This window comes from Coregonus lavaretus (genome assembly GCF_964263955.1).
Source record: "Coregonus lavaretus genome assembly, chromosome: 26".
Taxonomy (NCBI): Eukaryota; Metazoa; Chordata; class Actinopteri; order Salmoniformes; family Salmonidae; genus Coregonus; species Coregonus lavaretus.
This window is the reverse complement of record NC_140013.1, coordinates 1301093-1422988: the sequence shown is the minus strand read 5'-3', so window position 1 is coordinate 1422988 and position 121896 is coordinate 1301093. Positions and strand designations below refer to the sequence as shown.

Here is a 121896-nt window from a genome sequence, read left to right as displayed (position 1 = left end):
TTGTCTCTGTGGCAGTTATTCTCTCTTTTAGAACAGCAAGTTATCCATCGTCCTCTGGACTAGGAGCTAGCTACCGACGATGCTTTTCATTCAGGCCTATGCACAAACACAGTTACCTACGCAAAATGGCGATCCTGCGTATTTGCATCTAGTTACAAATCACGGGGCTGCACACGTTTGCTTATTCTTGCTTTGCACCTACGCAGGGTCACCATTTTGCATAGCTTATTGTATTTCTTGCGTCTGTCCGTAAGATATAAATTAGGCTTATGGGCCTTGTTTGGGGACCCAGGTGAAGTTCCAGCCTCCATGGGTGTCCTTGCGGACGAAGGCCTGTCCCTGAGGAAAGCTGTGTGTCTTGAGTCTGACGCTGCTGGAAGGGTTTAGGGACATGCTGAAAGCTAGCTCTGTCCGGCTACGTGGGGTAGACAGTTCAGGGTACTGAGTCGTCACATCACCCCCTACAGGACTGGAGGGGCTGCGGCACTGCGGGCTGGGAGTGTGGTGCAGCCCGGGACTCCTGTCCTGAGACAGATAGGTAGAGGAGGCTAAGATGGGCCTGAATGGCTGTATTGGGTCAGTTGACGAGAGAGTGTTGACCAATTGGGCCAGTGGGGGTTCATACGGGGTGGCCTGGAAATTGGGGGTGACTTCTATGCTAGGGTTGTATTGGATGGAGGGCACAGTTCCAGTGAAGTTAGAGCCGGAGTCTGTAGAGACACTATAGTCAATGTTGGTGTTAAAGCAGTAATCAGTGTATTGTCCTATTCTGGCACCATGGCCAGGGCCATCAGTAGGTGTGTCATAAGCGATGGTTTTATGATTGGTTGTTTGGCAGTAGTCACCAGAGGAGTCTGTGTTGGAGCTGCATTTGGTGAGGGAGTCAATGGAGGAATTGAAGCTGTATTCAGTGGATGTTGTATCGATGGTGTCCTCGTCCTTCAGGCCCAAGGTCTGCAGGATCCACAGGTCCACAGGTGGGGTGCTGGCTAGCTCCTCTTCGGAACAGAACTGCAGGGACAAGTTCCGGCAGGTCCGTTTCACCTGAGAACCAAGGAGAAGCTGACTGGCACTGAGGTTCCGGAATTCTCCAACACCATGCAGATTCTGGATTTTGGAATTCCGCTTCCGGTTCCTCCTCCTATCGCCACTCTGAGCAGAGAGAAGTCTCTATGGAAAAGGATGAACACAAGTGAGGAGGCTGTTTGAGAGAAACTACACCTCTGTAAACTGGGAAAACTAGGCTTTCCAAAGGGCACACTTATTATGCTACATTTAGAGATAGACTTTAGAGATAACTAGAGATAAACTCAGCTGAAATTAATCAACCAATCAGCCATGAATGATCTTTGATTATGAAGTAATTACCTTAGTTTTTTCCTCCAACGTTTTCACAAATGAGGAGTTTAAGAATTCTTTGAGTTTGTTATTTTCCTCATGCAGTCTTGCCAGTTCCCCCTCTCTTTGTATCAACGTGTCTTGAAGCTTAGGAAAATGAAAGAAACATTTGTAAGTATCTACAGTACAAATGATATATTCATTATTTTATTTACTCATTTGAAGAAGAAAAAGAAGAAGAAAAACAGAAGATGAAAAATCCATTTTAGTGGCTCCACTCTTGACAGCAGAGAGAGAAAAAAATCAGTTTTAAAGTACATTTCCTGCAATTCTACCCATTTTGCCATGGGGTGGAGAGAAAATATGTGCAGTTTTAAAGCTAATTTTCTGCAATTCTGCACATTTTGCCATGACTTATGCCATGTTAATGAAATTTGAGTGAGATTGACTAGCAAAATCAATGGGGGCCCCCTGGAGGTCGGTCAACTACACATTTAGACAGCTGGCTAGACTAACTTCCCAACAAGAGACATAAGACAAAAAAAAAATATGCTGATGCACAACCACATTTCGAACTTGCACCTTGTGTTTGCTACGATTCTGGGGGGGATAGAGACTAATCTTAACTTACAAATGGGCACATTTACAAGGCTAAGGGGGGGCTTGCAGAGGGGCACTTACTCTGGTACAGTCAATCAGTCGTAGGGCCATGGCCATTCATACTGTGTGACTGTTAATGTGGATATATTAAATTAAACAACCATTTTGTACTCTTTCTCTACTGCATTATGATTAATTTCCTAGTATTTTTCTCAGTTCCCCTATGTCAGGTTGTTACTAATAGTGCTATACATACTGTATGGTAATATTTTCAACGTATAATACAGTTATTATACTGTAATAATAACCAGTAACATACAAAGTTAAAAACTGTTTTAATAAATAAAAAAATTGGTCAAACTGAAATTAATCAACTCTACACAATGACCAAAAATGAAATATAATCATGGCTGCCTCTCTCCTGCATGAAGTTAACACATGCAATAAATCCTCTTGACTTAAACTGCTATCATTTCATCAGAGATCATATATGATCATTCAGATTGATTCACACTATGACATATCATCCGTCTATGAACTCTATGAGCTTGGAGAGGCACTTCTCACTGTATTACCTGTTGCTTTTGGCCTCTCTCTCACTCTCTCTGCCTGTCTGTCTGTTCATGGCTGTTACGCTCCTGCCATGATTATGATAGCACCAAAGTCTTAACACATGGAACACACCTTCATGACCCATAATCATGTGATGAAGTCAAAGACATCTAAGATGAAATCACTAAAATGTGCAAGCAAATTTGCCAGGGGTGGTGTACTGGCAGTTTCCAAGTCCTATGCACTCCTTTGAAAAAAACTCTTATGTCCTCTTTTTTTAAATCTTCTTGACTGGTGGCACATCCATTGCTAATTTGCTGACCCTATGCCAGTGATTGTGCAAGTAACTCTGTAGCTAGCAAGTATTATTGGCTTCAAAACATTCACTATCAGTTTTTTACACAGCCAGAAGTTAGCTAGTTAGATAAAACCTAGCGTTAGCTAGTTAGATAAAACCTGACACAACTAAAAATGACTAAAACCGTAAATGTAAAGCTAACTAGCTACTAGCCAGGAGAAAGCTCACTTTCGTTCTAACATATCACAGTTTATTCACATTCATACACTCTTTACTTAAACGGACTTTGTTGTTGCCAACAACAATTACTTTCCCCAGTGCGGTGAGTAATAATGGCGGTGCTGCACAGTGCTTTTTATCTCACTCACACACTGCCACACTGCTTGTAACAACCAAGAGTGAGAATGAAGCAGTCAGTGGAGGTGGGGGAAGTGACTCACATTCCAGCAGCAGAGGCCTTTTCAAAATAAAAGTTCCTCAATTAATCTGGTGACTCATTTTTTCAAAATAAAAGTCATTTATTTATTTTATTATTGAGGGGACATTTGACCTGCTTCTAACATTGGGGTCCCCCCTGTCCCTCTGGCTCCTACGCCCCTGCACACTTCACACACAACCCACAGCTTTTAATAGAATCATTGAGTGGATAGTTTCTGCTCTGAATGAATTTAAATAAATTGGTCATTTAGCAGACGCTCTTATCCAGAGCGATTTACAGGAGCAATTAGGGTTAAGTGCCTTGCTCAAGGGCACATCGGCAGATTTTTCACCTAGTCGGCTTGGGGATTAGAACCAGCGACCTTTCGGTTACTGGTACAACGCTCTTAACCACTAAGCTACCTGCCGCCCTTTCAGGTAGCACCTGAAATTCTGATGGAAGAAACCCTCCAGTTTTGTTCGTGTAAATAGCTACCTGCTTGTTTCTCTGCAAATGTGGTGACAGGTGGTCAGTCCAGATGGGGTCAGGTCGAGAGGTCCCAAAGTCCAAGCAGGAGTAGAGTTCTAGGTGGAAGAGAAGACAAAGACATTACCCTAAATATCAGAAATTTAACAATAATAGCGGCAAACAGCAGTAAAGGCCTGTGATAGATAGGCCTACATGAGTAAGTAATGTGTACAGTATAGAGAAAATAAACAAACGATTTGAAGAAAAAAAACGGAGTCAAAAACCTTAGGATGTGATTTTAAATCAATCCTATTATGTGATATCCAAATTAGGAAACTTTCAGTGATAAACGAGCCAGCCACATGGAGTCTCGCGCTGAACCTGGCATATCACTGCGAAGTAAAAATTAATTTCAACAGACTTACCCCGCTGTGTCGGCTCGTGCTGGCAGGCTGTGTCGTCCGGGGGACCAGCGGCCCAAAAGGAGGCCAGAGTCACCGTGGAAACGTCAACACTGTCTGCGGACGTTGGGGCTGGGTAAGGGCAGTTGTAGAGTTGGCCCCCTACAAAGCTCAGATCTTGACAAGTCAGGGCTGTGCTCTGTAAAACAAATAGGCACGAGGGATACCTCATCAATGAAGTGATAGTTTATCAATAAAAGACCTAATTGTATATTATAACATGTTCATGATTATCAATTGTGACAATAATCCATCACCTAATGTAGACAGATGTGATTAATTGGGATAAATGGTGATACATTGTGAACTCTGTCTGTCTCTCTTACTCTCTAACATGGAACTATTAAATAAATTGGCTTCAATCATGCTTAGATGCAACATCCTTATTTGATGTGAATTCCAGTCAGATCGAATAAACAACTATCAGATGTGTATAAAATATAACTGAATAATTAAATCAACGCCACAAGCAATCCACAATTTTCCACGCCGTAATGTGAGATACGGATAAAGTTCCTCGAGAGTTACAGCGATCAGCATCATCTATCTACCTGTTGCGTCTGCCTTATCGAAACTGTGCAAATTCCCGATCATGGCTCCAGCTCACAAAATCTCAGCACTTCAGTCAACATTGTAGGTAGGCTACGCTATGTTTTACAAAACGTTTAATCAAATGTATTTATAAAACTCGTCACATGCAAGTCTGCAAATGCATCAAATTGCCGGGGAACACTGTGCGTAAAATCGCGCATCATGGTCACCATGCGCTGATGAACATTAACACAACTAAAAAGTCCATATTATTAGGAAAATGGACAAACAAAACATACATGAATGTTTAACTGTCAAATGATGTGACCAGGACACTCACCATGGTGAAGGTAGGGTCACACGGAGTAGGGCGCGTGTGGGGCTCCGGGAACGCTCCGAACCTGTATGGAGAACTGCTGCGTGGGTTGGGGGAGGTGATTAAGTAGGCTACAACTAATCTTAATTTTGCAGTAGCAGTGAAGACTGAGCCCTATCCCCTCTCTCCACGCAATCTGATTTGACGATCTAAAGCTGTCAAACTTGTGACGTGTGATATTGGACAGTTGGAGTCTTGGTGATCCACATCTGCGCGGCTTGTTTCATTTAATCAGAACGAATCAAGATGCGTTATTATGCATGTCCCTTAATGCAGTAGCTTACACTAATACTTATTTTATTTTGCACGGTGAATGAGTATATAGCCGCATCATCAAGTCATTCTGCTCAGGAGCAGATATGATGGAGAGATACAAATCCTCCTACGGCACCTGTGCGCAGGACTCCGTCCATTGGATGGCGCAGAGTTAATGTTTAAACCGAGAACAGATAGTTAAGAGACATGGGGAATTAATTTAACCAAACGTCTGTCATGGGTAGACATGCATATACCCCCACCTCAACTCAACTGGCAGTTAAATGAAAGGAACATACCTTTGAGTGATACATTAACATGGTATTGTATGAGACGTGAGGTAAGAGAGAGAGAGAGAGAGAGAGAAGGGAAAGGGGCAGTATTGAGGAAGGAGGAGGAGGAAGAGGGTAGGGGTGTACTGTATTTATTGTAATGATGCTGGTGGTATATTTTCTAAACGATTTCTAGCTTCAACTGTGCATTGGATCAATTGAGCAATAGAAAGTTGGCTACATACATGTTCCAGAGAATGAGGAATGAGTTAGTGACACATTCCATCCTCAGTGTCATATTGCATGATAGTTTAAAGGTCCTGAACAGTCATTCTGAAAAGCAATTTCTCTTTCATGGCTAACTACCAGCAGGAAGTTTGAAAAGACAGGCTATGTCAAGCAAAAAAAAAAACGATGATTTTGACTGTTCATGACTTTTAACGGTGGCAATTCATAGAAATCTAGTTTCTGTCATCTTTATTATCATTACCCTCACACCTCACAATGATATTTAAACATACAGTGCATTTGAAAAGTATTCAGACCCCTTGACTTTTTCCACTTTGTTACGTTACAGCCTTATTCTAAAATGGATTACATTGTTTTGCCCCCCCCCCCCCCCCCTCATCAATCTACACACAATACCCCTTAATGACAAAGCAAAAACAGGTTTTGAGAAATGTTTGCAAATTTATATTTAACCCCCCCCCCCTCGGAAATATCACAGACATAAGTATTCAGACCCTTGACTTTGTTGCATCCTCAAGTCTTATTGGGTATGACGCTACAAGCTTGGCACACCTGTATTTGGGGAGTTTCTCACATTCTTCTCTGCAGATCCGCTCAATCTCTGTCAGGTTGGATGGGGAGCGTCGCTGCACAGCTATTTTCAGGTCTCTCCAGAGATGTTAGATCGGGTTCAAGTCTGGGCTCTGGCTGGGCCACTCAAGGACATTCAGAGACTTGTCCCGAAGCCACTCCTGCATTGTCTTGGCTGTGTGCTTAGGGTCATTGTCCTGTTAGAACGGGAACCTTCGCCCCAGTCTGAGGTCCTGAGTGCTCTGGAGCAGGTTTTCATCAAGGATCTCTCTGTACTTTGCTCCGTTCATCTTTCCCTCGATCCTGACTACTCTCCCAGTCCCTGACGCTGAAAAACATCCCCAAAGCATGATGCTGCCACATCCATGCTTCACCGTAGAGATGGTGCCACATTTCCTCCAGACGTGACGCTTGGCATTCAGGCAAAAGAGTTCAATCTTGGTTTCATCAGACCAGAGAATCTTGTTTCTCATGGTCGGAGAGTCTTTAGGTGCCTTTTGGCAAACTCCAAGTGGGCTGTCATGTGCTTTTATTGAGGAGTGGCTTCCTTCTGGCCACACTAGCATGAAGGCCTGATTGGTGGAGTGCTGCAGAGATGGTTGTCCTTCTGGAAGGTTCTCCCATCTCCACAGATGAACTCTGGAGCTCTATCAGAGTGACCATCGGGTTCTTGGTCACCTCCCTGACCAAGGCCCTTCTTCTCCGATTGCTCAGTTTGGCCAGGAGGCCAGCTCTAGGAAGAGTCTTGCTGGTTCCAAACTTCTTCCATTTAAGAATGATGGAGGCAACTCTGTTTTTGGGGACCTTTAATGCTGCAGACATTTTTTGGTACCCTTCCCCAGATCTGTGCCTCGACACATTCCTGTCTCGGAGCGGTACAGACAATTCCTTCGACCTCATGGCTTGGTTTTTGCAATGACATGCATTGTGTGTGCCTTTCCAAATCATGTCCAATCAATTGAATTTACCACAGGTGGACTCCAATCAAGTTGTAGAAACATCTCAAGAATTATCAATGGAAACAGGATGCCCCTGATCTGAATTTTGAGTCTCATAGCAAAGGGTCTGAATACTTATGTAAATAAGGTATGTCTGCTTTTAATTTTTCATAAATTTGAAAGAAATACTAAAAACCTGTTTTCGCTGTGTCTTTATGGGGTATTGTTTAGATTGATGAGGAATATGTTTTATTTAATCCATTTTAGAATAAGGCTGTAATGTAACAAAATGTGGAAAAATTCAAGCGGTCTGAATACTTTCCGAATGCACTGTATTTTCAGCTTGTCATGTTTCAGCATTTATGTAGGGAGGAAAAGGTGCAATTTGCCATGCTTCGTCAGGAAAATAATTTTGTACATTTTAATTCTGTCTCATTTAGGTGTAATTTCTGGCTTCTCAGCATGACTACTGCATGCAACTAAAGTTAAAATAAGGTGTCATTTACAGTGGCTTGCGAAAATATTTACCCCCCTTGGCATTTTTCCTATTTTGTTGCCTTATAACCTGGAATTAAAATCGATTTTTTGGGGGGTTTGTATAATTTGATTTACACAACATGCCTACCACTTTGAAGATGCAAAATATTTTTTATTGTGAAACAAACAAACTATTCACCCCCCCAAACTCAAAACTCTGTAGATCCACCTTTTGCAGCAATTACAGCTGCAAGTCTCTTGGGGTATGTCTCCAAAACCTTGGCACATCTAGCCACTGGGATTTTTGCCCATTCTTCAAGGCAAAACTGCTCTAGCTCCTTCAAGTTGGATGTGTTCTACTGGTGGACAGCAATCTATAAGTCATTCCACAGATTCTCAATTGGATTGAGGTCTGGTCTTTGACTAGGCCATTCCAAGACATTTTAATGTTTCCCCTTAAACCACTCGAGTGTTGCTTTAGCATTATGCTTAGGGTCATTGTCCTGCTGGAAGGTGAACCTCCGTCCCAGTCTCAAATCTCTGGAAGACTGAAACAGGTTTCCCTCAAGAATTTCCCTGTATTTAGCACCGTCATTCCTTCAATTCTGACCAGTTTCCCAGTCCCTGCCGATGACAAACATCCCCACAGCATGATGCTGCCACCACCATGCTTCATCTGACCAGAGTACCTTCTTCCATATGTTTGGGGAGTCACCCACATGCCTTTTGGCGAACACTAAACATGTTTGCTTATTTTTTCTTTAAGCAATGGCTTTTTTCTGGCCACTCTTCCGTAAAGCCCAGCTCTGTGGAGTGTACGGCTTAAAGTGGTCCTATGGACAGATGCTCCAATCTCCGTTGTGGAGCTTTGCAGCTCCTTCAGGGTTATCTTTGGTCTCTTTGTTGCTTCTGATTAATGCCCCCCTTGTCTGGTCCGTGAGTTTGGCAGTTTTGTTGTGGTGCCATATTCTTTAAATTTTTTAATAATGGATTTAATGGTGCTCCGTGGGATGTTCAAAGTTTCTGATATTTTTTTACAACCCAACCCTGATCTCTACTTCTCCACAACTTTGTCCCTGATCTGTTTGGAGAGCTCCTTGGTCTTCATGGTGCCTCTTGCTTGGTGGTGCCCCTTGCTTAGTGGTGTTGCAGACTCTGGGGCCTTTCAGAACAGGTGTATATATACTAAGATCATGTGACAGATCATGTGACACTTAGATTGCACACAGGTGAACTTTATTTAACTAATTATGTGACTTCTGAAGAAAATTGGTTGCACCAGATCTTATTTAGGGGCTTCATAGCAAAGGGGGTGAATACATATGCACACACCACTTTTTAATTTTTTTTTGTAATACTTTTTTGAAACAAGTTATTTTTTTCTTCATTTCACTTCACCAATTTGGACTATTTTGTGTATGTCCATTACATGAAATCCAAATAAAAATCCATTTAATTTACAGGTTGTAATGCAACAAAATAGGAAAATACTTTTGCAAGGCACTGTACAATAAAATATGACCTATGCTTGTGATGGTCTAATTCAGAAATGTACTAACATTTTCAGCATTTCAGTTGAGCAAGTAAACCACTTTCTGGCTTGTTTCAGGTGTAGGCTGGCTTTGTGTGGGCGTGTGGGTGGCCGGGTCTTCTCACACACAGGAAGTTCAGAGATAACTTGAGGATCACCTGAATGGAGTGTCACCTCAGTTCTATAAATAATTGGACGTTTTAGTTACACTGTAACGAATTGATGTAATTTTTTAAATCATACTGTAATGTGCTGCTTTTTCAGTTTACAATATATTACTGTAGACTGCAATGCATTATGGTCTATCTTATTATAACATTCATTAGCTGTAAAATGTATAATTGCATGTCTGCGGCCCACACATGTACGCACAATCACACAATCACACACACACGCACACACACACACACACACTTCCCTTGGGTGGTTCAGCTCTGGTCACACCCTAGTTTCAGACCAGGTTCTTAAAGTCCAGGTAGCATATAATGGATCCTTTCAGACATTTATGTAGTTGAGGCTGTATATTACCTAATATACATGGGTTCCAACTTGAAAAAATATTTGTTAGTTTACAATTTATGCTCCCCACACGTAAACACATGGAAAGGCTTGAACGCAAGATCGTAATTTTGATGACTCACACGGTGAGCCTAACGTAGATGATAAGCTGGTGCGCAACACGTTTAAGTATGGAATATGTCAGTGAGGATTCTTCTACACTAGTCACAACATATTGACACAATTACAATCTTTATAGAATAAAATTCTAATTTCATCAATTACATGTGGAAAAACGTATTTGAGTGAACATTATCAAGCCAGCAGCAGATGAAACAGAAAGTTAATTCTCTCCTCCCTCTCTCCCTGGTTTTAGCTGCGGCTATCACTGTCTAGCTGGCTAGCTTTAGGATATTTACTGGCCCATACCGGTGACATATTTAGCTATGTTACAATGCCTTGCAAAATTATTCATCCCTGTTGGCGCTTTTCCTATTTTGTTGCATTACAACCTGTATTTTAAATTGATTTTTATTTGGATTTCATGTAATGCACATACACAAAATAGTCCTAATTGGTGAAGTGAAATTCAAAAAAATACTTGTTTAAAAAAAATCTAAAAAATAAATAATGGAAATGTGGTGCGTGCATACAGTGGGGGAAAAAAATATTTAGTCAGCCACCAATTGTGCAAGTTCTCCCACTTAAAAAGATGAGAGAGGCCTGTAATTTTCATCATAGGTACACGTCAACTATGACAGACAAATTGAGGAAAAAAAATCCAGAAAATCACATTGTAGGATTTTTAATGAATTTATTTGCAAATTATGGTGGAAAATAAGTATTTGGTCACCTACAAAAAAGCAAGATTTCTGGCTCTCACAGACCTGTAACTTCTTCTTTAAGAGGCTCCTCTGTCCTCCACTCGTTACCTGTATTAATGGCACCTGTTTGAACTTGTTATCAGTATAAAAGACACCTGTCCACAACCTCAAACAGTCACACTCCAAACTCCACTATGGTCAAGACCAAAGAGCTGTCAAAGGACACCAGAAACAAAATTGTAGACCTGCACCAGGCTGGGAAGACTGAATCTGCAATAGGTAAGCAGCTTGGTTTGAAGAAATCAACTGTGGGAGCAATTATTAGGAAATGGAAGACATACAAGACCACTGATAATCTCCCTCGATCTGGGGCTCCACACAAGATCTCACCCCGTGGGGTCAAAATGATCACAAGAACGGTGAGCAAAAATCCCAGAACCACACAGGGGGACCTAGTGAATGACCTGCAGAGAGCTGGGACCAAAGTAACAAAGCCTACCATCAGTAACACACTACGCCGCCAGGGACACAAATCCTGCAGTGCCAGACGTGTCCCCCTGCTTAAGCCAGTACATGTCCAGGCCCTTCTGAAGTTTGCTTTTGGATGATCCAGAAGAGGATTGGGAGAATGTCATATGGTCAGATGAAACCAAAATAGAACTTTTTGGTAAAAACTCAACACGTCGTGTTCGGAGGACAAAGAATGCTGAGTTGCATCCAAAGAACACCATACCTACTGTGAAGCATGGGGGTGGAAACATCATGCTTTGGGGTTGTTTTTCAGCAAAGGGACCAGGACGACTGATCCGTGTAAAGGAAAGAATGAATGGGGCCATGTCTCGTGAGATTTTGAGTGAAAACCTCCTTCCATCAGCAAGGGCATTGAAGATGAAACGTGGCTGGGTCTTTCAGCATGACAATGATCCCAAACACACCGCCCGGGCAACGAAGGAGTGGCTTCGTAAGAAGCATTTCAAGGTCCTGGAGTGGCCTAGCCAGTCTCCAGATCTCAACCCCATAGAATATCTTTGGAGGGAGTTGAAAGTCCGTGTTGCCCAGCGACAGCCCCAAAACATCACTGCTCTAGAGGAGATCTGCATGGAGGAATGGGCCAAAATACCAGCAACAGTGTGTGAAAACCTTGTGAAGACTTACAGAAAACGTTTGACCTATGTCATTGCCAACAAAGGGTATATAACAAAGTATTGAGAAACTTTTGTTATTGACCAAATACTTATTTTCCACCATAATTTGCAAATAAATTCATTAAAAATCCTACAATGTGATTTTCTGGATTTATTTTTCTCATTTTGTCTGTCATAGTTGACGTGTACCTATGATGAAAATTACAGGCCTCTCTCATCTTTTTAAGTGGGAGAACTTGCACAATTGGTGGCTGAATAAATACTTTTTTCCCCCACTGTATGGCAGTACACAAACTGACACAAATTCATTCAGAAATGGAGATAGAGGATAGCTAGCTATAGCAAGCTAATGTTAGCTGATGCCTCTTCAAAAAGAAGCAACTGTGATAACATTGATCCTTAGATTAAAAAAAAATAAACGTTGCCATTGAACATAATCCACAATCCACCCCTCTAAAGAAAGCCTGTCTCTGGGACTTCTCCAAAATGACCCCAGATCCGCGATCAATTCCATGACCAAAGCGTCGCATTTAATTTTAGCCCGCAAGAAGGCTCTGTAGAAAACTTCCCCGGCACCACAGACACCATCCAACGAGCCATCCACACACACAGAGAGCCCAAGTGCAGACAGCCAGCAGCTCCCAAAATACAACTCATGCGTTAAACTCCAGAAATAAACTTTCCCATTGAGCAAAATCCATCCCTCTAAAGAAAACCTGTGTTCTTTGGCCAAAATGCCACCAGATCCACGATTGAATACATGGCCAAAGCATCGCATTTCGGTTTAGCCTGCCATCCACACACATAGACACACACACAGTTTCAGCCCCAGCCACAGGGCTCTATACAGAAACATTGACCTCCATCTCGACCAAAACTGCTCTTTTCCCATAGGCTTGTACTATCTGTAGTATGACAGCACCAGCCGTTAGCTACCAACAGCTTGCAGACATGTTACTTTAACATTAATCAGTGTTATTTAGATGGAAGACGTGAGCTAAATGCGGTAGCTCTATAGCTAGCTAACTTAAGCATAGAGGTAGTAAGCTAGCTCTTTCACTTACCAGGTGAAGCCCTGATAGTGCTCTGTCTCTGCTGGTGCTGCAGCCACGTTGTTGGTAGGGACACCATCCACTTTGGAAGAAAAAACGTTTTGTTGAAGCCCTCCTTCCATTGTTGATAGCCATGGAAGTTCTCAAGGAGGAAATGTGCCCCGCAGATTGACGAATAGATGCCAAATTTGCCTGCTTCCTTCTCACAAATGTATTCCACTTTTCGCAAACTGTTTAATTTGCGTGGCCATAGAGGCATGCTCACATTTGCATAGCAAGTGTTGCTACACCCTGCTACCACACAAAGCTTGGCCATCTTGATGAATAAAAATGCAATTGCTAGCTAGCTCCATACTACTAACCTAAGTGTTTTTTGCTTTTTTTCACAAGTATATGAAGGGTGAGCACAGATATTTATTTCCTCAATGTGTGACACTGACCGCCGCTGTGGGATTGTTTCCGAAGTTAGAGCTGATTTGTCAGAGCTGACTTTTAGAACAGAATTACAGTATTATTAAAATGTATTTCAGTTTTACATTTGGGAATGTTTTCTTGGGGTACTCTCAGTTACTATTACATACGTTTCGGCCTTCAGAAATAGCTGCTACATGCCCTTTAAGTGTGGTCCTCTGTGTGGTTTTGTTTTGTTTTCAGTGTTGCAGAGGAGGAGGAGGAGGGGGAGGAGGGGCCGTGCAGGCAGCAAAAACCTGTTTTTGTTTCGCCAAAGCTTAGCTTTGGCAGGAGAAGTGGGCTCCAAGGGTTTTGCTGGTCCTTTCTGTCTTAATTGCAGGGTTTTAGAGTGACTTTGTGAATTGTTCCAGGGGTGGCGAGGAGGAGGTATGAGGGGCGAAGGAGGAGGAGGAGGTGGGGGACGTGGGTGTTAGTGTTTACTCCTATCCTCTCTAACTGACAATTAAAGGGATAAGAACTTCTCTCCTTTCACTCTTCCTTGCCACTTTTCCCTCTCTCCGATTAAGATCCTCACCCCCTCCCATTTGCCATTGAAGTAAAACTATACATAGCCAAAGGATTTCTATGCGTGCCAACGTACCTTTGTGGAAATCTGACTGAATCCCCATTGAAGCAACTGAGTTTGGAAACCTTTCATGTAAAGTCTTAGTACTACCATTGCAAATATGGTAATTTATGATGCCATTGTCCAAAACAACAGACTGTCATCATACACACATATTCTGAACATGTGACCCACGTTAGAAAATGGTGGGAACACTAGCCCATGCCTCCACCAATCCATTGCTTTTAGGTTTGTGTGAAGTAGTGACTGTGTGCATACTTCAGAAGAAAGTAGATATTATTGGTACCCAGGCAGGAAAGTGGGAGAATGATTGAAACCTCTGGTGGAGCAATATATGTATTTGAAGCTGGGGACAGTTACTGCAAGACCACAGGCTCTGCTACATTTTTTGTGACACTTTGCGCTATACCAGTGCCAGATAATATGTAAGTTGCTCTGGATAAGAGCGTCAGCTAAATGACCTAAAAAAAAAAAAAAAAAAGATAAACCACTAGCAGTAAAAGGCCTAAGTGTTGTCATTGCACCTTTGTGTTAAATGAATGACCGTTTTCCCCTCTCTCCCTCCTACTCTGTGTGTCCGTCTGTCAGGGGTTTGACACCACCGCCCTCTGCCCTCCTGCCGGCTTCATTTTAGATCATTATTATCTTACTTTTCGGACTCAAGAATGAGCTACATAAAGTAGCTTAACTGCTCTTACAGTAACTGATGTAGTTTCCTAAAAATGTTTTATCAACATGGTCTGTTTCAACATGTCTGTGGAAATTATGTATTGTAGAAAAATGTATCTTCTGTTTTGGTCACTATATATAAGCAAAGGGTGTGATATGAATACATGCAAAAAGTTGCTACAGGTTTTCTTGACCTTTTTGGTCTTTCATACCCAAATCCGTCCCTTATCCCTGGCAGATTCTCCCTTCTCATCCAAATCCACACTTTGCCCTCAATGCCTTTTCCATCAGAAAAGTTTAACGTAGAACAGCATTTCTAGCTAATAATTTCATTTTCTTTGCATCCCACCACAACACTGCGTTTAATGCATTTTGGTTTGAAGGCACCCTTATGTGTGAGTGAGGGAGTGATTGTGTGAGTGTGTGTGCGTGTTTGTGTATGTGTGTCTTTGTATGTATTAATGCGTGTGTAGGTACGTGTGTGTGTGTGTGTGTGTGTGTGTGTGTGTGTGTGTGTGTGTGTGTGCGAGCAGGGGAACCCTGAACAGCTTCTAGGCAGAGTTGATAAGAAAAAGCCATATCTCAGACTGCCCATCTTAATCTTAATTTTTTTATTGGCAAGTCTGAGATATGGCTTTTTCTTTGCAACTCTGCCTAGAAGGTCAGCATCCCGGAGTCGCCTCTTCACTGTTGAGACTGGTGTTTTGCGGGTACTATTTAATGAAGCTGCCAGTTGAGGACCTGTGAGGCGTCTGTTTCTCAAACTAGACACTCTAATGTATTTGTCCTTTTGCTCAGTTGTGCACCGGGGCCTCCCACTCCTCTTTCTATTCTGATTAGAGACAGTTTGCGCTGTTCTGTGAAGGGAGTAGTACACAGCGTTGTACAAGATCTTCAGTTTCTTGGCAATTTCTCGCATGGAATAGCCTTCATTTCTCAGAACAAGAATAGACTGACGAGTTTCAGAAGAAAGTTATTTGTTTCTGGCCATTTTGAGCCTGTAATCGAACCCACAATTGCTGATGCTCCAGATACTCAACTAGTCTCAAGAAGGCCAGTTTTATTGCTTCATTAATCAGCACAACAGTTTTCAGCTTTGCTAACATAATTGCAAAAGGGTTTTCTAATGATCAATTAGCCTTTTAAAATTATCAACTTGGATTAGCAAACACAACGTGCCATTGGAACACAGGACTGATGGTTGCTGATAATGGGCCTCTGTACACCTATGTAGATATTCCATTTAAAAAATCAACCGTTTCCAGCTACAATAGCCATTTTACAACATTAACAATGTCTACACTGTATTTCTGATCAATTTTATGTTATTTTAATGGACAAAAAAAGTGCTTTTCTTTCGAAAACAAGGACATTTCTAAGTGACCCCAAACTTTTGAACGGTAGTGTATAAGATGAGTAATGCAAGATATGTAAATATTATTAAAATGGCTAGTGTTCCATTTCTTAAAGTGGCCAGTGATTTCTAGTCTATGACTATAGGCAGCACCCTCTAATGTGCTAGTGATGGCTGTTTAACAGTCTGATGGCCTTGAGATAGAATCAGTTTTTCAGTCTCTCGGTCCCAGCTTTGATGCACCTGTACTGACCTCGCCTTCTGGATGATAGCAGGGTGATCAGGCAGTGGCTCGGGTGGTTGATGTCCTTGATGATATTTTTGACCTTCCTGTGACATCGGGTTCTGTAGATGTCCTGGAGGGCGGGTAGTTTGCCCCCGGTAATGTGTTGGGCAGACCGCACCACCCTCTGGATAGCCTTGCGGTTGCGGGCGGTGCAGTTGCCGTACCAGGTGGTGATACAGCCAGACAGGATGCTCTCAATTGTACATCTGTAAAAGTTTGTGGGGGTTTTAGGTGCAAAGCCACATTTCTTCAGCCTCCTGAGGTTGAAGAGGCTCTGTTCCGCCTTCTTCACCACACTGTCTGTGTGGGTGGTCCATTTCAGTTTGTCAGTGATGTGTATGCCAAGGAACTTGAAGCTTTTCACCTTCTCCACGCAGTCCCGTCGATGTGGATAGGTGGGTGCACCCTCTGCTGTTTCCTGAAGTCCACGATCATCTCCTTTGTTTTGTTAACGTTGAGTGAGAGGTTATTTTCCTGGCACCACACTCCCAGAGCACCCCTCCCCTGCCCCTCCATCCCCTTAAAGTTAATCCAAATTACAAAATAATATATTGATTTCCTTACCCTGTAAGCAGTCTATGGACAAGGCCACTGAAACCAAATGCTGCCTTTTTAGCATTTGTGGTACAAATTCATTGCAAGTCAATGTTACCGATATTATATTTTTTTGCGCTTTATGTCCAAATCATCTATAAGTAATTTCATAGAGCTATACAATCAATTTGAGATACTTTCGGATTATTTGGATATGACGTGCAAAAATTGCTGATATTGGTACCATTGACTTGCATTGAATTTGCAGTGGCCAGTTAAACAAAACCAAAGCATGGATTGCTGTCATACTGTACCTTGTCCATAGACTGCTTACACTGTAAGGAAACCAATAACTAATTGTATAATTTGCGTGAACTGTCTTTTAACTCCCTCCATACCCCCTTCACCAAGCTCTGCCTCCATCCATCCCTTCACTCCTTTACCCCTTCACAGCTGTCTATCCCTCCATCCATATCTCCACAGCTCTCTCTCTACATCTGTCTATGCCTCCATATCCTTTCCCTCTATCCCCCCTCCACTCCTCCAACCATCTTCGGCTAGACGGCGACTACCATACTATCCATTCGGACCCCCCCCCCCACCTCTTAGCCAGTTGTCCAGTTAATTGCTCCGTGTTTAGGGCCAGTAATGAGGCTGTACAGGTGGGCTACCTGGGAGTCTAACCCCGTGGCCCTGACACAGATGTCAGCTCGGCCGGCCCTTTCTCTGCTGCACTTCCCCTGCAGAGAGCTGTAATGACAGGGGGCTGCAGACAATGGATTTGTTGGGCAACAAGCGGGCCACTCTGGCTGCCTGCAACCTGTTGTGAAGTGGTAAACAGGCCTTTTGGACTGTTCCCTGTCTGCATGGGGCCTGGCTCACACTGAGTCAACATGTTGGCTCCAGAAACTATAGATTTGAGGCCAGGATTCTATCCAAGCAGAACTATAGAGCATTCCACTTCTATAGGTAATTTACGGTTGAGCCTACATGCAGCGTTTACCATGAATGCAATATCTGCAAATGTAGGGGGAAACGCTTTTGAAAGCCGAATTGTCGGCTGTATAAAGAGTGACCTGCGCTACAGTGCGGATCAGATTGAATCCCAGCCTGAGTTTCAGTAAAAGACGAGTGATTGATGAAGTAATCCATTATTAGTAATCCACTGAAGGTAAATTCTGTGTTAAATTATGTTTAGATTAACAACACAGGCTAAGGACCTGTATGATGTTCTCCACTAGGAGTTAAGAACATGCATTTCAAGTTAGGATTTCACCTTAGTTGAACAAGGTCTAAATGTGGTCCTCTGTAACTCAATTGGTAGAGCATGGCACTTGTAACGCCAGGGTAGTGGGTTCGATCCCCGGGACCACCCATACATAAAACATTTATGCGCACATGACTGTAAGTCGCTTTGGATAAAAGAGTCTGCTAAATGGCATATTATATTTATATTATAAATCACCAGCACTGACCACTACCTAAACCATTAACACATATGTGAACTACAGTGAGGGAAAAAAGTTTGATCCCCTGCTAATTTTGTACGTTTGCCCACTGACAAAGAAATGATCATTCTAATTTTAATGGTAGGTTTATTTGAACAGTGACAGACAGAATAACAACAAAAATATCCAGAAAAACGCATGTCAAAAATGTTATAAATTGATTTGCATTTTCATGAGGGAAATAAGTAATTGACACCCTCTGAATCAGAAAGATTTCTGGCTCCCAGGTGTCTTTTATACAGGTAACGAGCTGAGATTAGGAGCACACTCTTAAAGGGAGTGCTCCTAATCTCAGCTTGTTACCTGTATAAAAGACACCTGTCCACAGAAGCAATCAATCAATCAGATTCCAAACTCTCCACCATGGCCAAGACTAAAGAGCTCTCCAAGGATGTCAGGGACAAGATTGTAGACCTACACAAGGCTGGAATGGGCTACAAGACCATCGCCAAGCAGCTTGGTGAGAAGGTGACAACAGTTGGTGCGATTATTCGCAAATGGAAGAAACACAAAATAACTGTCAATCTCCCTCGGCCTGGGGCTCCATGCAAGATCTCACCTCGTGGAGTTGCAATGATCATGAGAACGGTGAGGAATCAGCCCAGAACTACATGGGAGGATCTTGTCAATGATCTCAAGGCAGCTGGGACCATAGTCACCAAGAAAACAATTGGTAACACACTGCGCCGTGAAGGACTGAAATCCTGCAGCTCCCGCAAGGTCCCCCTGCTCAAAAAAGCACATATAAAGGGCCGTCTGAAGTTTGCCAATGAACATCTGAATGATTCAGAGAACTGGGTGAAAGTGTTGTGGTCAGATGAGACCAAAATGGAGCTCTTTGGTATCAACTCATCTCACCGTGTTTGGAGGAGGAGGAATGCACCTATGACCCCAAGAACACCATCCCCACCGTCAAACATGGAGGTGGAAACATTATGCTTTGGGGGTGTTTTTCTGCTAAGGGGACAGGACAACTTCACCGCATCAAAGGGACGATGGACGGGACCATGTACTGTCAAATCTTGGGTGAGAACCTCCTTCCCTCAGCCAGGGCATTGAAAATGGGTCGTGGATGGGTATTCCAGCATGACAATGACCCAAAACACACGGCCAAGGCAACAAAGGAGTGGCTCAAGAAGAAGCACATTAAGGTCCTGGAGTGGCTTAGCCAGTCTCCAGACCTTAATCCCATAGAAAATCAGTGGAGGGAGCTGAAGGTTCGAGTTGCCAAACGTCAGCCTTGAAACCTAAATGACTTGGAGAAGATCTGCAAAAAGGAGTGGAACAAAATCCCTCCTGAGAAGTGTGCAAACCTGGTGGCCAACTACAAGAAACGTCTGACCTCTGTGATTGCTAACAAGGGTTTTGCCACCAAGTACTAAGTCATGTTTTGCAGAGGGGTCAAATACTTATTTCCCCCATTAAAATGCAAATCAATTTATAACATTTTTGACATGCGTTTTTCTGGATTTTTTTGTTGTTATTCTGTCTCTAACTGTTCAAATAAACCTACCATTAAAATTACAGACTGATCATTTCTTTGTCAGTGGACAAACGTACAAAATCAGCAGGGGATCAAATACTTTTTTCCCCTCACTGTATGGGCTTAGTACATTTGAAGCACCTGATTTTTCAAGAACCATCAAAGTAAACCATTGACTGCTTTGGCACATATTATGCAAATCAGCAACCTACTCCGTAGATGTTGTGTGTGTCATCATACTATTTACTAATTTACCCCAATATAAACAGGGTTGCCTACAATAATAGTCAAACAATGTTCGCCACGTGCTCTCCAGAGCACCTGTGGAGAGTGTCTAAAGTCACAGCCTGGCACGCTTGACTTCTTCACGGGGGGCCTCTTAACTTCCACCTGGCCCCTCCTTAACTCCATTTAGTGTTAACCCCCCACTCCTCCTGCTCAGACCATATATGATTATTAACCTCCTTCCACAGTGACTCTCCGTATCTGGCTGTTACCTATCAGTGCTGTGGCTAGGGCCTACTCCGTTAGTTAGCGACGTGCTGCTAATCTTCTTTTACCTCAACAATAGTCACCTGCTGAGAGCACTGTGCCAATTAAGCCCTCAGCTACCAGAGCGCCCCAGAGAGCAATGCAGAGAGAGAGTCCCGCCCCGCCCTGGCCCAGAGCATGAGTCCTTCTCGTCCCCCAGACGGACCAGCCCAGCTGCCCCAGGCGTGCCGGGGACCTAGGAGGACCCCCTTTCCCTATCGTGGTATGCCACTGGCAAACATGGGGGAAGCCCTAAACCGGTTCCTTTTGTTTGGAGTAGGAGAGACATATTGGTTCCTGCAGGACGTGTGTCGCCCCCCATCCACCCCCCCCACCCCCGTGCCTGCCCCGGGCATCCGGGGCGTGATTCTGCTGCCACCACGCTGACATCAAAGTAGTGCCAGTCAAGGGAGGGGGGAGGGGGGGTGTTCTACTAAGCTATATGGAATTGTTTTAAGGTCATACCAAGGATAATTTTGCTATTTGATTTAGAATTTTAAGACTCCTTGAACTATTTAAAAAAAGTATTAAAAAAATTACGACACAAAAACTATTTGATGACCTTACTGCTATTATTCCATACATACGCATTTAATAAGAGATTCACTACATGGAACAGATTGTCCCCAAAAAATCTCAAGGAAGTTTGTTCTGAAGTGTCAGTCCTATATCTGAGACATAAGAAAGATCCTGACTTTTTTTTAAATATTTTTTTTAACCCCTTACATGTATTTAACCCATTTCTTATTTTCTCTCTTTTTGCATATTTGTGACAGTGAATGTTATCAGATCTTCAACCAAAACCTAATATTAGATAAAGGGAACCTGAATATATATTTATTCATCTAATTAAAGTTATGTAACACCCAATTCCCCTGTGTGAAAAAGTAATTGCCCCCTTACACTCCATAACACCCACTCTTGCATGAAGAACTGCTTTAACTCATCGACATTTGTGAGTACTATCAGACAATCGGGTTCTTTGTCACCTCCCTGACCAAGGCCCTTCTTCCCCGATTGCTCAGTTTGGCCGGGCGGCCAGCTCTAGGAAGAGTCTTGGTGGTTCCAAACTTTTTCCATTTAAGAATGATTGAGGCCACTGTGTTCTTGGTGAACGTCAATGCTGCAGACATTTTTTGGTACACTTCCCCAGATCTGTGCCTTGACACAATCCTGTCTCGGAGCTCTACGGACAATTCCTTCGACTTCATGGCTTGGTTTTTGCTCTGACGTGCACTGTCGACTGTGGGACCTGACAGGTGTGTGCCTTTCCAAATCATGTCCAATCAATTGAATTGACCACAGGTGGATTCCAATCAAGTTGTAGAAACAGCTCAAGGATGATCAATGGAAACAGGATGCACCTGAGCTCAATTTCGAGTCTCATAGCAAAGGGTCTGAATACTTATGTAAATAAGGCATTTCTGTTTTAAATGTTTTATACATTTGCAAAAAATTATAAAAACCTGTTTTCGCTTTGTCATTATGGGTATTGTGTGTAGATTGATGACATTTTTTTTATGTTATACATTTAAGAATAAGGCTGTAACATAACAAAATGTGGAAAGAGTCAAGGGGTCTGAGTACTATCTGAACGCACTGTATAGTTATAGCCTCCATAATAATAATAATGGTTAGCGGGTCTGCATAAACCAATAGGGGTTTATATACAGTAATATATACAGTTGAAGTCGGAAGTTTACATACACCTTAGCCAAATACATTTAAACTCAGTTTTTCACAATTCCTGACATATAATCCTAAAAAAAATTCCCTGTCTTAGGTCAGTTAGGATCACTACTTTATTTTAAGAATGTGAAATGTCAGAATAATTGTAGAGAGAATGATTTATTTCAGCATTTATTTCATCACATTCCCAGTGGGTCAGAAGTTTACATACACTCAATTAGTATTTGGTAGCATTGCCTTTAAATTGTTTAACTTGGGTCAAACATTTCGGGTTGCCTTCCACAAGCTTCCCACAATAAGTTGGGTGAATTTTGGCCCATTCCTCCTGACAGAGCTGGTGGAACTGAGTCAGGTTTGTAAGCCTCTATGTTCGCACATGCTTTTTCAGATCTGCCCAAACATTTTCTATAGGGTTGAGGTCAGGGCTTTGTGATGGCCACTGCAATACCTTGACTTTGTTGTCCTTAAGCCATTTTGCCACAACTTTGGAAGTATGCTTGGGGTCATTGTCCATTTGGAAGACCCATTTGCGACCAAGCTTTAACTTCCTGACTGATGTCTTGAGATGTTGCTTCAATATATCCACAATTTTCCTTCCTCATGATGCCATCTATTTTGTGAAGTGCACCAGTCCCTTCTGCAGCAAAGCACCCCCACAGCATGATGCTGCCACCCCCGTGCTTCACGGTTGGGATGGTGTTCTTCGGCTTGCAAGAACCCCCTTTTTCCTCCAAACATAACGATGGTCATTATTGCCAAACAGTTCTATTTTTGTTTAATCAGATGATTAAGGACATTTCTCCAAAAAGTACGATCTTTGTCCCCATGTGCAGTTGGAAACCGTAGTCTGGTTTTGGAGCAGTGGCTTCTTTCTTGCTGAGCGTCCTTTCAAGTTATGTCGATATAGGACTTGTTTTACTGTGGATATAGATACTTTTGTACCTGTTTCCTCCAGCATCTTCACAAGGTACTTTGCTGTTGTTCTGGGATTGGATTTGCACTTTTCGCACCAAAACACGTTCATCTCTAGGACACAGAATGTGTCTCCTTCCTGAGCGGTATGACAGCTGCGTGTTCCCATGGTGTTTATACTTGCGTACTATTGTTTGTACAGATGAACGTGGTACCTTCAGGCATTTGGAAATTGCTCCCAAGGATGTACCAGACTTGTGAACGTCTACAATTTGTTTTCTGAGGTCTTTGCTGATTTCTTTAGATTTTCCCATGATGTCAAGCAAAGGGCACTGAGTTTGAAGGTAGGCCTTGAAATACATCCACAGGTACACCTCCAATTGACTCAAATGATGTCAATTAGCCTATCAGAAGCTTCTAAAGCCATGACATCATTTTCTGGGATTTTCCAAGCTGTTTAAAAAAGGCACAGTCAACTTAGTGTATGTAAACGTCTGACCCACTGGAATTCTGATACAGTGAATTATAAGTGAAATAATCTGTCTGTAAACAATTGTTGGAAAAATTACTTGTGTCATGCACAAAGTAGATCTCCTAGCCGACTTGCCAAAACTATAGTTTGTTAACAAGAAATTTGTGGAGTGGTTGAAAAATGAGTTTTAATGACTCCAACCTAAGTGTATGTAAACTTCCATCTTCAACTGTATATAAATTAAGATGATTGTTTGAAGAAATTACAAAGTCTCTCTCACTTGATTAGAATTTCCACCACAAGTCATCCAAAAGCAAGAGTGTTTCCTGGTCCATCTCTTCTGCTGCAAAAGAGAGGCTAAAAGGGAAAGGGGGTACCTAATCAGTTGCACAACTGAATCCATTAAACCCAACCCCTCTGAATCAGAAAGGTGCGGGGGACTGCCTTAAATCCACATCCACGTCTTCGGCACCCGGGGAGCAGTGGTTGTTGGGGGTTAGTCCCTTGCTCAAGGGCAGAACGGCAGATTATTCCACCTTGCTGGCTCGGGAATTCAAACCAGCGACCTATCAGTTACTGGCCTAACGTTCTTAACCGCTAGGCTTAACCGCTAGTGGGGAGATTTTAAGGGATAGTTTCACCCACATTTCTAAATTTAATACTTTGAGGGAAGGGTTGATAAGCCAGGTGAAATGGTTGAACAAAGGCAAGTGAGTGAGGAAAGAGCAAAATTAATAGGGGCGGCAGTAGCTTCGAGGTTAGAAAGGCAGGCCGATATTTGAAGCCGCGGGCTGCCTGCGGGGAAATCTGCAAGGAGTTATCCGTCAGCCAGAGGGTTACCAGCTACAATATTGCTGTATACTACCTACTGCTGTTGTGCCCTTGAGCAAGACACTTTACCCCTAAGTGCCCATGAGCTGCTCCCAGCCTGTGATGTGTGTTATGTGTCAAGTTGGTCACTATCTATGGCAGCATGTAATGTATTTAGTCCCAAAGTGGTTGCATGGTTCTAAGAGGCTCTGGTGAAGTTAAGTCTTTCAAGTTTCCATTAAGATTGTACTATTGGTTACCGATGACAATGTGGAAGACGTAGATGCTGTTTTACACAGGGTCAATTAAAATCTGTGTTTTTTTCCCCCAAAAGCTCCTCACTCTCAAAAAGGAATTTGTCAGTTTTACTTACCCTCAAACTTTAGAATCAAAGAGGCCAGGTTCCACTCATTCAGTGTATCTTTACAAAGCTTTCCATTCATTGGCCTTGACCTCTGCATTTAAGTACAGAAATGGTAGCAACATAGCTATCTAGCTAAACTAACCTGGCTACATCAAATTTAAGGTAAACTCTAAAGTTAGCTAGCTAACAGAATTTACATCGGTCCTCCTCAACTTCACAAGTCTGACTAAAGCTGCCAATGGCTAATGCTGACAATGGCTAACGCTCAAGCTAACGTTGGCTAGCTAACTAATTATGATAGGACAACCTATTTAACCTGAATGACCATCAAATTCATAACATTTGTTACTTACCGTTTTCAGTCAGCCTAAACATCCTTAGTCTGTCGAAATAACGTTAGCTGTTTTCCACTCGTCAGTCAGTCGCACTAGAACTAGAATAGTTGCAAGTAATCTGGTGGACTTCACGTGCTGGTGGCGGGAGAAATAACCCACTGGCTGGGGCAAATTTACATTTACATTTTAGTCATTTAGCAGACGCTCTTATCCAGAGCGACTTACAGTTAGTGCATACATTATTTTATCGAACCCACAACCCTGGCGTTGCAAACGCCATGCTCTACCAACTGAGCTACATCCCCTGCCGGCCAAATCCCTCCCCTACCCTGGACGACGCTGGGCCAATTGTGCGCGCCGCCCCATGGGTCTCCCGGTCGCGGCCGGCTACGACAGAGCCTGGATTCGAACCAGGATCTCTAGTGGCACAGCTAGCACTGCGATGCAGTGCCTTAGACCACTGCGCCACTCGGGAGACCATAGCCCAACCTTAATAACCCAGTATCAACAACTCAACCTTGCTGTATTTACAGAAAACAACCCAACTATTGACCCAATGCCTGCAACCCAGCAATTGGGTCATCCAAACCACCCAACATTTTCTAGCCATGCATGCAAGAAGCCTTGACCTTTCTGGTGCACACATATTTCTGTGTCTTCAGTTTGATTGAATAACTCAATCTGCATTTTTGCCTTGTAACTGATTGCTTCTAGAAAGAGAAAAGGAACAACACATTATCAAGATGAGCTACTACTAATTGTTACAAAGAATGAATGCATGGGCTACATTTATGAGAACAATAAATGCATTTACTTACCTTGTCAATTTTGAAGACGATACACAAATGTATCACTCAAAAAAGAGTTATGAGTGAGTGCACCACAAACATATTTCCAGGGTGTTGATGCATCCTCCTATCCATCTGTATAAGTTAGGTTTGCTTAGATATCAAATCAACTCATATTGTTGCTAGCTAGCTAGCTTCCTTAGCTGTTGTGCTAGCTAACATGCTACTGAACGTGACACTAGAATGTATACATGCATATTGGAATTAAAAGACAGCAATATATTCACCTAAAAATATGTGTTTAGGCAAATCATTAGTTAGTTAGCTAGCTAGCTATCACATTAATTGTTAAATATATATATAACTAACATTAGCTAAGTGCTAGCCAGTCAGTCAGTGGCACTGACAAATTGAAACTGGTATCAACAAAAAATGTATCCCATAAAACATGACATTGCTAACTAGGCATCATTTAGTTAATACAATTTAGTTTTTTAGGAAGTTTAATTAATAAGTTAGACACTCACTGGATAACTTTGGTAGGTACTGTAACTAGCTAGATATCTTGGTTTCCATTTTCCAACAGATGTTTCTAATCCCCTTGTGATGCTCGTGGATTGACGGATCGGACCAAGGTGCAGCGTGGTAGGCGAACATATTCATTCATTCATTCATTCATTCATTCATTCATTCATTCATTCATTCATTCATTCATTCATTCATTCATTCATTCATTCATTCATTCATTCAATGAACACCAACAAAATACACACAAACGTAAAGTACTGCAGGCTACACCGCCACTACACAAAACCAAGATCCCACAAACTAAGGTGAGAAAACGGCTGCCTAAGTATGATCCCCAATCAGAGACAACGATAGACAGCTGCCTCTGATTGGGAACCATACCCAGCCAACAAAGAAATAGACAAACTAGAATGCCTACCCAAATCACACCCTGACCTAACCAAATAGAGAATAAAAGGGATCTCTAAGGTCAGGGCGTGACACCCCTTGATTGATCATCAAAGGTTACTGGTCTTGGAACTCGTGTTCACCAGAAATAGCTTCTGGTAAACTGTTTGACACTAGTGGCAATAATTGTTGCTGCCACAGGTTTGCCACAGATTCAAATAGAATCTTGAGAGAATTGTCTGCCAGAAAGAAAAACTCTGGTGAACTGTTTGCCACTAGTGGCAATAAATATTATTGTTGCCAAAGGTTTGCCCACCACTAGTGGCAAACGTTTGCAAACTTCTGGCAATATTTTGTGGCACACTATTTAGTTTGCAGCAAATTTGCCACAAACTTGCGGGATGTTTGCAGCAACAAATTCATTTTTGTAAGGGCAGATATATGCAATAAAAACTCAATGTTATCATAAACAAAAGAGTTGATTAAAAATCAACAATTAATAACACCAAAACAATTACTAAATATGTGTACATTTACAGGAGCTCTGTGCTTAGGCTGCTACTAGAGCACCATCAACATTTATAAACATACCAGTGGCAACTCACAGTTTTGAAACAAAGCAATTTAGCATTTCCCCTCAAAACAGATACACATGCATACACGAAAGTGCGCACATACACACACACACACACACTCACACACACACAGAGACACACACACAGACAGAGGTCGGTGTGTGGAATATGCAAGTGCAAAGAAATGATTCAGCAGATTACTGAAATGCGAAACGCCCTGTCGGAACGGCGTTGTTGCAGATTATAGGGTCGTGTTACAATACTTTATGTTGATGAAACTATTAGTTCCTGCAGTTAAAGGGGAAGCCATGTTGGACTGTGGGCCCTGCTTACCCCACCTCAGTTCCTTTTATATAAACTACTAAGGCCAGACAATGGTGTCACGTATCACGTGGCAGCATGCCCACTTCTGTCTGCAAACAATTGCCTGGTACTAGGGGTGCCTCACTACTGGGGTGATCTCACTCCTCTCTCACTCTCCCATTGGCTGTGACCTCATCACATGACTCTCAGGAGAGACCAGGGGCTTAGTTCGAAAACGTGTGCCACCCAGCGCCCGTCGTTGCTGTGTTTAAGTTTCCGTGTTGGACAAAGCGTTCTTGGTGACCAGTGAGGCGTGAGGGAGATATGATATTTCCTGGGAGGGTGTCCAAGGCCTTTGTCCAAGGTCTTTGTGTTGGCCCCAGCCCCTGGTTTTGTCCTGCACCCAGGGAGGGTAAGGTGCTCTCTCAGGTGGTAGGTCAGATTAATGCGTGCTGTAAACGGGGGCACAATGTCCACAGAGAACACCATGGCCCTTCTTGACACGCACGCACAAATGCACACACACACACATGAACACACACACACACACACACACACACACATAACGTCACAAACACACTCACACACTCTCTGAATGTTTCCATCCACTTCCAAATGTCCATAAGGATGGATTGTCAGAAAGGATAAAGGAAAGGAGCAGCAAACCTTTTCACAAACTAGACTGGAGAGAGCCAAGCCATTATTACAATGAAACACAAAAACGATGTTTTAAGAAGTAGGCATAGCAAATAGCACATAAAGTTCTGAGAACCATATGTTTCTTAGAACTTGGTGAGAGCGTGATTGTCCTATGGTTATTTTGCATACAAAATCCCACAACATTTTGGGAATGGTGCAGGATACCCAGCTAGCACATGTTCTAAGAAACATATGTTTCTAAGGTGGGAATTTCAGTACTTCAGCATAATGTTTCCTACAGGTTTCCACTATTTATAGTCATGTTTTCAGAATGTTCAGAGATCGTTAAGAAGCAACTTTCTTCTGTGGAAATGTCAGTACTTCAGCATAACGTTTTCTGCAGGTTCAACATGATTCTATTTAAACTCATGTTCTCAGAACATTAAGACAACTTTCCATAAAAAACAAGAAAACTTTAGTAACGTTCAAAGAACGTTCTAAGAATTTTATTTACAAACATATACATTTAGTTCCTAGCATCAACCAAACTCTCTCTATTCTCGATCTTGTTAAGTGTGTTCAGGTGTGTTGGCTGCGCTCATTAATGACTGCTTGTTTCCTTTGAAATGGGGTCTGTTTGAATATAAAAAAAATATGGCATGCTAGCTCCATCCTGGTGGTGCAGTGGACTAATTCCATGAATAGAGAACAGAATATCATAGGTTTGAATCTCACTGCGCCACAAAAAAAACAAAAAATATGTGTTTGCATGATTAATGCCTAAGCAAATTAATTTCCATTTGTTCTATTTGCGCTTGGAGTTCAAAACAGTTAACCTAAGCTAGCAGTGTTATTAAAAGTCTTATTGAAACATTCAGTGAAAAGCTTTAAGGAAGTTATTAAAAAACCTCAAAATAACCTATAATTTCCGTTCTCAGAATGTTAATAAAACCTCCCAGGAAAACCTTTGAGCAACCAAAGTAAAGTGTTCTCAGACCCTCCCTACAGCCTAAAAATGTAAGTTTCCAGAACCGGTGAAATTTTCACTTCCATTAAAAAAACGTTTAGCCAAACACTTTCAGGAAACGTATGGCTCCGTTCACAGAACAAATGGAAAACCAAAAACATATGTTCCCACAACGTCCAAGGAACCAAATGTGCTAGCTGGGATTGGTCTGAAGCTGAAAAAGAAAGGAAATTCAATAGCACCACAATCCCGACTTCACCCATGTTCTACCAAGGTGGTGGTCCTCTGTAGCTCAGCTGGTAGAGCACGGTGCTTGTAACGCCAAGGTAGTGGGTTCAATCCCTGGGACCACCCATACACAAAAAAAAAAAAAATGTATGCATGCATGACTGTAAGTCGCTTTGGATAAAAGTGTCTGCTAAATGGCATATATTATATTAAGGTTTTCCAGCACACAGCTTTGACCTACTACAGTAGCTATGTACTTCAAACAATGTGTAGTCAGGTTGATTAGGACTCAAACCTTCTCAAACAGCCTAACTTATTCTCTCATTTTTCAACAACTCCACAAATTTCTTGTTAACAAACTATAGTTTTGGCAAGTCGGTTAGGACATCTACTTTGTGCATGACACTAGTAATTTTTCCAACAATTGTTTACAGACAGATTATTTCATTTATAATCACAATTCCAGTGGGTCAGAAGTTTACATACACTAAGTTGAATGTTCCTTTAAACAGCTTGGAAAATTCCAGAAAATTATGTAATGGCTTTAGAAGCTTCTGATAGGCTAATTGACATCATTTGAGTAAATTGAAGGTGTACCTGTGGATGTATTTCAAGGCCTACCTTCATACTTAGTGTTCTCTTTGCTTGACATCATGGGAAAATCGAAAGAAATCAGCCAAGACCTCAGAAAAATCAATTGTAGACCTCCACAAGTCCGGTTCATCCTTGGGAGCAATTTCCAAATGCGGTACCACGTTCATCTGTACAAAACATAGTACACAAGTATAAACACCATCGGACTACACAGCCGTCATACCGCTCTGGAAGGAGACGTGTTCTGTCTCGTAGAGACGAACGTACTTTGGTGCGAAAAGTGCAAATCAATCCCAGAACAACAGCAAAGGACCTTGTGAAGATGCTGGAGAAAACTGGTATAAAAGTATCTATTTCAACAGTAAAACTAGTCCTATATCGACATAACCTGAAAGGCCGCTCAGCAAGGAAGAAGCCACTGCTCCAAAACCGCCATAAAATAGCCAGACTACGGTTTGCAACTGCACATGGGGACAAAGATCGTACTTTTTGGAGAAATGTCCTCTGGTCTGATTAAACAAAAATAGAACTGTTTGGTCATAATGACCATCGTTATGTTTGGAGGAAAAAGGGGGTTCTTGCAAGCCGAAGAACACCATTCCAACCGTGAAGCACGGAGGTGGCAGCATCATGCTGTGGGGGTGCTTTGCTGCAGGAGGGACATGTGCACTTCACAAAATAGATGGCATCATGAGGAAGGAAAATAATGTGGATATATTGAAGCAACATATCAAGACATCAGTCAGGAAATTAAAGCTTGGTCGCAAATGGGTCTTCCAAATGGATAATGACCCCAAGCATACTTCAAAAGTTGTGGCAAAATGGCTTAAGGACAACAAAGTCAAGGTATTGGAGTGGCCATCACAAAGCCCTGACCTCAATCCTATATAACATTTGTGGGCAGAACTGAAAAAGCGTATGCGAGCAAGGAGGCCTACAAACCTGACTCAGTTACACCAGCTCTGTCAGAAGGAATGGGCCAAAATTCACCCAACTTATTGTGGTAAGCTTGTGGAAGGCAACCCGAAATGTTTGACCCAAGTTAAACAATTTAAAGGCAATGCTACCAAATACTAATTGAGTGTATGTAAACTTCTGACCCACTGGGAATGTGATGAAATAAATAAAAGCTGAAATAAATCATTCTCTCTACTATTATTCTGAAATGTCACATTCTTAAAATAAAGTGGTGATCCTAACTGACATATGACAGGGGATTTTTACTAGGATTAAATGTCAGGAATTGTGAAAAACAGAGTTTAAATAAATTTGGCTAAGGTGTATGTAAACTTCCGACTTCAACTGTACCTACCTGTTGTATTGGGACAGTGACACATTTTCTGTTTTGGCTCTATACTCCAACACTTTGGATTTTAAATGATACAATGACTATAAGGTTCATCCATATAGGGTGAACTGTTTAGAAATTACAGCACTTTTGCTACATAGTCCCCCCATTTTCGTGGATCATAAGTATTGGGACAAATTCACTTATGTGTATTAAAGTAGTAAAAAGTATTTGGTCCCATATTCATAGCACGCAAATGACTACATCAATGTTATGACTCTAAAAATGTGTTGGATACATTTGAAGTTTGTTTTGGTTGTGTTTCAGATAGTTTTGTGCCAAATATAAATTAATGGTAAATAATGTATGTGTCAATTTTATTGTAAATAAGATAGAATATGTTTCTAAAAACTTCAACATTAACCTCTACGGGATCGGTGTGCCGTACACGGATGGTTGAGCTAACGTGCGATAATGTGATTAGCATGACTGTTGTAAGTAACAGCAACATTTCCAGGACATAGACATGTTTTATTTGGGCAGAAAACTTAAATTCTTGTTAATCTAACTGCACTGTCCAATTTACAGTAGTTATTACAGTACAAAAATACCATACTATTGTTTGAGGAGATACATTCACCTCTGAAGGTAAACAATGTACTTACATTCAGTAATCTTGCTCTGATTTGTCATCCTAAGGGTCCCAGAGATAAAATGTAGCATAGTTTTGTTTTATAAAATCCATTTTTATATTCAAATGTAGGAACTGGGTTCTACAGTTTGAACCCCTGCTGTCTCTGGCTCCACATCCACTCCATCCGGCCATCTAGATGTGTGAAAGTCAGTGTAAAAGCTAATGATCCATCATGTATGACATTCCTGGGAGTGTGTAAACTTACATTTTGTATTACCATATCATTTTTGTATGTTCTCTATAGTTATGTACTTGAAAATGTATCAATTGACCAATTCGGTACATTTGGGCAGACTTGATACAAAATAGTCCAGTAGTCCACTCGCCTCCCGAGTGGCGCAGTGGTCTAAGGCACTGCATCGCAGTGCTAGCTGTGCCACTAGAGATCCTGGTTCAAATCCAGGCTCTGCTGTAGCCGGCCGCAGCCGGGAGACCAATGGGGTGGTGCACAATTGGCCCAGCGTCGTTCAGGGTAGGGGAGGGAATGGCAGGCAGGGAGGTAGCTCAGTTGATAGAGCATGGCGTTTGCAACGCCAGGGTTGTGGGTTTGTTTCCCACGGGGGGCCAGTATGAAAATAATAATGTATGCACTAACTGTAAGTCGCTCTGGATAAGAGTGTCTGCTAAATGACATAAATGTAAAATGTATTGCAATGCTTCAATAATAAATAAAAAAATAGAAAACACATGTTTTTTTGTTTGTATTATCTTTTACCAGATCTAATGTGTTATATTCTCCAACATTAATTTCACATTTCCACAAACTTCAAAGTGTTTCCTTTCAAATTATATCAAGAATATGCATATCCTTGCTTCAGGTCCTGAGCTACAGGCAGTTATATTTGGGTATGTAATTTTAGGCGAAAATTGAAAAAAAGGGTCCAATCATTAAGAGGTTAATGTGGTGCTACCATTATTATGGAAAATCCTGAATGAAATGTGAATAATGATGAGTGAGAACGTTACAGAGGCATAAATATCATACCCCCCAAAAACCCTACCTTCCCCTGTTATTTTAATGGTGAGAGGTTAGCATGTCTTGGGGGTAAGATATTTGTGTGTCTGTAACCTGAATTTGTCTCCCAGTGTCTGTTGGAAAGCAGACTGAACCAAGTTTTCCTCTTGGATTTTAACTATTGCATTTATTTTTTATCTCAAAAAAATCCGTAGTCCTTGCCGATGACAAGCATACCCATAACATGATGCAGCCACCATCATGCTTGAAAATATAAAGAGCGGTACTTAGTGATGTGTTGTGTTGGATTTTCCCCAAACATAATGCTTTGTATTCAGGACATAAAGTGAATGTATTTGACACAGTTTTTGCAGTTTTACTTTAGTGCCTTATTTTTTTTCAGAACAAGCTTCCTTATTTTCACCATCAGTTAGGTTAATATTGTGGAGTAACTACGTTGTTGAGCAATCCTCGGTTTTCTCCAATTACAGCCATTAAACTCTGCTTTGAAGTCACCATTGGCTTCATGGTGAAATCCCTGAGTGGTTTCCTTCCTCTCTGGCAGTTGAGTTAGGAAGGAAGCCTGTATCTTTGTAGTGTCTGGGTGTATTGATACACCATCCAAAGTGTAATTAATAACTTCACCATGCTCAAAGGGATATTCAATGTGTGCTTTTTTATTTTTACCCATCTACCAATAGGTGCACTTCTTTGCGAGGCACTGGAAAACCTCCCTGGTCTTTGTGGTTGAATCTGTGTTTGAAATGTACTGCTCGACTGAGGGACTTTACAGATAATTGTGTGTGTGGGGTACAGAGATGAGGTAGTCATTCGAAAATAATGTTAAAGACTATTATTGCACACAGAGTGAGTCCATCCAACTTATTATGTGACTTGTTAAGCAAATCTTTACTCCTGGGCTTATTTAGGCTTGCTATAAGAAAGGCGTTGAATACTTATTGGCTCAACACATTTCAGCTTTTCATTTTTAATAAAAAATGTAATTAAATTAAAAACATAATTCCACTTTATGGGGAATTGTGTGTAGGCCAGTGACCCAAAATCAAAATTGTATCCATTTTAAATTCAGGCTGTAACACAACAGTCAAGCAGTGTGAATACTTCCGGAAGGCACTGTATATGAGAATGCTGTTCATTGACTACAGCTCAGCGTTCAACACCATAGTGCCCTCCAAGCTCATCACTAAGCTAAGGATCCTAGGACTAAACACCTGTCTCTGTAACTGGATCCTGGACTTCCTGACAGGCCGCCCCCAGGTGGTGAGGGTGGCCACAACACATCCGCCACACTGACCCTCAATACGGGGGCCCCTCAGGGGTGCTTGCTTAGTCCCCTCCTGTGCTCCCTGTTCACCCACAACTGCGTGACTCCAACAGCATCATTAAGTTTGCTGAAGATGCGATGGTGGAGACCTGATCACAGACAACGATGAGACAGACTATAGGGAGGAGGTCAGAGACTTGGCAGTGTGGTGCCAGAACAATAACCTCTTACTTAATGTCTGCAAGACAAAGGAGCATATCGTGGACTACAGGAAATGGAAGGGAGCTGTAATGGATTGGGTCGTGAGCGTCAAGTGAAGATCATCAAAATGTTACACAGCTGCACCATTGAGAGCATGTTGATACGCTGCATCACCGCTTGGTATGGCAACTTCTTGGCATCTGACCGTAAGGCGCTACAAAGGGTAGTGCGTACAGACCAGTACATCACTGGGGCTGAGATCCCTGCAATCCAGGACCTCTATACCAGGTGGTGTCAGAGGAAGGCCCTAAAAAATTGTCAAAGACTCAAGCCACTCGAGTCATAGACTGTTCTCTCTGCTACCGCACGGCAAGCGGTACCGATGCACCAAGTCTGGAACCAAAAGGACCCTGAAGTGCTTCTACCCTCAAGCCATAAGACTGATAAATAGTTAGTTAAATAGTTAACCAAATAGGACTATCTGCATTGACCCTTTTTGCACAAACCTTTTTGACTCATCACATACAGTGGGGAAAAAAAGTATTTAGTCAGCCACCAATTGTGCAAGTTCTCCCACTTAAAAAGATGAGAGAGGCCTGTAATTTTCATCATAGGTACACGTCAACTATGACAGACAAATTGAGAGAAGAAAAACCAGAAAATCACATTGTAGGATTTTTTATGAATTTATTTGCAAATTATGGTGGAAAATAAGTATTTGGTCACCTACAAACAAGCAAGATTTCTGGCTCTCACAGACCTGTAACTTCTTCTTTAAGAAGCTCCTCTGTCCTCCACTCGTTACCTGTATTAATGGCACCTGTTTGAACTTGTTATCAGTATAAAAGACACCTGTCCACAACCTCAAACAGTCACACTCCAAACTCCACTATGGCCAAGACCAAAGAGCTGTCAAAGGACACCAGAAACAAAATTGTAGACCTGCACCAGGCTGGGAAGACTGAATCTGCAATAGGTAAGCAGCTTGGTTTGAAGAAATCAACTGTGGGAGCAATTATTAGGAAATGGAAAACATACAAGACCACTGATAATCTCCCTCGATCTGGGGCTCCACGCAAGATCTCACCCCGTGGGGTCAAAATGATCACAAGAACGGTGAGCAAAAATCCCAGAACCACACGGGGGGACCTAGTGAATGACCTGCAGAGAGCTGGGACCAAAGTAACAAAGCCTACCATCAGTAACACACTACGCCGCCAGGGACTCAAATCATGCAGTGCCAGACGTGTGCCCCTGCTTAAGCCAGTACATGTCCAGGCCCATCTGAAGTTTGCTAGAGTGCATTTGGATGATCCAGAAGAGGATTGGGAGAATGTCATATGGTCAAAATAGAACTTTTTGGTAAAAACTTAACTCGTCGTGTTTGGAGGACAAAGAATGCTGAGTTGCATCCAAAGAACACCATACCTACTGTGAAGCATGGGGGTGGAAACATCATGCTTTGGGGCTGTTTTTCTGCAAAGGGACCAGGACGACTGATCCGTGTAAAGGAAAGAATGAATGGGGCCATGTATCGTGAGATTTTGAGTGAAAACCTCCTTCCATCAGCAAGGGCATTGAAGATGAAACGTGGCTGGGTCTTTCAGCATGACAATGATCCCAAACACACCGCCCGGGCAACAAAGGAGTGGCTTCGTAAGAAGCATTTCAAGGTCCTGGAGTGGCCTAGCCAGTCTCCAGATCTCAACCCCATAGAAAATCTTTGGAGGGAGTTGAAAGTCCGTGTTGCCCAGCGACAGCCCCAAAACATCACTGCTCTAGAGGAGATCTGCATGGAGGAATGGGCCAAAATACCAGCAACAGTGTGTGAAAACCTTGTGAAGACTTACAGAAAACGTTTGACCTGTGTCATTGCCAACAAAGGGTATATAACAAAGTATTGAGAAACTTTTGTTATTGACCAAATACTTATTTTCCACCATAATTTGCAAATAAATTCATTAAAAATCCTACAATGTGATTTTCTGGAGAAAAAAAATCTCAATTTGTCTGTCATAGTTGACGTGTACCTATGATGAAAATTACAGGCCTCTCTCATCTTTTTAAGTGGGAGAACTTGCACAATTGGTAGCTGACTAAATAAAAAAAAATTCCACTGTATGCATCTTTATGCATCAATTTTATGCAATTGCCCCCCTCCGCCAACCCCCAGTGCCGCCACTGGAACGGCCCTAATCAGCAGAGTTGTTGTCAAATAGAGTACCCAACACATGGGCTACTCCAGCATCCAGATCAGCGCTGTCAAGTACAATCAAGATGGTAACATGATAGAGTTGTTAGGTTTGCACTGTTGATCAGCGTAAGACAGGAGAGGGAGCATACTGGGATTTATTCTGGATGTTCAAAACAGCAATGCTTCTCTGGTGAGTTTTCTGATGCTAGCTAGCTATGTTTTGTGGAAGAATGTAAAACTGGCATTACATTTTAGTCATTTAGCAGATGCTCTTATCCAGAGCGACTTACAGTTAGTGAGTGCATACATTTTTCATACTGGCCCCCCGTGGGAATCAAACCCACAACCCTGGCGTTGCAAGCACCACGCTCTACCAACTGAGCTACAGGAGGCATTAGGAAGTAGCCTCGAAAACCAGACCCTAGGCAACAGTGACTAAGGTCCGGTTTCAATTATGTATTATTTTGGTGACTTCGGCAAGGGAAAAAAATTAATTCCGGGGTGGGTCCTCTTAAGACAGACAACTCTCCCAACAAATCATGAGTGGGGAACTGTGCTCATGAAAAATCATCCCCTCTGAAACATAGAGGCAGACCCAATGCCGATGCCGACAGCTCGTCTCCACTACTTCGTGTCCTTTTTTTCAGTTGTTTTATCTCGAGCTCCATATCCACTGCCCGACCAGCCATTATTCCATCTTCTCACTCCTTCTTCATCGTCGTCGTCCTCCTCAAACCCTACACTATTGCCCTTGATCATACCATGCAAAATTTTAAAATGTTATTTACCCATTGAAATGTGCTGCAGCCTGCTGGTTTTCACTGCATTTCTCTGTTATTTCGAGATGAGCTAAAGCTGCAGCAAGAGGGGAGATATGGTCTACAATGATGGCCATATCAATCTATTTTTTGTTGTTGACATTTCTGGAGTGATATAGACTGCGTGCAGGCTAGCGTGAAGGAAAAGACATTGCTACAAAGAGGTTCGTTCTGAGAAAAGTCAGCTAACCCTGTAAGCTACCTAGGTATAATGTTTTTCTTGATTGTTTGTTGTGCTGTATTTTAGTTTGTATCTGATATTGATTTGATTTGTCTATGAACTGTATGTGCTCCCTTGCGAAAGATACTCTGGTCTCAATCAGTGGTGTAGTACTTAAGTAAAAATACAGTAAGCTGTTTTTTGGGGTATCTGTACTTTACTTTACTATTTTATTTTTTGACAACTTTTACTTTTACTTCACTACATTCCTAAAGAAAATAATGTACTTTTTACTCCATACATTTTCCCTGACACCCAAAAGTACTCGTTACATTTTGAATGCTTAGCAGGACAGGAAAATGGCCCAATTCACGCACAAATCAAGACAACATCCCTGGGCATCCCTACTGCCTCTGATCTGGCGGACTCATTAAACACAAATGCTTCATTTGTAAATTATGTCTGCGTGTTGTAATGTGTCCCTGGCTATCCGTAATTTAAAAAATAACAAGAAAATCGTGCTGTCTGGTTTGCAATGATTTATACTTTTACTTTTGATACTTAAGTATATTTTTGCAATTACATTTACTTTTGATACTTAAGTATATTTAAAACCAAATACTTTTAGACTTTACTCAAGTAGTATTTTACTGGGTGACTTTCACTTTTACTTGAGTCATTTTCTATTAAGCAATCTTTACTTTTACTCAAGTATGCCAATTGGGTACTTTTCCCACCACTGGTCTCAATGGTGATTCCCCATTTAAATAAAGGTTGCTAGCTAGTTCAATTTCTCTCACGATTATAAAGCCAACAAAATGATGATAAAAACAGCTTATTATTGACCTAAAAGGTTAGCTGTGTTAGCCCAGTCTCTAGCTTATCCAGGGTCAGTGATATATGGAGCAACCATGTACTGTCTATCTATAGGTAAAACTGCAACCTTTTTGCAAGCAACATTGCTAAAATGAATGAAATAAATTATAATGAACCTCATAATATGTTACCTGCTCATCTCCTGTAGCTTAATTGTCATCTCATTATTTTCATACTGTACCTAAATTAAAAGGGTTGGATTTGCACTAAACAATTTAATATGTCAGCATTTAAAAGGCATGTACAAAATCTGGTATATGGGTTGCCTCATATACTGTGCATTGTTTAGCTATTGAGTTTAGTGAGTGAGATTAGCTATTCTCTGCTTCAGATGACAAGGGGTGCATTGCACATGCCCATAAGGCCAATAATGCCATCACACTGTAGGCCTATACTGCATTGGTAATGCATGCCATGTGATAAGCTGCAAAATTGATTCACATGGCTAATATACTGAGAGAGAGTGACAATCAAATAAAACCAATTGGAGATCTTACAACTAGAGAAAAAGGAAATGTTCATTTGAAAACACAGAAACACAGACACAGAAGCCCTTCCCCTCTTTATTGCAGGATTGTGATCTGTGATTAATCAACATTGACACTAGATCATTTTGAATAATAGTTTAACAATTAAAACAAGCGTAAACACTTAATTTTTTTCAAATAATCAACACTTCATCACTTCAAAATGTACAAATAAGCTAACTTGTATGTAAAGATTAAGACATTTTAGTCTAAACAACAATAGATAATAGTAACAAGTAGGCTATTATTACTAAAGCATCTTTTCAGGTGAACAAAAAAAAGTCCATACCAGTGGTGGACAACCTTGCCCCACTGATCCCTGATCTACTGGGTGAGCAGAATTCTGTTCCAGCCCAGCAATAGCACACTTGATTATCAACTCATTAGGTTTGGTAAGTTGAATCAGGTGTGTTATTGCTGGGCTGAAACAGAACCCTGCACACCGAGCAGTCCTCCAGTAGGGTTGGCCTGCTCCAGTTGTTATAGGTTTATACCTTGTGTGTGATGTTTAACTGTATTTTTGCACACAACATTTGCTGACATTTAATTAACTTAGCTAAACAGTGTGTAAAGTTAGCCAGCTAGCAGCTCAGTTGAGTTAGCCTACAAACAGTGGTGTCTATTCATGGTTGACTAGGACTCCCCCCAAAAAAATCCACGAAAAAAACACAAAAATAAAACAACATATAAAATAAGTGATCTTTCGTCTCTCTGTGTTTTCATAATTTTCCTTCAATTCGCAAGAGGCTGAATGTATCTCACCGGATAAAGCATCCAAGCGAGCAAAACAGCGCCCCTCTGTCTCTGTATGTGTAGGCCATCTATCTGATGTTGTCTGGTCATAAACAGTATGACATTGTTGCCGCCCACAGCATTGAATGCAAGGGAAGCCAGCGAGCATTTGGTCTCCATTGATTAAAAAAAGCACAAAATAATAGCCAATTAGCATTGAGCTACACTGAGTGAGCTCAACTGTGAATGGTCCTGGGTCACCAAAGAAAAGTGTAAAGGGAAGCCAGTTTGGATTTGGCTTCACTCCTACCACATCGCATCAATAAAAATATGTTATTGACAGAAACAACTTTAATTGTTGCATCTTGTTGTGTTGTTGTCCTCCGGTGGCTAGCTAGCTAGCTAAAATTGTCCCTTTCCTAAATTAACCATGGATGGAGATAGGGATTTTGACTTGTGGTTTTACTTAATTCTCTGTACTGGCCAATGATTATAACAGCGATTCTGATCCAACCATAAATTCATACATTGTACCCCTGGACTGAGAGGATGGAAGTTCAATATGTGACCGACCGGCTCGATTCGGTCCAATGTAGCAACATTTGAAATTTTGTTTTTTACATTGGATAAAAGTAGACTAGGAAATGGTATATCATCAACTGAGGTTGAGGAAAAATGGGAAAGTAATTCTGTTTTGAAAGTTGATAAACTTGTAACCACACTTCTGAGAAAATGGCCCTTGAATGTTTTGGTACACCTACTGGAGAGCTCTTCTTTGTCTACACCCATTGAGTATCGTTCACACCCTCTTAAGCCTTAGCCCCATCCATCTCTTTAAGGATTCACATGTGAGGCCATGTGCTAAATAGAGTAAGGTAGTGTAGTGTAGTAAACAACTGAAGATTTCAAGACTAAAAGCAGTGAAAGTAGTAGCAAAAATACACTATCTAGTCCTTGGCCTATATCCTAATCTGACTTTGGAGCAGGTCAGGTTGTTCTTCACATTACCGTCTCTGGTAAAGACACACTATATCAAATAAAATCAACATTTATTTGTCACATGCGCAGGATACAGAAGGTGTAAACGGTACAGTGAAATGGTAACTTGCATATTTGCATAGTAGCGATATAAAAAATAGAAAGTGTGCAGATAAATATTTTATAAATATTTTATAATTATTAGATGACTCTTATCCAGACACACTTGTCTAAATTGATAGCTCATGTGAAAGAAATGCTAAAACCACACCCCAGCCACATCTAGCTAAGTGGATGTGTCACTATTGTCTAGACATGTACACATGTTCATGAAATACAATAGATGACCCACCCCCAGACACACCTGGCTAACTTGATGGGTCATGTAATCATCTGGCGAAGTGGTCTTTTGTTTAGACATGTAGCTAGCTAGCTAACTAAACAATGAACCTAATGGTGCTTTCAAGACAACTGGGAACTTGGAAAAATAAGAGGTAAAATCGTGACGTCAGTGATCTTCAGGTTGGAAAGTTGGGGCTCTAGAAAGAGGCCCGAGTTCCCAAGTTGGAATTCCGAGTTGGATGACCGTTCAAAACTATTTTTCTCAGTCGGGGCTCATTTTTTTCAGAGTTCCCAGTTGTCTTGAACGCACTGGAGTTGGAAGTCAGAGATTTCCGAGTTCCCAGTTCCCAGGTGTTTTGAACGCGGCATAGCAATACAAACGTATTGTCATAGCTAGCCACCATGCATGAAGCTAGCTAACATTAGGCTATAACTAGAAATGCAAATGGATTTCTGACACACAAATAATATTACTACACAGATCATACACGTAACGTTACCTAGCTAGCTAACAGTGCACTTTAACTTGCAATGAAAATGACTTTCTGACTAAATTAGGAACGTATAATATCTGAAAATGTAGCTAGCATGAACGCTTCTCCCCCTCTGTCACGGATGCCATGGTTGCCCTTAGTTTGAAGATTTGTATTTAACCAGGCAAGTCAGTTAAGAACAAATTCTTATTTACAATGACGGCCTACTTGTAAAGCCCCCCCCCAGCCAAACCCTCCCTTAACCCGGACGACACTGGGCCAATTGTGTGTCACCCTATGGGACTCCTGATCATGGCCGGTTGTGATACAGCCTGGGATCAAACCCGGGTCTGTAGTGATGCCTCTAGCACTGCAATGCAGTACCTTAGACTGCTGCGCCAATTTAGAGAATTTTCTCTGTCTCCTTAGCTATCATACTCTGCTTCCACTGGGCATTCCACTGATTTCAAAACTCGGTTAACTTCTTTTGTGACAACAACACTGTTGATCGCTGTTTCTTCCCCATCACTGTCATCAGAAGACTACATTGTCTGGTTCAATTAAAATGTTTTTACCTAAATCAGGGATTTCCTCATCGTCTGATTCATTTTCAGAGTCAGAGAGAGTCAGCATGGCACAATCGTCCTCCAGAAAGTAGTCCATCACCACTTTTTCCCACTGATCTTTGTCGATACGATAGCGGCTGTTAAATTCAGGGCAGCACTTTTGCAGTTCTTCATGATATATTTCAAAAACGCCACGTTAGAAAGGATTATCTTCACATACTGTGCAGCTCATGTTATAGACAGAAGCATGCTACATGGCAGACCAATCCGAACTCATCTCTCAGCATATACAGCCCATCCATTGTCTCAGCCAACCGTGGCTCGTGGGACGGTTCATGTCTTTTTCCATGGCTTAACCAACTAGGCTCGTAATTTAACTATTTTATTCATGTTCACAGATGGCATACAAATTTGTCATTAAGGCAAATGAAAGTTCACATGTTCCAGAAGGCATTTCTGCCAAAAAATGCATTTTGATTAAAAAATATATATAAATAAAAACAAAACCACATTCATTGGCTTATCAAATTGGAAACAGATCGCGAATAACAACCAACCCATATTTCTATATCAGACAATTATCTGTATGAATTTATTGATTAACCTCAGCTTGAATACCACCATATATCTACAGTAGTAGGCTAGGTTTGTTCTCATCCACTTCTTATGTCTGGATGCCTGATGCAGGCGGCCAGCCGAGTTGCTGGACACGGTTTTAGAACTCAGAGATTCGGCAGAAAAATATGTTAGCATTGTCAGAAATGCTACAAAAAGGTAGCACAAAGTTGATTGTCAATAGGCACGTGAGAGCGATAAATTATGAATAAAAAAAACTGTTGCACCTAAAAGTGGTCTTAAGGACGCTGTAGACTCGTTTTAATCCGACATCTAAAATTTTAGCTAGGTGGGGACAAGAAATTGTTGATAATGACCCTGTCAAAAATCTGGTATGTGGTTGTCAGTAACGGTCGAACGGATCATGACAAGAGGCGGGGAGTGTGTTGTGTACTTCCAATCTAGTCGATTTGTGAAGTTTCAACGACATTGGTGTCATATCGGCCCCCAAGATAATACAATTTGTAATCAGAATGTGTATGGCCAAAAGATTTCTCTGACCTCTTGGAAAAACTCTGGGCCCTAGTCGTAGAAAGATATAATAAGGGCAGTTGTTCCTTAATGGTCTGGTCACAAGGTCAGGGAAAAAAGAAGTGCCATAAGACATACAGTATGTGTTCATATGCATTTTTAAAAGCAGAGTTCTAGGATCCCACGGCAAACACAACCACAGAGACAGGTAAGTACAATAAAATATTATTTATTACAAAGTGACAATATCTTAAAAAGCGGTAGTTGGTTCGTTCTCTTTTGAAAAGTACTGTTGTCTAAAACATGTGTTTGAGCAGAAAGGGAAGAAGATATTCACCCAGGGCTAAAGGGCTTTGAAAGGTGTCTGAACTAGGGAATAATATTGCACAGAACCCAAAAATATGAGCGGCAGTGAAATTTAGCCTTAAAGCCCAGTTAGAAACATATAGTGAGGCTAGAAGTTAGGTCCATAGCACAGTATTACTATGGCCCGGTTAGAATGTATATAGAGGCTGGGAGTTAGTTAAAAATACTACAGCCTGCATAAGCCAAAAGACTAACAGCAGCAGATGTTTGTTTGTTCGGCTCTCCCCGAGCAGGGTTCGTTTGGCTCTCCCTGAGCAGATTTCATTCAGCACTTCCTGAGCAGGATTTGTTAGACTCCTCCGAGCAGGGTCGTACGTGGCTTCGTGTCCGTTACGTGATGACGTTGTTGCAGGTGGTTCGGCTCTGACGTGAGGGGCTGTCCTAATCAACAATGTTGAAATTCACTCACACTGGAATAAGCACTTCCTTTAGATAGTGCTATTGTGAACGTTGTACGAGTCCCTCTCTGGCTGCCGGGTTCTCCTTCACTCCAAGCCAGGCTGGCCATGTTGTAGAGCCGGTTGCCTCTCTGCTGCGTCAGGCGTGTCAACAAACACTAGCAAGGCTCAAGCCACGCCCATCTGAGAATACAGCTCTGTTCAGCTGTTTGAGAAGTGGATAATCCATTTGTCAACTAATTGTCACTTCACCGATTGCTTTTAAAATAGAAACTGACAATATTCATACGATTACCTGTGCAAACCACCCGTTCTCTTTGACTTCACTATCAGAGGAAAGTGTGAAACAATGTCTCAAAAGGATGGGGTTTTGACTGACATGTATATCAAAGTTAATATATCAATGGAAATTAAACACACTGACACTACAACTACATGAAAAGAGAGAAGAGAAAACGGTCTACTTAAAGTAAGTGTTCCCCTTTGTGGAAATAAAAAATGGTTGATATTTGATTAGATCATAATGTAAACAAAGTCGCCACTTAGAAAAGAAAGCTGACACAGAAAATCCCGATATCTAAATAAATAGCACAATTTTGGATCTTTCCCCTATTGTCAAATAAATATGCATTGGTTAATTCTATAGCGATATATGGTGATGTTCACAACTGGTATGTACTATTTTGGTACAAAACATTTCCGCCTTGTGTTTAATATTCTAGATCAATCATGAATATGTCTTTGGGAGAAAACCATGATGAAAGTTGATGTGAGGGGGCGGGTACAAATTCTCTTTGGGGCAGAACCTTAGTAAGAGCTAGTTGGATAGAGAGTCATTTCATGCTAATTTATTAAATTATGCCTATATGTATATAATAATAACAATAATATGCCATTTAGCAGACGCTTTTATCCAAAGCGACTAACAGTCATGCGTGCATACATTTTTACGTATGGGTGGTCCCAGGGATCGAACCCACTACCCTGGCGTATGTAAATGCAAATGAGTTGTTATTTGTTAATGTTATTATGCTATCAATATAATAACAAAACACAAAAGGGCCATATGTGGTTTAAAAACTTTGGCATGTATCATTTCAAAGAAGAAACATTTATATTTGACATTCAATTGAATACCCAAAGTCCCACTGAAATGTCTGAATTATTTCAAATTAAAAAGAGTTAAGTATCTTACTCCATAATGCAGCTGTACATTTATCAGAACTGTACAGTTCTACAAACACACCATTAAAGCACAAACACACCATTAAAGCACATACTGACCAACAATTGGAGTCAGACTCACGTAAGGAATGAGCACTTTCCTTTAATAGTGCTATAGAGAGCATTGTATTGGGGTCTTTTTCCCACAGGGAAAGGTGATTAGTGGAGAAGGACAGCGATCGAGGAGCAGCGAGGAGTCAGACGGGCGTCGGTGAAGAGGTTCCTGTCGAAGGTAACCCAACTAGCACATTTGGTTCCTTTTGGAAGTTGTGGGAAGGTAAGTATTTGGTTTCCTGTTGGTTCTGGGAACGAAGCCATATGTTTCTTGACTGGTAAAACAGTCTGGCTGGCATTGATCGAGTTGGAGTGAGTAGTCATGCTGTACTTCGCTCCGCAGGTAATATGACACACATTACATTACAATGGAACGATTTGATTAGTGTGATGTTAGCTAGCTACATAGTTGTCTTTGTATCAAAGATAAAGGTGTAGTATAGAGAAACTATCGAGGTTAGAAGCTAGCTACATTCGTTCGCAGCAACGCCGTTTTTCAAACAAAGTCAACACCGCAGCCATTGCTAGCTAGCCAACACTACCAGCTAGCAGTACTGTAGCAACTAAATACAATATCATTTTAGCCAGCTACATTCGTTCGCAGCGACGCTGTTTTTCAAACAAAGTCAACACCGCAGCCATTGCTAGCTAGCCAACACTACCAGCTAGCAGTACTGTAGCAACTAAATACAATATAATTTTAGTCAATGAGAATTTTGCAACGTAAAGCTTCACTTTCTGAACATTCGAGATGTGTAGTCTACTTGTGTAGCTAGCATGACTGATTTTGTGCTAGCTAGCCAACGTTTAATTATTTCTGCGTTATGAAAGGAACTAGACACGGACACGAATTATCTGTTTAGTGTGTTAACACACTATTGGTAGTTTGTTGTAACCAAGTATTGGTGCTAAACCATGTGTTATTGGATGCTAGCATGCTAGTTAGCTATGGCGTCATAGGATACGGTGCCCAGGGCGGTTTTCACAGAAGAATACTGTACTAAGTTAGAGTCTATTCTTAGAAAACATTGAACCGCTGTAGTTTACAACAATTATAATTTCTAAAGTGGAAGTTATATTTGAGTGTTTCAGTGAAAGGTAAGTGAGGGAGACCCCGCTCTCTCGCTTCCCCAGATGTTTAGTTACATTTATTCCGATCTCTTCTGCATTATTGTAGACTTTTCAGTAGCCTGTCAACTATGTGTCTGTCTATCCCTGTTGTCTCCTCTCTGCACAGGCCATACAAACGCTTCACACCGCATGGCTGCTGCCACTCTAATCTGGTGGTCCCTGCGCGCACGACCCACGTGGAGTTCCAGGTCTCCGGCAGCCTCTGGAACTGCCGTTCTGCAGCCAACAAGGCAGAGTTCATCTCAGCCTATGCTACCCTCCAGTCCCTCGACTTCTTGGCGCTGACGGAAACATGGATTACCACAGAAAACACTGCTACTTCTACTGCTCTTTCCTCGTCTGATCATGTGTTCTCGCATACCCCGAGAGCATCTGGTCAGCGCGGTGGTGGCACAGGAATCCTCATCTCTCCCAACTGGACATTCTCTCTTTTCCCCCTGACCCATCTGTCCATCTCCTCATTTGAATTCCATGCTGTCACAGTCACTAGCCCATTCAAGCTTAACATCCTTATCATTTATCGCCCTCCAGGTTCCCTTGGAGAGTTCATCAATGAGCTTGACGCCTTGATAAGTTCCTTTCCTGAGGATGGCTCACCCCTCACAGTTCTGGGTGACTTTAACCTCCCTACGTCTGCCTTTGACTCATTTCTCTCTGCCTCCTTCTTTCCACTCCTTTCCTATTTTGACCTCACCCTCTCACCGTCCCCCCCTACTCACAAGGCAGGCAATACGCTTGACCTCATCTTTACTAGATGCTGTTCTTCTACTAATCTCACTGCAACTCCCCTCCAAGTCTCCGACCACTACTTTGTATCCTTTTCTCTCTCGCTCTCCTCCAACACTACTCACTCTGCCCCTACTCAGATGGTAATGTGCCGTCGCAACCTTCACTCTCTCTCTCCCGCTACTCTCTCCTCTTCCATCCTATCATCTCTTCCCTCTGCTAAATCCTTCTCCCTCCGATCTCCTGATTCTGCCTCCTCAACCCTCCTCTCCTTCCTTTCTGCATCTTTTGACTCTCTATGTCCCCTATCGTCCCGGCCAGCTCGGTCCTCCCCTCCCCTCCTGCTCCATGGCTTGACGACTCATTGTGAGCTCACAGTACAGGGCTCCGGGCAGCCGAGCAGAAATGGAGGAAAACTAGACTCCCTGCGGACCTGTCATCTTTTCACTCCCTTCTCTCTACATTTTCTTCCTCTGTTTCTGCTGCTAAAGCCACTTTCTACCACTCTAAAGTTCAAGCCTCTGCCTCTAACCCTAGGAAGCTCTTTGCCATCTTCTCCTCCCTGCTGAATCCTCCTCCTCCTCCCCCTCCCCCCTCCCTCTCTGTGGATGACTTCGTCAAGCATTTTGAAAAGAAGGTTGACGACGTCCGATCCTCATTTATTAAGTCAAATGACACAGCTGGTCTTGCTCACACTGACCTACCCTATGCTTTGACTTCTTTCTCCCTCTCTCTCCAGATGAAATCTTGCGACTTGTGACGGCCGGCCGCCCAACAACCTGCCCGCTTGACCCTATCCCCTCCTCTCTTCTCCAGACCATTTCCGGAGACCTTCTCCCTTACCTCACCTCTCTCATCAACTCATCCTTGACCGCTGGCTATGTCCCTTCCGTCTTCAAGAGAGCGAGAGTTGCACCCCTCCTCAAAAAACCTACACTCGATCCCTCAAATGTCAACAACTACAGACCAGTATCCCTTCTTTCTTTTCTCTCCAAAACTCTTGAGCGTGCCGTCTCTAGCCAACTCTCCTGCTATCTCTCTCAGAATGACCTTCTTGATCCAAACCAGTCAGGTTTCAAGACTGGTCATTCAACTGAGACTGCTCTTCTCTGTGTCACGGAGGCTCTCCGCACTGCTAAAGCTAACTCTCTCTCCTCTGCTCTTATCCTTCTAGACCTATCTGCTGCCTTTGATACTGTGAACCATCAGATCCTCCTCTCCACCCTCTCTACCTGACAGGTCGCTCCTACCAGGTGGCGTGGAGAGAATCTGTCTCCGCACCACGTGCTCTCACCACTGGTACTCTCCTATTCTCTCTATACACCAAGTCACTTGGCTCTGTCATATCCTCACATGGTCTCTCCTATCATTGCTACGCAGACGACACACAATTTATTTTCTCCTTTCCCTCTTCTGATAACCAGGTGGTGAATCGCATCTCTGCATGTCTGGCAGACATATCAGTGTGGATGTCGGAGCACCACCTCAAGCTGAATCTCGGCAAGACGGAGCTCCTCTTCCTCCCGGGGAAGGACTGCCCGCTCCATGATCTCGCCATCACGGTTGACAATTCCATTGTGTCCTCCTCCCAGAGTGCAAAGAACCTTGGCGTGACCCTGGACAACACCCTGTCGTTCTCCGCTAACATCAAAGCGGTGACCCGATCCTGCAGGTTCATGCTCTACAACATTCACAGAGTACGACCCTACCTAACACAGAAAGCGGCACAGGTCCTAATCCAGGCACTTGTCATCTCCCGTCTGGATTACTGCAACTTGCTGTTGGCTGGGCTCCCTGCCTGTGCCATTAAACCCCTACAACTTAGCCAGAACGCTGCAGCCCGTCTGGTGTTCAACCTCCCAAGTTCTCTCATGTCACCCCGCTCCTCTGCACACTCCACTGGCTTCCAGTTGAAGTTCGCATCTACTACAAAACCATGGTGCTTGCCTACGGAGCTGTGAGGGGAACGGCACCTCCTTACCTTCAGGCTCTGATCCTACACCCAAACGAGGGCACTACGTTCATCCACCTCTGGCCTGCTAGCCCCCCTACCTCTACGGATGCACAGTTCCCGCTCAGCCCAGTCAAAGCTATTCGCTGCTCTGGCACCCCAATGTTGGAACAAGCTCCCCACGACGCCAGGACAGTGGAGTCACTGACCACCTTCCGGAGACACTTGAAACCCTACCTCTTTAAGGAATACCTGGAATAGTATAACAGTACAATATCCTTCTACCTCCCCCCCCCCCCCCCCCCCCATTGGATTGTCCCACTGGCTATCCTAAGTTGAATGCATCAATTTGTAAGTCGCTCTGGATAAGAGCGTCTGCTAAATGACTTAAATGTAAAAGTAAATGTAAAACGTAACGCTTTTTTAACGTTCTGAGAACAGAAGTGAACATTTAGCCTGTTCTGGGAATGTAAGTGTTTTGGTTGCAGGGAGGTACTGAGACATTTTTACTATGGTTCCCTGAAAGTTTTCCTGGGAGGTTTTATTAATGTTCTGAGAACGGAAATGATAGGTTATTGAAGGTAATTAAATAACGTTCTTAGAACACGTTTCAATAAGACTTCTAATAACACTGTTAGCTTAGTTTGGATTAACTGTTTTGAACTCCAAGCACAGATAGGACACATGGACATTCATTTGCTTAGGCACTAATCATGCTAATACATTTCTTTTTTATTGTGGCACGGAGTCATTGAGATTCAAACCTATTATATTTTGTTCTCTATCCATGGAATTAGTCTGCTATGCCACCAGGATGGAGCTAGCATGTTTTGTTTTACTCATACAAAGCTCTTCATTTTAGTCTATTCAAACAGACCCCATTTCAAAGGAAACAAGCACTCATTAAGATCAGGTGTGGCCAGTTAGTGGGCGCGGCCAACACACATGAACCCGCTTAACAAGATAGAGGATAGCTGAGAACGGAATGTATATGTTTATAAATAACATTCTTAGAACGTTTTATGAACATTACTTATGTTTTCTTGTGGTTTTTATGGAAAGTTTTCTTAATGTTCTGAGAACATGACTTTAAATAGAACCACGAGGAAGCCTTTAGGAAACATTATGCTAATGTCTGAAATTCCCACCTAATAAACATATGGTTCTCAGAATGTTATGTGCTAGCTGGGTATTCTGCACCATTCCCAGAACATTGTGGAAAGGTTGTATGCAAAATAACCATAGGACAACCACGCTCTCACCAAGCTCTAAAAACATTATGCGCTAGCTGGGAAGTGTCCATTTCCTTTTGTGTCTAGTTCTGGGGCATTTGGCAATTAGTTAGGGGAGGGAGGAGGTGATAGGGATTGGCAACGGCTGTCTCATAGTCAATATAGTCCATGCAAATCTGTACAATCCCAGCACACCATGCAAAGCAAGAAAATAGTTAATGCAATTCGATTTCACACCTGAGAATGTAAGGAGTTAAGTGAAAGGCAATCGTTGTAAATAACACAGCACACATGAGTGAAAAACACTCTTAAATAGGGGATGATATCAAAATAAGACATGCTGATAAGTAATATAGTAAACGTGCTGATAATATCAGTATCAAATCAAAATTAAAACCTCCAGCCAGCCTATCAGAGGACAAGGTGGAGATTAGCTAGATTTTAAACAACCCTTTTGGATCTGCAGGAGTGCCTAGGGAGTAGGGGCTAAGGCTAGGGGTGGATTTGGAATTCAGCCTTGGACAGACAGTAGACAGTGGCTACATTCCAATTCTCTACCCTTCTGCCGAAGTGTGAACACAAAGGACTGGATTGGTATAAGAAATATTGTGGAAACTCCCTCCATGAGGGGGAGTGAATTAGTGCACACTTCTGGAGAAGGGTAGAGCATTATAACGCAGCCATCGTATTCTCTCCTGTCTTTCTCCATAGCTGTGCCTCTCCTGGGCACAAGTCTCTCTCTTTTCTTTTGAAGAGAGCAGAATTCAGTCTTACATCTTTTATTATTATTCTGTCATACAGAGAAAGCCAAATATTGAGTGAGGGAGATACTTGAGAAGGATGAAAGTTAGAGGTGGACCGCGGCCGAGACCTCAGCAGGGATTTTGCGTGTAATCTGTCCTAATCCCAACAGGAATCCATTTAACTCCTCCTAATACCTAATCTTGCCCACAACTTTTCATTACTTCCATATTAGCACACTTGTCTTAAGACAGCAACATTTTCTAATACAGCAGTACATATTTTTTAAACAGTCCAAGACATTTGGCACGCCGTGAATATGTGTGTGTGTGTGTGTGTTTGTGTGTGTGTGTGTGTGTGTGTGTGTGTGTGAGAGTGTGTGAGAGAGAGAGAGACTGTATAAACTTTCTTTCCATGATATACCTGTCTCGTGTTCCCTCTAGTCATGCTTACCATGCGTGTGGAATGCTCAGATATGTGTGGCATGCTCTGCGATAGTCAGCCTGAATTTAGCTTTGATTTCCCTCATAGCAAAAACGAGATTACGACGTCTGGTTACGTGAGACTGACCTGAACTCTGACCTTTGACCCTGTCCTGCAGAGAGGTGCATTTTGGAGTCTGACTGTAGGGCTTTTCAGGTCAGAACCACATAACCATGACAGTCAAGTTGATCAGGAATCACACCTGGCTTCAAATAGTAATTGTCTTCTTTTAAGTACTTTAGCTCTGCTCGATTGAACTTGCCTGTCGTGATGGAACAAACAGAGTAGTCCCAAAAGAGCAGGCTCAATCAATCATTCAAAGTATATGAAAGAAAACAGTATTTGAACCCAGATCTGTCAGGAATACTGATGACTTAAAGCAGTGGAACCAGATAGTCAGCCAAGAGCAGGGACAGACTGGTATCAACAATTGTGTGTCCAAATGGCACCCTGTATTATAGGGAATCGGTTGTAATTTGGGACATAGCCAGCGTGATCTAAGTATTACAAGGATTAGCTCACCACCGCATGCCTCAAGGTCTTCAAAAGGACAAGCTAGGAGACTGACTGACTGATTGACAGGGGTTACACTTTAGAAATCACTGTCCCCAGAAACACTATTGAAATATTTATCAGATAATCTACTGACAAAGGGATAACATGTCAAAAGGGTACCAACTGAATGGACCTTCAGTTACAAACAAAGTGTAATCGCATAATTGATATCTTTGATAAGTGCTTCACACTTACACGGTGAACATTAAAGGAGAACCTGAAACACAGTTGACATGGACAGCGTCCCAAATGGCACACTAATCCCTAAATATAGTGAACTATTTTGACCAGGGTCAAAAGAAGTACACTATGTAGGGAATAGGGTGCCATTTGGGATGTTGCCATGGACTGGAGATAGACACTTGACAGCAGGTAAAACAGGAGATAAAAACAGGGGTTGGCAGTGTCGTCTTGCTAATCCAATCGTTCTCATCTTTACAAGTTGCTCTGCCCTCTCTTACACACCCTATACTTGCTTTGTTACATTGCTGTAACACCCCCCATGCACCTTTCCTTTCAATACTATCTCCATATCAGCTTATGGCCCACTAACACTTTGCGTGTGGGCTGATCTATTTTTTACCAACTGGGTATCGAACCCGTGTTGTCTGGGGAGATTCAAGACTGTTATCCCACTGAGCTAAGGCCTACAGTTTTTACAAAAAAATACTGCAACTGTCGGTGTCATGTAATAATGCTGTAAATTAATTGTAGGTCTACTTGTTTTATTTGTCTGGTAAATCTGTAACAGAATGTAAAGAGTATACTGTGTTTTGGCGTTTTACCTGTAAAGTAAAGTTTTTGCTCAGTATGACAACGTGACCTCAACATGTTAGCCACAACCTCAGCTAAACCAGACTGACTGATCAGGATCACAACGCCCCCTACTGGCCAGTCAATGACATGACATCACACACAATATTGTCAATGAATTACTCAACTCTACTAAAATCTTAAGTACATACTGTCGCATCATGGACATCCCATCGAAACCACACACACCCCACAATTCAACGGACTGAATAGATAGATACGGTTTGCAAATAAGTGAATGGATAAACACCACAAGATAGGACTGGTATTGTCATAGTGTGATTGTGCAATACTATTGTTTGCTTCTTTTTTATTAGAGATTACACATGTTTTTATGGTTTTATTATATACTTATTTTCCAATTAAGTCCAAATGATTTGTTTATATATGATACGGAGCTCATTTTCAGTTATTTTATATGTTAGTCTCACAACTTGTTTTACTTAGTCATAGCCTTAGATTGTGTACTGTACATAAACTTTATGAGATACCGTATCGTATCGTACCATACCATAGCAGCTCTGTGACCTGGGGTCTAGGTTCTTTCAGTATTCATGCTATGTTTTGAGGATGGCTGATGGCCCAGGTCTGGGCCTGTGTGTCTGTGGCAGAGCTCTTTTCTGCTTCAGACTCGATACCCTTCACTGGGGCACTACAGAAGAGGAGGGAAGGGAAAGGGGGAGGTGAGAGAGTTCATGCTTGTGTTTTTTAGGGGGTTTAGAGCTGTGGTTTTGGTGGGTAATTTTTATGTTTGTTTAGAGGTTTGAGGAGGCTTTTGATTAATCGCTGTTCTCTTGGTGCTGGGGAGGGTGCTAGTTTCCCCACCTGACACTATGGTAACTATAGTGAATAAAGTTGACTATCTGTTGTGTATTTCCCAGATCGATGAACATGTTAATGTGACACTGCGCATGGAACCTGCAGTTCTTAATACCTAAAGGAGTTATAATAGATGCTTGTGTCTATCGGGGAGAGTGGGTTAAGATTAGCAATTTTTTACATTCAACATCACTATGTCAAGGGAAATATAGTATTCTTTCTATAAAAGATATCTCCATATATTTTAGGATGTTGTGTATCACTGGAAATAATCAGAATTCATGTAAACATAACAGTTTTGAAAACATCGCTTTTGAAAACACAAAAAGTGGTATCTTGGTATGGGGTAAGTTGAACATAGGGATAGGATAAGTTGAGCCGCCTTGGGGTAAGTGGGTAATGGTGTCCTGTGACAGTGGGTGAAGTTTAATTTATGGAATGGGGGTGTGGTATATTGTATATCTTACACATTCAGATATACACTGAGTGTACAAAACATTAGGAACACCTTGCTAATATTGAGTTGTACCCCCTTTTGCCCTCAGAACAGCCTCAATTCGTCAGGGCATGGACTCTACAAGGTGTCGAAAGTGTTCCACAGGGATGCTGGCCCATGTTGACTCCAATCCTTCCCACAGTTGTGTCAAGTTGGCTGGATGTCCTTTGCGTGGTTGACCATTCTTGACACACACGGGAAACTGTTGAGCATGAAAAACTCAGCAGCACTGCAGTTCTTGACACACTCAAACCGGTGCGCCTGGCACCTACTACCATACCCCGTTCAAAGGCACTTAAATCTTTTGTCTTGCCCATTCACCCTCTGAATGGCACACATGCGCAATCCATGTCTCAATTGTTTTAAGGCTTTAAAATGATTATTTAACCTGTCTCTTCTTCTTTATCTACGCTGATTGAAGAGGATTTAACAAGTGACATCAATAAGGGATCATAGCTTTCACCTGGATTTACCTGGTCATTCTATGTCATGGAAAGAGCCAGTGTTCCTAATGTTTGGTATACCCAGTGTATAATAGGGGCTATTTTTGAAGTGTGAATACTTGCAATGTGATATGGGTTTACCTACCTTGGTTGAATGCACTGCTGATGACTGTAAATTGCTTTGGATAAGAGTGTCTGCTGAATGACTAGGATTAATATTCTGCACCCATCATTGGAGACATCTGAGAAGTTTCTGTCAGTGGGACATGGAGGGGGAAAGGCGGTGTGTCTGAACGCCGCCTGGAGAATGAAGTGCTGCCAGTCGCCCAGCGTGTGCTCGGACCAGAGGAGAGCCCTCCAATCACAGCTCCTAATCCCTTCAGAGTTCGCACTTCGAGGGGGCCCTTGGCACTGGCCCTAGCCCCTTGCTTTCACCAGCCAATAGTGCCCCCTGTCATCCTTCTCCCCCTAGCCAAAATAGTACCACCCCCACCACACCACTACTATTTAAGCCAAAAAAACTCCCACAGCCATCCCCTAACCCACAAAAACATGGGCAGGGCAAAGAATAGGACTGGTGGAAGTGTGGAGTTGGTATGGGGGTTCCAACCCAAATAAGGATGAATGGGAGAGGGAGTTGTGCTGAGGCTTGGACTCAACCGTCGCCAGGCTCAAAGGCGTTAGGTCTGGACAGAGGCCAAGCCTTAAGGGGTGACATTGTAGAAAGAGAGGGACAGAAAAGGACTAAGGGATAAATAGCCAGCCCAGAATTTACAACATGAGATACACCGTTCCAGCTCTTGGTTATGTAACAACTGTTATCAGTTGTACAGACCTCAGACAATGCAGCGATGTCGAGAAGCTCCCTAGATGTGGTTGTGGAGGTCAGTGTACATGGATACTTTCCTAGGTCAGTGTGTATGAATGTGGGGAGTTTTTCAAATACTGGGTTGTCTCAATAATCATGCATGCTCAATTATATGAAGCAGAATTACAATGGTTGAGAGTTTTAAAAAGTTGTCCTGTTCCAATTTCCACAGTTGCTCCTCGGTTGGGTACTGCGTCTCCTTATTATCAGCATTTCACTGGCCCCACCTGCAGGCAGAAAGATGCGCTGTGCCACTTTTTCATGAAGAGGGTACTCTATCAGTGGCATAGGGTGGTTAACCTGGCTGAAAAACTCAATCGTTGTGAGTACTTGAACTTCTCTTAAAACAAAATATCTGAGAACATAGATAGATAGATAGAGAGAGAGAGAGAGAGAGAGAGAGAGAGAGAGAGAGAGAGAGAGAGAGCGAGAGAGAGAGAGAGAGAGAGAGAGAGAGAGAGAGAGAGAGAGAGAGAGAGAGAGAGAGAGAGAGAGACAGAGCAGACATTCTTGGATCTCCACGTGGGAAATCTTGCATCTCTTTCAGGCCCAGTGATGGAAACACAAGTGGGCTGGACATTCTGCCATAAAGAGCAAATGTTCAACTTAATAAAAAAATACATTTTCCCATCTCAAGATATTAAATAAATATTAAGTGCCAAATAAAGTAACAGGGTTGACCATAACAGGGTTGATGATTTAATCTTAAATCAACCATAAATCCCCTTGTGACAGGGGGAAAGGAAGCATGTTGTGTGCAACAGGGAGAGGCAATTGAATGCAAGCTTCACAAAAAAAAAGTTATTTAAAAAAACATTCCTAGGCTGTCTATCTATGGGTAACAGGGTTGATGTATTATGCTCGACCCACTCAGTTTTCCACCACAAAATACCAAAAAATGGCCTAAAATAGTAGAACCAGCTCACCTGCTTTTACATTATGATTTTATTATCAGATGTGCAATGTTTCTTTAGAATTTTAAAATATCAAATATCAAAGGGATGCAAAAGGAACTCTTTTTGTGGATTGACCCAGCTATGTGGCATGGGTAGACAGTGAGAGACCCCCTCGAAGGTCTCATTAAAAATATGTGTGCATTTGAAGGTCTCAATAAAGAAATGCATACATTCAAATGTCTCAATGAAGAGATGCATACATTCTAGCTATGATTAGACATGTACTATAGGAGCCTGTGAATTAGCCTAAGTAGTTGTTGATTTGTAAGGGGTTGGCAGAACTCGCATTTCACAGAGTCTGTTGAGGTATACTATATCCGAGGCTTGGTTAGGAAAGCCCCAAGGATTGTATAGTATAGTCATGCAGTTAAAATTGGTGTTCAGATAATTATTTATGTACTGTAGAGTATTAGAACGTTTTTGGAGGTTGTGAATAGGGCTGTTGCAGTGACCGTATTACCACCACACCGGCGGTCACGAGTCATGAAGGCAGTTAAATTCCACTTGACTGTTTAGTCACGGTAATTAGGCTTCTCCAAGCTCTGATGCTGCTGCTGGTCATTAGTAGCCTACCAAACTTGCTAACTGCCTGGTACTCAGCACTCTATTGTCCCTCTAATCACTCTGACATCAATGCAAATGTATTCTAAAATCTAATCAAATACTTCACGAGAGCCCATGAGCTCATGTGGCGCAATATTTCTATAGGCTATGCAATTGCGGGAGAAAACAGCTTACTATAGGCTAGGCCTGCTATATTTATTTCTAAACTTTCCTAATATTAAGCACATTGCTTATATCTACAACAGGAGTATAGCCTACCTGGCTGGCATGAAAATAAACCACGGGGAAAAGCGTCCTCCATTCGCTATTTAAGTGCATAGATGACATGTATTTTTTACCGCTGCCCCTGTTTCGAGACAGGTGGATGATAATGGTCCATTCTAAATCAAAACAAATGTCACACATATATTATTAGTATATGTAAAGACAAGATTAAATCAAGAATAGTCTGATGGGTGACAATATTAGCCTATCACTTGTGAATTATATATTATGACATTTACATTTACATTTTAGTCATTTAGCAGACGCTCTTATCCAGAGCGACTTACAGTTAGTTATCACTTGTGAATGATGCCCAGCATAAGAAACTGCCTTTTTTTGCGACTTGTTCTAATCATAGTGGCACACCTCATGTAGCCTAGCCCATAGGCCTATATGTTTTGATAGGTTTGTATCACAACTAAAGTGGCCAAATAACTTCTTAAAATTAAGCACATTAATCCGCTTTACAAGGGGAGTAGAGCCTAACTGGCATATAATAAGCAGCGTGTGAGTTTCAAGTTTGGGGAAGATAATTTTCACCATAAAAATGAACCTTTATAATAAAAGCATTACATGCATAATTGCATTTGCGGTCACTTTTGATAATGGTGTTTTCCACTAATGGAACATGTATGCACTCACTAACTGTAAGTCGCTCTGGATAAAAATGACAAAAAATTTAAACGTACAAAATGGAACATTATAGCCTACTACCACGTGCGCATTGCTGCGCTTATAATGTGAAGAAATAGTCTAATAGTTTATCAACATTTTAAGCTAAACGTTCGGATCTGTTGCGTCAGCCACATTGCATAAAAAATGTTTTTTGATGCTAGTGGTTGTATTAATTTGGGATCTATCGCATCCCACAACTGTCCCAGACTATGTTTGGAATATTTATTTCTCGCACAGAATAGAATAGGTCAACTTTTGTACTATGGCATAGGCTAGTGCTTTTGCTGTTCGTTAGGCCTACTCATCTTGTTGGCTGATAAAAAGTAAATGTGGACAGTTCTTCCAATATCTTCACCTCGGAATTGGATAAGGACGCGCGCAGTTGCGTCCCCGATGTGTCTGTCTTAACTTTTAGCCTGTGAGAAAGACCCGATCATGTGACGGAGAGCCGTGTGAGTGAGAGATGCTTTGGATTGCGCAGCACACTCTGGGAGAAGGGCACAACGCAGCACTCCGGGCCGCAAAAGGCATGGATTTTTTTAGGGTGCATTATGGCCACAAAGGGGACGCCACTGTGAAATTCGAGGCATTATCAAGTGCTTGTCAAATTGTGAATGAGAGACTATTGGAGTGTGTACAGCCTGCGCAAAAAACAAATCAGGTCTCCCCGACTTTTTTCAAATCATCATTAGTGTCATCATGCAGCCTTACAATGTATTAAAAATCAAAACAAATAGCCCAACGTTTGTAGAACAACTAAAGTTACATTAATGTGGTCCTCTGTAGCTCAACTGGTAGAGCACGGCGCTTGTAACGCCAAGGTAGTGGGTTCGATCCCCGGGACCACCCATACACAAAAATGTATGCATGCATGACTGTAAGTCGCTTTGGATAAAAGAGTCTGCTAAATGGCATATTATTATATTATTATTAATAACTCTAAATTAAGCATATAGGAGTACCTATTTATTTGTTAACCCCTCAACAGAGAATAGTGTGTGCGCTCCCTCAAATCGTTTGGAGAAAATATTTATATTTTATTCAGCTTTGTTCAATTGTATTCTTCATACTATAAAATAATGCCACGGAATTATAAGCAAATCTTGTCTGCTAAATGAACTAGTGTAGCCCACAGCCATTTGGCATAGCCACATCAGGACCTAACATAAGGACAACTCAGAGTATGCTATTCTTTTCTTCTGAAATAGACTACATTTTCTTCATATCATGCTTCTTTAGACCTGTCTAAAATAAATAATGGAATTTATTGTGAAGGTGTAGGCTATATTACATGGATTTATTATAGTTTTTTTAATGGATTGTAGGCTATGTGTTTATGTTAATTAACGGTCAATTACCGTGAGACCTACAGTTATTTGCTTGACAATCACCGGCTGACGAAATTCCGTGACCGCCACAGCCCTAGTTTTGAACAATATGCTATTTTAAACACAGGAGATCAAACTTTAATTTGACCTGGTGAAATGGTGCTGCCAACAGTAAATATACGGACCGAATATAACATTTAGACAAAATAATTTACACAAACTATATACAAAGTCTAAAATGTTGATACAGATTATAGATGAAGCCAAGTATCTGGCTTGGTGTGTGAAATAACAACTGTAACCGGTAGAGTGGACAACTGCCTGGGGCACGAACTGCTCAGTACACAGTGTGTAAGAATCCATTGAGCAGAAAACAATCAGCGCCGAGGCTCTTTTCCCTTACAAAAATGTACCATGTTTTTTTGGTCACTACCATGGCAGGAAAATACCATGGTACTGGTGCAAATACCATGGTATTTTCCTGCCATGTGGTAGTGACCAAAAAAACAGGATAGTACCATGGTAGTTTTTTCATTGTACTAGTTACCATGGTAAATTTTTTTACCAAAATTAACCATGGTAGTACAATGAAAAAAATGCCATGGTTTTGTACTAGCAGCATGTAGGGAAACATGAAAACATGGTAGTTGTTTACAATGTATTATGATGGTCTGTGTCCCACAGATTTTTGGGTAAAGTGACCAAAAACGTAGTAATTTATGGTACTCACATAATGCAACATTGGCTACTTGCTCTGCAATGGCAAAGCGTAGGCCTAGTACCCCCATAAACCCTTTTAGCTCAGAGTGAAAAACCACAGTGTAGTGTTTGAAACCTTCAAGATTTAAAATTGTTTATCTGGTGCTTCTCTCTTCAATACAGTTTTCAGTTGGCTCTCATTCAACTGAATTGGTTACTTTTATACAATCCTAAATAGGCAACATACAAAAAAAAAACAGTTTGTAAAAAGGTATTAATTATTATCTTATCTCACAGATACATTTTCAGAATGTAATTCTCAACATATCCCTAAAAACAGCTTACAATGTTTCCTTTTGTTTACACTCTGTGTGAACGTTCCTTGGTCCTGTCGCCACCATTACGAAAGGCTAGCTTGACTGGAGCTAACTTTAACCGATGTTAGCTTCTATGCTAATTAACTATTATAAATGAATTAAACCATCAAAACAGCATCAACACATAACTACAATTATTGTCATTACACTCCGCTTAACTTGGTGTTTCATATCCTATGCTTTATAACTCGCTCACCGTGATGATAACATTTAAATATTTTGTTAATCTGGTTCTTCAGTTTTCAGTTGCCTTGGCTCTGTCTCATTCAACTGACTACTAGGCATGCTAACTGTAGAGTGAGAGCACATGAAGCAACCACTAGAGCGAGCGGCTCCCTCTGCGGGCCAAAACAAGTACAACACCCTTGACTATAAATACTGTAAATGATTACAAAATTCCAAAGACTAGGCTACCATATATCTCACGTTCTCCCACATTTCAATTTGGCAACACGGGAACACAAACATGAGCAAAAAAACGGTACTGTTAATACAGAAAGTATTACCCCTTTTTCACAGCAACTATTTCCCTTTTTCTTTGATGTTACAGACAAACTAGGACCAACAATCAAATCGAATCAAAACAAATTGTATTGGTCACATACACATTTTTAGCAGATGTTATTGCGGGTGTAGCGAAATGCCTTTGTTCCTAGCTCCAACAGTGCAGTAGTATCTAACAATTCACAACAATACACACAAATCTAAAAGTAAAATAGTGGAATTAAGAAACATATCAATATTAGGACGAGCAATGTCGGAGTAGCATTACTAAAATACAGTAGAATAGAATACAGTATATACATATGAGATGAGTAAAGCAGTATGTAAACATTATTAAAGTGACTAGTGTTCCATTATTAAAGTGGTCAGTGATTCCATGTCTTTGTATATATGTAACAGGGTTGGTTATGTTTCCACTTGCCTCTAATGAAATGTGTATTTAATGTTCAAGCACTCTTATTGGTTGGTTCAATTCCGATGACAATAAGGCGTGTTATTATTGGCCCCGCTTGCAGATAGGGGGAGATTGCGAACATCAGGTCTCCCCAGTATGAAAATGTGATGCAAGGGGTAGGTCACGTTCTGAATACTGTATTCTATTTCTATATTTTACAATGTGTACAAGTTTGCTGTACATTCCTGATTTATACATATGTGGGTATATGGTACCTGTTAGGGATTGAGGGGCTTTCTGGGATGTGCTTGCTGTATATAAATGTGTTACCTTGCATGCACCGATGTAATGGTCACATAAGCTCACTGCTAACACAGTTGTTTTCATGCTACAGATTTTACCATCGACAGCCATCAACATCATTAAGCCCTGCACAAGTAGCGTGCTGTTTCCTATTTAATCAAAGGCATTTACACATGTTATATTTTATATTGTATTTTTGTATTTTGTTTATGCCCCAGTATGAAAATGTGATGCAAGGGATTTTACCATCGACAGCCATCAACATCATTAAGTGCTGCACAACTTACATGCTGTTTCCTATTTAATCACAGATAATAAATAACAATCAACTGGGACCACTGGCTGGGGTGATTTCTTTTAACTAAACACAACGCAAGGAGAGTACGATTAACATCTGTTACATATATGGCAGCAGCCTCTAAGGTGCAGGGTTGAGTAACCGGGTGGTAGCCGGCTAGTAATGGCTATTTAACAGTCTGAAGGCCTTGAGATAAAAGCTGTCTTTCAGTCTCTCGGTCCCAGCTTTGATGCACCTGTACTGACCTCACCTTCTGGATGATAGCGGGGTGAACAGGCCGCGGCTCGGCTGGTTGATGTCCTTGATTATATTTTTGGCCTTCCTGTGACATCGGGTGCTGTAGGTGTCCTGGAGGGCAGGCAGTGTGCCCCTGGTGATGCGTTGGGCAGACTGCACCATCCTCTGGAGAGCCCTGTGGTTGTGGGCGGTGCAGTTGCCGTACCAGGCGGTGATACAGCCCACAGGATGCTCTCAATTGTGCATCTGTAAAAGTTTGTGAGGGTCTTAGGGACCAAGCCAAATTTCTTCAGCCTCCTGAGGTTGAATAGGCGCTGTTGACCCTACTTCACCACACTACCACACTGTCTGTGTGGGTGGACCATTTCAGATTGTCAGTGATGAGTACGCCGAGGAACTTTAAGCTTTCCACCTACTCCACTGCGGTCCCATCGATGTGGATAGGGGCGTGCTCCCTCTGCTAATTCCTGAAGTCCACGATCAATAGTTGGCTGCCTATGACTTTATCAGAAACTTGCCCATGCTGGTATATAAATTCATCAATATAATACCAACCAACCTCTTTTGACCTTGCACTATGGTAATGCAAAATTAATAAAGATGGTACCATATGATATTTTTTGGTATAATTTATCGTAATTGTGCGTTACCATGGTAGAATGTATAATGCAGTTTAAAACCATGGTATTTCCATTATCCACATCTATACCATGGTATAAATAAGGCAATACCATGGTATTATTATAGGTGCATGGCAGTAACATCATACTTCAAGGCTAAAACCATGGTACATTTCCATGATTCATACGTATAGTATTAAGTGAATATACCATAGTAGTACCATGGTATGAATGAAAGCACCATAGTAGTACCATGATACATTTTTACAGAGCCTGTAAATAAAGAGCTGTCAGTGCAGGGTGTTTACAGCTCATTGTTTTAGTGCCTCTGACCTGCACCCCTCGTCAATAAAAGGTTGCCGCGGCAGACTGGTGGCCGAGCCATCCTCGTTTGCAATGCAAATAGCCTAGCGGTAGTAAAGACGGAAGAAGAGGAAGGGGGGACATCTGTGCCTGAAGCACACGCTGCTGATGGCCCTGTGTCACGCATGAATGCCTGGGCACAGCCTGTGCAGGCTGGTCCTCCTGGTCCATCACGGCAGGTAGCCTAGCGGTTAAGAGCATTGGGCCAGTAATTGAAAGGTCACTGGTTTGAATCCCTGAGCCGACTATGTGAAAAATCGGCCAATGTGCCCTTGTTCAAGGCACTTAACCCTAACTGCTCCTGTAAGTCTGCTAATTGACGAAAAAAAAGTATGTTTTATCCTCCCTCTCACCATCATCAGCTACCTCAGTATTATGTCATTATCTATCCGCCCATCTGTATTATATAGTCCCCCCACCACACACGTCATTACCCCTCAGCATAATCAGCAAGAGAGAAGCCGAGAGAGAAAGAGAGAGATACGGGGACAGAGAGAACAATAGGGATGAAAAGAAATAGCGTGAAATATAGGGATATAGGGATACAGGGATTTGATTTTTTCCGCTCTCCCTCCCCCCTTTCTGTTTCTCCCATACTGCCTCTCAACCCCCACCCCTGACACCATGCGCCAAGAGTGAGCGGAGCGTTTACCGGTAAATTTTTTTGAAAAAAATGGTATAATGTTCATCTCACTCCCACAGTGGAGAAAGTGATGCTGCGGCCCAAGGAAATGGCAGGTGCTGGTGCCCCAATCTACTTAAAACACATTCCTTTGTGCTTCGAGCAGGTCAGACTGATTCAGACTAGAGCAGTATGGCCGTGAGTCAGGCAATCAGTAAGACAGGCATAGGTTTGTCATAGTGTCAGGTAAAGTATGGGCTTGTTGCTAAGAGGGTAAGAAATAAGTTGGTCAGGAGCAGTGTCTTCAAAGGGTCATCCGAAGTGGGCAAAATTGGTTGAATTTATGTGATTATGAGGTCTTTTGGGACATCATGGTCAGGTTGTATACTAGTTGTATAAGGAGGTTTTGTCCACATCTTTTTAGCAACCAGAAAAATAAGTATTTATCTGGTAGTATTCTGGTTATCTGATTAACCAGAAAACAACCCAAATATGTCCCATGATGTCTTGATCTTGTAAAGAAAGAAGAAGACATCTCTACCTGGTTTCCTGAGCTCTTTGATGCATTTTAGACACTTCAAACCATACTTCCTTCTGATTTATTTTTGACCTATTTTATTTGCCATTTATTTGTGTGTTATTCGGTGCGTTTATATGGGCTAATAGGTCGTTATCAACCAACCGTCACAATAAGGTGCAGAGCATTCCATTTGCCTATTGGGGGGCAAGGAGACCTTCAGCTCTGCAAAAACCATTGACAACTGCTAGCCGTTTTCAAGGGATTGTTAAATAAATATTAACTATTTGGTTGTAATATTGTCATCTCTTGAAGAGCATAGTCAGAAGTAAAAATGTCAGATTATTCCATGCAAAACAATTGCGCACATTTAGCTCTATCATCAGAGTTATACAGAAAGCAACTGCATGCTATTCATGATTAGTAAACATCAATTGATCATGTAATTTCAGATACGTGAGGGTAGCCTCACGATATCTCAATATTGGCAACCATTCATTTGGTATTTCAGTGATATAAAATAAATGTGAACTATACCTGAGTGGTTTAGGTTAATTTCCCATTCTTTGTTGGCTCTGCCTCTTAAGCAGCAGAAGGGCGCATTTGTAGATGTACTGTTAGCTGATAATGTAACCTTTGCAAGCTACCATTAGAAACTTTGTACAGTTGGCTAAACATAGTTGATATAGTGGGCATAGCAGACCTAATGTATTTTTTTCTCCAACCTACTTAGGCCTACCTAGCGAAGTTAGCTATCATTATACCCTTTTCAACATTGTTTTTAAGAGTATTTTATAACGATTGCTAGTGACAGACATGATAGGCTACATTTGTATTTGTATTTGTATTTATTATGGATCCCCATTAGCTGCTGCCAAGGCAGCAGCTACTCATTTACATTTACGTCATTTAGCAGACGCTCTTATCCAGAGCGACTTACAAATTGGTGCATTCACCTTATGATAGCCAGTGGGACAACCACTTTACAATATATCACATTCTCTTCCTGGGGTCCAGCAAAATTAAGGCAGTTCATACAATTTTTAAAACATTACAATACATTTACAGATTTCACAACACACTGTGTGCCCTCAGGCCCCTACTCCACCACTACCACATATCTACAGTACAAAACTCCATGTGTACGTGTGTGTATAGTGCGTATGTTATGGTTTGTGTGTATGCATGTGTCTGCGCCTATGTTTGTGTTGCTTCACAGTCCCTGCTGTTCCATAATGTGTTTTTTAAATGTGTTTTTTAAATCTAATTTTACTACTTGCATCAGTTACTTGATGTGGAATGGAGTTCCATTTAGTCACGGCTCAATGTAGTACTGTACGCCTCCCATAGTCTGTTCTGGACTTGGGGACTGTGAAGAGACCTCTGGTGGCATGTCTTGTGGGGTATGCATGGGTGACCGAGCTGTGCGCCAGTACCTCAAACAGACAGCTCAGTGCACCCAACATGTCAACAACTCTCATAAACACAAGTAGTGATGAAGTCAATATATCTTCCACTTTGAGCCAGGAGAGATCAACATGCATATTATTAATATTAGTTCTCTGTGTACATCCAAGGGTCAGCCGTGCTTCACTGTTCTGAGCCAATTACAATTTTCCTTATTTGTGGCACCTGACCACATGACTGAACAGTAGTCCAGGTGTGACAAAACTAGGGCCTGTAGGACCTGCCTTGTTGACAGTGCTGTTTAGAAGGTAGAATCGCGATTTATTATGGACATACTTCTCCCCATCTTAGCTACTGTTGTATCAATATGTATTGACCATGACAGTTTACAATCAAGGGTTACTCCAAGCAGTTTAGTCACCTCAACTTGCTCAATTTCCACATTATTTATTACAAGATTTAGTCGAGGTTTAGGGTTTAATGAATGATTTGTCCCAAATACAATGCTTTTAGTTTGAGAAATATTTAGGACTAGCTTATTCCTTGCCACCCACTCTGAAACTAACTGCAACTCTTTGTTAAGTGTTGCAGTCATTTCAGTCACTGTAGTAGCTGACATGTATAGTGTTGAGTCATCCGCATGCATAGACACTCTGGCTTTACTTAAATCCAGTGGCATGTCATTAGTAAAGATTGAAAAAAGTAGTGGGCCTAGACAGCTGCCCTGGGGAATTCCTGATTCTACCTGGATTATGTTGGAGAGGCTTCCATTAAAGAACACCCTCTTTGTTCTGTTAGACAGGTAACTCTGTATCCACCATATAGCAGGTGGAGCAAAGCCATACCACATACGTTTTTCGGCAGCAGACTATGATCAATAATGTCAAAAGCCTCACTGAAGTCTAACAAAACAGCCCCCACAATCTTTTTATCATCAATTTCTCTCAGCCAATCATCAGCCATTTGTGTAAGTGCTGTGTTTGTTGAATGTCCTTCTCTATAAGCATGCTGAAAGTTTGTTGTCAATTTGTTTACTGTAAAATAGCATTGTATCTGGTCAAACACATTTTTCCCCAATAGTTTACTAAGGGTTGGTAACAGGCTAATTGGTTGGCTATTTGAGCCAGTAAAGGGGGCTTTACTATTTTTAGGTAGCATAATTACTTTTGTGTCCCTCCAAGACTGGGGGCACACACATTCTAGTAGTCTTAAATTGAAAATATGGCAAATAGGAGTGGCAATATCGTCTACTAATATCCTCAGTAATTTTCCATTCAAGTTGTCAGACCCCGGTGGCTTGTCATTGTTGATAGACAACAATACTTTTTTCACCTCTTCCACACTCACTTTACGGAATTCAAAATTACAATGCTTGTCTTTCATAATTTGGTCAGATATACTTGGCTGTGTAGTGTCAGCAATTGTTGCTGGCATGTCGTGCATAAATTTGCTAATCTTGCCAATGAAAAAATAATTAAAGTATTTGGCAATATCAGTTGGTTTTGTGATGAATGAGCCATCTGATTCAATGAATGATGGAGCTGAGTTTGCCTTTTTTCCAAAACTTTCATTTAAGGTGCTCCAAAGCTTTTTACTATCATTCTTTATGTCATTAGCTTTGTTTCATAGTGTAGTTTCTTCTTCTTTTTATTCAGTTTAGTCCAATTATTTCTCAATTTGCAATACGTTTGCCAATTGGTTGTGCAGCCAGACTTATTTGCCATTCCTTTTGCCTCATCCCTCTCAACCATACTATTTTTCAATTCCTCATCAATCCACAGGGATTTAACAGTTTTACAGTCGTTTTCTTAATGGGTGCATGCTTATTAGTAACTGGAATAAGCAATTTCATAAATGTGTCAAGTTTGCTCGTCATTACACACCATGGACCAACATATATTCTTTACATCAACAACATAGGAATCACTATAAAACGTATTGTATGACCTCTTATACACAATATTAGGCCCAGCCTTTGGAACTTTGGTTTTCCTAGATATGGCTACTATATTGTGATCACTACATCCAATGGATTTGGATACTGCTTTCAAACAAATCTCTGCAGCATTTGTAAAGATATGATCAAAACATGTTGATGATTTCATTCCTGTACTGTTTGTTACTATCCTGGTAGGTTGACTGATAACCTGAACCAGATTGCAGGCACTGGTTACAGTTTGAAGCTTTCTCTTGAGTGGGCAGCCTGATGAACGGCAGTCAATATTTAAATCACCCAGAAAGTATATCTCTCTATTGATATCACATACATTATCAAGCATTTCACACGTTATCCAGATACTGACTGTTAGTACTTGGTGGTCTATAGCAGCTTCCCACCAGAATGGGCTTTAGGTGAGGCAGATGAACCTGTAGCCATATTACTTCAACAGTATTTAACATGAGATCCTCTCTAATCTTCACAGGAATGTGGTTCTGAATATAAACAGCAACACCTCCATCATCGGCATTTCTATCTTTTCTGTAAATGTTATAACCTTGTATTGCTACCACTGTATCATCAAAGATATTATCTAAGTGAGTCAGAATATGAATGTCATCTGTTACTAGTAAATTATTGATTTCATGAACCTTGTTTCATAAGCTCCATATGTGTAAGTGGGCTATTTTGAGCAGTTTTCTTCTGGGATGCTTACATGTTTTTATTGCTTTACTGGGAAGCTTAGCAGCAGTAAATGTGGTCATGTTCTTTATGTTAGTGCAGGGTGAGCTGCACACAGTGGCCTTCCTCCTCATGCACACCAGCTCAGTGCTAACGTATAACTCTGGTTCCTAGGCACATGATTCCTGCATACAATAGCTGTAGGATCAGCAGAGGCATTCAGGGCAGTTAGACGGATATAAATTAGGTTACTTATATTGTGTCTACCGACACCCCTGGTGTAATGTACATTTGCTGAAGCATTTTGACAACTCTGCGTCACAATGGTAGGGATTAGCTGAGCTGGGCTTGGGTCATTGCTAAGTCATTGTCTTAACGCAGCCTTATAATGCTGTGAAAGGATCCAGGAACCCAAATGATTTGGGTGGAGCCAATCCTCCTTATGAAACGTGTTTTGTTTCCAAAGGGTATCGAAATTGTCAACAAAAGTTACATCCATTGAGCTGCAATAATCACGTAGCCAGTTGTGAAGAGTAAGAATGCTGCTAAAGCGTTCAATGCCACGATTCAGAGAGGGCACAGGGCCAGATATGATGGGTTTTTTGTTAGTGTCTAGCAGAGAGTCAAGCAGTTCTTTAAAATCCAGTTTCAACTGTTCAGAGCTGCCCTTCATAGTGTCATTAAAACCCACATGGACTACGATAGAATCGATTTCCATGTCCTGACTTAGTACATTGGGCAGCTTAGTAATGTAATTTACTCGAGCTCTGGGATAGGACATTGTTTTTGCACCAGGAACGGTCACATTTCTTACCATGGAGCTGCCCAAAATCACGGCTGGCGAGAAGGATGAGGAAACCGCCCACTCCCACTCTTCACAGGATGCAGGCCTCTGACAGATGGAGAAGCCCCGCTCGATCTGGAGCAGGGACGGAAGGTTGCCGACGTCGACTTCGAAATCGTAGTAGTAGGCACTGCGGCCGCAGACACAGGCATCCCCAGCGATGAAGGTGCAGGAAGATCAGGCTCCAGGATGGCGAAACTATTAGTTGTTTGTATCTGCATCGGGCTTCTTGTTGGGAGAGTAGACTGCTTTGCGGGAGGTCACTGTCTTCGGCTTCCACGGCTCGTGACATGTGACCATCGTTGATTGCCTTTCTCTTCATGCTGTGCTCCTTTGATGGCGCTATCAAATGGGGGAGCTCCGGTTAACATCGGCCAGTCGGATAATGACAAACGACAAGGCGGAGATGCATCCAACAAACCCACACTCGTTCAGAGCCCTCTGCTGCGTATTTCACCATCTACGTCAACTTCCCTGATTACACGGTAGTTCCCCAGTGTAAGGCGCTGGTAGATTCAGGCGCCGCTGGGAACTTTATGGACATGTCTTTAGCTCTTAGTCTACGTATTACATTGGTTCCCCTGTCCATTCCATTGCCCATCAAAGCACTTGACAGTTGACCATTAGGGTCAGGTTTTGTTAGGGAGGTTACAGCACCAGTCACTATGATTACGCAGGAGACCCATAGTGAGCAAATCACCTTTCATATTATTGAGTCCCCTGATTTCCCTGTTGTGTTGAGCCTTCCATGGCTAGCACTACATGACCCCACCTTTTCATGGCCGCAGAGGGTTCTCACGGGGTGGTCGCGAGAGGGTCAGGGTAGGTGTCTAGCTGTTTCCGTTGGTGCGACCACGGTGGAAAGTCCAGACACTACCTCCACGTTGCGCATTCCCCCCCAAATACCTTGATTTGGCACACACATTTTCCAAAACGCAGGCGACCAAATTACCACCCCATCGGGCACGGGATTGCGCGATAAACCTCCAATTAGATGCTGTGCATCCCAGGAGTCATGTATATCCCCTGTCGCAGGCTGAAACGGAGGCTATGGAGATATACGTCTCCGAGTACCTGCATCAGGGGTTCATACGTCCCTCCAATTCACCCGCCTCCTCAAATTTATTTTTCGTGAAGAAGAAAGATGGGGGTCTGCGCCATTGCATTGATTACCGTGCACTTAATCAAACTACCATTTGCTATAGTTACCCTCTACCCCTCATTTCCTCTGTTATCGAATCAATGCATGGGGCGCGCTTCTTCATGAAATTAGATCTCAGGAGTGCGTACAACCTGGTGCGTGTCCGGGAAGGGGACGAATGGAAGACAGCATTTAGCACAACCACGGGGCATTATGAAAACCTGGTGATGCCGTACAGGTTGATGAATGCTCCATCAGTATTCCTGTCCTTTGGGAACGAGGTGTTTCGGGACATGCTTGGTCGCAGTGTGGTGGTCTACATCGATGACATCCTGGTGTATTCCGCTACGCACGCCGAGCATGTGTCCCTGGTTCACAGAGTGCTTGGCCGACTGTTGGAGCATGACCTGTATGCCAAGGCTGAAAAATGTCTGTTCTTCCAACAATCCGTCTCCTTCCTCGGATACCACATCACCACTTCAGGTGTGGAAATGGAGGGAGACCGCATTTCAGCCGTGCGTAATTGGCCGACTCCAACCACGGTAAAGGAGGTGCAGCGCTTCATTGGCTTTGCCAATTACTATCAGAGGTTTATCCGGGGCTTTGGCAAGGTCGCAGCCCCAATCACCTCTCTGTTGAAGGGTGGGCCGTCCCGGCTCCGCTGGTCTGCTGAGGCTGACAGGGCTTTCAGTAACCTGAGGGCTCTGTTCACCTCAGCCCCGGTACTGGTCCATCCCGATCCATCATTACCATTCGTAGTGGAGGTGGACGCGTCCGAGGTAGGGGTAGGCGCTGTCCTATCCCAACGCTCGGGTACGCGACCCAAGCTCCGCCCCTGTGCCTTCTTCTCTAAGAAGCTCAGCCCGGCGGAGCAGAACTATGACGTTGGTGATCGGGAGCTGTTAGCTGTTGTCAGAGCCCTTACAGCGTGGAGGCACTGGCTCGAGGGGGCAAAACACCCTTTCCTCATCTGGACTGACCACCGTAACCTGGAGTACATCCGGGCAGCGAGGAGGGTGAACCGTCGCCAGGACTGGGCCTTGTTCTTCACCCGGTTTGATTTCACGCTGTCCTATAAACCAGGCACGAAGAACGTGAAGGCAGACGCACTGTCACGGCTGTACGACTCAGAGCAGAGGCCCATTGACAACACCCCCATACTCCCAGCCTCCTGCATTGTGGCGCCGGTGGTGTGGGCGGTGGACGCGGACATAGAGCGGGCGTTACGCACAGAGCCATACCCACCTCAGTGCCCCGCTGGGCTTCGGTACGTGCCGTCTAGTGTCCGTGATCATCATATCTATTGGGCACACACGTCCCCCTCCTCTGGTCACCCAGGCATCGGCCGTACAGTGCGCTACCTGACCGGGAAGTACTGGTGGCCTACCTTGGCTAAGGACTTGAGGGTGTATGTCACCTCCTGCTCAATGTGCACCCAGAGTAAGGCACCTAGGCACCTTCCAGCGGGTAAGTTACATCCCTTACAAGTTCCACAACGGCCATGATCCACTTATCCATTAATTTTCTAACTGATTTTCCCCTCTCTCAGGGTAACACCACCATCCTGGTTGTTGTGGACCACTTCTCTAAAGCCTGCCGCCTCCTTCCTCTGCCCGGTCTCCCAATGGCCCTGCAAACTGCGGAAACTCTGTTTACTCACGTCTTCTGGCACTACGGGGTGTCAGAGGACATAGTGTCTGACCGTGGTCCCCAGTTTACGTCCAGTGTCTGGAAGGCGTTCATGGAATGTCTGGGGGTCTCGGTCAGCCTGACCTCTGGGTTTCACCCCAAATCTAATGAGTAGGTGGAACGGGTGAATCAGGATGTTGGTAGGTTCTTGCGTTGTTACTGCCAGCACCGGACGGGGAGAGGTCGGTGTTCTTGCCATGGGCTGAATATGCCCAGAACTCTCTCCGCCACTCCTCCACTAACCTGTCACCATTTCAATGTGTTTTAGAGCCAGACCGAAGCTCCTACGGTGGACGACTGGTTTCGGCATGCGAAGGAGACGTGGAACGCCGCCCACGTCCACCTCCAGCGCATCGTTGACCGCCACCGCAGTGACGTCCCGGTCTTTGTACCGGGTGATCGGGTCTGGCTCTCGACCCGGAACCTGCCCCTCTGCCTGTCCTTCCGGAAGCAGAGCCTGTGGTTTGTGGGGCCGTTCAAAGTCCTGAGGAGAGTTACCGAGGTTACGTATAGGTTGCTGCTCCCTCCTGATTACCGTATTAACCCCTTGTTTCATGTATCTCTCCTCAGGCTGGTGGTGGCTGGTCCATTCCAGGAGTCTGAGGTGCGGGAGGTCCCGGACATCGAGGGGGCCCCGGCGTACTCTGTCCATTCCATCCTGGATTCGAGGCATCGGGTGTGGGGCCTTCTGTACCTCGTGGCGTGGAAGGGGTACGGTCCGGAGGAGCGGTGCTGGGTCCTGGTGAAGAATGTCCTCGATCCCTCCCTGTTGCGGAATTTCCACCGTCTCCATCCGGATCGCCCTACTCCGCGTCCTCCTGGCCATCCCTGAGGCCGGTGTCGGCACGCTGCTGTCACACTTCCTCCGAAGCTGCCTCCTCTCCTTGTTCGGGTAGGCTTCGGCGTTCGCTGTCACCGGCCTTCTAGCCACTGCCACTCCTCTTCTCATCATTCAATTTCTTTTGTCTTGTTTTTTACACACAACTGGTTCATATATCCTCATCAGTCCCTGTATAAGTATTCCCTCTGCCCCCCATGTCTTTGTGTGTGATTGTTTCCATGTGGAGGTGTCGATAGCTCGGTGGAGCATTATGTACTTTATCACCGGGATATTCATCCGTATGTTTTGTTTTTCCCAGTGCGCCGTTAAGTCGCACTGTAGTTGTTTTATGCATTGCTGCGAACCGCTGCATTGGCAGAATAAACCATTATTCTGTGATTTACACCCCCTGCGCCTGACTCCGTCCAAATCACCTGCTACACAGTACACTACCAGTCAAAAGGTTGACCTACTCATTCAAGGATTTTTCTTTATTTTTACTATTTTCTACATTGTATAATAATAGTAAAGACATATAAACTATAAAATAACACATATGGAAACATGTAGTAACCAAAAAATTTAAAACAAATCAAAATATATTTTATATTTAAGATTCTTCAAAGAGCCACCCTTTGCCTTGATGACACCTTTGCACACTCTTGGCATTCTCTCAACCAGCTTCACCTGGAATGGTTTTCCAACAGTCTTGAAGGAGTTCCCATATACAGTGGCTTGTGAAAGTATTCATCCCCCTTGGCATTTTTCCTATTTTATTGTCTTACAACCAGGAATTAAAATGGATTTTTGGGGGGTTTGTATCATTTGATTTACACAACATGCCTACCACTTTGAACATGCAAAATATTTTTTATTGACAAAAAAACTGAAAACTTGAGCGTGCATACCTATTTACCACCCCAAAGTCAATACTTTGTAGAGCCACCTTTTGCAGCAATTAAAGCTGCAAGTCTCTTAGAGTATGCCTCTATAAGCTTAGCACATCTAGCCACTGGAATTTTTGCCCATTCTTCAAGGAAAAACTGCTCCAGCTCCTCGTTGGATGGGTTCCGCTGGTGTACAGCAATCTTTAAGTCATACCACAGATTCTCAATTGGATTGAGGTCTGGGCTTTGACTAGGCCATTCCAAGACATTTAAATGTTTCCCCTTAACCACTTGAATGTTGCTTTAGCAGTATGCTTAGGGTCATTGTCCTGCTCGAAGGTCTACCTCCTTCCCAGTCTCAAATCTCTGGAAGACTGAAACAGGTTTCTCTCAAGAATGTCCCTGTATTTAGTGCCATCCATCATTCCTTCAATTCTGACCAGTTTCCCAGTCCCTGCCGATGAAAAACATCCCCACAGCATGATGCTGCCACCACCATGCTTCACTGTGGGGATGGTGTTCTCGGGGTGATGAGAGGTGTTGGGTTTGCGCCAGACATAGCATTTTTCTTGATGGCCAAAAACCTCAATTTTAGTCTCATCTGACCAGAGTACCTTCTTTCATATGTTTGGGGAGTCTCCCACATGGCTTTTGGCGAACACCAAACGTGTTTGCTTATTTTTTTTAAATCAATGGCTTTTTTCTGGCCACTCTTCCATAAATCCCAGCTCTGTGGAGTGTACGGCTTAAAGTGGTCCTATGGACAGATATTCCAATCTCCGCTGTGGAGCTTTGCAGCTCCTTCAGGGTTATCTTTGGTCTCTTTGTTGCCTCTCTGATGAATGCCCTCCTTGCCTGGTCAGTGAGTTTTGGTGGGCAGCCCTCTCTTGGCATGTTTGTTGTGGTGCCATATTCTTTCAATGTTTTAATAACGGATTTAATGGTGCTCTGTGGGATGTTCAAAGTTTCTGATATTTTGTATAACCCAACCCTTATCTGTACTTCTCCACATCTTTGTCCCTGACCTGTTGGATAGCTCATTGGTCTTCATGGTGCCGCTTGCTTGGTGGTGCCTGTTGCTTAGTGGTGTTGCAGACTCTGGGGCCTTTCAGAACAGGTGTACATATACTGCGATCATGTGACAGATCATGTGACACTTAGATTGCACACAGGTGGACTTTATTTAACTAATTATGTGACTTCTGAAGGTAATTGATTGCACCAGATCTTATTTAGGGGCTTCATAGCAAAGGGGGTGAATACATTTGCACGCACCATTTTTCAGTTCTTTTTTTATATAATGTTTTGAAACAAGTAATTTTTTTCATTTCACTTCACAAATTTGGACTATTTTGTGTATGTCCATTACATGAAATCCAAATAAAAATCCATTTAAATTAAAGGTTGTAATGCAACAAAATAGGATAAACGCCAAGGGGGATGAATACTTTTGCAAGGCAATGTATGCTGAACACTTGTTGGCTACTTTTCCTTCACTCTGCGGTCCGACTCCATCACTCTCCTTATTGGTAAAATAGCCCTTACACAGCCTGGAGGTGTGTTGGGTCATTGTCCTGTTGAAAAGAAAATGATAGTCCCACTAAGCCCAAACCAGATGGGATTGCGTATCGCTGCAGAATGCTGTGGTAGCCATGCTGGTTAAGTGTGCCTTCAATTCTAAATAAATCACAGACAGTGTCACCAGCAAAGCACCCCCACGCCATAACACCTCCTCCTCCATGATTTACTGTGGGAAAAACACATGCGGAGATCATCCGTTCACCCACACCACGTCTCACAAAGACTCGGCGGTTGGAACCAAAAATCTCCAATTTGGACTCCAGACCAAAGGACACATTTCCGCCGGTCTAATGTCCATTGCTCGTGTTTCTTGGCCCAAGCAAGTCTCTTCTTATTATTGGTGTCCTTTAGTAGTGGTGTCCTTTAGTAGTGGTTTCTTTGCAGCAATTCGACCATGAAGGCCTGATTCACACAGTCCCCTCTGAACAATTGATGTTGAGATGTGCCTGTTACTTGAACTCTGTGAAGCATTTATTTGGGCTGCAATATCTGAGGCTGGTAACTCTAATGAACTTATCCTCTGCAGCAGAGGTAACTCTGGGTCTTCCATTCCTGTGGCGGTCCTCATGAGAGCCAGTTTCATCAAGCTTGATGGTTTTTGCGACTGCACTTGCAGAAACTTTCAAAGTTCTTGACATTTTCCGTATTGACTGACCGTCATGTCTTAAAGTAATGATGGACTGTCGTTTCTCTTTGCTTATTTGAGCTGTTCTTGCCATAATATGGACTTGGTCTTTTACCAAATAGGACTATCTTCTGTATACCACCCCTACCTTGTCACAACACAATTAATTGTCTCAAACACATTAAGAAGGAAAGAAATTCCACAAATTAAGAAGGCACACCTGTTAATTGAAATGCATTCCATGTGACTACCTCATGAAGCTGGTTGAGAGAATGCCAAGAGTGTGCAAAACTGTCATCAAGGCAAAGGGTAGCTATTTGAAAAATCTCAAATATAAAATATATTTTGATTTGTTTAACACTTTTTTTGGTTACTACATGATTCCATACGTGTAATTTCATAGTTTTGATGTTTTCACTATTATTCTACAATTTAGAAACTTGTAAAAATAAAGAAAACCCCTTGAATGAGTAGGTGTTCTAAAACTTTTGACCCGTATTGTATGTGAGCGGAATTGAGCACTCTGGCGCTCCACGTCCTTTCCAACCGCTCTGCTCACATAAAAAAAAATCACAATTTAACCAACACCCATCTATTTTTGTGACTACCTGGACCTCCCATTTGGTTTTGAAGTATTGAAACCAAACCAATAGATTTGAATGAAACGTATGTGAATAAACATGAAAAGGTGAATGTAAGAAGCGCACATCATTTCAAATAGGCTACATGTCATATTAAACAGCATATAAACACACTAAATAGGTCAGGAGCCATATTATTTAAATTATTTAAAAGCTATAGCCTACAAAGAAATACATTGTGAAGCATTTGCGAGTGCGACACACTAGGCTGTTAGGGAAATAAAGGGCTCAGCATTTAAACATCATTTCGTTGTATGAAATCATTATAGTCTATACATTTTGCATATAGGCTGTGACTTACTTAGAATGAAATACAAATTCAACGAAAAAAGACTTATTAGTGCCTTTGAATTCATTTTTAGAATTCATTTTTAGAAACACGAGTTTGGCCAGTCTGTGGCTTCAGGCTCATGCAATATTTTTTTTTATATAGGTAGGCCTAAAGGTTTTTAGGCAAAACAACCCAATCAAAACAGAAAGCTTCTTGAACTTGGGAATATGCCAGGTCTATTGGGCCAATTATGGCTTTTGTGTAGATAATAGAACAAAAATGAACAAAACATTTAAGAGATCTGATTTTTAGTTTATAAACACTTTGCTACAATGACATACTTACTTATTTTTACATTTTAGTCATTTAGCAGACGCTCTTATCCAGAGCGACTTACAGTTAGTGAAAGCATACATGTTTTTTTGTTTGTTTTGTTCCCCCCGTGGGAAACGAACCCACATCCCTGCCGGCCAAACCCTCCCCTACCTTGGACGATGCTGGACCAATTGTGTGCCGCCCATGGGTCTCCTGGTCGCGGCCGGCTGCGACAGAGCCTGGACTCGAACCAGGATCTCTAGTGGCACAGCTAGCACTGCGATGCAGTAACTTAGACCACTGCGACACTTATCTACCCACCTCATTCCTTTCTTTTAGCATGTGCATGTAGTAAGTACACGATCATGCTTTTGGGATACGTGTCTTTTCAGATTCCACAATTATTATTTAGTTGTGGACACTATACCACTGCACTCCCTCTCTTGCTCTTGGTCCTCATCTTTGTAAGTCACCTTGATTTTGCAGCTGTGTGTTTTATCAGTTTCTCTATGAAAATATTTAGCGAACTCCATGACAGTAGACAGTAGCTAAAGCAAAGGGCTATAGCAGCACACAAGTAGATTACAAATGCATGCTGGGCCGGGCATGCCCTGAGCTCGTGCAGTGAGCGCTACTGGAGCGAAATTGGAATTGGCGAGAAGGCCAACGCTCCAGCCTTTGGGATCATGCTCGGTGCTCCAGTCAAATTTTTGTATTTGTATTTGTATTTCTTATGGATCCCTATTAGGCTACTCTTCCGGGGGTCCGGCAAAATTAAGGCAGTTATACAATTTTAAAAACATTACAATACATTCATTACAGAATTCACAACACACTAAGTGTGTGCCCTCAGGCCCATACTCCACTACCACATACAGTGGGGGAAAAAAGTATTTAGTCAGCCACCAATTGTGCAAGTTCTCCCACTTAAAAAGATGAGAGAGGTCTGTAATTTTCATCATAGGTACACGTCAACTATGACAGACAAAATGAGAAAAAAAAATCCAGAAAATTACATTGTAGTATTTTTTATGAATTTATTTGCAAATTATGGTGGAAAATAAGTATTTGGTCAATAACAAAAGTTTCTCAATACTTTGTTATATACCCTTTGTTGGCAATGACACAGGTCAAACGTTTTCTGTAAGTCTTCACAAGGTTTTCACACACTGTTGCTGGTATTTTGGCCCATTCCTCCATGCAGATCTCCTCTAGAGCAGTGATGTTTTGGGGCTGTCGCTGGGCAACACGGACTTCCAACTCCCTCCAAAGATTTTCTATGGGGTTGAGATCTGGAGACTGGCTAGGCCACTCCAGGACCTTGAAATGCTTCTTACGAAGCCACTCCTTCGTTGCCCGGAGCCCCAAAGCATGATGTTTCCACCCCCATGCTTCACAGTAGGTATGGTGTTCTTTGGATGCAACTCAGCATTCTTTGTCCTCCAAAAACGACGAGTTTAGTTTTTACCAAAAAGTTATATTTTGGTTTCATCTGACCATATGACATTCTCCCAATCCTCTTCTGGATCATCCAAATGCACTCTAGCAAACTTCAGACGGGCCTGGACATGTACTGGCTTAAGCAGGGGGACACGTCTGGCACTGCAGGATTTGAGTCCCTGGCGGCGTAGTGTGTTACTGATGGTAGGCTTTGTTATTTTGGTCCCAGCTCTCTGCAGGTCATTCACTAGGTCCCCCCGGTGTGGTTCTGGGATTTTTGCTCACCGTTCTTGTGATCATTTTGACCCCACGGGGTGAGATCTTGCGTGGAGCACCAGATCGAGGGAGATTATCAGTGGTCTTGTATGTCTTCCATTTCCTAATAATTGCTCCCACAGTTGATTTCTTCAAACCAAGCTGCTTACCTATTGCAGATTCAGTCTTCCCAGCCTGGTGCAGGTCTACAATTTTGTTTCTGGTGTCCTTTGACAGCTCTTTGGTCTTGGCCATAGTGGAGTTTGGAGTGTGACTGTTTGAGGTTGTGGACAGGTGTCTTTTATACTGATAACAAGTTCAAACAGGTGCCATTAATACAGGTAACGAGTGGAGGACAGAGGAGCCTCTTAAAGAAGAAGTTACAGGTCTGTGAGAGCCAGAAATCTTGCTTGTTTGTAGGTGACCAAATACTTATTTTCCACCATAATTTGCAAATAAATTCATTAAAAATCCTACAATGTGATTTTCTGGATTTTTTTCCCTCATTTTGTCTGTCATAGTTGACGTGTACCTATGATGAAAATTACAGGCCTCTCTCATCTTTTTAAGTGGGAGAACTTGCACAATTGGTGGCTGACTAAATACTTTTTTTCCCCACTGTATCTACAACACAAAATCCATGTGCATGTGTGTGTATAGTGCGTATGTTATCATGTGTGTGTATGCATGTGTCTGTGCCTATGTTTGTGTTGCTTCACAGTCCCCGCTGTTCCATAAGGTGTATTTTTACCTGTTTTTTAAAAATATGATTATACTGCTTGCATCAGTTACCTGATGTGGAATAGAGTTACATGTAGTCATGGCTCTATGTAGTACTCTGCGCCTCCCATAGTCTGTTCTGGACTTGGGGACTGTGAAGAGACCTCTGGTGGCATGTCTTGTGGTGTATGCATGGGTGTCTGAGCTGTGTGTGATAGTCGTTTAAACAGACAGCTCGGTGCTTTCAACATGTCAGTACCTCTCACAAATACAAGTAGTAAGGAAGTCAATCTCTCCTCTACTTTGAGCCAGGAGAGATTGACGTTTGCTCTCTGTCTACATCCAAGGGCCAGCCGTGCTGCCCTGTTCTGAGCCAATTGCAATTTTCCTAAGTCCCTTTTTGTGGCACCTGACCACACGACTGAACAGTAGTCCAGGTGCGACAAAACTAGAGGCTGTAGGACCTGCCTTGTTGATAGTGCTGTTAAGAAGGTAGAGCAGCGCTTTATTATGGACAGACTTCTCCCCATCTTAGCTATTGTTGTATCAATATGTTTTGACCATGACAGTTTACAATCCAGGGTTACTCCAAGCAGTTTAGTCAACTCAACTTGCTCAATTTCCACATTATTTATTACAAGATTTAGTTGAGGTTTAGGGTTTAGTGAAAGATTTGTCCCAAATACAATGCTTTTAGTGTAATGGTTGGTGTGAGGTGTGACCCAGGTGCGGAGCAGAATATACAGTAGGCAGTAGGCAGAGATGGTGAAACAAGGATCTTTACTGGTGGTCCCGAAGCCAGAATACAAAAGAACGGACTTATCACGATAAAAGAAAGGGCGAGCAAATAAGTTTCCAAAAACCCGTCTGACAGCCAAAATACGAAATACTACCTACGACTGAAACAAATAACGAAACAGGGAGAACACTTCTCAAGTACCTGTACATAGGTCTCCGATCAGACACTGAGTAGTACTGCTGGACATAGAGAAACTAACAGAGAAAACTGAGCAAGGGAACACAGGGAAGTGAGGGCATAAATACACAGGTGAACAGGTAGACACTGATTAGTCCAGACTGTGAGTGAGGAGGTGCCTAAGGTTGTCGGAGGATGACACCTAGTGGGTCGCTCCGGAACTGCGACCCCTCCTGTAACATTATAGTTTTTGAAATATTTAGGACTAACTTATTCCTTGCCACCCTGTCACACCCTGATCTGTTCCACCTGTCTTTGTGCTTGTCTCCACCCCGAACCAGGTGTCTCCCATCTTCCCCCATTATCCCCCTGTGTATTTATACCTGTGTTTTCTGTTTGTCTGTTGCCAGTTCATCTTGTCTTGTCAAGCATACCAGTGTGTTGTTTACCGTACTCCTGTTTTCTCTAGTCCCTGTTTTCTAGTCCTCCCGGTTCTGACCATTTCTGCCTGTCCTGACCCTGAGCCCGTCTGCCATACCATTCTGCCTTCCTTGACCCCAAGCTTACCTGCCGTTCCTCTATCTATATGACTCTGACCTGGTTTACGATCTTCTCCCTACCCTGACCCTGAGCCTGCCTGCCGCCCTGTACCTGTAGGACTCGGACCTGGTTACGAACCTCTGCTTGTCCTCGACCTGCCCTTTTTCTGCCTCCTGTGGTTTAATAAACTACTCTGTGTCTGCATCTGGGTCATATCCTGAGTCGTGTTACCACCCATTCTGAAACTAACTGCAGCTCTTTGTTAAGTGTTGCAGTCATTTCAGTTGCTGTAGTAGCTGTGTATATATAGCAGGGGGTGTAAAGCCATAACACATAAGTTCTTCCACCAGCAGACTATGATCGATAATGTCAAAAGCCGCACTGAAATCTAACAAAACAGCCCCCACAATCTTTTTATCATAAATTTCTCTCAGCCAATCATCAGTCATTACTGTCAGTGCTGTGCTTGTTGAATGTCCTTCCCTACAAGCGTGCTGAAAGTCTATTGTTAATTTGTTTACTGTAAAATAGCATTGTTTCTGGTCAACACAATTCTTTCCAAAACTTTACTACGGGTTGGTAACAGGCTGATTGGTCTGCTATTTGAGCCAGTAAAGGGGGCTTTACTATTCTTAGGTAGCAGAATGACTTTTGCTGCCCTCCAGGCCTGAGGGCACACACTTTCTAGTAGGCTTAAATTGAAGATATGGCAAATAGGAGTGGCCATATTGTCCGCAATTATCCTCAGTAATTTTCCATCCAAGTTGTCAGACCCCGGTGGCTTGTCATTGTTGATTGACAAAAAAAAGTATCTTCCATACTCAGTTTACGGAATTCAAAATTACAATTCTTGTCTTTCATAATTTGGTCAGATATACTTGCATGTGTAGTGTCAGCAATTGTTGCTGGCATGTCGTGCCTAAATTTGCTAATCTTGCCAATGAAAAAAACATTAAAGTAGTTGGCAATATCAGTCGGTTTTGTAATGAATTGACATTTTTACATTTTAGTAGAGGCTCTTATCCAGAGCGACTTACAGTTAGTGAGTGCATACATTTTCTTACTGGTCCCCGTGGGAAACGAACCCACAACCCTGGCATTGCAAGCGCCATGCTCTACCAACTGAGCTACAGGGGATTCAATGAATGAATCTCCAAAGCTTTTTACTATCATTCTTTATGTAATTGATCTTTGTTTCATAGTGTAGTTTTTTTTTCTTTTTATTCAGTTTAGTTACATGATTTCTTAAATTGCAGTACGTTTGCCAATCAGTTGTGCAGCCAGACTTATTTTGCCATTCCTTTTGCCTCTTCCCTCTCAACCATAAAATTTTTCAATTCCTCATCAATCCATGGCAATTCAACAGTTTTTACAGTTATTTCGTTAATGTGTGCATACTTATTAGTAATTGGGATAAGCAATTTCATAAATGTGTCAAGTGCAACATCTGTTTGCTCCTCACTACACACCACGGACCAACAAATATTATTTATATAAAAAACATAGAAATCACTGCAAAACTTATTGTATGACCTCTTATACACAATATTAGGCCCAGCCTTTGGAACTTTGGTTTTCCTAGATATGGCTACTATATTGTGATCACTACATCCGATGGATCTGGATACTGCTTTCAAGAAAATTTCTTCAGCATTAGTAAAGATATGATCAATACATGTTGAAGATTTCATTCCTGTGCTGTTTGTAACTACCCTGGTAGGTTGACTGATAACCTGAACCAGGTTGCAGGCACTGGTTACAGTTTGAAGCTTTTTCTTGAGAGGGCAGCTTAATGAAAGCCAGTCAATATTTAAATAACCCAGAAAATATACCTCTCTGTTGATATTACATACATTATCAAGCATTTCACACATGTTGTCCAGATACTGACTGTTAGCACTTGGTGGTCTATAGCAGCTTCCCACAAGAATGGGCTTTAGGTGAGGCAGATGAACCTGCAGCCATATTGCTTCAACAGTATTGAACATGAGATCCTCTCTAAACTTTACAGGTTACTGGTTCTGAACATAAACATCAACACCTCCACCACTGGCATTTCTGTATTTTCTGTAAATGTTATAACCTTTTATTGCTACCATTGTGTCATCAAAGATATGATCTAAGTGAGTTTCAGAGATAATAAGAATAAGAATGTCATCTGTTACTAGCAAGTTATTAATTTCATGAATCTTGTTTCTTAAGCAACATATGTTGACGTGGGCTATTTTGAGCACTTTTCTGGGATCCTTGCTTGTTTTCATTGCTTTACTGCGAAGCTTAGCAGAAGTAGATATTCTCATGTTATTTATGTTAGTGCAGGGTGAGCTGTAAACAGTGGACTTCCTACTAGGGCACACTGCCTCAGTGCTAACAGCATAAATCTGGTTCATAGACACATGATTGCGGCATGCAATAACTGTAGGATCAGCAGAGGCTTTCAAGGCAGTTAGAGGGACATAAATTATGTTACTTACATTGTGTCTACCAATGCCCCTGGTATAATGTACATTTGCAAATGTATTATGATGACTCAGCGACACAATGGTAGGGATGAACTGAGCTGGGCTTGGGTCATTGATAAGTAATTGTCTCAACGCAGCCTTATAATGCTGTGAGAAGATCCAGGAACCAAAATGATTTGGGTGTATCCCATCCTCCTTATAAAACGTGTCTTGTTTCCGAAAGGTATTGAAATTGTCAACAAAAGTTACACCAGTTGGAGATGCAATAATCACATAGCCAGTTGTGAAGAGAAAGAATCCTGCTAAAGCGTTCAATGCCATGATTCAGAGAGGGTACGGGGCCAGATATGATTGGGATTCCTCGCTCTTCTCCAGCTCCACTCCGCTCACATACTCTGCCCCCAGCGGCCAAATCGCTCTACACCGTATTGTGACGTTTTATTGATAACGGCCTATAGCAGTAAGGCCAAATTCATTGTTTCAACAAATAATTGTTTACATATTTGTTTCTGATACTCCCAGGGGTCCTAAAATACAAAATAAAATATCTAGATGGTCCATGTTGTCACTATCTTAAAACAGTTCCATATGTTAGGTTAGTAAAGATGATACAAACATGGCTTAAAGTCTAGAAGGTTACAACAGAAACCAATTGGTTGTAATCTGGTTACGTAACGTCTTCTCAACCAGAAAATGATGTAATGTGCCAAATGTCAACTGTACTGTCTACCCCTGGAACATGATAGGCTTCTGTTTGTTTATACTCCTGATATTATAATATCCTGATTATTATCCTGATATTATACTGATATACAGTATATCTTCTGCATGGACACTACAGTTTGTGTGGCTTTCCCACTGTAAACCTGAACTTCCATTATAACACTGTCTGATATCTTGTAACCAGGCCGTCTGTTTTGAAAGGATCCTATTTGACCACACACCACGCCAGCCTATTTGTTACTTTGCTCTGTCTCTGAGTGAGCTGGGCATCCCAGCACTGATCTGGAGTCAGCAGGTGAGAGAGTGTGTGTTCTGAGACACACTCACACACACACGCTCACACGCTCACGCTCACACACACACACACACACACACACACACACACACACACACACACACACACACACACACACACACACACACACACACACACACACACAAACACACAAACACACACACACACTGCTTACAGCACTGTGGCTGTAACAAGGAGCCAGAGAAAAACACACACATGGTTTTGCTCTCAGACCCTAAAACAACACCCTGAGAAAGCCATCCCGATCTATCTGCCGTGGAAGAGACTTAAACAAAAGAGCAGTCTTTCTCCGGGCTTCTCATCCTATCAGGTTTCCCCCTCTGTGTCCGCTTGCACAGCTGTGGGCCATGGCTTCCCTCTCACTCTCCGAGGCCGACTCACACAAGGTAAACACACACCCGGACGGCCGGCAAAGCTGGATAGGAAAACGCTCGATGGACAGGGTTGATTTTGCCTGTGTTGTTTTTGCTCACAATGCCTTTTGGGTTGAATCATAAATATCACTGTAGTTGAAAATCTCCAACTGAATTAGGTTGTTTAACAAAGATTGTATGGGATGAGCTGGAGTTAGTGTTTGAAATGGCACTAGGTAGGTCTCGGACAGAGTCAATTTAGAGTGAGCCGGGTGTTTCTATCTGCGATGGTGTGATCAGCTGCGATAGGGAGCATAGCTCATAAAGCATAATAGCCCGCCATCAGGAAACTAAATATAGATGGTGTTTTGATTGCGTGAAAAATGACATTTCAAAGGAGATTAGGATCAGCACCACTAAAACAACAGTGCCAAGAGCCAAGGGGCAGAGCTCTGTCACCCCTGCCCCCCTGCCCTCCCGCCCGCCCGCCAACCTGCCTGCCTCACACAGCTCTTACAGCAGGTATCCGCAATTATCCTCAGGGCCGTGTGTCACTTTTTCCAGCGCAGGGATTCTATGTGTGTGTGGGATTGTGTGTGTGTATGTGTCTTTCTGTGTGTTTGCGTGTGTGTGTGTCTCTTTGGGAGTGTTGTGGGGGGTCATAGGTCAATGGTCCGGGTTGGCTCCTTCACTTGGCTTCTTGTCGCCCCTAGTCACTGAGTGGCTGTGACCCCATGACCCTGTGACCTCATCTCCTTAGCTCCCTCAGCCCTCCTTCCATAGCAACCGCAGGTTGAGGTGCATGACATCATGAGCTGCGGTCTTCGCTAATGATGGGAGAGCGGGAGGCGGAAAGTGAACGGGAAAGGGGAGGGGGTGTAGTGGGGTGTGATCCGGAGCGCGGATAATTTTTTCCGACATTATTCGAGTATTAGCAGTGTCATTATTAACGCAGGTGTGTTTTCTCAATGACCAAATTCTTCTTATGCTTCGCTGAATAGAGCCTGTCAGAATCCAGCTGGGAGATGTGAAAGGGCGTTGCTGCCGGCAATAGATGACCCCCGCGGAAACACACACACACACACACTCGCCGTCCCTGTCTAGCTGGCCACAACACCCCATATATCCCAAACACTTTCCCCCTGTAAAGCATAGCGTAGCATAGCATAGCATAGAATCCCCGCTTCATGCTTTATTTTTACAAAATCCGAACACACGCGGAGGATCAGGATATGGCCGCTTACATGATTTAATTAGCACAGGCGAAGTACTGAGAGGTCAAACTCCATTCAGAGCAGAAACTCTATCCACTCATTGATTCTATTAAAATAATGTGTGTGTGTGTGTGTGTGTGTGTGTGTGTGTGTGTGTGTGTGTGTGTTTGTGACAGACCCTCCTCCTTCCCCCACACACTCCTTCTCCCCACCCCCGTACACCCCACCAGTGGGCTCTAACACTGTCAGCTGAATACAACCCTGGGGTTCAATGGCACGCTTAAAAGTAATGCAACAATACACTGTACATACTTATAGGGCACTAGTGTGTACATGCAAACACATAAAAAGACAAAAACTAAGTAAAATAAAATAAAATGTTATTTGTCACATGCTTCGTAGACAACAGGTGTAGACTAACAGTGAAATTATTTATGTGTCCATTTCCAACATTGCAAAGTAAAGATAAGATCACAATGAAATAAAATATTGAAATAGTGACACGAGCAATAAATACACAGTGAATAACAAATTAAATGTTTGTGTGTGAGGTGCAAAACGGGACGGAGTTAGTGATGTTAGTTCCTGCGTGCGTTCCTGCGTGCTTGTGTCTGACCATGCTCATGTGGATGTGGGTGTGTGTGAGGTGAATGAAGCTATGCCTGCTGTGAAAGCCATTAGGTGCAATTGAAGTGGGAGCGATCATTGAGCGTGAGCCTGCCAGCCGCGGATGTTTGGGCTTTGGTAGAATCAGTGGTCTCTGCTTAAAAGAGCATCGTCTGGGAGACGCAGTCCGGGGTTTACGACACCGTTCAGCCTCTAATGGACAGACGTCCACGCACCCAACACAGCGGTCATTCTTCGCTCTCACACACACCACACACACAGACCTACACACACACGGCCCAGGGCTTTTAATAGAATCAATGAGTTGATCGAGTTTTTGCTCTGAATGGAGTTTCAGAGCAGCACTGGGGTCATGACTGGGGTGACTGGGTTCATTCTTCACTCACACAGACCTACACACACACACGCACATTCTCTCCTCACAGTTAGACATACACATACGCCTGCAATCAGAAACTCCCTATACATGCATGGCATGCAGACATACACTTATAGCACACACACACGCACACCACACACACACACACACGTCTTACTGCACTGATGTAGGGTGGGAAGCCATACTGTGGCACAGTACTCCAGGTGAGTTGTTATCATGTTATGGTAGATTGTCAGGAGGATGTCCTTGGAGACGAAGTCCCTTGCCATTTTTATAGCGCCAAGCCCAGACAGCAGTTTCCCTGTGGGTCCAACTTCGTCCCCAGGTACTTTATGTTACTCTTGTGACACTTTTGCCTATGTGTCTCAGCTTTGGTGGGTTGCCAAACAGCATTGCGTTTTTACTATCCTTTGCTCCCTCTGAGGATCTTGATATAACTTGTTGGCAATAAAAAGTGGTTGGTGGTCTGTTTGTATTTAATTATAGTGTGTGATATGTCAGCTGGATTTGCTGCAGATTGCCCTCATTCTAAGGAGAGAGATCCAGAGGGGCTATAGATTGTGTCTCTCACTAGCGCTGTCTTATATAGTTCAAACCTGGGAAAACATTGATTCAGAGTTGAAACAGAAGGGATTTCAAACAGTTAGAACCGATTTTGGACCCGTTTTGGTAAAACAGGTAGAACTCTTATGGACCAGTTTTTGCAATGGTTGGGTTTTGGTTTGGTCAAGCCTGGATTTGAGTTGAGATCAACCGACATGAGATGTGAGTTTGAACTGAAGACAAGTTAAGTTGGAGGTCCAGGAGTTGGACATAAGGGGACACAGGATCCACAGGTTTAGCTCAGATAGACAGACAGACAGAGACAGAGACAGAGACAGAGACAGAGACAGAGACAGAGACAGACAGACAGACAGACAGACAGACAGACAGACAGACAGACAGACAGACAGACAGACAGACAGACAGACAGACAGACAGACAGACAGACAGACAGACAGACAGACAGACAGACAGACAGACAGACAGACAGACAGACAGACAGACAGACAGACAGACAGACAGACAGACAGACAGAGACAGAGAGACAGAGACCTACACGGTTCATCGGGCATGATATTAGGCTACACTATGTACAGTCAGTGTATAGGTCAGCAGGATCTGACTTTAGTTTAGACAAGGAGTAGCTATTATGAGTCGAATTCGGACAGGGGAGATACGAGCCTGGGCTGCAGACTGATCCCTGTGAAGTGTATGGATCTGAGAGAGATAGAGAGAAAGGGGGAGAAAACGATCTGATCATCCGCAGGCGGAATGGAAAGATAAACTGTGCCTGTCGCCTACACACTCTCCTCCTCTGATCTCTCTCTCTCTTTCTAGCGGCTACCTCCATTGCCCGCTCGCCTCTGTGGCTTTAAGGACCGTCATTCCAACAGCATGCACCTCATCGGGCAACTGGACCTGACTTTTCCCTCTGATTTCTGGGACATTGACTCTGTTGCCCAGCGGAGGGAGGGGGGCGGGGGGGGGGTCAACAACCCTCACCTCCCCCGGCCGCCCAGCTACTCCCCAGAGTTCCCATTAGCAGGTAATAGCCCCAGCCCTGGGGTGATGAGGATGAAAATGTCAGAGTGAGAGGGTTTAGGGCAAGGAGCAGTGGAAAACGAGGAGAAATGATGTCAGAGGAATCGCGACCACCGATTGGAGTGGAGATTCCAGAGGAGAGCCTATAAAACGGGGAAAGTCAACACCAGGAACAAGCAAAGGGAGGGAAAAGTTGGAACGTGAGAAATTCCAAGAACTTTTCAACATCCTCTCTCTCCTCCTGTGTGTGTATATGTGTGTGTTCCAGGCTGTCTATAACTAAAGGTGAGTACAATAGAACAAACAAGTACAATAGAATGAACGGGGCTCTCTGTGCACAAATGGGTGCTCAGACATGCATGGATATATGTATGCATAAATGCATGAATGTAGTGCAGGTGTGTACACTCTTAGAAAAAGGTGCTATCTAGAACCAAAAAGGGTTCTTTGGCTGTCCCTTAGGAGAACCCTTTGAAGAACACCTTTTGGTTCCAACTAGAACCCTTTTGGTTCCAGGTAGAACCATTTTGGGTTCCATGTAGAACCCTTTCCACAGAGGGTTCTGCATGGAACCCAAACGAGTTCTACCTGGAAACAAAAAAGGGTTCTAAATGGAAGCAAAAAGGGTTCTCCTATAGGGACAGCCGCAGAACCCTATTGGAACCCTTTTTTTCTAAGAGTGTATGTTCATCACACCTATGTGTATTTGTGCAGGTGTTCTTGAGAGATGTTGTTTATGTGTGCAGTATAGAATACAGTAGAAGAATGATTAGTGAATGATGAGTGACAGTTTTGTTAAATAGTGGTTGTAGACCTTGCATAAGTTCACAATTAGTTTGAAAATGAGTTTGATCTTTGAATTGTATCTGTATTTTTGTGAATGGAAGAATTTGAGTGTCTTTGTGTGTGTGTAAATAATGTTTGTGATGTATGGAGAGTGTGAGTGTCTCTTTGAGAGAATGTTGGAGTACGTACATTGGGGAGAGTGCATGTGATGGGTGGAGGTGTTTATTTTCAGGAATGGAAAATGCTAAAATTAGCTGATGTGGCTGGACAATACCCTTTGCCAGTCAAGTCTAAAACATACACTGTGAGAACCTTGGGGGAATTGAACACGACATGGTTTCAAACAGGACCGCTTGATTTTACAGTCTGAGAAAGGTGTTCCAAAAGGTATTCTATGGACCAATAGAGACATTTAGTTATTTTTACCAGCTTTTCAGTTGATTTACTGCTTGGTCATTTGGACCAGGATGCAAGTGCTCTCGGGGTGGACTGATAGACTGATACACTAGGTATAGATAGATATAGACTAGATAATGATGAGATATCCAGGTGTGGAACTATGTTTTTGCTTATTTTTAAAGTACATTTAATGATGGGAGTGTACAATTGCTCAAATCATGTGTATAATTGCTCAAATCCCACACATCATGTGTTATGGGTGTTTTCCATTGTTAAATTGGACCATCAAATGTTTCTCTCGTTAGCTCCAAAGGTTGGTTATGGCTATTGGAAGCCAGTGAGGGGTGTTGAAAGTTGGGACAGCAGCAGTGTGTTTGTTGTAGAGGGGTCCTACTGTTTTGGGTAGCTGTTTTGAGTAGTTTGGGGTTGTTTTGGGGTTGTTTTGGGTTGTTTTGGGGTATTAGTTGGACCCTTGTAGAGTGATAGGGATTGGAATAGTACATGTATGGTAAAAACAGTGTGAAAGGGTTTTAATACCCTATTGGTATTCGAAAATAGGAAATAGTTATTTGAATTCTACAGTGTTTTTATTTTATTTATTATTTTATTTAATCTTTATTTTGACAGGGAGTAATGCTGAGACCAAGGTCTCTTTTACAGATGAGCCCTGTATCATGCATACACATCAATACACATCAATGTACACTATACACATCAATATACATCAATATACACATCAATACACAAAAATCATATAAAACAAACACATTCTTCAATGAAAATGTCCTCAATCAGCCTTCTGAATTTCTCTGGAGGCACCAACTCTTCCAAATTTAGAGAGCTTTGGAGATTATTCCAGCTCTGCAAATTGTTTCAAATAAAGGGCGCAAAAAAACTAAAAGCAGATTTACCTAACTCAGTGGAGATCGAAAGGATCTCCAAAGTTATCCATCCCTGAGACCGGGTCTGATAGCTTGTGTTGAGTAGTAAGTGTTGGACAAAGGACGCATGTTAGCACCAGGTATAAACGGGGCTATTGTGTGGAGTATTAAGTGAGAATGGGTAGAGTAGTGTGTGTGTACATACGTGTATCTAGACAGTGTTCAGAAAGCTTGCCACTAGCAGTAGTAATAGTACATTGCCAAGTGTGTGTAGGGGAGAATGAGGATCAATAGTATACTTTTTTTATATGACGAACTATTTCTTTTTAAATACTTTTTTCAAAAGAAACATTGAATATGTAATAATAATAATAATATAATATGCCATTTAGCAGACGCTTTTATCCAAAGCGACTTACAGTCATGCGTGCATAATTTTTTTTGTGTATGGGTGGTCCCGGGGATCGAACCAACTACCTTGGCGTTACAAGCGCCGTGCTCTACCAGTGAGCTGGTTCTCCTCTTTTTGGCCATTTTCTGTTGTTTTGAAATGGAAAACTGAGCGGGTAGAGCATAACACGTCAACCCTGTTACCCATAACAATAGAAAAATTATTGTGAAGCTTGCATTCAATTGCCGCTTCCTGTTGCACACAACACGATTCCATTCCCACGTCAAATCAAATCAAATTTTATTTTATAGTAGACTTAACCGTGAAATGCTTACTTACGAGCCCTTTCCCAAAAATGCAGAGTTAAAAAGTAAGAAAATGAGCAAATAAAAATAGAAAATAGTAACACAATAAATAGCAATAACAAGGCTGTATACAATACCAGCACAGACAGAAGGGGTAAGTAACCCAGACACATCACAGGGGCTATAAAGCTGAAGCATCCATTTAGAACTTTTCCTCACCACCAAATGTGACCCACCACTTGGATTCGGTCCTATGTAGCAAAATTATTATTTTTTTTATTTATTTTTTTACATTGGATAAAAGTAGAGACTCAGAGCTAGAAAATGTTACATCATACACTGCAGTTGAGGAACAATGGGGAAGTAATTCTGCTTTGAAAGTTGATAAACTAACCCCACTTCTGAGAATTTGACCCTTGAATGTTTTGGTACACCTCTTCATTGTCTACACCCATTTAACATTGTTCACACCCTCTTAAGCCCCACCAATCTCTTTAAGGATTCACATGTGAGGCCATGTGCTAAACAGAGTGAGTAGTGTAGTAAATAACCAAAGATTTCAAAACTAAAAGTAGTAGCCTACAATAAGAAAAATAATCCAGGTAAAAATACACTTTATCTAGTCCTTGGACTATATCCTAATCTGACTTTGGTGTAGGTCAAGTTGTTCTTCACATTAGCGTCTCTGGTAAACACACACTATATCAAATACAATCGAAGTTTTTTTGTCACATGCACAGGATACAAAAGGTGTAAACAGTACAGTGAAATGGCAGTGGTGTAAGTAAAGATACTTTAAAGTACTACTTAAGTAGTTTTTTGGGGTATCTGTACTTTACTCACATTTTTATATTTTTGACAACTTTTACTTTTACTCCACTACATTCCTAAAGCAAATAATGTACTTTTTACAACATACTTTTGCCCTATCTGTAAAAAAAGTAATTAAAAAACAATTGCCGTCTGGTTTGCTTAATATAAGGAATGTGAAATGATTTATACTTTTACTTTTGATACTTAAGTATAATTTAACAATTACATTTACTTTTGATACTTAAGTATATTCAAAACCAAATACTTTTAGACTTTTACTCAAGTAGTAATTTAGTAGGTGACCTTTACTTTTACTTGAGTCATTTTCTATTATTTTTACTTTTAATCAAGTATGACAATTGGGTACTTTTTCCACCACTGTGAAATGGTTACTTGCATAGTAGCAATATCAAAAACAGAAAGTGTCCAGATAAAAATATTTTATAAATATTTTATCATTATTAGATGACGCTTACCTGACACACCTGTCTAAATTGATGGGTCACGTGAAGAAAATGCTATAACCACCCCCAAGCCACATCTAGCTAAGTGGATGGGTCACTATTGTCTAGACATGTACACATGTTCATGAAATACAATAGATGGCCATAATCACCCCCAGACACACCTGGCTAATTTGATGGGTCATGTAATAATCTGGCCGAAGTGGAGTCTTTTGTTTAGATAGCTAAACAATGAACCAGAATAATCCCAACTCTTACTACTACCAATACAAACATTGTCATACCTGTAGTATGAATCTGCATGCAGCTAAAGCTAACAAATTAGCTAGCTAACATTAGGCTATGACTAGCAATGCAAATTGATTTCTAATTCGAATAATATTACTACACAGATCATACACGTAACGTTAGCTACCGAGCCAGCAAGCTAATGTTTGCTAACTAACTAACAGTACACTTTAACTTGCAATAAAAATGTATCTAGACCTCTTACCCGTATACATGGATGAATGCTTCATGGCAGACTGGAACCATTTAACTCTGTTTTGTTTGTAGCTACATCTTGTTTGGCCAGCGTTGTGTCAAGTCACTCCAGTTCACATATTTTCAATTTAAGCCTACTAGAAAGTGTGTGCCCCTACGCTTGGAGGGAAGCAATAGCCATTCTGCTACCTAAGAATAGTAAACCCCCCTTTACTGGCTCAAATTGCCGACCAATCAGCCTGTTACCAACCCTTAGTAAACTTTGGGAAAAATTGTGTTTGACCAGATACAATGCTATTTTACAGTAAAAAAATTTGACCAGAAACTTTCAGCATGCTTACAGAGAAGGACGTTCAACAAGCACTTACACTAATGATTGATGATTGGCTGAGAGAAATTGATGATTCAAAGATTGTGGGGGCTGTTTTGTTAGACTTCAGTGTGGCTTTTGACATTATCGATCATAGTCTGCTGCTGGAAAAACGTATGACTTTACACCCCCTGCAATGTTGTGGATAAAGAGTTACATGTCTAAAAGAACACAGAGGGTGTTCTTTAATGGAAGCCTCTCCAACATAATCCAGGTAGAATCAGGAATTCCACAGGGCAGCTGTCTAGGCCCCTTACTTTTTTCAAGCTTTACTAATGATATGCCACTGGCCTTGAGTAAAGCCAGTGTGTCTATGTATGCAGATGACTCAACACTACACATGTCAGCTTCTACAGCGACTGAAATGACTGTAACACTTAACAAAGAGATGCAGTTAGTTTCAGAGTGGGTGGCAAGGAATAAGTTAGTCGTAAATATTTCTAAAACTAAAAGCATTGTATTTGGGAAAAATCCTTCACTAAACCCTAAACCTCAACTAAATATTTTAATAAATAATGTGGAAATTGAGCAAGTTGAGGGGACTAAACTGCTTGGAGTAACCCTGGATTGTAAACTGTCATGGTCAAAACATATTGATACAAAAGTAGCTAAAATGGGGAGAAGTCTGCCCATAATAAAGCGCTGCTTTACCTTCTTAACAACATTATCAACAAGGCAGGTCCTACAGGCCCTAGTTTTTTCGCACCTGGACTACTGTTCAGTCGTGTGGCCAGGTGCCACAAAAAGAGACTTACAATTTTTTACATTGTATAATATAGTGAACACATCAAAACTATGAAATAACACATATAGAATTAAGTGTTAAACAAATCAAAATATATTTTATATTTCAAATAGCCACCCTTTGCCTTGATGACAGCTTTGCACACTCTTGGCATTCTCTCAACCAGCTTCATGAAGTAGTCACCTGGAATGCCTTTCAATTAACAGGTGTGCCTTCTTAAAAGTTAAGAAGTTATTAAAATATTAAGTTCTGCTTTTCTGATGTATCAAATGCTTATGTCATGCAATAAAATGCAAATTAATTACTTAAAAATCATACAATGTGATTTTCTGGATTTTTGTTTTAGATTCCGTCTCTCACAGTTGAAGTGTACCTATGATAAAAATTACAGACCTCTACATGTTTTGTATGTAGGAAAACCTGCAAAATCGGCAGTGTATCAAATACTTGTTCTCCCCACTGTATACAACATACTAGGCTCATCCATACTGCAAAGGCATCATCTAATGCCCAAGTGTTTTCCCCCACAATTCAGCCTAACTAAAATCTGTGCCACTCCATTTAGTATGATATGTTACTTAACGTTAGGTTACATTTAATTGGTGTACGTAAATCCGGGACACTGAAATTATTATGATACTGTAAGTTACATTAGGCATGACTTTAAAAGTCTAAACCGGGTGGGGGGAGGACACATATTTAACCTCTTATTTTTGTTGGCACAAACTACCTCCATACTTCCATTAATTTGTATGTCTTACCTTCAGACGAGTCCCATGATACTTGTGGGGGTCGTAGAGCAAAACGGAGAATGCCATCGTGTTTGTGAGAGTTTCCCCTTTCCACAGTGGCATATTAGTTTTGTAAGCCAAACCATCAGGGTGGATGGGCAGTCGTATAACCAAACGTCTAGCATCCCAAAGGTTGCGTGTTCAAATCACATCACAGACAGTTTTAGCTAATTAGCAACTTCGCAACTACTTACTATTTTTTAGCTTAGAATGTTAGCTAACCCTTCCCCTAATCCTAACCTTAACCCTTTAACCCTTATCTTAACCCTTACCTTAACCCCTAACCTAACGTTGCATATCATACTAAAGCAGTCAAACCTAATATTTGTTTTTGTATTTATTATGGAACCCTATTAGGGATGCCAAGTCAGCAGCTACTCTTCCTGGGGTCATGCACATTAAGGCAGTTTTATACAATTTAAAAACATTACAATACATTTCACGACAGATTTCACAACACATTAAGTGGGTGCCCTCAAGCCACTACCCTACTACCACATATCTACATATCTAATCCGTATGTACGTGTGTGTATAGTGCATATGTTATCGTGCATATTTGTGTGTCTGTGCCTGTGTGTGTGTCTCTTCACAATCCACGCTGTTCCATAAGATGTATTTTTAATCTGTTTTTTAAATCTGATTTTACTGCTTGCATGAGTTACTTGATGTGGAATAGAGTTCCATATAGTCATGGCTCTATGTAGTACTGTGCGCCTCCCATACTCTGTTCTGGACTTGGGGACAGTGAAAAAACCTTTGGTGACATGTCTTGTGGGGGTGTGCATGTGTGTCTGATCTGTGAGCTAGTAGTTTAAACAGACAGCTCGGTGCATTCAACATGTTAATACTTCTCACAAATACAAGTAGTGATGAAGTCAATCTCTCCTCCACTTTGAGTCAAGAGAGATTTATGTTAACTCTCAGTGTACATTTAAGGCCAATTGTAATTTTCCTAAGTCCCTCTTTGTGGCATCTGACCACACGACTGGACAGTAGTCCAGGTGCAACAAAACTAGGGCCTGTAGGACCTGCCTTGTTGATAGCGTGGTTAAGAAGGCAGAGCAGCGAATTATTATGGACAGACCTCTCCCCATCTTAGCTACTGTTGCATCAATATATGACTAGTTTCAGGAAAATATGCTATGTCGTGCGCCACTACTTCACAGGAGAGGCATTTGAACGTAAACTTTTTTTAAAATATAAATGCGTGTTTTGGCAGAAATGTCTTCTGGAACATATTAACTTTCATGTGACTTAATAACAAACTTGTATGCCATCTGTAAATACGAATAAAATTGTTAAATTACGAGCCTAGTTGGTTTAGCCACGGAAAAAGACAGGAACCTTCCCGCTAGCCATGATTAGCTGAGATAATGGATGGGCTAGACATGCCGAGAGAAGAGTTCGGATTGGTCTGCCATGTAGCACGCTTCTGTCTATAACATGAGCTGGTCAGTATGTGTAGGTAATCCTTTCTAACATGGCTTTTTTGAAAGATATCACGTAGTAGAATTGCAAAAATATTTCTAATTTTCTAATTTTGTCAGAAAGTCATTTTCATTTCAAGTTAAAGCGTACTGTTAGCTATCTAGCTAACGTTAGCTGGCTGGCTAGCTAACGTTAGCTGGCTGGCTCGCTAGCTAACGTGACATGTATGATCTGTGTAGTTATATTATTCATATCTCAGAGCCATTTGCATTGCTAGTTATAGCCTAATGTTAGCTAGCTAGCTAACATTAAACCTGATTGGTTAGCTATCTGCAGATTCATGCAAGGTAGTAACGTTATGAGTTGGGATTTTGGTTCATTGTTAGGGGTTATTGGTGTTAAAATACACTAGTTATACTATTTTGGACAACCAGGCTGCTGATGTCATGCAGCCTCTAGTTTTTGTGTTAATACTTTTTCATAACGACAACTACAAGTTTGATGTCGGACAACAATAGAATGCTCATGATGTCACTGCGACAACTATTGATAGACGTAGTATAAACCAGCCTTTAGTCTTGAAATTTTGGTTGTTTAGTACATGGCCACACGTGACTCCTTAAAGAGATGGGTGGGGCTAAGGCTTAAGAGGTTGTGAATGATGCTGAGTGGGTGTAGACAATTAAGAGCTCTCCAGTAGGTTTACCAAAACATTCAACTGCCATTTTCTCAAAAGTGAGTTTACAAATTTATCAACTTTCAAAGCAGAATTACTTTCCCATTGTTCCTCAATTGCAGTGTGTGATATACAATTTTCTAGCTCTGAGCCTCTACATTTATCTAATGTAAAAAACACAATTTCAAATTTAGCTACGAATCGAGGCGGTCGGTCACATATGTTTTGTCATGAGAGTTTACAATCCAAGGTTACTCTCTACCTCAACTTTCTCAATTTCCACATTATTCATTATAATATTTAGTTGAGGTTTAGGGTTTTGTGAATGATTTGTCCCAAATACAATGCTTTTAGTTTTTGAAATAATTAGGACTAACTAATTTCTTGCCACCCATTCTGAAATTGACTGCAGCTCCTTGTTAAGTGTTGCAGTGATTTAACTTGCAGTGGTAGCTGAAATGTATAGTGTTGAGTCATCAGCATACAGTACATATAGAGACAGGCTTTACTAAGAGCCAGTGACAGGTCATTAGTAAAAATTGAAAAAAGTAAGGGGCCTGGACAGCTGCCCTGGGGAATGCCTGATTCTACCTGGAGTATGTTGGAGAGGCTTCCATTAAAGAACACCCTCTGTGTTTTGTTACACAGAAAACTCTCGATCCACAATATAGCAGGGGATGTAAAGCCATAACACATACGTTTTTCCAGCAGCAGATTATGATTCGATAATGTCAAAAGCTGCACTGAAGTCTAACAAAACAGCTCCCACAATATTTGTATTATCAATTTCTCTCAGCCAATCATCAGTCATTTGTGTAAGTGTCGCCATACGTGTTGAATGCCCTTCCCTATAAGCGTGCTGAAAATCTGTTGATAATTTGTTTACTGTGAAATAGCATTGTATCTGGTCAAACACAACAGGCTAATTGGTTGGCTGTTTGAGCCAGTAAAGAGTGCTTTGCTATTCTTGGGCAGCGGAATAACTTTTGCTTCTCTCCAGGCCTGAGGGCACACACTTTCCCGTAGGATTGAAGAGATGGCAAATAGGAGTTACAATATCGTCTACTATCATCTTCAGTAATTTTCCATCCAAGTTGTCAGACCCAGGTGGCTTGTCATTGTTTATAGACAACAATAACGCTGCACTTGACACATTTATGAAATTGCTTATTCCAGTTACTAATAAATCAAATCAAATTTTATTTGTCACATGCGCCGAATAAAACAGGTGTAGACCTTACAGTGAAATGCTTACTTACAAACTCTTAACCAACAATGCAGTTTTAAGAAAAATAAATGTTAAGTAAAAAAAAAATATGTAAAAATAACAAATAATTAAAGAGCAGCAGTAAAATAACAGTAGCGAGGCTATATACAGGGGGTACCGGTACAGACTCAATGTGTGGGGGCACAGGTTAGTTGAGGTAATTGAGGTAATATGTACATGTAGGGAATGTTAAAGTGACTATGCACAGATAACAAAGAGAGAGTTTATTAAAAGAGGGGGGGGGGGGGGGCTTCATCTGACACCGCCTGGTATAGAGGTCCTGGATGGCAGGAAGCTTGGCCCCAGTGATGTACTGGGCCGTACGCACTAACCTCTGTAGTGCCTTGTGGTCGGAAGCTGAGCAGTTGCCATACCAGGCGGTAATGCAGCCAGTTAGGATGCTCTCGATGGAGCAGCTGTAGAACTTATTGAGGATCTGATGACCCATGCTAAATCTTTTCAGTCTCCTGAGGGGGAATAGGCTTTGTCGTGCCTTCTTCATGACTGTCTTGGTGTGTTTGGACCATGTTAGTTTGTTGGTGACACCAAGGAACTTGAGTACAGGAGGGGACTGAGCACGCACCCCTGAGGGGCCCCTGTGTTGAGGATCAGATTGGCAGATATGTTGTTACCTACCCTTACCACCTGGGGGTGGCCCGTCAGGAAGTCCAGGATCCAGTTGCAGAGGGAGGTGTTTAGTCCCAGGGTCCTTAGCTTAGTGGTGAGCTTTGAGACCATTATGGTATTGATCGCTGAGCTGTAGTCAATGAAAAGCATTCTCACGTAGGTGTTCATTTTGTCCAGGTGGGAAAGGACAGTGTGGAGTGCAATGGAGATTGCATCATCTGTGGATCTGTTGGGAAGGTATGCAAATTGGAGTGGGTCTAGGGTTTCTGGGATAATGGTGTTGATGTGAGCCATGACCAGCCTTTCAAAGAACTTCATGGCTACAGACGTGAGTGCTATGGGTCGGTAGTCATTTAGGCAGGTTACCTTAGTGTTCTTGGGCACAGGGACTATGGTGGTCTGCTTGACACATGCTGGTATTACAGTTTCAGTCAGGGACAGGTTGAAAATGTCAGTGAAGACACTTTCCAATTGGTCAGTGCATGCTCAGAGTACACGTCCTGGTAATCCGTCTGGCCCTGCGGCCTTGTTAATGTTGACCTAATTAAAGGTCTTACTCTCATCGACTACGGAGAGCGTGATCACACAGTCGTCCGGAACAGCTGATGTGCTCATGCATGCTTCAGTGTTGCTTTTCTCGAAGCGAGCATAGATGTAATTTAGCTCGTCTGGTACGCTCGTGTCACTGGGCAGCTCGCAGCTGTGCTTCCCTTTGTAGTCTGTCATAGTTTGCAAGACCTGCCACATCCGACGAGTGTCGGAGCCGGTGTAGTACGATTCAATCTTAGTCCTGTATTGAAGTTTTTCCTGTTTGATGGTTCGTCGGAGGGCATAGCTCATTGAAGCTGCAGCTCTACCTTTTACCTCAGTGCGTATGTTGCCTGTAATCCATGGCTTCTGGTTGGGATATGTACGTATGGTCACTGTGGGGACGACGTCATCAATGCACTTATTGATGAAGCCAGTGACTGATGTGGTGTACTCCTCAATGCCATCGGAAGAATCCCGGACCATATTCCAGTCTGTGCTTGCAAAATAGTCCTGTAGCTTAGCATCTGCGTCATCTGACCACTTCTTTATTGACCGAGTCATCGGTGCTTCCTGCTTTAGTTTTTGCTTGTAAGCAGGAATCAGGAGGATAGAGTTATGGTCAGATTTGGCAAATGGAGGGTGAGGGAGAGCTTTGTACACTTCTCTGTGTGTGGCGTAAAAGTGGTCTAGAGTTTTTTCTCCCTCTGGATGCACATTTAACATGCTGGTAGAAATGAGGTAAAACAGATTTAAGTTTCCCTGCATTAAAGTCCCCGGCCACTAGGAACGCCGCCTCTGGATGAGCGTTTTCCTGTTTGCTTATGGCCTTATACAGCTCATTGAGTGCGGCCTTAGTGCCAGCATCGGTTTGTGATGGTAAATAGACAGCTACAAAAAATATAGATGAAAACTCTCTTGGTAAATAGTGTGTTCTACAGCTTATCAAGAGATACTCTACCTCAGGCGAGCAAAACCTAGAGACTTTCTTAATATTACATTTCATGCACAAGCTGTTGTTTACAAAAATACACAGACCGCCACCCCTTGTCTTACCGAAGGCAGCTGTTCTATCTTGCCGATGCAGTGTATATCCCGTCAGATGTATGTTATCTATGTCGTCATTCAGCCACGACTCGGTGAAACATAAGATATTACAGTTTTTAATATCCCGTTGGTAGGATAACCGTGATCGTAGTTACTTTATTTTGTTATCATATGATTGTACGTTGGCTAATAGGACTGATGGAAGAGGAAGATTACCCACTCGCCATCGGATCCTTACAAGCCACCCCGACCTACAGTACGTCCCCGATATCTCTGTCTCTTTCTCATGCGAATGACAGGGATTTGGGCCTTGTCGGATGTCTGAAGAAAATCCTTTGCGTCCGACTCTTAAAATCTTCGTCCAGTATGAGGTGAGTAATTGCTGTCCTGATATCCAGAAGCTCTTTTCGGTCATAAGAGAAGGTGGAAGAAACATTATGTACAAAATAAGTGACAAACAACACATAAAAAAACACACCATCTCCTCCGGCACCATTCCAATTAGCATGCACCCATTAAGAAAATGACTGTAAAAACGGATTAATCCCCTTCGATTGATGAGGAATTCAAAAATTGTATGGTTGAGAGCGATGAGGCAAAAGGTATGGCAAATGGGTCTGGCAGCACAACCGATTGGCAAACGTACTGCAAATTGAGAAATCATGTGACTAAACTAAATAAAATGAAGAAGAAACTATACTATGAAACAAAAATAAATGATATAAAGACTGTAGGTAAAAAGCTTTGGAGCACCTTAAATGAAATTCTGGACAAAAAGGCACACTTTGCTCCATCATTCATTGAATCAGATGGCTCATTCATCACAAAACCCACTGATTTTGCCAACTACTTTAATTATTTTGTTCATTGGCAAGATTAGCAAACTTAGGCATGACATGCCGGCAACAAACGCTGACACTACACATCCAACTATATTTGACCAAATTATGAAATACTTGTAATTTTGAATTCCGTAAAGTGAATGTGGAAGAGGTGAAAAAATCATTGTTGTCTATCAACAATGACAAGCCACCGGGGTCTGACAACTTGGATGGAAAATTACTGAGGACAATAGCAGACGATATTGCCACTCCTATTTGCCATATCGTCAATTTAAGCCTACTAGAAAGTGTGTGTCCTCAGGCCTGGAGGGAAGCAAAAGTAATTCCGCTACCTAAGAATAGTAATGCCCCCTTTACTGGCTCAAATAGCCAACCAATCAGCCTGTTACCAGCCCTTCGTGAACTTGGTGTTAGAGCAGATGCAATGCTATATTACAGTAAACAAATTGACAACAGTCTTTCAGCACGCTTATAGGGAAGAACATTCAACAAGTACAGCACTTACACAAATTACTGATGATTGGCTGAGAGAAATTGATGATAAAAACATTGTAAAACGTATGTGTTATGGCTTTACACCCCCTGCTATATTGTGGAGGGTGTTCTTTAATGGAAGCCTCTCAAACATATTCCAGGTAGAGTCAGGAATTCCCCAGGGCAGCTGTCTTGGTGCCTTACTTTTTTCAATCTTTACTAATGACATTCCACTGGCTTTGAGTAAAGCCAGTGTGTCTATGTATGCGAAGAGCTGCAGTTAGTTTCAGAATGGGTGGCAAGAAATAAGTTAGTCCTAAATATTTCAAAAACTAAAAGCATTGTATTTGGGACGAATCATTCACTAAACCCTAAACCTCAACTAAATATTGTAATGAATAATGTGGAAATTGAGCAAGTTCAGGTGTCTAAACTGATTGGAGTAGCCCTGGATTGTAAACTGTCATGGTCAAAACATATTGATAAAACAGTAGCTAAGATGGGGAGAAGTCTGTCCATAATAACGCGCTGCTCTGCCTTTTTAACAACACTATCAACAAGGCAGGTCCTACAGGCCCTAGTTTTGTCGTAACCTGGACTACTGTTCCTGTGGTCAGGTGCCACAAAGAGGGACTTTACAATTGGCTCAGAGCAGGGCAGAACGGCTGGCCCTTAAAAGTACACGGGAAGCTAAAATTAATGATATGCATGTCAATCTCTCATGGCTCAAAGTGGAGGAGAGATTGACTTCATCACTAATTGTTTTTGTAAGAAGTGTTGACAAGCTGAATTTACCGAGTTGTCTGTTTAAATTACTAGCACACAACTCGGATACCCATGCATACCCCACAAGACATGCAACCAGAGGTCTCTTCACAATCCCCAAGTCCAGAACAGACTATGGGAGGCACACAGTACTACATAGAGTCATGGAACTCTATTCCACATCAGGTAACTAATGCAAGCAGTATAATCATATTTTTAAAACAGGTAGAAATACACCTTATGGAACAGCGGGGACTGTTAAGAGACACACACACAGGCACAAACACATGCATACAAACACACAATAACATACGCACTATACAAAATATATAATATGTATAACTGCCTTAATTTTGCTGGACACCAGGAAGAGTAACTGCTGCCTTGGCAGCAGCTAATGGGGATCAATAATAAATACAAATACAAATACACTTTGTATTGCAGATATGTAGTAGTGTAATAATGTTACAGTGCATTCTGAAAGTATTCAGATCCCTTCATTTTTCCCACATTTGTTACGTTACAGCCTTATTCTAAAATTGATAAAATACTTATTTTCCACATCAATCTACATAACCCATTATGACAAAGCAAAAACAGGTTTTTGGAAATTTGGGGAAATGTATTAAAAATGTAAAACAGAAATACCTTATTTACATAAGTATTCAGACCTTTTGCTATGAGACTCGAAATTGAGCTCAGGTGGATCCTGTTTCCATTGATTATCCTTGAGATGTTTCTACAACTTGATTGGAGTCCACCTGTGGTAAATTCAATTGATTGGACATGACATGGAAAGGCACTCACCTGACTATATAGAAGAATGGCGCCGGAGAAGTTGGCTGCCGTTTTACAGCCCTCTAACCAATTCTACTATTATGTGTGTTTTTCCGTGTTATTTGTAATTTATTTTGTACATAATGTTTCTGCCATCATCTCTTATAACCAAAAAGAGCTTCTGGATATCAGGACAGCGATTACTCACCTCGTATTGGACGAAGATTTTTTTTCAACGAGGCGGCCGCAAAGGATATCCTACAGACACCCGACAAGGCCCAAATCCCCGTCATTTGCATGAGAAAGAGACGGAGATATCGTGGACGTAGGTCGGGGTGCCTTGTAAGGATCCGACGGCGAGCGAGTAAACTGCCTCTCCCATTAATCCTATTAGCCAATCTTCAATCATTTGAGAATAAATTGGATGACCTAAGATTACGGTTATCCTACCAACGGGACATAAAAAACTGTAATATCTTATGTTTCACCGAGTCGTGGCTGAACGACGACATGGACAACATACAGCTAGTGGGCTATACGCTACATCGGCAGGATAGAACGGCTGACTCCGGTAAGACAAGGGGTGGCGGTCTGTGTATATTTGTAAACAACAGCTGGTGCACAAAATCAAATACTAAGGAAGTCTCTAGGTTTTGCTCGCCTGAGGTAGAGCATCTTATGATAAGCTGTAGACCACACTATTTACCAAGAGAGTTTTCATCTATATTTTTCATAGCTGTCTATTTACCACCACAAACCAATGCTGGCATTAAGATTGCACTGAATGAGCTGTATAAGGCCATAAGTGAACAGGAAAACGCTCATCCAGAGGCAGCGCTCCTAGTGGCCGGGGACTTTAATGCAGGGAAACTTAAATCCGTTCTACCTCATTTCTACCAGCATGTTAAATGTGCAACCAGAGGGAAAAAAACTCTAGACCACCTTTACTCCACACACAGAGACACACACAAAGCTCTCCCTCGCCCTCCATTAGGCAAATCTGACCATAACTCTATCCTCCTGATTCCTGCTTATAAGCAAAAACTAAAGCAGGAAGCACCAGTGACTCGGTTAATAAAAAAGTGGTCAGATGACGCAGATGCTAAGCTACAGGACTGTTTTGCTAGCACAGACTGGAACATGTTCCGGGATTCTTCAGATAGCATTGAGGAGTACACCACATCAGTCACTGGCTTCATCAATAAGTGCATTGATGATGTCGTCCCCACAGTGACCGTACGTACATACCCCAACCAGAAGCCATGGATTACAGGAAACATCCGCACTGAGCTAAAGGGTAGAGCTGCCGCTTTCAAGGAGCGGGACTCTAACCCGGACGCTTATAAGAAATCCCGCTATGCCCTCCGACGAACCATCAAACAGGCAAAGAGTCAATACAGGACTAAGATTGAATCGTACTACACTGGCTCTGACGCTCGTCGGATGTGGCAGGGCTTGAAAACTATTACAGACTACAAAGGGAAGCACAGCCGCGAGCTTCCCAGTGACACAAGCCTACCAGACGAGCTAAACCACTTCTATGCTCGCTTCGAGGCAAGCAACACTGAAGCATACATGAGAGCACCAGCTGTTCCGGATGACTATGTGATCACGCTCTCCGTAGCCGATGTGAGTAAGACTTTTAAGCAGGTCAACATTCACAAGGCAGCAGGGCCAGACGGATTACCAGGACGTGTACTCCGAGCATGTGCTGACCAACTGGCAAGTGTCTTCACTGACATTTTCAACATGTCCCTGACTGAGTCTGTAATACCAACATGTTTCCAGCAGACCACCATAGTCCCTGTGCCCAAGGACACTAAGATAACCTGCCTAAATGACTACCGACCCGTAGCACTGACGTCTGTAGCCATGAAGTGTTTGAAAGCCTGGTCATGGCTCACATCAACACCATTATCCCAGAAACCCTAGACCCACTCCAATTTGCATACCGCCCCAACAGATCCACAGATGATGCAATCTCTATTGCACTCCACACTGCCCTTTCCCACCTGGACAAGAGGAACACCTACGTGAGAATGATATTCATTGACTACAGCTCAGCATTCAACACCATAATGCCCTCAAAGCTCATCACTAAGCTAAGGATCGTTGGACTAAACACCTCCCTCTGCAACTGGATCCTGGACTTCCTGACTGGCCGCCCCAAGGTGGTAAGGGTAGGTAACAACACATCTGCCACACTGATCCACAACACGGGGGCCCCTCAGGGGTGCATGCTCAGTCCCCTCCTGTAGTCCCTGTTCACCCATGACTGCATGGCCAGGCACGACTCCAACACCATCATTAAGTTTGCAGACGACACAACAGTGGTAGACCTGATTACCGACAACGATGAGACAGCCTATAGGGAGGAGGTCAGAGACCTGGCCGTGTGGTGCCAGGATAACAACCTCTCCCTCAAAGTGACCAAGACAAAGGAGATGATTGTGGACTACAGGAAAAAAAAGAGGACTGAGCACGCCCCCATTCTCATCGACGGGGCTGTAGTGGAACAGGTTGAGAGCTTCAAGTTCCTTGGTGTCCACATCACCAACAAACTATCATGGTCCAAACACACCAAGACAGTCGTGAAGAGGGCACGACAAAGCCTATTCCTCCTCAGGAGACTGAAAAGATTTGGCATGGGTCCTCAGATTCTCAAAAAATCTACAGCTGCACCATTGAGAGCATCCTGGCTGGTTGCATCACCGCCTGGTATGGCAACTGCTTGGCCTCCGACCGCAAGGCACTACAGAGGGTAGTGCGTACGGCCCAGTACATCACTGGGGCCAAGCTTCCTTCCATCCAGGACCTCTATACCAGGCGGTGTCAGAGGAAGGCCCTAAAAATTGTCAAAGACTCCAGCCACCCTAGTCATAGACTGTTCTCTCTGCTACAGCACGGCAAGCGGTACCGGAGTGCCAAGTCTAGGTCCAAAAGACTTCTCAACAGCTTCTACCCCCAAGCCATAAGACTCCTGAACAGCTAATCATGGCTACCCGGACTATTTGCACTGCCTCCCACCCCATCCTTTTTACGCTGCTGCTACTCTGTTAATTATTTATGTATAGTCACTTTAACTCTACCCACATGTACATATTACTTCAACTACCTCAACTAGCCGTTGCCCCCGCACATTGACTCTTCACCGGTACCCCCCTGTATATAAAGCCTCCCTACTGTTATTTTATTTTACTTCTGCTCTTTTTTTCTCAACACTTTTTTGTTGTTTTATTTTACTTTTTTATAAAAAATAAATGCACTGTTGGTTAAGGGCTATAATTAAGCATTTCACTGTAATGTCTGCACCTGTTGTATTCAGCGCATGTGGCCAATAAAATCTGATTTGATTTGATTTTGATTTGATATAAGGTCCCAGAGCAAATACCAAGCCATGAAGTCGAAAGAATTGTCCGTAGAGCTCCGAGACAGTATTGTGTCGAGGCACAGATCTGGGGAAGGGTACCAGAACATGTCTGCAGCATTGAAGGTCCCCAAGAACACATTGGCCTCAATTTTTAAATGGAAGAAGTTTGGAACCACCAACAATCTTCCTAGTGCTGGCAGCCTGGCCAAACTAAGCAATCGGGGGAGAAGGGCTTTGGTAAGGGAGGTGACCAAGAATCTGATGGTCACTCTGACAGAGCTCCAGAGTTCCTCTGTGGAGATAGGAGAACCTTCCAGAAAGACAACCATCTCTGCAGCACTCCACCTATCAGGCCTTTATGGTAGAGTGACCAGACGGAAGCCATTCCTCAGTAAAAGGCACATGACAGCCCGCTTTGAGTTTGCCAAACGGCACCTAAAGGACTCTCAGACCATGAGAAACAAGATTCTCTGGTCTGATGAAACCAAGATTCAACTCTTTGGCCTGAATGCCAAGTGTCACGTCTGCAGGAAACCTGGCACCATCCCTACGGTGAAGCATGGTGGTGGCAGCAACATGCTGTGGGGATGTTTTTCAGTGGCAGGGACTGGGAGACCAGTCAGGATCAAGGGAAAGATGAACGGAGCAAAGTACAGAGAGATCCTTGATGGAAACCTGCTCCAGAGCGCTCAGGACCTCAGACTGGGGTGAAGTTTGACCTTCCAACAGGACAACGACCCTAAGCACACAGCCAAGACAACGTAGGAGTGGCTTCGGGACAAGTCTCTGAATGTCCTTGAGTGGCCCAGCCAGAGCCCGGACTTGAACCCGATCGAACATCTCTGGAGAGACCTGAAAATAGCTGGGCAGCGATGCTCCCCATCCAACCTGACAGAGCTTGAAAGGATCTGCAGAGAAGAATGGGAGAAACTCCCCAAATACAGGTGTGCCAAGCTTGTAGTGTCATACCCAGGAAGACTCGAGGCTATAATCGCTGCCAAAGGTGCTTCAACAAAGTACTGAGTAAAGGGTCTGAATACTTATATAAATGTAATATTTCCGTTTTTTGTTTGTAAATTTTTTCAAAGATGTCTAAAAACCTGTTTTTGCTTTGTCATTGTGCGGTATTGTTTGTAGATTGATGAGGAACAAGGCAGTAAAGGCAGTTAGAATAAGGCAGTAAAGTAACAAAATGTGGAAAAAGTGAAGGGGTCTGAATACTTTCTGAATGCACTGTATATGATGTACTGTTTTATCTTTTGTTTTATATGAAATGTAAGTGCCTTAATGTGTTTGGACCCCAGGAAGAGTAGATGCTGCCTTGGCAACAGCTAATGGGGATTCTTAATAAACACAAATACACTCCCACCAGGCCAGAGCGGCGTCCAGCTACTGGAGTAGAAGAGACAGAGAAAGTAGGTGGGCGTTGATTCCCATGTAGCATGTGTTAGTTCGCTACTGATTTGCTAAGAGTAGCCACTTCGCCCCTGTAGTCCTCTGCAAGCAAACAGTTGCTACATTGAAAATCCGGACGGTCCACATTGTCCCGGAATAGAGCAAAATAAACACAGCTCCTGCAGCGTTGAAAACATTAGTTAGTGACCTCCATTTGAAACTACAGACTAGCTTGGCTAGCTAGGCTAGCTGGGCTTCCATGTCTCTCTTCTTGACAGGAATTTACTAAAAGTTTGCTATAAGCTACAATGTGTTCACAATTACAGCCCGCACCCCGCCTCCCGAAGGCGAGTGAAATGGCATATACACAAGCAACACACACCCGAGTCACACACCAGTATGTCAAACAGAGAGAAAGCGGAGGACTTGTTCACTTGATTTAAAATTGCTACATGTTCTCTGCGCCCTATGGCTTAATCTGTAGAATTGCAAGAAATTAGCAAGAAAAACTCGCTTTGGGCCCCCAAAAGGCTAGGAATGGCTCTGAACGTAAGTCTCTGGTGAGAGTTTGAAGTATAAAGTGATAACAGATAAGTGACTATTAAAACCATGTACAGTATGTATGGGCGGCAGGTAGCTTAGTGGTTAAGAGCGTTGTGCCAGTAACCGAAAGGTCGCTGGTTCAAATCCCCGAGCCGACTAGGTGAAAATCTGGCGATGTGCCCTTGAGCAAGGCACTTAACCCTAATTGCTCCTGTAAGTCGCTCTGGATAAGAGCATCTGCTAAATGACTAAAATTTAATGTATCAGGCTTGTGGTCAGTTCTATCTCAAGTCAGTCAATTCACAAAGTAAACTGAAATTCCAATTCTAATAAAAAATTATCTTCATCATTACAATAGGAATTTCAGTTCTTGAATTGATTTAATTCAGATGAAATTGACACCACACCCTGGTAAGTATGTAGAACTATTCTAAAATTCACAACAGGAGCACACATGCGTTGTCATGGTTCTAGTGTTATTACACATAGTAACCAGAAGGGGGCAGGATAGACCAAACTGGCCTATGATGGAACCACCTCCACGCAATTCCCAGGAGACACCACCCCTGTGTGATCCAGTAGCTGAAGAGATCAGTGATACCGGATAGGTGAGACACAGACAGACAGTTGGCATGTGTATATTGAACTAAGTCCCATGTTGCTCAGTTGGTAGAGCATGGTGTTTGCAACGCCAGGGTTGTGGGTTTGATTCCCACGGGGAATAGGATTTTTTTTTACATACCCTGTTACAGAGGTCCCTTGTTACTTTTGTCCCCACTCTCCCCTATAGTCCCAACAAGATGTGCTTCTTTCCATAGCAGAGTCAGCTGAGGGACTAGCCCGGTCACTGATCCAGGCTAGGGTTAGGGGAGACTGGGGTTGGCTGTTACATCCTGTGGTCATGTGTTTGTGTAAAGGGAGGGGATGAGGTGTGTCCGGGTCCACGTCCACCCCATTCTCACATTCAGGGCGGCGAGCCGTGCCGAGCTCCCAGTATTTTCACAGATGGAGGCTGGGTAAAGGTAAATACCCGGGCCCTATATCGCAGTAATCCAAAACGCCCAGTGTGTCTGCGTCTGACATCGTGGAGAGGGGTACACACAGACAGTACACGCACGCACGCACACACACACACACAGAGAGAGAAACACTACTGACTTCATAATTAGTGTATCCTGGTGTGTGAATGTGTTAGTTTTTTTAATCGCTTTGGTACTATTTTCACAAGTATGTGGGGAATTTCAAAAACTTAGTGCAAAACTCCAAACTGGTAACACTTGTAATGTAGCATTCAAAACCTTTGCATGCAAAAATCATTGCATGCCTCATCCATGGCCTGAAGGAGGGTGGTAAGCTAATGGGGATGACAATCATACATCTTCCACATATATTGTAATTGTGTATTGCAGGGATCTGTAGCTCAATTGGTAGAGCATGGCACTTGTAATGCCAGGGTAGTGGGTTTGATCCCCGGGACCACCCACACGTAAAAATGTATGCACACGTGACTGTAAGTTGCTTTGGATAAAAGCGTCTGCTAAATGGCATATTATTATCAACTACATTCCGTTTTTTGATGGTCGGGGGGGGGGACGGACGACATAATTACAAATAATTTGTAGACTGCAAATTGATCGCAAGAAGCACAAACAGATTTAACATTTGACTAAAGCGTAATAATTTCAAACCTTGCTTACATTTGTAAATGATCACGTCTCTCTATTATGTGTGAGAATACCTTGGAACAGATTTCCCAAATTAAAATCACTTGGAGCTGATTTCCTGGTGTTTGTACAGTGTTGCATGTCCAACAATAAAACATATATATATGTTTTTACTTGGGGGGCCAAATAAAACCACATTTGGCCCTTGGGCCACCAGTTGGGGAACCCTGGTGTATTTTACAGTATTGTATTGTAGTTATGTATTGTAGTGGTCCTGTATGAGGTTCAGTTCATAAGAGCATGGCACTAGCAACTTCATTTTGGACCCATGTTTACTGTACAGGGGATGCATTTCTTGCTTGTTTTGGGCTTTCTGAATTCTATAGGTTTACCAAACATTTAAGTGATCATCAATTAAGAGCAGTCGGATTAAGTAATAGTAAAATGTATTTTAACAAAAGAGAAAATAATCATATCTAAAGTATCGTGAACATTGTATTGTGAAAGGCAATTATTTTATATGAACATGTATTGCAATGTGAAAGATGTATTTCTAGATACGTTTGGTGAAAAAGTGACTGTATGATTTTGTGATTGTTTTGAAACAAGAAAACTTCCTTTTTGATGATCGGTTTTGAGTTTTGTACTAAGATTTGTGAAAATGTAACACATACTTTAGCAAATTGCACCAAAGCGATAAAAAAACTAAGTGAGAACTATGTATGGGACATACTGCTTAAATGTGTATAAAGTGTGTATTGTATGCTTGTGTTGGAGTTAATGAAATTGTATGTGACAACTATTATTGTTATTTGTGAATATGTTACAACGTTATAGCTTTTATTTCATGTTCTGTACACTGTAAAGTGCAGATGTGTATGTCTGATGCTGATCTGTGTGTGTGTGTTTCAGATGCTGGGGTGCGGTTGTGTGCTTCTCTCCTGTCTCCTGACGGTGACTCTGTTCCACTACAGTGTAGACAGCCTTCACCTCACCCAGGAGAGCCCAGAGGTGAGATCAGGATACTGTGTGTGTGTGTGTTATATGGGTTCACCTGGTCACACATCAGTTCCATGTATCAATAACTACTGTATAACTGGGGGCAAGTGACCTGACCAGGAACAACCCCTGACCCTGACCCTGAACATAATAATATAATAGAATTGTAGAACTCTCCTAGCGCCTGCGTGGTCTAGACTTGGGTTCAAATAGTATCAAGCTGTGCTTCATTGAGCTTGCGTGGTGCAATGACACGCATGGAATAGTCCCAAAAGTGCAAACTAAGTCCATCTGGCATGCAGGCTTAAGCAAAACACTCAAGGTATTTGAAAGAAGGCAAATTCTATTGGAACCCAGGTGTGGTGTGCTCCTCGTTCCCACCCCAGGATAGTAAACTGGCTGAGGGGAGGAGCTCCCCCCTTCCCCTTAGCCCTTGATCTTCGTTGTTTGCAGATCTGTAAGGTAGAAGTAATATGGTGGAAGCGCCATCATTACACTGCTTATAACTATCCAGACCGTTCCGATCTACAAACACTGAAGGGGTGAAGGGTTAGGGCCAAGGGGAAGGTGCAGGGAGCAACCTTGATCCAGCTGAGTAAGTGCTGTTAGTGAGTGAGTGAGTGAGTGAGTGAGTGAGTGAGTGAGTGAGTGAGTGGGGTCACTCACGCACGCAGAGTGAGGGAGGTCCAGGCTGAAGAGTTGGGGAAGGTATCTGCATGGCCACGGCCGGTGGTGGCTGTGTTTATTCTGGCTTTCCTCGGGATGGTCAGAAATGCTTCTCTCCCTGATCTGATTATGTGGAACGAAATGGCGAGATGACGGTCTGTCATCGCCGCTGTGGCGCTGCCTGGGCTGAGCTATAAATACCACCCGCCGCTGTTCCCAGGAGAGGCAGAAACAACAGCCACGTCAGAGAGGGACAAGGGAGGGGGAACACTGGGACATTCTGTCTGTCTATATATCTGTCTGTCTGCCTTCTTGGCTCCCTGCCTGTCTGTCTGTTTGCCTGCTTAGCTATCTGTCTGTCAACATGCTAGCATATACTATAGACTTCCAGTCATTGCGCTAATTCTAGTTAGCAATTGCGCTAGCGCTAGTTGGCAACTTACTTCAAACTGCACACAGAGACATAAACATGGTATCCACAAGTTCATCTGACTCTGGGGAAGTAGATAAAATCCTTAAGTATCCCTTTAAGTATACCACAAAGAAAAAAATTGTGTGACAGCTAACGCTAATGAGAGCATTATCTTGGCTAACCATCCACTTTGACCTTGTGGTAGAAGTTCCTTTAGACCTCATTATGTTCTCCCATTGTTGACTTCCAACCTAGTATTAGAAGTTCCTATTGACTTTCTGTGTTTTCCCGTTGTTGTTTTTGTTGTAGTACCTGGACCCGGTGGTTCAGGAGGAGTCAGGCCTGCAGGCCCGGTCCAGTGAGCAAAAAGCAGCAGGGGCTTTGACGGCCAAGTTGCTACTACTTGACCACCTGGACCGCCTGGAGAATGACGTCATCGATACCAAGATGAAGAGGAGCTTCCCAGGGTCCAACACTCCACTGGACCGCCTCTCCATCAGCACCATGGACCCTAAGGGCTCCAAGCAGAGGTAGGTACTAACCACTTAGAGAGAGAGACTACTTTTGATGCTATTTATTGAGACATCATCAGTGAAGCACTTCCATACTCCACCCTGATGCACACACATGAACAGTCATACACACATATACTTATTGGGGCAGTTTCCCGGGACACAGAATATTAATGGGGCATTCACATGCTTGTGGGAAGTTGGAAACTGGGAAGATGGAAGTCATGATTCTGCTCAAGTGGTTTTGAAGTCGGAACAATTCTTCAACCAATAACATTTTAGCTAGCTTGCTTAAAATTGACAATAGTCAAACTAGATACATGATCCATATTGATTTGATTTGTTGTCATCTTTTGGTTGAAAAGATGAAAGGTCACTGGTGAAACGTCAAAGCGCGGCAACTCAGGTAAAAGCATTTTCTCTGAGTTTCCCACCTGTAATTATGACTTGGAGGGTCGTTCAAGTGAAACTTTCCAGTCGGAACTACAAACCTCTGATGACTCCGATAGCATGTGAACGCTCCATTAGCCTAATCCTGGAAAGCATTTTCAATAGAGATTCTCCATTGAACCTGCTTTTTAGTCCAGGGCTAGGCTTAATCTGTGTCTAGGAAACTGCCCCTTGACTGCTATGAGGGATAATGCCATCCTATCGTGGCGTTTTTGTAACATACTAAGTGCACAGCAGACAGAGAAAAACAACATGAATGTCAACCTATCTGAATCAACTTTAAGTGAATTACATCATCAAGTCAGCCGGTCCACAATGGCCCAAAATCTCATTAGCAAGATGCATAAATAGAACATTAACAGTTCATTGTCTTGGATCTCTCTGTTAGAAGGTCTGCTTTTCCTAAATGAGGAAAGACATATACATCTCTTCTCAACTCTTACTTATTACTTAACAACATTACATCTATCATACCTTATCTTTCTATCGTAGCCCAAACACTGGCCATTTTGATTGGCCGAGGGTCAAAACACTGGCCACTTTTTTAATTGGCTGTAGCCTACACACAGGCAGCTTTGATTGATTGAAGGTCAAACAATTTGGGATTTTCAACACATTAATGTTTCTTATAAAAAGAAGAAGTGATGCAGTCAGTCTCTCCTCAACTCTTAGCCAAGAGAGACTGGCATGCATAGTATTTATATCAGCCCTCTGATTACAATGAAGAGCAAGACGTGCCGCTCTGTTTTGGGCCAGCTGCAGCTTAACTAGGTCTTTCCTTGCAGCACTGGACCACACGACTGGGCAATAATCAAGATGAGACAAAACTAGAGCCTGCAGAACTTGCTTTTTGGAGTGTGGTGTCAAAAAAGCAGAGCATCTCTTTATTACGGACAGACCTCTCCCCATCTTTACAACCATTTAATCTATATGTTTTGACCATGATAGTTTACAATCTAAGGTAACGCCAAGTCATTTAGTCTCCTCAACTTGTTCAACAGCCACACCATTCATTACCAGATTCAGCTGAGGTCTAGAACTTAGGGAATGATTTGTACCAAATACAATGCTCTTAGTTTTAGAGATGTTCAGGACCAGTTTATTAGTGGCCACCCATTCCAAAACAGACTGCAACTCTTTGTTAAGGGTTTCGGTGACTTCATTAGCTGTGGTTGCTGATGTGTATATGGTTCAATCATCAGCATACATGGACACACATGCTTTGTTTAATGCCAGTGGCAGGTCATTGGTAAAAATAGAAAAGAGTAGAGGGCCTAGAGAGCTGCCCTGTGGTACACCACACTTTGGCATTAGAGAAGCTTCCATTAAAGAAAGCTCTTTGAGTTATATTAGATAGATAGCTCTGAATCCACGATATGGTAGAGGTTGAAAAGCCATAACACATACGTTTTTTCAACAACAGGTTATGGTCAATAATATCAAAGGCTGCACAGAAATATAACAGTACAGCTCCTAAAATCTTATTATTATCAATTTCTTTCACAGAGAAATAGCATTGTATTTGGTCAAACACCATTTTTTCCAACAGTTTGCTAAGAGCTGGCAGCAAGCTTATAGGTCTACTGTTAGAACCAGTAAAGGCCGCTTCACCATTCTTGGGTAGCGGAATTACTTTGGCTTCCCTCCAGTCCTGAGGACAAAGACTTTCCTCTAGGCTCAGATTAAAGATATGACAGAGAGGAGTGGCTACAGAGTCAGCTACCATCCTCAGTAGTTTTCCATCTAAGTTGTTAATGCCAGGAGGTTTGTCTTTATTGATCGATAACAAACAATTTTCCACCTCTCCCACACTAACTTTACAAAATTCTAACTTGCAATGCTTTTCTTTCATTATTTGTTTTTTTTATGCATGAATACGATGGCTCACTGTTCATTGTTGGTATTTCCTGCCTAAGTTTGCCATCAGGTGCTCATGTCAGATGACAACCGTTGTCATAACAGAGGTAGCAGGTTGCATTATGACTGTACTGATGTAAGTAGCAGGTTGCATTATGACTGCAACCTTCCTATTTCAGTGCATGGTAGACTAAATGTCAAAGGGAAACAACACTGTCATATGCATTTAATAGTGAAGTATTCAATTAGAATGAAAAAACAACGTCATTGTCCACTCAATGTGAACATTTGGCTTCAGCTTCACCACATAAAAATAGACATTAAAAAAGTATATTTACCAGGTCATGCAATGTAATGTAATCACATTTTTTGCCAAGAGTGTGATTCAGTAAACACAAATAAAGCTGATTTGAAATCCATTTTCAATTTGCAAGTTTATTCAAATTAGATTGACGATAAATTTAAATAATGTTCTAAATGGAATATTCATATGTAAAATATCCACTAGGATTAGACTGTTACACATACAGCCAGTTTCCCAGACACAGATTAAGTTCAGTCCAGGACTGAAAAGCATTCTCAATGGAGATTCTCCATTCAAAGAGCTTTTTAGTCTAGGACCAGGTTTAGTTAATCTGTATCTGGGAAACACCCGGCCCATAGGATAAGTGAAAGGTAAATGGTGACGGTTTATTTCCTCCATCTCCCCCAACAGGAAAGTTGTTGAACTGCCACGGAGGCGAGTGAGTGTTCCTATTGACCGGATCGGAGTGGGCCGTCTACCTAGCGGCCGAGGGTAAACCCTCCCCCCATCCACCCATCCCCTTACCTGGACAGGTAAAGGACAAACCCACAGAGGTGTACACAGGGTCATTTTCATTAGGGCATGCAACAGTTTTAAAATGTAAATGTAAATGTAAATGTATTGCAACAGAAAAAATAGGGTTTCTTAATGGACAAGCCTTGGTAGTCCCTCCCTGTTTCAATCTGTTTCCTTCCGTTTGGTGCCTAATGAACACGACCCAGTTTTACCGCACACCATTATATACTGTACACTACAGTGTAATGTGAATGACTTACAACATAGGGCCATGTGACCTGACCAGGAACAACTCTGGGCCCTAATAATGGGCTATAAGGAGGAGCAGGTCACAAGGTCAGGAAAAACATGGCCATTCTTATAAATAGTGTAGCTACAAATAACTCTACAGTGGATCAGATCAGAAATAACTTATTCCTACAACAATTTTTTAGAAGACATGACATTGAAGACCACCCAAGGTAATCTGTGTCTATTTTCTCAATTTCTCACAGGGGATTCCACCACAGGTAGAAGATGCATGGAAAGCACATCAACACCCCACGACCACTCCTCTTGACCTACCAACCCCCACCTCACCCCCATCAACCTACATACATACACTATGGCACAAATCACTTCCCTGTTATAGTTCTAATGTAATGTAAGCTATCCCCCTTCCTCCCCACATCTGTTCCCCATACAGTGTGGGAACGTCCTACAAAAAGCACATCACTACCATAGAAACACACTTATTTACCCATAATGCCTGTGGGCGCTTTTGCCTTTTTTGCTCGTTTGTAGTACACGCACACATGGTCTGTCTGTTCACTTTGACTGAAGGCTGACTGGGTGGCAATGGCCTTGACATTAAAAACAGATTATAAGACAACTGACTCAAGTGTTTTACTCTCATGGTATAGGTTTGCATTGGTGTTGTGATTGCTAATTGCTGACAGTACAGTTTACACACATACTTAAAGAAGACATAGTAGAGTTGAATTGATTCTATTTGAATTCACAATTGATTAGATTTGAATTCACATTGTTGAAAGCACATGGACATTGTTAAATTGTCAATTCCACCAAAAAATGTAATATGACACCAATACCAGTAGCTATGGTCTGAGAGGGATCAAGAAGAACAGAACCTCATTAACAGCGTTACAATGCCTTCTCCAAAAATGTGTTTCTTTCGTTATCAGTTGTATCATTCATGATAATGTCAAGGAAATACAAAATAATAATAAAATCAAATCAAATTGTATTGGTCACATGCGCCGAATACAACAGGTGCAGACATTACATTGAAATGCTTACTTACAGCCCTTAACCAACAGTGCATTTATTTTTAACAAAAAAAAGTAAAAATAAAACAACAACAAAAAAAGTGTTGAAAAAAAAAAGAGCAGAAGTAAAATAAAATAACAGTAGGGAGGCTATATATACAGGGGGGTACCGGTGCAGAGTCAATGTGCGGGGGCACCGGCTAGTTGAGGTAGTTGAAGTAATATGTACATGTGGGTAGAGTTAAAGTGACTATGCATAAATAATTAACAGAGTAGCAGCAGCGTAAAAAGGATGGGGTGGGAGGCAGTGCAAATAGTCCGGGTAGCCATGATTAGCTGTTCAGGAGTCTTATGGCTTGGGGGTAGAAGCTGTTGAGAAGTCTTTTGGACCTAGACTTGGCACTCCGGTACCGCTTGCCGTGCGGTAGCAGAGAGAACAGTCTATGACTAGGGTGGCTGGAGTCTTTGACAATTTTGAGGGCCTTCCTCTGACACCGCCTGGTATAGAGTTCCTGGATGGTAGGAAGCTTGGCCCCAATGATGTACTGGGCCGTACGCACTACCCTCTGTAGTGCCTTGCGATCGGAGGCCAAGCAGTTGCCATACCAGGTGGTGATGCAACCAGTCAGGATGCTCTCGATGGTGCAGCTGTATAATTTTATGAGGATCTGAGGACCCATGCCAAATATTTTCAGTCTCCTGAGGGGGAATAGGCTTTGTCGTGCCCTCTTCACAACTGTCTTGGTGTGTTTGGACCATGATAGTTCGTTGGTGATGTGGACACCAAGGAACTTGAAGCTCTCAACCTGTTCCACTACAGCCCCATCGATGATAATGGGGGCGTGCTCAGTCCTCTTTTTTTTCCTGTAGTCCACAATCATCTCCTTTGTCTTGGTCACGTTGAGGGAGAGGTTGTTGTCCTGGCACCACACGGCCAGGTCTCTGACCTCCTCCCTAAAGGCTGTCTCATCGTTGTCGGTGATCAGGCCTACCACTGTTGTGTCGTCGGCAAACTTAATGATGGTGTTGGAGTCGTGCATGGCCATGCAGTCATGGGTGAACAAAGAGTACAGGAGGGGACTGAGCACGCACCCCTGAGGGGCCCCCGTGTTGAGGATCAGTGTGGCAGATGTGTTGTTACCTACCCTTACCACCTGGGGGCGGCCCGTCAGGAAGTCCAGGATCCAGTTGCAGAGGGAGGTGTTTAGTCCCAGGATCCTTAGCTTAGTGATGAGCTTAGAGGGCACTATGGTGTTGAATGCTGAGCTGTAGTCAATGAATAGCATTCTCACGTAGGTGTTCCTCTTGTCCAGGTGGGAAAGGGCAGTGTGGAGTGCAATAGAGATTGCATCATCTGTGGATCTGTTGGGGCGGTATGCAAATTGGAGTGGGTCTAGGGTTTCTGGGATAATGCTGTTGATGTGAGCCATGACCAGGCTTTCATTTTACATTTACATTTTAGTCATTTAGCAGACACTCTTATCCAGAGCGACTTACAGGAGCAATTAGGGTTAAGTGCCTTGCTCAAGGGCACATTAACGTCATTTAGCAGACGCTCTTAGCCAGAGCGACTCACAAATTGGTGCGTTCACCCTATAGCCAGTGGGATAACCACTTTACAATTTGGGGCGGGGGGGGGGGGGGGGGGGGGGGTTAGGAGGAATACTTTATCCTATCCCAGGTATTCCTTAAAGAGGTGGGGTTTCAAATGTCTCCGGAAGGTGGTGAGTGACTCCGCTGTTCTGGCGTCGTGAGGGAGCTTGTTCCACCATTGGGGTGCCAGAGCAGCGAACAGTTTTGACTGGGCTGAGCGGGAGCTATGCTTCCGCAGAGGACGGGGAGCCAACAGGCCAGAGGTGGATGAACGCAATGCCCTCGTTTGGGTGTAGGGACTGATCAGAGCCTGAAGGTACAGAGATGCCGTTCCCCTCACTGCTCCATAGGCAAGCACCATGGTCTTGTAGCGGATGCGAGCTTCAACTGGAAGCCAGTGGAGTGTGCGGAGGAGGGGGGTGACGTGAGAGAACTTGGGAAGGTTGAACACCAGACGGGCTGCGGCATTCTGGATGAGTTGTAGGGGTTTAATGGCACAGGCAGGGAGGCCAGCCAACAGCGAGTTGCAGTAGTCCAGACGGGAGATGACAAGTGCCTGGATTAGGACCTGTGCCGCTTCCTGTGTAAGGCAGGGTCGTACTCTCCGAATGTTGTAGAGCATGAACCTGCAGGAGCGGGTCACCGCCTTGATGTTGGCGGAGAACGACAGGGTGTTGTCCAGGGTCACGCCTAGGCTCTTCGCACTCTGGGAGGAGGACACAGCGGAGTTGTCAACCGTGATGGCGAGATCATGGAACGGGCAGTCCTTCCCCGGGAGGAAGAGCAGCTCCGTCTTGCCAGGGTTCAGCTTGAGGTGGTGATCCGTCATCCATACTGATATGTCTGCCAGACATGCAGAGATGCGATTCGCCACCTGGTTATCAGAAGGGGGAAAGGAGAAGATTAGTTGTGTATCGTCAGCGTAGCAATGATAGGAAAGGCCATGTGAGGATATGACAGAGCCAAGTGACTTGGTGTATAGGGAGAAAAGGAGAGGGCCTAGAACTGAGCCCTGGGGGACACCAGTGGTGAGAGCACGTGGTGCGGAGACAGCTTCTCGCCACGCCACTTGGTAGGAGCGACCGGTCAGGTAGGACGCAATCCAGGAGTGAGCCGCGCCGGAGATGCCCAGCTCGGAGAGGGTGGAGAGGAGGATCTGATGGTTCACAGTATCAAAGGCAGCAGACAGGTCTAGAAGGACAAGAGCAGAGGAGAGAGAGTTAGCTTTAGCAGTGCGGAGAGTCTCCGTGACACAGAGAAGAGCAGTCTCAGTTGAATGACCAGTCCTGAAACCTGATTGGTTTGGATCAAGAAGGTCATTCTGAGAGAGATAGCAAGAGAGTTGGCTAAAGACGGCACGCTCAATAGTTTTGGAAAGAAAAGAAAGAAGGGATACTGGTCTGTAGTTGTTGACATCAGTGGGGTCGAGTGTTGGTTTTTTGAGAAGGGGAGCAACTCTCGCTCTCTTGAAGACGGAAGGGACATGGCCAGCGGTCAAGGATGAGTTGATCAGCGAGGTGAGGTAGGGGAGAAGGTCACCGGAGATGGTCTGGAGAAGGGAGGAGGGGATGGGGTCAAGCGGGCAGGTTGTTGGGCGGCCTGCAGTCACAAGTCGCAGGATTTTATCTGGAGAGAGAGGGGAGAAAGAAGTCAAAGCATAGGGTAGGGCAGTGTGAGCAGGACCAGCAGTGTCATTAGACTTAACAAACGAGGATCGGATGTCGTCAACCTTCTTTTCAAAGTGGTTGACGAAGTCATCCACAGAGAGAGAGGAGGGGGGGGGGGGGGGGATTCAGGAGGGAGGAAAATGTGGCAAAGAGCTTCCTAGGGTTAGAGGCAGATGCTTGGAATTTAGAGTGGTAGAAGGTGGCCTTAGCAGCAGAAACAGATGAAGAAAATGTAGAGAGGAGGGAGTGAAAAGATGCCAGGTCGGCAGGGAGTTTAGTTTTCTTCCATTTCCGCTCCGCTGCCCGGAGCTCTGTTCTGTGAGCTCGCAATGAGTCATCAAGCCACGGAGCTGGAGGGGAGGACCGAGCCGGCCGGGAGGATAGGGGACACAGAGAGTCAAAGGATGCAGAAAGGGAGGACAGGAGGGTTGAGGAGGCAGAATCAGGAGATTGGAGGGAGAAGGATTGAGCAGAGGGAAGAGATGATAGGATGGAAGAGGAGAGAGTAGTGGGAGAGAGAGAGCGAAGGTTGCGGCGGCGCATTACCATCTGTGTAGGGGCAGAGTGAGTAGTGTGGGAGGAGAGTGAGAGACAAAAGGAAACAAAGTAGTGGTCGGAGACATGGAGGGGAGTTGCAGTGAGATTAGTAGAGGAGCAGCATCTAGTGAAGATGAGGTCAAGCGTATTGCCTGCCTTGTGAGTAGGGGGGGACGGTGAGAGGGTGAGGTCAAAAGAGGAGAGGAGTGGAAAGAAGGAGGCAGAGAGAAATGAGTCAAATGTGGACATAGGGAGGTTGAAATCCCCCAAAACTGTGAGGGGTGAGCCATCCTCAGGAAAGGAACTTATCAAGGCGTCAAGCTCATTGATGAACTCTCCAAGGGAACCTGGAGGGCGATAGATGACAAGGATATTAAGCTTAAATGGGCTAGTGACTGTGACAGCATGGAATTCAAATGAGGAGATAGACAGATGGGTTAGGGGAAAAATTGAGAATGTCCACTTGGGAGAGATGAGGATTCCTGTACCACCACCCCTCTGACCAGATGCTCTCGGGGTATGCGAGAACACATGGTCAGACGAGGAGAGAGCAGTAGGAGTAGCAGTGTTTTCAGTGTTGATCCATGTTTCCGTCAGCGCCAGGAAGTCGAGGGACTGGAGGTTGGCATAGGCTGGGATGAAGTCAGCTTTGTTGGCAGCAGAACGGCAGTTCCAGAGGCTGCCTGCGACCTGGAACTCCACGTGGGTGGTGCGTGCAGGGACCACCAGGTTAGAGAGGCAGCAGCCACGCGGTGTGGTGCGTTTGTGTAGCCTGTGCAGAGAGGAGAGAACAGGGATAGGCAGAGGCATAGTTGACAGGCTGTAGCAAATGGCTACAAAAATGCAGAGGAGATCGGAATGAAATGAGCTA

The 121896-nt window shown here is 42.7% G+C and overlaps 2 protein-coding genes across 2 annotated transcripts; one reads left to right on the top strand and one right to left on the bottom strand.

Annotated features, from left to right (window-relative positions):
- Positions 1–267: 267 nt before the first annotated feature.
- Positions 268–72568, bottom strand: gmnc (geminin coiled-coil domain containing; the record flags this gene model as incomplete). The annotated part of the gene is made up of 5 exons (XM_084142623.1): positions 268–1170; positions 1369–1485; positions 3702–3790; positions 4100–4274; positions 72437–72568. The coding sequence occupies 5 exons, from the start codon at positions 72566–72568 to the stop codon at positions 268–270; spliced, it is 1416 nt and encodes a 471-aa protein (XP_083998749.1).
- A 38588-nt stretch (positions 72569–111156) lies between these two features.
- Positions 111157–115940, top strand: LOC311101786 (osteocrin-like; the record flags this gene model as incomplete). The annotated part of the gene is made up of 3 exons (XM_084142976.1): positions 111157–111255; positions 112631–112851; positions 115856–115940. The coding sequence occupies 3 exons, from the start codon at positions 111157–111159 to the stop codon at positions 115938–115940; spliced, it is 405 nt and encodes a 134-aa protein (XP_083999102.1).
- Between the last annotated feature and the right edge of the window lie 5956 nt (positions 115941–121896).